This window comes from Pangasianodon hypophthalmus, chromosome 26 (genome assembly GCF_027358585.1).
Source record: "Pangasianodon hypophthalmus isolate fPanHyp1 chromosome 26, fPanHyp1.pri, whole genome shotgun sequence".
NCBI lineage: Eukaryota > Metazoa > Chordata > Actinopteri > Siluriformes > Pangasiidae > Pangasianodon > Pangasianodon hypophthalmus.
In genome coordinates, this window is record NC_069735.1 from 13,609,308 (window position 1) to 13,753,486 (window position 144,179).

A 144,179-nucleotide genomic window follows, 5' to 3' on the forward strand; every position below is an offset into this window, starting at 1 on the left:
GGGTGGTACCATCAAGGGTATATGTTGTGTATCTACTAGTAAGGTACATTTACTAGTAAGGTACATGGTCCCTGGAGGACTAGTAGTTAGGCCACGGTGCTCCCACCGCTGCGACCCGGGCTCGATGCCCGGCCAGGGAACCAACCCCAGTGCAACAGTGCGCTCTCAGTGCTGGTCCCAAGCCTGGATAAAATTGGGGAGGGTTGTGTCAGGAAGGGCATCTGGTATAAAAACTGTGCCAAATCAAATATGCGGACCAATGGTACACTGTAACTGCTCCCTAATGGAAGCAGCTGAAAGAGGAACAACTAGGTAAGGTACATGTGGTCATGTAGTTATTCAGCTTTTAGACTATAGCTTTAAATGTATACTATATGGCCAAAATTATGCAGACACCTGACCATCACACCCTTATGTGCTTGTTGAACATCCCATTCCAGATTTATTCCCCCTTTGCAGTTATAATAACCTCCAGGCTTCTGGGAAGGCTTTCCATTGGATTTTGGAATGTTGCTTTGCCCATTCTGCCACAAGAGCATTAGTGAAGTCAGGCACTGATGTCAGGTGAGAAGGTCTGACTCACGGTCAGCATTCCAGTTCATCCCAGAGGTGTTCAGTGGGGTTGAAGTCAGGGCTCTCGAGTTCTTCCACTCCAACCTGGGCAAAACATTTCTTCATGGGGCTCGCTTTGTGCACAGGGGTATTGTCATGCTGGAACAGGTTTGGGCCTCTTAGTTCCAGTGAAGGAAAATTGTAAAGCTACAGCATCCAAAGACATTCTGTACAATTGTGTGCTTCCAACTTTGTGGCAACAGTTTGGGGAAGAACCACAAATGGGTGTGATGGTCAGGTGTGCACATACTTTTGGCCATATAGTGTACATCAGTGGCCCAATAAACATAAAAAACACGTACCCTTGGCAGTATCATCCCAAAGTAACCTTACCTTGTACCTGATATCTGATAGTGTAGATGTAGGGCTCCTCAGCTCCTGATTTGTGAGGTAAAGGTGTCACTAAAGAGTGAATTAGGATAGAATGTGATTGATGTCAGCAGTTTTACCTCAGCATCATTTAGCAACGCCTTTCACAGGAGAGACACGCGAGCTCTCTCTCTCTCTCTCTCTCTCTCTCTCTCTCTCTCTCTCTCTCCTCACGCGCTCTCACTTTGCGCGCCAAAATCCAGTCAGTGTCGAGTCCGCGCGCTCACGGAATGCTCACATCTCGCGCGCCCACGGTGGAGACGCCATTCTCTCTCTCTCTCTCTCTCTCTCTCTCTCTCTCTCTCTCTCTCTCTCTCTCTCTCTCTGACAGAACCGAGCTGCTGACAGGAATTCCTCAGACAGACCGAAATCACGTAAGTCTTTTCCTCAAAACGATTCCGTGAGAGAATTTTTCAGCACTTGTAGGTATGGAGATGATTTATGTCGCAGCTCAATTAACAGGATATAAAAGTTGTGCCTGTAGAAATGTTTTATATAGCCATATGTGTGCATATTCTGAGGTGTATGCACATATAACGGTTATGTTATTAACATATACAGCTGACTTTCCACACAGAAATGTGATAGTACCCTTATATGTTATATATAAACAATTACAGGACCAAATATAGTGAAACAAATGATAGCTTACCAAGTGAAAAATATCTTAAATTATGGGCAAATTTATCTCCTGTTTCTTACAGAGTTAATTAGCCTGGTGTTACATTTCAAGCTTTACATTTCTTTAATCTATTGTCAGATAATTCTGCTTCTTTCTGGAAATAAATGATCGTTTCAAGCTTGAAATGAGTAAAAATGTCAAGAAATGGGTTTAATAATCATATATTTGGTTTATTGTAATCTTATAATAGGAAATTCTTGATACATTTGACTAGATTTAAGGTATTTTCACTTGTTAAGAGTAATTTTTGCAGTGTATATAACATATATTATAGTTTATATGATGATATGATGGTTTAGTGATTGGATGTTGAATTAAAATGAAAACATATTACTAGACATTTACATATATACACATGCACACACACACACACATAGGCATATACACACACGCACTATATATATCAACACGTATAGAAATTTGACATGGATGGAGTTTGAATGAGAATAAAAAGTACGGCCATGTGGTTAACATACAGTTTCCTTATATGTTTTATAGATAGGTATATAGGACCATACATAAGCATACGCATATGGATGGATTTTTAAATGAAACTAAAAGGTATGACTGGCCATTTCCATAATCTGCAGATACAAATGAAAGCAATTAACTGATGTATAAATGATAAATGGATGATACATACAGTTTGTGGATGATAAATGGATGAATGCAATTATCGATTACATGCATTACTCATTATTACACTTCTTCGGATGCTTAAGAGTTCTGCTTGAATACATTTCTAATAGATTGTAGGATTGTCCATTGTAGATTTAACCATTTTTTCGAAGAGTCTGTGTTACTTTATACTTTTTATTTATTAGCTGATGAGTTGATGTATTGCATATCGTATCTTACCTTGATGTTAGATTAATCAAATCTACCACAATTAAATTCTGAGCAGAGAACATGCTGTTGTAGATTGTAGATATTAGTTACAGAGCTTAAATTGATGCCACCCATATAAAAATATTGGCCAATCATACTTTTTTTATTTTAAATGAAATTTCAACAATTACACCATCATATAAACTATATATATATATATATATATATATATATATATATATATATATATATATATATATTGATGTACAGTATAGTTATATAAGTTGGCATATATGCAACATGTCCATATGGGATAGAAGTGATGAAAATGATGTAAATCCTAAGTTATGGTCATGTGCTATCTACCAGATCACCCCTATGTGAAACTTTTGAGCAATGTGTTAGACAATGCTCGAGGACTGCCATCAGCAAAACACTAATTGAGGGAATTTTTTTTTAGAAGAACGTTTTTCATCGCTCCAGGACAGGTCCAGACACATGGAGAATCGATGCTAAGGCACATTGAAGCTGTTCTGGAGGCTTGTAGTGGCACGACAACTTACTAAGACACTGTATGTTGGTTTTTCCTTTAATTTAATTTAAAACCACCGATAGTGAAGTGAATAACATTGATTATCTCGTTACAATGGCACCTCTCAAGGGGTGGGATATATTAGGCAGCAAGTAAACAGTCTGTTCTCAATGTTGATGTGTTGGAAGAAGGAAAAATGGGCAAATGTAAGGATCTGAGCGACTTTGACAAGGGTCAAATTGTGATGGCTAGATGACTGGATCAGTGCATCTCCAAAACAGATGCAATCTCCAAAACAGGTCCAATCCCAAAGAAGAGCTACTGTAGCAAAAATTGCTGAAAAAGTTAATGCTGGCTATGATAGTAAGGTGTCAAAACACACAGTGCATCGCAGCTTGCTGCGTATGGGTCTGTGTAGTCAGAGACCGATCAGAGTGCCCATGCTGACCCCTGTCCACTGCTGAAAGCACCTACAATGGGCACGTGAGCATCAGAACTGGACCATGGAGCAATGGAAGAAGGTGGCCTGGTCTGTTTTCTTTTACATCATGTGGACGGCCGGGTGCGTGTGCATCGCTTACCTGGGGAGGAGACGGCACCAGGATGCACTATGGGAAGAAGGCAAGCCGGCGGAGGCAGTGTGATTCTTTGGGCAATGTTCTGCTGGGAAACAATGGGTTCTGGCTTTCATGTGGATGTTATTTTGACACGGACCACCTACCAAACATTGTTACAGACCAAGTACACCCCTTCATGGCAACGGTATTCCCTAATGGCAGTGGCCTCATTCAGCAGGAGAATGCGCCCTGCCACACTGCAAAAATTGTTCAGGAATGGTTTGAGGAACATGACATAGAATTCATGGTGTTGACTTGGCCTCCAAATTCCCCAGATCTTAGTCTGATTGAGCATCTGTGGTATGTGCTGGATTCATGGAGGCCCCCACCTCTCAACTTACAGGACTTACAAGATCTGCTGCTAATGTCTTGGTTCCAGATACCACAGCACACTTTCAGTATATAAAGTGAATTTGTTGTTCATTTAAACCATTCATGTATGCTATGCAATTCCAAAATAATACTTCACACTTCAATCGAAATAATTGCAAACTAGCACAATTCATACTGTTTCTATCTTTTTTGGTGAATTTTTTAATATACTCTCCTCCTTTGATTTGTTCCTCTGGGGAGACCGTTCGATGATTTATGTAGAACCCCAGAACAGAACAGTTTTTCACTCAGAAATGGCCCCTTTAGAGAGCTGCAACCGCTATCCATCTAATGAACTCCTGAAGAACCCTCAGAGTAGAATAATCTGCTGTACATCATTGCTAAACATGCCCAGGATGTACCTTAATTTTACTGTGTGCCCTTACAACATGCTAGATCTTTTGATTCTACCATTCCCATTAATAACTGGGAGAATGTGCACAGATCTTTTGCCCTTTTAGCTGCAGAAATCTTACAATTACATCTAAATATACTCTATGAGCTCCCCATCGCGGACCACACACTCATTTAAAAGCTCACAAAAAGACATCAGTTGAGTCATGAGAGTGGAGAGTCGCCTGAAGTCAGCATCCATGAATTTCAATCACGGCTGATAATGTAGAATTAGTTTGCTACTGCCTCACACCGACACATAATTGAACATTAATAAGCTAAAATGTAGGGTTTCCTGCTGACTCCACAGTCTCACTCATAGCCTCTGAACTTATTAGGCTGCAAACTTCATGAAGATGAAACAAACCAGATTTACTTGCCCCCCTTATTTATGTTGAGCATGTAATAGCCTAACAAGCGATTCAGGATTTTTTTAAATTCCCAGTGGAGAGATTAGCCCAGGGCATGTAATTCAAACACACTGCAAAATGTAGGGTGTTAATGTAGGTTTGTCTTGGTAATGTATCTCACATTGCGTTGCAAATCAAACTTCCCACAAACAATAATTTCATATGGTGTTTTAATTATAGCTAATGATGATAGCTGATTAAAAGATGTAAGTTAATTAGCGTATTATGTGAGGAACGACACACGGTGAGGGTGTGCCGTTATAGGAATATAATTAACGGTGGGGTGGTGTGATGCAGCTCTGAAGTTGATTAATAACAGCATGCCCCAAAGTCTTTTATTCCTCTTATACCACAGCAATTTGCCACTGCTAAGGATTACTTCTTTATTAAAAAACAATGTGCTATTCTTTTTATCCCTTTATAGTTATGTTAATGTTTGTCCCTCACCAGCGTCTCTTGCTCCTTTGTCTTAAAGTTAGGAAATACAGCTTGCACATGAAGTCCTCCATCTGTTTGAAAACTTAAAGTTACAGCTTTACCCCAGACTGTTACAAATATTGACACTAGAGACTCCTTCCAAAAATTGCTATATAAACATCTCATCACAGAAGACTTCACCATATCAACACATATGTGTTTATTTGGTGCATCTGCTGTACAAGTCCCTTACAAGTGCAAGTTGTTACTATAGAAACGATATTGTATTAGAACAAGCTCATTAGTCTAAAACTGCAAACATATTATGCAGAAGCTTCAGTGAATTTTTCATTAACTACGCTGAAATTATTAGAAAAGCAATGTAGTCACAAGGGTGAAGAATGTAATTTTGGACCCGCTGATGGATTCTAGTTGTTCTTTATTTTGGGTTATGAAAACACATTTTACACAAAAGTACATGCTGGAATACTAATACCTTCCTAACAAAACACCTAACGCCTGACTGCTGTGCTATCGACGTCGAGCAGTGTATTTTGTTTACACAAGCTAATTCACTAAATATGGAACTAGGAGGTATAAGCATTCTTGAATAATTAAAAAGAAATCAGTCGAAGAATGCAAAAAAAAAGTCTTTATACGAAGAACTTCTTGATCAAACCCATTGTTAAGGTGCATAGTCTCACAGTTAACAGCACATTTTACTTAAAGTTCCTCTCATTTCAAAATAAGGCCAGTGATTCTGCAGAGTCACGGATGATCTTCAGGCTTCTATACAGTCAACTTCAGAATTATTGGCACCCTCCATGAATAGGATCAATTATCTGTCTTTCTTTTCTTTTCTTATCAATATTTTTCTCAGAGAGAGTAATATAAAAACTTTATATAAATATTTCTAGAATGGCAATTTGATTGAATTTATTTAAAATATTGTTTGGGTGAAGCAGAAATCCACAGATGTTTTGGGTGAAAATGCCATTATTTTCTTTATGAGAATCAGAAAAACATTCGCATAAGCAAAGATTAAGGCAATTTTAATGAAAAAAAGCACCAAGACTGATGAGACAGCTCTCTTTTCAGACCAAAATTAATATTTCTTTGACTATATAAATTATACATTAGTCATTAATCATTCAAGAATCATAATCACAAAATTTGGCAGACATATGAATCAAAAGAGAGACTTGATATTGTGAAATTGTGCTTCAGAGGCCCCCCAGTGAAATATGTGTTTAATTGCTGTATTATGATGATGAATATGTGTGAATATTCCAAATTAAAAGGCCCACTTGTTAAACATATTTATTAAAGACAAGATTAAGTATATGTAACTTGAGTTAGCCCCAAAGTCTCTCAAATGACCTTGTGGCCATTCAAAGGAAAGGCACTCACCCAAAATGTCAAAACTGCATTTTGACTCTGAATGTAATGTAATTTTCATGGATTGACTACATTGCTGTTAGCTAAAAAACAAAAATAAAATTATTTGAAATATTTTTTCAAAATGAAAGAATAAGAGAAACTCAGGAACCCTCCTGAGGGAAATAAGAGACTTGGTGAGTATGTACTGTTAAGGAATCTTTCATTTGTATTCACATATAGCTCTGAGACAGTGTTTTATTCCAAACCTTAAAACTGTGTAACAAACTACAGAATCGAACCCCCGGACAGGAATTTTTAGTTGCACATTTAGTTGCAGTCCTGGTGTTGAAAAAACAAAGGTGTCCTGGTTTGCATTTTTCACACTTTTACAGTTTTGTGTGTAAACATACATAGATCAGCCATAACATTAAAACCACCTGCCTAATACTTTGTAGGTCCCACTTGTGTTGCCAAAACAGCTCTGACCCATCAAGGCATGGACTCCACAAAACCTCTGAAGGTGTGCTGTGGTATCTGGCACCAAGACGTTAGCAGTAGATCCTTTAAGCCCTGTAAGTTGCGAGATGGGTCCTCCATGGGTCAGACTCGTTTGTCCAGCACATCCCACAGACGCTTGATTGGATTGAGATCTGGATATTTGGAGGCCAAATTCACACCTTGAACTCTTTGTCATGTTCCTCAAACCATTCCTGAACAGTTTTTGCAGTGTGGCAGGGAGCATTATCCTCCTGAATGAGGCCACTGCCATTAGGGAATACCTTTGCCATGAAGGGGTGTACTTGGTATGCAACAATGTTTAGGTAGGTAGTATGTGTCAAAATAACATCCACATGAATGCCAGAACCAAGGTTTCCCAGCAGAACATTGCCCAAAGAATCACACTGCCTCTGCCTGCTTGCCTTCGTCCCATAGTGCATCTTGGTGCCTTCCACATGATGTCAAAGAAAACATGATTCATCAGCCCAGGCCACCTTCTTTCATTGCTCCATGGTCCAGTTCTGATGCTCACATGCCCACCGTAGGCAGTTTTGGCGGTGGACAGGGGTCAGCATGGGCACTCTGCCTGATCTGTGGCTACACAGCACCATATGCACCAAGCTGCAATGTACTGTGTGTTTTGACACCTTTCTATCATTTGTGCTACAGTAGCTCTTCTGTGGGATTGGACCATACGGGCTAGCCTTCGCTCTCCAAGTGCATCCGTTTAGGACATGCTCTGACCCTGTTGTCTAGCCATCACAATTTGGCCCGTGTCAAAGTTGCTGAGATCCTTATATTTGCCCAGTTTTCCTGCTTCCAACACATCAACAGACTGTTTACTTGCTGCCTAATATATCCCACCCCTTGAGAGGTGCCACTGTAATGAGATAATCAGTGTTATTCACTTCACCGTCAGTGATTTTAATGTTATGGCTGATCGGTGTATAATTCAGAGGAATACAGAACACTGCAAAATATACAATTTTTACAAAATCATTAAACCATATTGCATTATGTGCATGAACTATTTATGCAGTGGCCCACATCTGGCCAAGAAACCACAGAGCAGATGTTTAATTATTTATAATGCCCTTTAAAAAAGGACATGATTATTATATGCTTCACCCAAAAGAGATTCAAACACCCTCAAGTTAAAAACCACCATTCTGCACTTTAACCTCATATTCACTGAAATACAGAGCCAGAGGTATACAAATCATAAATTCATTAGCTGGGGCACCAGGGAAACAAATGCTTTAATGTTCTACCCGTGTGCTCTTGTGTTTGCCTGGAAACCTAACTGACTAGACAAATGGTAGCTAATATAATGTAATAAAGCAGGCGAGCTAGTTAGTTGGCTAAGTTCATTAGTACAGACACAAACAAGTATATAAATTCCTGCGTAGGAGATGGCTGCATTGACAGTTATAATTTTATTAGAAAGTGCACCCTCAACAAAAAGTCAGCAAGTCATTATTTCTGTTGTTTTCTGAAAGTCACTAGCAAGTACAGATGTTTGTTTCTTTCTTTGGTTGTTGAACAAGAAAAGAAAAATACTTGTCCAGACTACCAGGTATTTATTTATTTGTTTGTTTGTTTGTTTGTTTAAATCTTGTCCCGTGTTAATGATTTGTCCGTCCCTGAAAGACAAGTCAAAAAAAGAAAATGTCAAATCACTAATGGCTTACACACTACAATTTTTGTCACATTTAACATGTGATAACTTTAGGGCTTCGTTATAGATGCAAATTGCTGAAATTTGACAACCCATTAAGGAAGGGTTTTCATCTAGACTCCGATTTAAGCTAGGAGGTTAAAGACCTGATCTCTGGTGTAGTAACAAGAAATGGCACGTTAAGCTCTAAATCTCCTCGTAAATTGACTGTAATACCCACAAAAAAATGAGGTTTATGCCCGGATTGGCGGCACACTCTTTCTCACATGGGTGATGTGAATGAAGAAGTTCGGGGAAGCACATTAAGAGCACATGGCTCAGTTACTGACAACAGATAACAGCCTTGAGCTGTGGAGGATGATGGATTAGCTTCCCTCTACCCGGTAGAAAACTGCTGGCAATACGTCTCCGTAGTTCTTCTCACAAGGTTGCAGTCACACGACATGACTCAACTGTTAGACGTCCTTTTGTGAAAGCTTGCGATGACAGTGATCTAACTAGAAGCATTCTAGACTATTTGTATCTCTGCTATAGTGTGTGCTCTATGGCATATTTCCACACACCTACTTATCTTATCGTTTACTGAATGTTACTTATTAGTCATGTAAAGTGCCTTCTGTGCTGGATACCCCATGATAAACAAAGCAATTACTCCAGAAGCACTCTTCACACATTCACACATATTGAGTGCTAAACCAGGCAGGTGTCTGTAGTGCAAAGGCATGTTGTATTCTTGACGTTTGATCTTTGATTGGCAGATGAGCGCTGCACTCTGTTCCCACCCCCGTTCTCTTAAGACAATAACCTCTCCCACACATCTACTCAGAGTGCATATGCACATCTCTGTGCTGTGCAGGCTTTATTCAATGATTCTTCCGACCTCTTTCATTCAATATATAGGGAATGGACTTTTCCTTTAAACATTCCTTGCAGCTACGAAAGAGAGAAATCCATATAAGGACTCTTCTACTACAGAAAACTGGAAATATGCTTTTTCCATCAGCCATTGGTTCAGTGATAGACATTTCAGTTGTATGATTTTGGGTAACTGCTCAATGTTGGAACAACTATGGATGCACTGATTTTTTTCCACTTCATCAGGAACAACATATGAATACTGAGTAGGATGTCCCCTATGCAGAACAACCTCAGTTCTTCATGGCCTGGATTCCACTAGGTGTTTGTGATTCTGGTCCATGTTGACGTGTTTGCATCACATAAATTGCTTCAGATTTGTCAGCTGCACAATTCAGCGAATCTCCTGTTCTACTGCATCCCAAAGGTGCTTTAATGGATTAAAATCTGGTGATTGGCCACTAAAGTACACTAAAGTACACTGAACTCATTGTCATGTTCAGGGACCCAGTTTGAGATTACCTGTGCTTTGTGACATGGAGCATTATCATGCTGGAAGTAGCCATTAGAAGATGGGTAAATTGTAGCCTTAAAGGGATGCACGTAGTCAGCAACAATACTCAGATGGGCTCTGGCATTCAAACGATGCTTGATTGGTGTTAAGTGGCCCAGTGTGTGCCAAGAAAACATTGCCCATCACCACCATCCTGAACTCTTGAGGCTGGTTGGGTCCATGGATTCACTCCAAATTCTGACCCTACCATCTGCATGTTGCAGCAGAAATCAAGATTCATCAGACCTGGCAACATTTTTCCAATTTTCAACTGAGGCTATGCCCCTTGTACCCCACTGTAGCCTGTTCTTGGCTAACAGGAATGGAACCCAATGTGATCTTCTGCTGTTGTAGCCAATCCCCCTCAAGATTTGATGTATTGTGTGTTCTGAGATGGTTTTCTGCTCACCATGGGTGTAAAGAGTGGTTTTTAGAGTTAAAGTAGCCTTCCTGTCAGCTCAAACCAGTCTGGCCATTCTCCTCAGACCCCTCTCATCAACAAGGTGTTTCCACTACCATTCTCAGTAAACTCTAGTGACTGTTGTGTGAAAATCCCAGGAGATCAGTAGTTTAAGAAATACTCACACTAAAACGTCTGGCACCAACAACCATGCCATGGTCAAAATCACTGAGATCACATTTTTTTGTCTATAATGATGTCTGAAAACATTAACTGAAGCTCTGAACCTTATTCTGCATGATTTTATGCATTAGGTTGCCGCGACATGGTTGGCTGATTGGATAATTGCAAGTGTAAATGCAAATTGCAAACGCAAGTGCTTTGACACAAATCATCTCAAGCATTGAACTTACTTTCAGCTAACTGGTTGTCGTGGAGGGGATTTAAAACAGAACCTCCTTCGATTTTGAAGGTGAAGGATGAGAGCCAATTTGATCCGGTTCCAACTTTTAGGGAGGAAAAGCTGATCCTGATGCAGGGCTCTTAGTCTGATGGGTATGTGATATGGTTGCATAATTAGAGTGAATCCAAAAACGTGTGGTATGTGGGGTTTTTTTTTTGTTTTGTTTTTAGTAGTAAATACCATAGAACACTACAATTAGGGAAATACACTGACACTTGAAATATGTTCTAGCAAAGCCTACATAAATACAACACAATATATTTCAAGTACAACCACAAAATGACTAATGTTTAATTTCTAATATATAGATTTTTCAGAGATGAGATATACAGCGAGGGCAGGATTTAAGTATGTTCCGGTGTTGTTTATAGTGCAATACAGAGGATAAATCAGAATATTTTATTTACCAGGGATTCATCACTGGCAAAGATGCTGTTAAGGTGCCTTCTGCTTCTGAATTTGATGGAAAGTTTCCCAGAGACTGATAATCCTGCTGAGGCAACACTTTACCCAAGATATTTATTGAGGTCTTCAATCAGAGGCAGTGGCAGATGATGATTTTTTTCCCTCTGTGATCTGTGAAAATGCAGCGGTCTCTTCCTGGAGAATGATGTTGACATGTACCAGACATTAAGAGAAGATATGATGGAACTGTAAATGATAGACTCAAAGTCACCCTTTTGCTAGGGTGATTTCACAGTGTACTGGGTATTTGTTGTAGGCAGAATGATTGATTAAGTTGCACGGATGTTGTGCCCTTAGAAGGCAAATAAGTGAATTAATGTAATGATATTGGAATGTGTCTAGGCAACTGTACTCAAAGAAATTATTTTGCAGACTTTCATAAATTCTTTGCACTCAAAGAACTGCTTTAAACAGTATTACTGCTTGTCACTGCAGTGGTATTCTCTGTTTTTCATACGGATCTTTCACCTAATCTGAGCTTCAGACACTCCACACATTGAATGCAGAGTCTCATAATTTTTGTACACTTTTCTGGCAACAAGCCTCAGGATCTTGAAGGTAGCCATCTGATAGCTGTAACACAAACAAATTGTGTTGAGTTGTGTTTGAAGCAGTCAGTGGTAAGTAAACTAGGTAGTCTTGTGTGTTTGCCAACAGGCTATGGGAAGACGTCTGTGTTTGTTCTGCCATTTTAGTGAAATTGTCTCTTTCTGTGAAAGTAGACTGTTCTTGGCCGCATCTAGATATTCTCTTATTATAGTTAATTATATCATAGAAACTCATTTTAGCTAAAATAGTGATACCTCAAAAATAAATAAATCAATAAATAAAACCAAAAAACCCCCTCTATACAGATTTATTTGATGAATGCATTTTTATGGATTAATCAAACCAGGCTAATTATTTAAATGTGTACATATGCAGCATCCAGCGTCAGAAAAGAGAAAGCACATGCTTACAGAGCTGTGAAAACACAAGTTTCCTGTTAGTGGATTCCTGCATTTTGTCACATATGCAGGTGAAATGCGGTTAATAGAATGAGCATTTAATTGTAGCTTCACTCCACTGCTGCCAGGCTGCTGAAAGCTTGCAGCTTTCCACCAGCCCAAAACCCAAAGGACCTCTTTCCTCAGTGTGACTGATCCTTAGTCACTCGCACATCTGGCAGATTGTTTCTGAAAGTGTTCAAACCCCCACCCTACCACACTCCCCATTTGTTATTTTCTTTCCATGACAGCCATCGACAAAAAGAGTAGCCTGACCTCCCTGAGCCAGTAATATAAAGTGTGTTTGTTTGAAGAGATGAAAATAGGCAGCGCTCAAACCAAAGTTATGATGAAAAAAAAAATCCACCATTGAGACGTGTATAGCTCAGAATATGGGATGCAGATCTGATACAAAATTTAGATCAACTTGAAATAAACATATAGAGAATCATTTAGCTGAGAAATGTATTGAGTAAGCATTTTGATTTACTTAACTTCTCGATTCTTTATTATGTATAAAATATAGACTTTTCAGATCTACAAGAGTTTTATTTCTGGACACAATTTTTATTTTACATTAGTTTTGTTCAGCTTTTATTTATTTGAGATGAAGGCCAAAACATTGATGCAGTCAGCATGCACAGAGAGCACTCATAACAGCGGACAGTAACAGTAGTGAATACACCACGGTATTATAAGTGCTCTCTGATTGAAAAAATAATTTGCTTAGGAAGAAAGTCAAGCAGCAAATAAAAGGTGAAGGCTCAGGTCTATTTATTTATTCACTAAGACTCTTTGCAGTTACCTTCAATCATACAGCTCTCCTTGAGCACAGGATGTCTGACAGACTGCACAGCCAGGGATTTAAAAATCTTGGATGAAAATTGGGTTCTCAGCTGTGCCATTTAAGAGTGAGGATAAAGGAACATATTGGTGAGAGATACGCAGTCCCACCTCTGTGCAAACCCATAGAATGCAGGAATGAGAAAAGTAATTATGAAACATCTGCTCTTTTGATAAGACATGAAAATGCTTTTTTTCCTTCGGGGTCATCATTTACACAATGAAATATTCGAGCAAAATATCTGGAATTACAATTCAACATTCACAAATAAAATCCTGTTTATGGCTTCCAGTGGACTTTCTGGTCAGCCGTGCAGCACTTTTCAAAGTTGTCAGTCTTACATTTGTGAAATGTAGCCCTGTTTCATACACATTGAAGATTAGCTTTTTCACTTAGGTCTTGTACGTTCTTTAAATGACAGGTACAACAAAGCATTACACCAGCACTAAAAAGTGCAGGAATAGAAGCTAAAAATTGGCACTCATAGCTGAGTAGTTATTGTTCTGGTGACAAAAAGGTTGTGAGTTTAGGGGCTGCAATCATCCAGCCTCTCAGAGTAGGAAATTAATCATGAATTTCAAAGTGTTGTAATTTTGGGTTTTGGCTCTTACACCTACAAATAAATGCAATTTATTGAGATTCCTAATGCATAAGAGTGCTCATACTGTATCTCTGCAAAAATATAGATGTGTCCTGGTGAGTTAGGAGTTGATGAAATGATAGCAGTACATTTCAGAAATGGACAAAATGTTCCAGACTGTCTAAATGATATTATACGGTTTTACCAACCATTTAGATTACACAACTCTCATTACGAGTCTAGTGTGTGACATCATTTTACACACTGTCAAAAATGCCACAGTGCATTTTTTTTATGAGCAGGAAAGATGCAACGATGTAGCAGTGATGATTTGTGATCACTGTTTGTGTAGAGTTATGTGTTGGTTTCCTACAGGTTCTCTAGGTTCTCTGGTCTCCTCCCACCACCCACAGACATTCAGGCAGGTGGACTGGCTACTCTAAATTGTTATGCGCCCCTCCAGGGCATAGTTCTGTCTCACACTCAATGTTCCCGAGACCCACCGCGACCCTGACCAGGATAAAGAGGTTACCGATGATGAATAAAAGCTATAGCTCATCAGATCAAACAAACACTGTTAGCACTTACAGCATTGTTTATTCACACATTTATTCCCCTTTCATTCAGCAGGAAATAATAAACAATATGTCTTTTTGCATGTTACCTTGCCAAGGCTTATCCTAGTAACTGAAGGAGACACAAGAAAATGAATAACCGTAAAAAAGAAAATGAACAATCGTATGTGATGATGGACATATAAGGATGTGATGATGGACAGATAAGGACAATGATTGACAGGGAAAACTGTGTATGATATAAACAATAAAAATCGAGAAAAAAAATATTACAAGTATACAGTGTTTATACAAATATCCTCAGTAGGCAGAGAATGTCAAAACAACTGCTCAATTACAGCATCATACTGTAGTTAAACAAATTTCATTCATAAATGTCAATCCTATGCATCTCTGAAAGTAAGTCTAAATAGTGTAATAATATAACTCATTTAACACTACTGTGAGCTGTGGGTAATTTTAACAGGAAAAACAATTTGAACATGAGTCATACTGAGAGGTTTGATAAATATGATCTTATATCAGAACTTCCAAAGAGATTTGTTTCTTTAAACAAGACCCTCAACCTTCAGTTGCTCACATTTTTGCTTTGCTTGGATTGAATTCTGTCTCACTTGTGAGTCACTTGGGGGCATCAGCTGAATTAATACACATCAATTTATCATTTGGAGTCGTCTCTCAGAGGCACAGAAATTAGCAGCGTAATTAACAGGATGGCACACTAATGTGATCTAACTGGCATGGATTAGCATCAAGAGAGACAGGTTTTTCCATCCATCCCTGTTGCTCTGCTTCGTGTCATTCAGTAAAGCACGTGAACACTGACATGGGTTGTCATGATAACAGCATTTTGACTTTGATACCAATTATAGCATCACAATTCCTGATAAAACATCAGTACTATGGCAAAAGAAAAAACTATTTGTGCAGTTTGACTTATCCAGACGCGTAATACAACAGCAACGTTGTGTTAGCAGGTTTAAATTAGGACATATTGGTATTAAATTTTCATACTGTATTTTAAATAAGGACTGAACTTTTGATATTTTGTGCTACACTAACAGAAACATTAGTGACAAGACAAAGACAAGTCAAGACATAGTTAGTCTAGCTCTGGATGTTTTTTGTTATTAATGTCAATGGGGAGATTACATATTTCATCATGGTGCATATGGCTGAGGGTCAGGAAAGGCCAGTGAATTCAGGTTGAGTCCTTGGTGGAGATAGTCCTCACTGCAGAACCAGGAGGTAGAGCTGGACCTGATCCAACTCCTCCTGTAACCCAGCTCTTGAGGTGTTGTACAACTTGGAACAATATACTTATGCAACCTGAAACACAATGCGTTGCCTTCACCCCCTGGACTATTGGGTCGACTCCGCCCGGGTCTGACTCCATCTTCTGGACTTTAGGCTTGATGCCATCCAGGTAGGAGGAGCTCAATCAGGTCTGACTCCACCCCCTGGAATTTTAGCTCCACTCCATCCAGGTAGGAGGAGCTGGATTTGGTTTTACTCCACCCCCTGGTCTTTTAGTTCACTTGGCTTTGCCTGGGGAGTCTGGAAACAGAGAAACAAACAAGAATTGATTCACAATTTTACTGGCAACCAGCGCATCAATCTTCTGTGTTTTCACCCCCGGCAAGTAACTCTCTTGTGCAGCAGCTGAGTATCCTGGTAGCCAGGACAGTGCTTCTTGTGATTAGTACCTCAGGCGCATGTGTTAATATTATTGTTTTGTGTGCTAGCCATGGTGCTGAATTGTACATGGAGTTCTTGTACTAGTTTGTATCCTAATATATTCTGTTTCTGCAGTGCCAAAATTTCTCGAGGAGTGGTTTTGATTGACAGAGCAGCAGTCACATCTATAAATGGTGCACTTTTATGAATTTGTATGATTGAGCTTCGGTTCCACCAAAACTGACACAGAGCAATAAACTCTCCAAGGTTTATTTCAAGTTTGGCAAAAAGCCCAAAAATGTTATTTTGAGTACATTTTCAGAGTCAACTGAGCCATGCCAGTGCTTGGAAAGGAGAGGTAGAAACTTTGAAGTTGTAAGAGGCTTAAATATTTGAGGCTCCTGTGCCTGTGAGAGAAAGTAAACCACAGAGCAAGAGAAGAGACAAGTAATACAGCATGCTGAAAATAGTTTCTGCTGAAGGTTATGACTTAAAAAGCGCATTATATCGTGTGTTACGTGGAACAGGAGACCTGGGATGTCATGCTGCACCAGAACGGCTTATGAGGTGTAAAAACATTCTGTAGTTTAAAACATAACAGCAGTTTAGTGTAGGAGTGAAAGCTTGTTTGAACATACAGTACTAAACATGTAAGAGTGACCAATAATTTGGTATGACCAATAATGGGAGCTTTATTATCTGTTAGCAGTACATTGTTAGAACAGATAACCTTGGTTACTGTTATGTAGATTGAAACAACCAATACAAGAATGTAACAAAGTAAAAAACAATGGCTCTATTATGTTGTGAGCGCTAACATGGTTTATGTACCAATGGGCATGGTCTCTTCCGGGATGACTCCACCCCATTCACAGGGCACAACGGCTCACTGAATGGTTTGATGAGGTTGAAAATGGTGTAAATCATATGCAATGGCCTTCACAGTAACCAGATCTGAACCCAGTTGAACACCTATGTGAGATTTTGGAGCAATGTGTTAGACAGTGACACCATCATCAGAACACCAACTGAGGGAATATTTTTCGGAAGAACAGCGTTCATTACTCCAGTACAGTGCGGCAGACTTGTAGAATCGATGCCAAGGCGCCATGAAGCTATTCTGGAGGTTTGTGATGGCACGACACCTTACTATGACACTTTATGTTGGTTTTCCTTTAATTTGTCACCCATCTGTAACTTGCACGTAAACACAGGATGCAACATGTCTTAGAACAAGCTGCCACCTTGCCTGTAACATTTCTATAACTTGGCAAAAGAAGCTCACAGCACAGTGTTTCACTCACAAAGAGAAAGTCAGTGCACTCTGAGCTCTGATAACAGTGTTGTTATTGAAAATGGGAAAAGAGAGTTTGTGCATCCTTGGTTACAGTATAAACTTTACACTTCTGTAACTTGTGAGTCACAGAGGTATGTGTCTTTTGGCCAAGAATCAGAATCAGTATATGCAGCAGGAGAGGGAAAAAAACAACAACATGACACTGTAATCCCTAATCTTTGCAAGATCAAACTCCCAGAAAATACATAAAGCACACAGCTCAGAGCTGAGGGGTCTACAGTCTTATTCGCAGAGGGATAATGTGGATGCAGACTTTTGTTCCCACCAAACAAAAGAGACATAACTTGATTTCATAGGGTCTTCAAATGAACATTAGGTGTAGCTCCTAATAAAAACCTTAGGAGCAATACTAGTTCTTTCGATTTCTATACTGACTGGGATACAACAGTTCTCTTATGAAAAAATTATATACACTTCATATACACTATATGGTCAAAGGTATGTGGAAACCTGACCATCACACCCATATGTGGGTTTTTCCCAATCTGTCGTCACAGAGTTGTCTAGAATGTATTTGTATCCTGTAGCATTACAATTTCCCTTCATTTGAACTAAGAGACCCAAACCTGTTCCAGCATGACAAATGAGCATCATAAAAACATAGTTTGCCAAAGTTGGAATGGAAGAACTCGGAGCCCTGACCTCAACTCCACTAAACACCTTTGGGATGAACTGGAACACTGACTGCGCCTCAGGCCTCCTCATCTGACATCAGCTCTCAACTTCACTAATGATCTTGTGGTTGAATGAGCACAAATCCCCAGAGCCATGCTCCAAAATCTAATGGAAAGCCTTCCCAGAAGAGTGAAGGCCATCTCTATATCAGTGCCCATGGTTTTGGAAGGGAATGTTTAACAAGCACATACTGTATGAGTATAATACTCAGGGGTCCACATACAGTACTTTTGGCCATATAGTGTGTTTGTTTCATGTGTGATTATACATGATTTCATGTGAAAGGTGTTTGAAGGAGCATTTCAACATGAAATGTGAATGTGACGTGAATTCAAGTGATATGTGAATAATGTGATCACCTGTGAAAAAGAAAACCACATGCTCTACATATCTGTGCAACATCAATGGGAAAGATATGGTATACACGTGTGAGCATTGTGTGGACTTTCTGTAATGGAAGACACAGGTTAAGCAAGCTACAAACAAGCAAACTCATGATCAAGTGAATACAATGTCACATCTGCACCCGAGTAACAGAAGACATCATCTGGGTTTGCACAGGTGATAGAAAGTCTTAAAAACACCTAATTTTAAATGTACATTTTTAAGGTTTGAAGTGCTTCATTTTGAAAAACCAGGAAATGTGAATTAAATTAAGAATTGTATATTAATAATTTCACACTTCTCCTTGTGTGTGTATAGTGCGTGCCCACCGATCCTGCCAAAAAAGCTTTACTGACAGAGTTAGACTTTAGCAACTTTAATTGGCCAAAAAAGGAAAGTCACAGGTTACAGTGGGGGCTAAGTGCGCTTTTCGTAAGCATGTTGCAAGAAGAAATCCATATTTATAATTTGACATTTATAATTTGTCCCAAATACACTACAAATACTCTACAAATTATGCCAAACAAACTGAAAGTTCATTTAAGATCAACTAACTAGCTGTTATTGTTTCTAAGCATCAAGAATCAGGACATCATTCAACTTCTAATTTCTACTGCCTTTTTTGAACCGTTTATGTCAAAGTCAGTATACTTACTCAATATACAATATAGTAATTCTGAATATCCACCTTGGATGCTGCTGAAAATGCTACAGGCTGCATGAACCCTGAGAGTAGTTTCAGTACATACGTGAATCACTTCAGACTCTAATTTTCTGCACTGTTTAAATCCCTTGTAAGTTCATTCACTGCAAATTCTTGCTAAGCCTTTTGTTTAGAAGTCTGAGTGTTTGCTCTCTGTTCCATGTACTCCTGGTTTACAATCCATCATTTGTTTTTCACCCTTGTCTTCCTAGATTTCCTGGTGTTCTGGTAATCTACCATCTTCCCTTCTTGTATTCTTGATTTTGCCTTTGTGACCAGGACTTAAACCTGCATTTGAATCCATCCTAACTTGCTGGTTAACAATTTCTTCACCCTCCTATTTTTTGATATATAAAAAACAGGCCCTGTATTAAGTTGTAGAATTGCTGTCTGCATAATTTTCTTACTAAACTGTCAGCCATGTTAAGACCCATCCAAAATAATGGAATCCTTATAATTCGTTATAATCTGTAAACACCTATTTGATGATAGTTTTTATTTTGTTATTTTTAGTTTTGGGTGCTTGAGGCACCATGTGAAATCCAATAATGCATTGAAGTCATGCTCTAAAGCGGTTACTGAACACGAGTGAACTATTGAATAAAAACCACACGTCAGTAGATCAAGCAAACAAACACGGATAGTGCTTACCTCACATCATTCATACATTTATTTCTCTATACCAGGTATTAATGAATGAATGAATGTAACATTCAAATCAATTTTTTATTGACATATACAGTTTTCCTCACTGATTACTTGGTTGGATGAATTCTAACAATTGTTTGGGATGTACTCAAGGATTTGATCTTTATTCTCATGCGCTTCATCAAAGTGCCTTGATAAAGCAGGATATTGAGAGAAATACATAAGCTTACATAAATGGCCTTGATACATTTTGTAATACTAGTTTTACAACAAGTGAAACTTTGAATTAATACAATAGTAACTAGTAAGCACTGAGCCTGTTCAGTCTTTATCTAACATTTTATGAAGGTTAATGTGGGAGTGGAAGATTCAGTTGTCTTCAAACACATCGTGCATTGAGCTTTGTTCCAAGTGGGGCAATGTGCATTTGACAGAATGACTCAGTGCTGTAAAGGCTGCAGTGGCTTTTCCCTGAAAGATATTACACTTTTTGTAGTAGGAAATATGAGCCACTGTGTTTACTGTGTAGGGTTATAAATGAACAAAAATTATATTTTGTCATTTTGACAAACTCAACATCACTGTCATCTGAAAGGAAATGAAAATATTCATTAAACTTTATTACAATAATGTGTCTAAAGATCAGAAGACAGTGCATTTTTTAGTCAATCTGGACTGCATGAAAATTAAAATGGAGAAAATATTTCATGCTATTTAACATCCCAGTTATTTGTCACAACAAATTGTCAACAGTGAACCATTAAAGGGCTCCTTTAAAGATGTGTGTCTGCTATTTATTACAAAATAATTCACCACTAATGTTGATTTACATTTTCTTTCTCAATAAGAATGTCATTTGTTCAGAAAACCCACTATAGTGTCTGTGCTAAAATATTTTTCAGCAAAATCATTTGTACAGTATTTATTTATTTGTTTGTTTATATTCTCTTCCTCAGGTTCCCCCAGTTAAAATTCATTCTAAACCATGGATCCGGTAAACTGCTCCTCAATGGAGCTGTCTGATGATGTGGATACTGGGACCAGTGGCAGTAAAATTGCCCTCTGCCTGATGCTCTCCGTCCTAGCTGTGGCCACCACGGTCATCAATTCACTGGTGATAACAGCCATTCTGGTCACTCGCAAGCTCCATCAGCCAGCTAACTATTTGATTTGCTCGTTGGCCCTCACTGATCTCCTGGTGGCCGCACTCGTAATGCCAGTCAGCATCGTCTACATAGCGGAAGAGACGTGGGTGCTGGGGCCAGCCATGTGCCACCTGTGGCTGGGCGTGGACGTTACCTGCTGCACCTGCTCCATTCTGCACCTGGCTGCCATCGCCCATGACCGCTACCGTGCCATCACAGACGCTGTGGCATACTCGCAAAAACGCACATCTCAGAGAGCAGCTGTGACCATCGTAGTGGTCTGGGTGCTTTCTGTACTTGTCTCGCTCCCCCCTCTCATGTGGAGGAAGATGCCTGAAGAAAGCAGGCAACATGGAATCATGGAGTGCATGATGGAGCACGACCATGTCGCCTTTACTGTCTACTCAACTTTCGGCGCGTTTTACATCCCGCTTGTCCTCATACTGGTGCTCTACTACAAGATCTACCGTGCGGCACAAACACTGCGCAACCGGCGAGGCAGCAGCCGACTGGTGAAGCAGACGGTCAATAGTGTCATTGTGAGTTCAGACAGGGAAGCTCCACCACTCAGTCCAGACACGCTCAGCCCCACCGAGAAATCCTTTTCAGAGCCATCGACAGATGGAGAGCGTGTCAGGATCACTCCCACCACGGGCAGGGTGTTCAAGAACCGACGGAATCCCGCCGCCAGGGAGAGACGAGCAGCCCTCACTCTCGGCCTCATTCTCGGGGCCTTTGTGATCTGCTGGCTGCCTTTCTTTCTCAAAGAGGTCATCGTGAACACATGCCCTTCTTGCAGTACGTCGGCTCTGCTTGCAGACTTCCTCACCTGGCTGGGCTATCTGAATTCTCTCATCAACCCACTTATATACACCATCTTCAACGAGGACTTTAAAAAAGCCTTTCAGAAACTCATCCCTTTGTGTTGTACCCAGTACAGGTGAACTGTACAAGACTGTTGAGAAGGGTAACAGACTTTACACAGTTAAAATAATGTTAAGAATCATCAAATACTTAATATAAAACATACACCAGTAGTTGGACAATCTTTTTTTTAAAACCAAAACAGCATAAAACTTTCTTGGAGCTTTGACCAAAACAAATTTGAATAATGGAAAATTGCAGTTGTTGCCTCAACAGTACACCAGTGACAGAAGATAATGGTTGCCACATGTATTGAGTAGACTGAAGAGGTGCCAAGAGACTTTATGGCTATTTCTGAGATCACCTTTCTTTAGATCTTTTTGTAATAAGTTTAAATCTTAATTTCAGCCTCAACTCCCTTTCCTCCCCCAAGGCAATTTTCATGATTTCAACATTCTATCATAACCTGACATGCTCCCTCTCACAAGTCATTTTCCAAAGCTACTTGGAATATGCAACCAGGTTCACATTCAAACATATTGGTACAATGTGCATGACATTTCCATTTTAGCTTAATAAAACTGGCCAGTACTTCACATTGTTTATCCTTTCCTCCAGACCCTTTGGGATTATCCAAAGCACCATTCAGATAATAGTGTCTGTTGCAATGCAAGCAAACAACTTACTGGTAATTCTTCAGCTGGTATACATGATCATACTGTATATTGCTCATTTTTCATTTCTTTTTGGTTATCATGTAAACACCCAGGCACAGGTTATCTGCAGTTGTATTCAAACTCCTTTATTTTACATTATTAGTTTTCCTTCCCAATTTCATTTGAGGAAATTGCTCAAAAAGCAATATACCAGGATGTATGTGTGTTTCAGTATGCAGAGTTTCACCCACTTAAATAAAGGGTAGGTGGTGCCTCAAAAGGGGACATCTGAGCACAACACCACCATCTACTGGATTAAAAAGTCAGTCATGGCTGCTACCACAGCGAACAAGATAAAACAGTTTTATTTACAGAAATAAAAATCATACACTTATTTAAAAAGACATGACAGATCAGCGATGAGCATAATCTCAGACATAAGCAGCACGCTCTCTACTGGTTTGAGATGCTGGTTTGTAGTGGCCCATTTGCTTTCCTCTACTGCTGGGCCAAGAGGTGCACAGAAGCCCTCCGCCAATCACCATGAGCACAGCAGCCCCCCAACAGATAAAGATGGATGCCCCCAGCTCCCTCTTTTGTGACTGGGCCACCAACGGATTGTAGAAGTCTCTGATCACTGCGTTTGCCATCCAGCTGGGCGGCACGAGACTCAGAAGCCCTGCGATGAGAAAGAAAACCCCAGCTGCTGTAGCCACCCTGGCCTTGGCAGTGCTTTGGTCCAAGCAGTTTGTGCACTTGCCTCCAGCTATGCTAGCAAGTATGGCCACCAGGGCGACCAATGGAGCGATGACGAGAATGGCCCGAGAGGCTTGAAGGTCTGAAGACAGAGCCAGCATAGAGTCATAAACCTTGCACTGCATTTGGCCAGTGCTCTGCACCACACAGGTCATCCACAAACCCTCCCAGACGACCTGTGCCGTCACAATGTTGTTGCCGATGAAAGCAGTCACGCGCCATAGTGGGAGAGCGCAGGCCAAGATGGTTCCCAGCCAGCCCAGCACCCCCAGTGTGGTACCAAGCATCTGTAGCCCTGCAGACATGGCAGCTTTTGGGCAGAGATGGATTCAATCTGGAAGAGAAGGACACAAGAGACCAGAAGTGAATAAGATAATGCCAAATTGGTATTCCTTCCAAATGGAACACAGGATACAAGAGCTATTGCTCCAGGCCATTAGATAGTACACTTCAGAGGGACTAAACAGGTCAGATTTAGATACAAACACAATGGGAAGGATTAATGAGCTTCATCTTCATCCAAACTGCTTAAGAGGAATTGAGGTTTGAGCTTTCTTGATTTGGTTGGGGGGTATCCTTGCTCATTTCATTCACCAAATAAAAACCAAGCTATTTAGAAAGAAGTGCTTCTTTGTATGCTGATAAAGGAAGATATTAAATGTTTGCCACTTTAACAGCAATTATTCTCAACACAGCTCCTGAGATGCATTACCATATTGGGGTGGTAATGGGTTAGTTTTACAATGGAGAAATATCATTAAACTTTCAAAATATACCACCTTGTCATACACAGGTAAAAATCTGGAAACATACACAGGAAATCTGATCCAAGGCAACACTTCACTTTCTTCAAACTTAATTTCATCATTAACTACATTGCTACCATAAAACAACATTTGAAAACCAAATCTGAAACAAAAAGAAGCTTCCAAAAGAAACAAAATGATAAGCAGTGTTGAACTATAAACTCATTAACACTAACACTTAATGAAAGAAATAAATATTTTTAAATCTATGAAGGCAACAGCTCACCTGGAAGCTTTGACGCGTTTGCAATAGAAATAAAAACCAGCAAATAAAATCATAAGAAAAGCCTTAGGGGACCAAAAAGCTGCTGTTCCTGAAGGTAAGCACTAAACTAACACCATTAGCACACTAAACCCACAATACACAAAACTTGCGTCCTGCTGTCACAGCTTTTATAGGTCCATTGACTCCTCATGCTAATTTCTCATCACTGATTGGTTAATATACAAACTTAATTAAGTCACGTGATGACTACAATAGTCACGTGATACGGAAGCCCCCTGTGAGTGAATGAAATGGAGGAAAAGTGAATTGAATATAGTTTACATGCTGTGTAATATGTAACGTTACATAATTAAAATCATTAAAAATATTTGAATAGGTTAATGATAACGTGTCGGTCAAAAAAAATTATGTTTTCTTAATACATATTTTTATTTTGTCTTTAAGACCCAGACTACTTGAGCCAATTATATGAGTATGTATTTTAACATTACATTATTGTAATTAAAATTACAAATTTTTGGTCAAAATGAAAGGTTGTAGTTTATTTTTTTATTTTTATTTCATTATTATTATTATTATTATTATTTTTGTTAGATGTAGCCAGAAAAATTAAAGCCCCGCTGGCTGACCAATCAGATACACGGATTTAAAGCGACACGCCGCTGAGACGTGATTGACACGAGCGCCATCCAATAGGAAAACTCAGCAGGCTGACAAACTGACAGCTTATCGTCCAATCAGATCGCTCGTATGATCCGTCACGTTTGGTTGAGGTTAACGGTAGCGGCGGTGTGTTGTACGCGCTGGGTTAGACAAGCAGTATGGCGGAAGAAGAGAGTGAATTGGAGTTGGACAGGTTTAAAAAAGAATTGGAGAGTTTGTTAAACGACGAGTGCGGACTGCAAAGCAAGTGGTATTGTGCGAGATTTTGCGAGGTGAGACAATGAAAAAAAGAAAAAAACCCACACACAGACAGAGAAAGAGAGAGAGAGAGAGAGAGAGAGAGAGAGAGACAGCTCAGCTACTAGCTAATGCTAAAGCCTTGATTATCAAAAGGTAGCTTGGCTTGGCTAAGGTTCTTCCAAACTAGCGCACTAGCATACTAAACAGTACGTGAACATGAAAAGCGTCACAGTATGTCTCGACGTGCTTGTTAGTGCGCTAGTGTGTGGCTCAGGAGGTAACCGTTGTCAGCAGAGATTCCCCTCCTACCGTGTGTGTGTGTGTGTGTGTGTGTGTGTGTGTGTGTCGACTACTTTTAGCTAACGTTGCAATTTATTTCTGTTAGAGTACTCCCAGGGTTTCTTGTGAATACCGACAAGTTAGTACAAATGTTGAAAAAACTAGTTCAACTTTCACGGTTTTGTGTCAGGCTTATTGTGTGCTGGGTTGGGTATTAGCTAAGCGGACTAGCTGCTACATTCCAAAACAACCTGAAAAAAAACCGAGTTATAGCTAAATGAACTGTAACTAACTCAAGAAAAGCGACCAAACTCATAATATAATGTAGTAGATAATATGCAGTGTGATGTAAGTGATATCATATAATAAATAAGTCAGGGTGTGAATTGCAGGAGTGTATCTGCACTGGCACTGTGGGTTTGTTTGCAGTTTGGTAGCTCCAAGTGCTCATTGTGTGTGTTTGTGTGTTGTTGAGTTGAGTCTCTCTGAGGGGGGAAAAAGTCTTCACTTCATTACTACACACTTCAGGTTATTCACTATTTAGTATACAGAAGTCTTCATAGTGTTTTCTTCAAGTTGGAGTGTTTCATTGATGACACAATAACTGCAGAAATGACCTGATAGTTTTCTAATGTAAATCTTACCTGTGCAGTGTCTGTCTGCTTCTCTGCTACACATCTGATCAGCTCTGTAGTGTTCACTATCACCTTAAAGCAAACCAGACACTTTGTTGTGACTTTGTATGCCAGCTATAGGCATGTCAAACTGTCTCCTTTTACACAGCGCTACTTTAATAAAACCTTAATGTTAAAGGTTAACACCAGGCGAGTGTTTATTCTGGATGTACTATGTTTCTTGTCGTTCCGTTTTTTCAAAGAACAGCAGTGTATTTTTTTTGCTCACAGGACTAGGACTGTGCAATATGGCGATACATATCGCAGTACGATAGAAAAATGTCTATCGATAGATAGGTTCCTATATCGCCAATGTTGCAAAAGCTTCTTTTTTGGCAGGCGATTCACGTCACTAAGGTTGGAGCTAGGAGTTACTAGCAGTATGCTGTAACAAAAACACAAATCAAGCATGGAAGAGTGTGATATGGAGCAAAACTCCTCGCAAGACTCCGATACAGAACAGGCATCAACTAAAAGATGAGGAATTTGTACATTAAAAGGGAGATATTTCTGTCTAATAGAGATAAAATGGTCATTTGTAAAGTGACCAGTCATGAACGCAGGCAGTTATTTTGTATAGATAATTTTTGTGTAGATAATATTTTGTCCATATTGCCCAGGCCTGCACAGGAGAATTACCTGGCTGTGCTGGGCTCTTGCCGATTTCAGTGGCGTTTATAAAATGATTGACAGGAGTGACATATAAACACAGTCAAGCATTACGGACTGGAAGGCAGTTTTCCAAATGAGTTTTTTTAAGCCATGTACAACACTTGTGCCGAGGCCAGGGCTTAGAGCATCTTTTTTTTTTGTTTGTTTGTTTGTTTGTTTTTTAATAATGTTCAGCATATTTTCCCAGGTTAGTTGTATTAGTAAGAAAAAAAAAAAATCTGTTGCACGTTTAACAACATACGGACCTGAGCAGTATTTCGAGGCAATAGTTTTTCCCCAGAATAGTTTTGTTAAGTAAAGTAACCATCTGTACAGATGATGTCTGTGATCATTATGATCAAGCGTATAAATGACAGAGATGAGTGTTGTGTAATATCTTCAGAGTAAACTGATTGCTATGAACCTAATCACATACAGCCCCTTGTCCTGCATCAGGGATGGATGAGTCGGAAGCCCGAGTGCCAGGGATAAGATTAAAAGAAGTTTTTATTTTAATTCTTTTATTCATAGTAAGTTCAGTAAGCTAGCAGGCACCAGCATTTTTTTTTCTTCTTCTTCTTCTTTTTCTCTCAATGAACAATCAGAGAAAGAAGAAACCCTACGTGTTGACGTTCAGAAAATGTTGGTTTTTATTTACTTTGTATATTTAAACACATTGGTTGTACGACACACCTTGATGCTGTAACTATAGTGTGTGTGCTACTCATTCTGAATCTCATGGCGTGCTACACTGCACACATCTTCTCTTACTGTAGGCGTGAACAGATGACAAGCTGACATAACTGAGTCAAATAAAATGCAACACAAAGCTGTCATGTCGACAACTCTCTAGCGAGCACAACATTCAGTCACCCTAAAACCCTAAAATTGGGAATTGTTGTTTATGGCAACCAAGTGGGAAAAAATAATGACTAAAATTCTGCTATTAAGGCCATTATCAGTCTAAAGCATCCATGTGAAACGTTTCGTTCAGTAGTGTAGAACTGGTGAGCATAAATGTACAAGATGTAAGAAAATGTTTTGGTTGTCACATTACTTTGGTATCTGTATCAATATTGAATTGATATCATGACACCTCTATTGTTAATCCTGAGATTAAAACGACAGTTGAAGTTTGGGGAAGCAGTAAAATATGCACTCCAGCAGGATTCCAGGCCTGGTCTTAAATGTTTCTCTTATTAATGAGTCACTTTTCTTACTTTTGTTCATTTCCTCTTTTGTGGAACTCGCTGTTCTCATTCTCTTCTCCTGTTTTTTTTTTTTTTCCCCTCTTCTTCCTTGTAGCTGGTTGAGGAATACACAGGCCGATGGCAGGTGCCCCTTCCACAGCTGCAGGTCCTGAGGAGCGCTCTATGCGCGTTTGTCCGCGGCGCAGCGTCGTTCCCGTCTGATTGTGAGCACGTGCGCTACACTCTGAGTAGTCTGGCTCTGTGAGTATAAACTCTGAGTACAAGTTCTGCATTTGAAACTTTGAAAAAAAAGTTTGGTGTCATGTTGGTTTTTGCTTGGTTGTACTTTTTTTTTAAAACACTCTGTTATTCGTATAACTCAGGAGCAAGGGATTTGAAAATAGCTGTTAAAATCTTTGAATAACAAAGGAAATCCGATTTTACATTATCACAGGAGTGTCTTCGAGCTGCTGCTATTCTTCGGGAGAGACGAGTTCCCCGAGGATCCTCTAAAAGATATTCTGGACTCATTTCAGGTAATTGCATCACCTACGACCTTTAGAGCTTCTTTCACAGGGGTGTTATTAAAATCAGTTTTAATTCAGGAATTTCAGACAGGCAGACTGTCAAGTTAACACTAACATTAAACCACAGGATGAGTTTTCTATCAATTGCTACGCTCGTGTTTAACCGTCGCTGCACCATCACATACTTTTCCGTGTGCAGGAATGCCACTCAAGTCTAGTGAGGTACCAGAACGTGTACATGCTGCAGGTTAGACACATCATCAGAGATGGAGGGCCATGGGCGAGTCCTGTACTGGAGGGAATCCTAAAGGAAGTGGAACAACAACAAGAAGAAGGTGTGCTTAACTTTTTTTTTTTTTTAATTTTAAATCACGCTTCCTGTAGATGGTCAGTTGTTTACTGCCAAACTACAAACAACTTCTGAGCATTGGGTAACATTTTGCTCCTTTGTAACTGTCTAACTGTTTGCTGTACAGTGGATCGGTATCTTGGCTCTGAGGTGTCCATGTTCTTCGAGCTGCGTGTACGTTACCTGCTGGCCTGTGAACGGACTCGTGAGGCCATGGCATTAGCCCTGAAGTGCAGTCAGCACCCGACTGCAGGCCGATGCCTGTTCTTCAAGCAGGCTTACCTCTCCTGTCTCTGGAAGTCCTCTCAACAAGAACGCCTCATCATGGAGGTGTGTTCATGTTCAGCATCCGCAGTTAAATAATGCCATCTGATTCTAGATGGAGATTTTACAAACTTTTTGCTCAAAAGATGATGCTTTTTTTTTTTGTTTGTTTTTCCTTTTTTGGTCTCTTTTGTTTGGTGTTATTGTAAAGATGGCAGAGATTGACGGGAAGGATGCAGTGGAGATCCTCTGCATTGCAGAGAATGAGGAAAAGGACGAATTGCTCCTGGAGCTCAGCAGAGGCTTCCTCTTGCAGCAGCTCAGAAGTGGAGATATGTACTACCTTTGGTGAGTCCCAAAATAGTCTTCCACACCAGTGTCTGAGTCAGCAGCAGCTAAGACCTAAGATCAGGTTGTGGTTGGCAGTGGTTTTCTGAAATACATTTACTTAGACATCACACTTAAGGATTTACATCCTTATTGAATTACAGTCATCCTGCTTGTATACCTGTGTGGCAAGATTGTAAATAACATTATTATTCTATTGGGTGAAAATGGTTGGTTGGTGTAAATTGCGCCGTAACGTTATATAATGATGAATATTCTGGCTCTCCTCAGGGATCTGGTCTTTATATGGTGTAAACTGTACCTCAGAGTGAAGGCCACGGAAAAACACTTTCTGCAAGAATGCAAACTGTTGCTCCTGTCAGCCACCAACGTAAAAGCAATCTTTCCATTTATGAAGGTGATCTTGGGTGAGGTATGTCAAGGCACAATATATACCTTTTTTTTTTTTTAAAAAAAAAAAAACATGCTACTTGTAATTATTGCACTGTAAATTTAGCATTCATATATTTTAAACCACAACTCTTCTCTAAGAAGAAATAACTTGTTTCACGGACATTCCACTATAATTAATGTAACTATGAATGGATGAAAGTGTGGCGTGTCATTCTTTAATTAATACGGTTGTTTGTGTTGGCACGGGGGTGTGTTTATAAAAAGAATATAACACTTTGGAATGTGCTGTTTTAGGATAATAAATAATCAGCTTTGAGGTGGTAACAACTCATCACACCACTTGGTCATTGATCATTTTTCTATAACAGCACTTCCTCAAATGTTTTATTCTTTACATATATACATGAAGCCATGTTTTGCACCTAAATATCTAGTAACTCAGTATGTCATTATAGTATGCTGTTTAACTGTTCCATGTTCTTTCGCTAATGTAGTTTATTTTCTGGCTTTTGATTTCAGCATTTGGGGAAAGAAGGTCTCACGTTTTGCGTCGAGCTCTGTGCCCAGACCCTTCAGACTGACCTCAAGAACGACCCCGTCACCAAATCTCTCATCTACAAAACCATCGCCTACCTGTTCCCCAACGACCTGGAGATCTGCAGAGCCTGCGCGCTGCTCCTGTTCTTCCTGGAGCGCACGGTTGAGGCCTACAAGACTGTGTTCTTCCTGTACAACCACCCAGACCTTGAGTACCACCTGGACACCGGTCCCGTTGGGAACAACGTGCGCTTCGAGGTGATTCAGATTCTGAAAAAGGGCCTGTTCTTCGACCCTGAATTCTGGAGCCTTCTGAACATCAAAACGAACTGCCTGAAGCTCATGAGCGACGAGGTAGCCAGAGCCGCCCTCCGTGAAATTACGGAAGAGGATAAATGGGCGCCTAGTTACTGTGTCCGAGAGCATTGCAAGTGCCGCGCAGAGCCGGAAAGGACTGTAATCAGACAGGAGTCAAAGCCTGGTAGTAGAGACAAGCAGGAATCTGGGACAGTGGAAAAACAGGTCACGAGTCCTTCTGCTGATGCGTCTTCCGAAGCTCCTCAGTATAAGAGGAGAGGGAGGAAACCAGGGTCACGGATCACAAAGAATCTGGAGCCATTTCCAGTCCGGCGTTCCTTCAGGCAGCTGGATTTGGCACAAAATCATGCCAGGCAGCTGAACAACAGATGTCAGAGGTTCCTCACTCGGCAGACGGAGAAAAATATACTGAAACGGCGGGGCAGGAAACCCCGGTGGCTCCTGGAGCAGTTAGCTGCCCTGGGAGAAAACAGTGCTCCTGGGCAACGGAAGAAACCAGGGAGGAAACCAAAGCTATTCAGCTCGCTAAAGGAGATTTTAGTTGACACGCCAGTCATTGAAATCACAATGGAATATTCCTACCCTGATAATGAGGTTGAGCTGCCTGCTGATGTTCAGGGCCGGTCTGCGTCCAAAATGACTTCTTCCACAGAGCGTCGCTTTGATCAACCTCAAACAACGCCTTGTTGTAAAACTCCAAACTCGCTCCTTCAGATACTGTTAGAGAAGTCTCCTCATTTGTGGAGAGACAAAGAAGACTCTCAGCCGCAGGACGTTATGATTGTTATTAGAAAATTCCACACCTACGCAAAAGTGCCTGAAGAGGAGGAAAGCCCTTCACTTGATCGCCTTACGGATACTGCAGCGTTAACAGCTCCACATGCTGTGAAGCAGGAAGAAGATTTTCAGGTTCTTGCGCCTGTAAAGAATCTGAGTGAACCAGTGGAGGGGACTAAAGTGACCTCACTGACTGCTGCTGTAACACAGGAGATCCCTGGTGTTAGTGATGGATCTGACCTGTCATTACTTTCACCCGTCGAACAGGCTGTAGTCCCTGATAGCAAAATCACTACGACAGTCAATCCTCCCAAAGATCAAACTGCTAGCGTCATGACTGACAATACTCAAGCGCTGGAAATCACCCAGGAAGTTTCTAATCTTGGTAATACAACTGACAAAGCTACTGATTATATTTGTACTACATCTGAAAAAGGAACAGACATTATTTCTACCTCTGAAAATGCACCTAATACTACACCTGAACTTGCACCCCAAAGTAAAGTTTCTACCCCCAAAGAAATCCCAGACACTCATGAAAATCCACCTGCAGTCACAGAAGTGATAGATGCCTCTAAAAATGCATCAGCAGCTGAAATTCTCAAGACTCCTGCTGTTCTTGAAGAAGTGCAACCTCAAGAAACAGCGTCTCAACAGACCGCTGAGCTCGAGCCATCTCAGAACAGCAGCTCATCTCCTGTATCCAGTGCTCAGACTAACGTGCAACCTAAACACCAATGCAAGCTTTGCAATAAAATATATGAGACTCCTCTGAGTCATGCTTTATGGCATTACCGGACTGAAAAGAAGTGCATGTTTTGTGACAAGCTGGCTTTGACTCGAGGAGCCTTACAGCATTTCCAAAAACACATCAAAGATTTGAGTAGGGTCGAAGGCCCGCTTGAGACGAAGAAGTGCGAGGATGTACCTCAAGCGACTGGGAGCCCCGATCAGACCGTTCAAGAGTCACCACCGAAAAAAGCAAAGCCTGGATTTGCACAGATCAAGTCAAGACTGCTGATGAGACTGAAACTGACAAGGAAAGCCCAACCTCAGCGTGAGCCAGAGAAAAGCTCCGATAATAGTGGAACACCCTTGAAGGAGACAGACACAAAGAAGCATGCATCAGCACCAGAGCAAAAAGAGAGCAGCACGAAGGATGATAAGCAGAGCGTCCCACAGGAGACGATAAGATACTTAACAAGAGGTTCGGTTAGGAAGTCTGAGCACAAGGGACGGCTGTGTAGGACGAAGCTAGGCAGGAAAGGAAAGACTAGAAGAGTGATGGCAGGGGGAGATAGTTCAGCGCCCAAGGACGGTTCTGTTCATAGGGTGAATGGAGTAATTAGAAAGAAACGAAAGATGTGGTGTATTCAGGAAGACAGCAGTCGTACCACTGATAAAAATGGACCACCAGTAAAAGAAGAGAAAAAGACCGATGCAGAGAAATCGGAAAAGATAATCAGAAGTAATAAAGCTCATTATGATATCAGGACCAAAGCAGAAAAGGCAACCAGCAATAATATCGGAGGGGAAAGTAAAAACTGTGCAAAAGCAAAGGCGTTAGAGGAACCAAGAGTAAAGAAGAAAAAGCTCAGAGAGGATGAGGAGAAAGTTGATGTAAAAACAGTGAAGAAACGAAAGAATGAAGAAGGTACTTCAACTGCTAAGTCCACAGATACAAAGGAAAAGAAGAACTCTGTTCCAAATGTGGAAAAACAGCAAAACGGAACAGAGGCAGAATCCAGTGAAGCCTCCAAGACAGTGCGGAAGAGGAAATTCAGTAGTACTCCTGCGGTCAGCTGTCCTATAGACGCATGCACGTTCCAAGCCATGCCAGGCCCGGTCCTCTCGCACGTCCTCATACACCACCCGGGCGACACAAAAGCTCTCGAGTTCTTCTACAACCTCGCCGCGAAAAAGTGTCTGTTCTGTGGCAGAAGGATTTGGACTGCTCAGCACTTTTTCGACCATGTTGTTTCTCACCGGGGTAACCTCAAACACCCGTGCTACCACGTGGCCTGCCAGAAGAGATTCAAAACGCGAATGGACGTGGGTGACCATATGGAGAAGGACCATAATCCTCTGAAAGCAGGGTGCTGCTTCCCTGGCTGCACGGTGGAATTTGCCAACCTCAAGGACTTGTACAGCCATGAAAAGAGTCATTACAAAGCAGCTATGCTGAAAAAGGACAAATCAGTAACTTCTGAGAAAGAAGATGTGGACAAACCCAGCCTCAGAGAATCAAGAGTAAAGAGTACTCCAGCGGCAGCACAGCAGACAGCCGAAAGCGTGGTGACAGAGGCTGAGACTCCTTCTACTCCTCCTCCTCCTGCTCCTCCTCCTCTTCCTCCTCCTCTTCCACCAGGTGACATTATGGAACAGAAGAAGAGCCCGGCACCTGTAACAGTAGAAGATGAAAAACCTTTGACTTTAAATAAAAGTTCAGTGAACTACAGCAGCAAGAGCTCCCGGCTCGTCAACGGTCACACTGACCATGCACAAGAATCTAGCATTAAAGCACCCCCTACAGCTCCAAAAGAACAGGAGCCGAAGTACGAGAAGGTGGCAGTTAAGCCGTTCAGCAGACTTCCTCCTTCAGCTTACCTGGACGAGCTGTACCTCAGCATGCCCAAAAAGTGGAGGGGGCCCCAAGCGAGCTCCAAAGGCTCCGATGCAGATGACGTCGTCCCCGTCAAGAGGCAGAGCTGCTCGCGCTGTAACGCGGCCTTCGACTGCGAAGAAGAGCTCCAGCAGCACCGGGAAAAATGCACATCTCTCTTCGGCTTCGATTCAGACGATGAAAGTAAGTGCAGTCTAGAAAAATGAGTTATATTAACATCCATTTTAATTTAACATTTTTTTAGGATTCACTCACCATCAGTGTGTAAAACCTGACACTATTGTGCTTGTGACCAATCACTGATTACCATTGTTCCCAAAAACCAATCACTGTTCATCGTCATTCCCAACGAACAGTTAGAGTGTAAATTACCCCTACTTGTCACGTTCAGCACAAAGCTGACTCCCTTGTATACATCATATCTTTCCTTCTGTGTTTTTGTGTAGTGTTTGGGGGCCAAAAAGTTCAACTGAACTGAAATTTGGTGTGGTCTATCTTTCTGCTAATCTGTAACTAGATTTTTAATAATGGCAGAATTGCTTCAAAAACATGGTTTGCCTTCAGCAAAGCTTTCAGCAGGCATTCAATGAACATTCAGCTACTGTCACATAACGTCATAAAGTATGTTCATCCAAGGTCTTTTTTATTGTTTCATGTAACTTGGAAAGAACTGGCCAATCAGGGCGCTGTTTGTAAAGAGTGCCTGGACCCCGCTGATCGCTGTTGGCGTCTATGTTTTAAATGGTTATTGTAGATTACTTTGCTTTTAAAAATACATGTTGAACAACCTGTTTTAAAGGCTGAGTCATCTACAATAACAGGTTGTTCAGCATACATGTTTATCCATATAGCCTGTTTATTTCACTGCTCTGGCGTTATGGCAAAAGTTTGGACGTTTGATGTAGGGAAGGAATGTTATACTGGGATTTGCCTAATTTTTCTAGGCTGTTAACATTTCAGCGCAAACTCACTGTAAATCCTGTAATGTAAATAGAATTGAAAGCTGTTTACATTGTGTTTCTTTCTAACTTATTTATGCTTTTCTCATAGATGCCTCCTGAAGAGTAGTGCTCGAAGACGTGGAGCCCATTTGACCTGTTGAACGCTGCTGTGGACATTCAAAAAAATCTCAACTAAAAGGACCATTTTAATAAAAAAAGAAGGTGCGAAATGGAGCTTGTTTGACCATCTGGACACCTCCCTGCATCGGTTTCTTAACTGTGAGGAATGGGATAATAAATGTCGACTACAGTAGTTCATCTGCTACGATGATCCCAGACTTTAGTGGTTGGAGGTGATGTTCTGCATCACTGACACCACTGTGGATTTGCAGTGTGTGACCGTGTAACAAGCTAGCTACCATGCAAATTATTTTTAAAGACTGCTGCAGTATTTGATCTGATAATGAAAGCTATAACCTGGTTTAATGCCGGAGGTCGAGAGGATTCTGCCTCAACCTCAACTGCGATTTGACTTTTGCTTCAAGAAGTGTAAGGCATAGATGTAATTGCAATGGCAGTGAAATCTGGGATATTTCCAGCACATTTGGAAAATATCTGGTTATTTGTGAACTTTGTCACGGATTTTATTAACGTTTAACGTTTAATCTCCCAAATCTGGCCATCTTGCATTCCTTGTACTCTAATGAGCAAACCTGTTGCTCATCAGTGATTGAGATTTATCTAAGGATTTGCCTAGTGTGTATTGATTGCCCGGAGGACGACTCAAGTCTTGCAAGCTTAATGAAAGATGAAATGGACACAGAGCAGTGGTTGCTGAAATATTTTAAATGAGGTATATGTGAAAAACAGACGTATTAATCTGTCTTAAAACAGTTTTGAAAAGTGCTGTGGCAGTCACGCAACCTCTTATGACATTAATGTATATATGTTTCTAAAGCTCTTCTCTTTACACTCAACAAATAATGAGAAGAATTCAGTGTCTCACACCCGAGGCGTGTCTGAGCTGTTCTACGCGAGAGCAGTAATTTACTAATTTAATTTATTCATATTCTTTTTTTTTTTTTTCTTTTTGTATTTTATGTAAATGTTTGAAAAGTTTGAACGGTATATAATTGGGATGGGTTAATATAGGGGGTTTATATATCAAGAGTTTTTCTGGCCTACAAAAACAAAATTAAACACATGTATGACAACGGAGCCCAGTTTTCTTTGTGTCATTTATGTCTATGGGGAAAAATAGAAACAGTGATTCATGTACAGCGCATGCGCAGTGCCATTCCAACGGCTCTTCGTTCCAGCCACTAGGGGCGCTAATTCGAATCTATATAACGGTCTAGTGTGTTGGCTACGTCTCAAACCGCAAACTAGTGCACTAGGTGGTGTGTTACAACACAATGACGTAGCGCACTACTTAGGCAGCCTAGTTAGTGTGGTAGTGAACGGTTTGGGATGGAGTTCTTGATGAAATCACGGCCGCAGCCATAGCAGCCGGTGGCGTAAACAAAAAGCATAGAGAGCGTTTTAATGAAGCGCTAGCTAGCAAAGTCGCAATAAAGTTTACTAACTAGAGCGATATACATTTTTAAAAAAGGCTCATTTTGTTTTGGTTGGCTTGTTGAATATTCAAAGATTTAAAAATATATTTAGAAGAGCTACGAACATAGCTAATTCGTAAATGTTAGCAGGCTAGCACAGGTTAGCTTTAAAAGTCGACTGACGCTATGCTAGTACTGTGTTTAATTAGCCGAATATTATGGGATGTAGCTAGTTAGCTGTCTAGAGCCTAACTGTGTTAATGTTAAAGGAAGTAAAGTAGCCAGGTAATGATGCTCTGATTTTTAAAATGTTCTCTAGCTGCCTGGTTAACTCGCTATAAAGGTAACTGTTCTGAGAATGCCAGCCCTGGTTATGTCAGCTAGTTAACCCTTCCAGTAATTAACCCTTAGCTTTCACAGGTTCATTGTGAGAGAGCTGAAGTTTCCAGGTCCATGTGTTTGGACTGTGATGTTCAGTCTGATGGCGAACTGCTGCAGCTGGCTGAAACGGTGGAGAGAGCCTGCCAGGTGAGACTCCTCCATCACCTGTTTGTTACACCTTAGATTTCTGCTTTACTTCATGGAACACACCTTTACAACAACACACACCAGTGTGGATATCTACCCGAGTGCCAGAGTATTGCACTTTACAATTCATACTTCTGGCGTTGTTTCGGGTTCCCAACTCTTTTCAGGGGAAAGTAACCAAAACACGCTCCTAAAGTCGCTAGGTGACGTCATGACTAATTCGCCTAATGACTAAATATGAATATATTTATCATGATCATTGGCATATTAAATTACAAATTAAGGTATATGAAGAAGGACAATTTTCACTTAGTATAATGAATTACAATTTGTTTTTTGTTTTTTTAAATAATTAATTTTTTATAGAAGTAAATCATCTTTGGTCACAGCATCGTGCACAAAATAGTTTTGTGCATTTGTAAAATACGATACTTTCTCTCAAGAACACACAGAAAGAAGCAGCAGGCATGAAGGAAATGATTACTCACTTTTATTACTTGTAGTAATTTCCAAGAAGAGAGTTTAAAACGAAAAACCTAGAAGCACGAGGGTAGGACAAACAGTGGTCATGGGGAATGATGGTGATCAGTGATTGGTTGTTGGGAATGATGGTGATCAGCGATTGGTCGTCGGGAACGATGGTGATCAGCGATTGGTTGTGGGGAACGATGGTGATCAGCGATTGGTCACAAGCGCAGCACAGTCAGGCTTTACACACTGATGGTGAGTTGATTGAACCTGGTCTCTCAACTCATATAACAGCTGTAATGTGAGCAGGACAGTCGTATCGAGTTCAAGACAGTCACTAATGTGTGCCCAAAAGATTAAATTAAATCTTCCAAACTGGTCTAAAAAGTCACCAGATCTAGAGACAGGAGACACTGAGTTGACGCTACACTGGTTACCACGTGGGGAAAGAAATGTGGGAGTAACCTGTAATAAGACAACTGTCCAGTTTCAGTGCCCACTGTAGTCTGTTCTTGGCTGACAGGACTGGAACCCGATGTGGTCTTCTGCTGTTGTAGCTCATCCACCTCAAGGTTTGGTGTGTTGTGCTTTCAGAGATGCTTTTCTGCTCACCACGGTTGTAAAGAGTGCTTATTTGAGTTTCTGTAGCCTTCCTGTCAGCTAGCACCAGTCTGACCATTCTCCTCTGACCTCTCCCATTAACAAGGCCCCGTGGACCTGCTGCGCACTGAATGTTTTTTTTTTGTTGTTTTTCCCACCATTCTGTGTAAACTCTAGAGCCTTGTTTTGTGTGAAAATCCCAGGAGATCAGCGGTGAAATACTCAAACTGACACCAACAACCATGCCACGGTCAAAGTCACTGAGATCACATTTTTCGCTCTTTACCTGTATCTGTATGATTTTAGGCATTGCTCTGGATCTTGGAGTCTTGATGCGTGAAAGCATTGAGTACAAACCTCTCTCTGTTTATGATTACAAGAGGCACTCAGCATTAAGTGTCAAATCCTCTCTCTTTCTCATCACCCAGATTAGCCTGTATTTGGTTCACGCTTCTCTCTCACTGTTAGACAATCTGAAATCAAACCCACCATGTTCACTGTATTCTCTCCAACCCTCCTGTCACCGAGTTCAAAAACCTGAGACAGTTTTACTCGGTTTTAGAAATACGTACTGTTAGCTTTACTCAGCCAAGAAAAGGTTAAACAACGTTCCCTTTCCTTTATATTCCAGTTGTACATTATTGTTATGGGAGACAATAATGATTCTTGAGTCTGATTGGTCAGAAGGTGTTGATTCATCTTCTAACACAGCAGCTCTGACAGTAGTTCCAGCTGCAAGAAAAAATGTGTGTAATTGTTGAAATGGTGACGTTATTTCTAAGGGGACGTTATTTCTCCAGAGTCTCAGTGGTAAAGCTGAAACTTTACACATTTTCCAACATGGAAAAGGTTTCGAGACAGAGGACTTTCCAGTTTCTTGGTATTCTTGTGAACTCCAAGAGAGCTACAATTTATTAGTACAGATGAATTAAATTATTGAATTTGTGAACAGTGTAAGGTTTCACTTTGGGACCCTAATGTTTATCCTCAGAGTACTCCAAAATAAGCTGTGAGGCTTAATGCTAATTTGCTAAGGTAACTGCTAATCGGGCGAGCAGCGTTTGTCCTTCAGCGCTGATCTCTCAGCTGGGTTAAGTTGGAAATCCCCGGGCTAATCCCAGCGCAGCAGGGTTGACCAAGGCCAAGAGGAAAGGCAGTGTGTTTTGTTTTGCTGCCTGTGGCTTGATTGAAGTTACAGGACAGTCGGTAGGAAAGGAGGGACGGGTAGCTAGCATCTCACCTTGCTTTAACGATCGATGAAGTCCTCCTGGCTACAGAGGACGGTCACTTGGATAGGGCGCTTGATGTCTTTGTGGCGCAAGTGCCGCAGGTTAGTATTAGTGAGAAGATGCTTCTGTCTCTGAGTGTCTAAGCAACTTTGTGTGCACTTGTGATCATGAACTAGAGACCTTTGGATGTTTAATTTTATGGAGGTTTACATGCTTTAGAAGTTTTTTCCCACGATTGATGAAACCATCTGCTTATCACATGTTACAGGTTTGAATCTGTATATGTAACAGTTTAATGCAGTAGTCGTGTGTGTGTGGGGGGTTACAGGAAGGTGACGCTGGTGATGGTGGGACTGGACAATGCTGGGAAAACTGCCACAGTACGGGGCATCCAGGGAGGTAAGACCAACACCATTAATCCCTCACAGATGTGTTTATATTATGGAATTAATCCAGTGTTTTAACATATTTTACATATAAATTTGATGGTAATGATAAATAGAAAGCAGTTGGTTTGAGCAGCAGATTGACAGTGAAAAATGTCGTCCATGTTTCTCTTGACAGGTTGACATTAAAGAAGTGGTTCATAAACTGACTATATTGAAAATTTATTTTTGTGTATTATGTAAATATCTTTTGTTATTTGTAAATATCTCCCTCAGAGAGTCCTCTTGATGTAGCACCCACGGTGGGCTTCTCCAAAGTGGACCTAAAGCAGGGCAAGTTCGAGGTCACGATCTTTGACCTCGGTGGAGGGAAGCGGATCCGGGGCATCTGGAAGAACTACTACTCTGAGTCGTACGGTGTGGTGTTCGTGGTGGATTCGAGCGATGTGCAGAGGATCCAGGAGACCAGAGACACCATGGCAGAAGTGCTGCGGCACCCTCGCATCGCCGGCAAGCCCGTGCTAGTGTAAGTCGTAGTTGTTCGTGGTGGCTCACCTCCTTACTTAGACACCTTACGTCAGTATGCTTTTTAGAGGATGGTCAATTACAGTCTGCTACATTGTGATATTTTAGTTTAATAAGCATCACATCTCCACCAGCAAGTATTGACGTGTTGAATCATCCACTTGATGACGAATATCCTCTCAGACCCTCTAAAGTGCAGGTCTTAACCCATGTGTTTGTAACATCTCGCACTTGGCACTGTCACTTACAGCACCCTATCTTTTGTTTTGATTCCTTTTTTTCCTCCCCCGAACTGGCTCTCAGGCTGGCCAACAAGCAGGACCAAGACGGAGCAATGGCTGAAGCGGACATCATTGAGAGCCTGTCACTGGAAAAGCTTGTCAACGAGAACAAGTGTCTCTGTCAGATTGTAAGTTATGCACTCATCACAATATCTAGAAGGTTTTAACAACTACATTATGAACGCCCTACCTTCTCGCAAGCTACTTAGAAATGAGCAAAGTACTTTTTTTGTATTTGAGAAAGAAAGCTAGATGTCAAATTGAATTTATATTTAAAAAAAAAAAAACAGCGGAAATGTGGTTTGTGTTGTCAGGAACCATGTTCGGCAGTCCTGGGCTACGGTAAGAAGATCGACAAGTCCATCAAGAATGGCCTGAACTGGCTCCTGAGCAACATCGCCAAAGACTACGAGGCAATCACGGAGCGTGTTCAGAGGGACACGGCCGAGCAGCGTGTACAGGAGGAGCAGGATAAGAAGGAGAGAGCGGAGCGAGTGAAACGAATCCGAGAGGAGAGGTCTGTTTTTTTCCTTTTCCAAAAGAAGCAGTAAAATTTATCCATGAATGAATGAAATAAAACCCTTATAGGAAAATAATGAAAAACAGGGTGGCGTGTTGTAGCCTGGTTAATAAGTTGATTATTTTCCAGGAAAACCACATCCCGAACTGTTTTATTCCTCTTATACCACAACAGTTTACTATTACAGTTTACATTTTTTTTAATGAATGACACTTTATACTTTGTATCCATTTTTGTTACATTAAATGTTGTGGAACATCTGCGAGACAACACGTTCATTCACCAATGTCTCTTTTTTTTTCCCCCACACCCCTCTCTCCTGAAGTTAACAAGACGACAAAAACCCAGCCTGTCATGTTCTCTAGAAATCGGAAAGCCGTAGACTTTCATATGGCAGAAAACTAACACTGGCACTAACACTGGAGACTCCTTCCAAAAACATTAAATAAATGTCTCCTTATAGAAAGTTTCTGTGCACTATAGAAACTAGGAGTGTAAGGATATGCTCAATTCGATTCATAATGCTGGCTTCATATTATTTTGAACAAAATTTGAATGAAGAAAAATTATGACTAAAAAGACACCTTTTTATTTCTGAATCATAAACAATGCAAAAACAATGTATGTTTTTGTGTGTCTGACCTGGGGAAAATAATCAGTTGAAACATAATGAGCTCCATGGCAGAAACAGAGTTCCAAAGTCGGCTAAAATGGCTGATTTCTGCGGCCCCTGATGTTGTTTGAAAGCTGCTGATCGTTGCAAGCCGGAGCTATCCAGCTATTGGAATTCAAGTGCAGATCTTGCAGGCTCCGCACAAAAGAACGTGATCACGAGCATGCTCTCTGCATATTTTAACTCTATAGGATGCTTCAGATTGGGATCCCTGGTGCAAACAGTGCAACTGCATGACTTAGTAGATAGAATGACTTGATTAATAGAATGACTTATCATGACTTAATTGATAGAATGCTGATTTCCAGGATGTAAATCGAACATTTCAACGATCCACGTTGTCACATTTTTGCATCGTTACACTCCTAATAGAAAAGATCATGTATTAGAAGGAGTGCATTAATGTATAAACCTGCACTATTGCTATACTAGCTGCTGTCATAGCTGAAGTTTAATATGATTTAATATATCATGAAGAGATTTTTTACGGATATGGTTAAGTTAGTGTAATTCCCAGCCCTCTTTCCATGTTATAGGCTGAGTACTGAGGCAAAATGATTTCTGTAGCACTCTTGAAGTTTTTTTTTTCTTTCGTTAAATAAAGGAGTTGTTTTTTTCCATAGAGACAGACAAGAGCGTGAAGAGGCGGAGAAAGCAGGCAGGCAAATAAAGGAGGAGGAGTCCGAGGATGCCGATATGTCCAACCCATTCCAGCCAATAAACCATATTGTTGCAGAGGTAAGCATTCTGCTCAACCAGTGAAGCACTTAAATTTTGGGCAGTCCTAATAGTTCTCTTAATCACGTTAATGTGAAAGCTTAGTCTTGTCCTGGTTTGTTCCTTCAGAATGAAAACAAGTTGAAAAAAGAAATGGAGATGAAAAAGCAAGGCGAGGAGGTCATGCAGGATGGCGTCCTGGAGCCAAAGAGCAAACAGGAGGAGGAGGAGGAGGAGGAGGAGGAAGAACAGGAAGAGGAAGAGAGTGAAAGACAGACCCCAGAGAGCCCAGAATCAGGTCAGTTTCTCTTCACTGTGATTGCTCCATCACCAGACTAATAATTAGGAGTATTAAGTAGTTTTAACAGAGCAATGTGATTAGCACAAGTGGCCTTAATTTGTATTCCACTGTTTACCCTCTAAGGTTAATGGCAGTCTTGTTTCTGAAAAACCACGAACTTAGACTGTAGATAATTTGCTGTCGACTGAATGATGTCTGAAGTGCACTAAATATACGTAATTGACCAGAAATTAACTCCTTAATCACTCTAGAAAAAAAAGAACAATCTCAGAATACTCTGAAATGAAATTCTTAGGTCCAACAGACCAGAGCAAAAAGAAGATCAAGAAAATACGGCTCAAGCGGAAAAACAGAGTCGACCCTCTCATAATGGACGATGCAGCCAAGAGCCCGACTCCACCACCCGCACCAGGTAACACAATCCTGTCTGACATTTACACATAATAATTCATGATCTTATGCTTATTCAGTGTGTGTGCTTATAGCACAGTGCTGTTGAATTCTCAAATCTGATTAAAAGGTGTTGATTAATTTTCTATAAACCCAGCTCTGAGAATATTTCCGCTTAGTTAGTTCCTGTTCTCACTTACGTTATAGCTGCGATAAACAGTTATTCTCTCACAGTCTCTCTCTCTATCACTCGATCTGATCACTCTGTCTCTCTCACACACACCAAAAACGAAAAGTGTAACTGAGACTGAGCGCTTACATAAATGTTAAATAAACGTCTCCTAACAAATAAAACTTCACCACATCAATGACTATAAGAATGACTTTTTTAAACAACACATTTTTAGATTATTTGGCGCGTCTGCTGTACAAGTCCCCGTGTAGGAGCTGTTACTGTAGAAACAATAACGTATTACAACGACCACATTAATATTAACCTATAGTTCGTGCTACAGCTGAAACTACCTATCCCGCGATACAAAATTACTGCTGAAAAATAAAAAAACTAATAAAAACAACTTCTGACCAATCAGATTCAAGCATTCAACCACGCTGTGTGGTATAAAGGAAAATGATCACCATCAGAGAAGAGTTCCTGTTACCACCCTGTGTTTTACTTTTTTTAAACTCCAAATATTCTTAAAATTCACTGACGGTGACCCTGACTTCCTAAGTGTCCCATCGATTTTAAAAATCAGGTTTACGATGTGTTGTTTTACTTCTGTTTGTAGTCGGATGGGCTACTCCCAAAGTTTCTAGACTCCCCAAGCTTGAACCTCTTGGAGATACAAGGCGTTCTGGTAACTCTTTATTTATAACCCCCCCGCCCCCCTTCCCGGTACGCATGTTGTGACCATGAACTACCATTTCATTTCCTAACCAAGCATCCTTTTGCTTTGTCTCGATCACTAACAGCGTCTCCCCACAGCAGTCTCTCACACTTTCACAGAGCATGCTTCAGCCTCACTGAGTCTCTGTATCTCATCATTCTTTCAGCATGCATGCTCATGACACAGGAAATCATCTCTCCTTCTCTCCTCTTCTCCAGTAGTCTCTACTAATCCCATTTTTACCGTGAAATAATCCTGTACTTTTCTTTGCTGTTCTGTAGGTTTCCGGTTCAGCCGGTATAGTATGACCATGTGTTTAAATGCTTTTAATGCAGGTCAAGGCAACTGGACTTTACATTTATTCATGTGGCAGATTGTTCTGTTCAAAGCCACTTCAAGTGATGCAGAAAGGAGGTGTAAATTATACAAGCGCTGCAGAACTCGATTTCTACTGACTGATTTAAAACTAAACATGCATTCACACACTTTTTATTTTTTTTTTTTAAACTAGCAGCACTAAAGATCTAATTTAGATCTAAAGATCTAATTTTCAGTAATAATGACACTTGCTCACATAAACACACCAGAGAAAGCCACTACAGTGTGTTTAAAAAGTATGAAAAGCATTAAACCAATTTTCCGAATTCTTAAATGCCATAAAATTATTTTGATACTACCCAGAGACATCTTCAGTATACATTTTTTTTTAAATTTTACTTTTTCCTTATTCCTTTGAATTCATAAGTGTATCTTGTATACTTCTAACTGATTGTAATGAGAGCATTAGCTAAAAAGCAACAACTGTATAACTGTCAAACACATTAAAGTGTTTGTAAGAGTTTTCACTCTGATAGGAAAACAGCCATATGAGTATTAGTTACAGAAGCATTACAGAATTTACAGAAATACTGCACTATCTCTCTCTCTCTCTCTCTCTCTCATATATATATATATATATATATATATATATATATATATATATATATATATAATATAAAATGCTAATTCAAAGAAACAAATATAATTTCATTCATGGTTAATGGGCCATTGATGGCACAGGGAAAACGAGAACACATCTACACTGTATGGCCAAAAGTTTGTGGACACCTGACCACCACATCCTTATGTGCTTGTTGAACATCCCATTCCAGATTTCCTCCCCCTTTTCTGTTATAATAACCTCCACTCTTCTGGGAAGACTTTGCACTAGATTTTGGAGTGTGGCTGTGGGGATTCGTGCTCATTCAGCTATAAGATCATTAGTGAGGTCAGGCACTGATGTCAGGTGAGGAGGTCTGGGGTTCAGTCGGTGTTCCAGTTCATCCTGAAAGGTGTTCAGTGGGGTTGAGGACAGGGCTCTGTGCAGTACACTCGAGTTCTTCCACTCCAACCTTAAACACACCATGTCTTCATGGAGCTCGCTTTGTGCACAGGGGCATTGTCATGCTGGAACAGGTTTGGGCCTCTTAGTCCCAGTGAAGGGAAATTGTAATGCTACAGCGTACTAAGACATTCTATACAATTGTTTGGGGAAGATCCACATACCACCTATGGGTGTGATGTCAGGTGTCCACATCCTTTTGACTACATATATACATATATATATATAAAATAATATGCTTTATTTTAATTTCTGCATTTAAGACAGTCCAGTTGTTTTGACTTGCTACTTTAGTAAGTAGTGAAAATGATCTGGATAATTGAAAAACTTCATGAACATCTCACTGCAGCGCTGTGTGTTGACTGTTTTCCATCTGATACACGCCATTACAGTAACACTGCTGGAGCAGGATTAACACTTCATTATACACCACTATGTTCAGTTAACGCTGAATCAAGGGTGAAATGTGATTTGCTGTTATGGGTTTTAAGGTGCAGTTTGTCATTTTTTTTTAAAAAAGTGTAGATTTGTATTAATCAGAATTCCAAAGGAAAATGATCATTCCCAATAATGGAATTTTAACAGATGGGAAGTGAAGATGTTTTCAGTACAACTGCAAAAATTACAAACTGCTCCTTCAATAGGGTGGATCTCGCTAAAGTTTCTTCCGTCATTCTCTCCTATTGGCAGATTTCTATGGCAAGCCCCTCCCACCTGTAGCAATTAGACAGAGACCAAACGGCGAAACCCATGATGTCATTTCCTAGCCTTTCCTCCTCTTTCCCCTCATACGGTTAGAGATGCCTCGTCTCCACCAATCACGGTCTTTTGTTTTATTTCTCTCATCTCCAAGCCCGCGCTGTGTAAATACGCAACAATCACCAGCCAGTGTCAGCGAGAGGAACCAATCAGCTTGCTTGGAGGGATCATGTGACCAGCCAAGGACGGGAATTCCACAGAGACTCGTGGTTTATTGTAAACTTTCAGCAGTGACTGAATTTAGATCTACATTATAAAAATGTAGACATTTTATTTTTCCACCAAACAAAGAAGCATTATAATCTCAGTTAATAAGATTATAATGTTCATTGAAATGTTTATGTATAAATCTTTATTTTTAGACTGAATCACATATAACTGTGAAATCTGCTCTTTTTGAAAGATATATTAGATATATTAAATAACACTACAACTGTGCTGAACAGACACTGGTGCAGAAATCGTTCTCACTCGTGGACATGCTCATTATCAAGCTGTTGTGATTAAAAGCTTCGAACACCGTGAAGGCTTGTGCATGAGCATGTAATGATGAAACATACTGGTATTTTATGTCATTTCCAGCCTGCTCAATTTCAATTTTTCTACACAGATGTTCTACACATCTGAAAGCAAACACTTTTCAGGATTTTGCTGGTATACATGCCTACCACAACTTCCAAGATCTCACCAGCAGTTAACCACACAACATATTGTTAAAGGAAAAATTCACCCTGAACGTCTTGCATATTAATCTTTATTATTTAACATGTAATCATCAACAGCATCCAAGATTTATTTTGCAATGAAATTCTGAGTTGTCTCTTTAAATTTAAACAACTTCTATCAACATGTTGGTCTGTTTTCCTACATTAACCACAATGCCATTTGACTACCTGCTGGTTATGGTAAAAGCCCTGGCTTCGTCTCTACCTATAGAGTGTGATGCAGCAGCGTTTTACTTCTTTAATCTGTCCAGCTCTCTCACCTCCTCATCCGTACACTCTGCTTAAACAGATCAGTTTCCAAAGCTTTTATGCTAATACTGCCGTCACTGCCATCGCGCTCATCATCTGGTAGATCAGATCTCTAGCCGTGCTTCGCGTTGCATTGCATTCTGGGGCTTTTTGAGTGCATGGTTTTACTTCTACTCTGAATTTCCCATTAATAAATATTATACACTACAAAATGGTGAGTGAGAAAAGAAGCTCTCTTATTTTTAGAGCTGAAAATTATCCCTTATGTTTGAAACTTATTGTAACTTCACTAGCAGTGTCCTTCTGCACCATCATTGCGGCGCATAACCGCTAACTTCTCACAGAAATAACAAAAATACAGAACCAGCCAACAAATAAGCACCCGTATGACTAAACACATCACAGATACTTCAATCGAAACACATTTACTGTGTTTCAGGGTGGAGTTTTCCTTTAAAGTGAATATTTTCCCGATGGGAAACACACAGCAGAATTCTTTAACGAGTGCACCGAGAAGCATTTCATTTTCACTGGTTTATAGACACTTTATCAACAACGTGTTTTTGTTGTTAAGCCGAAGCATGTACGGACTACAGCGTAGTGCTTCGTTTGAAAAGGGCAGTGTTTTTTTTCTAACAGTAGCAGTTGAGACTGTTACAGATTAAATCTATTGTTGAAGTCTTGTTGTGCAGAAACACATTTCCCAAACCATGAAATGCTAAATTGAGCTGGAACATCTGACACACACTACATTGATTTCACATTTAGAGGTATATTCGTTTTTTATCACAGATATGTACTGTAAATGGCATAGGTAGGTTATTTATTTAGTTTTTTTTTTTTTTTTTAACCCTGTGTTTCCCACATGTATTTGTTAACATGTATTATTTTATATTTGACACTCCTGATTGAATGTGTGGTTGTTGTTTTTTTTTCCCCCTGGAATTATGTATTTCATTTCAAATACGTAACACCTTCCTTTTTCTCTAATATCACATTCTCATACCTTTTGTTACATGCACTTTTTATCCATTCTGTTTTAATATGAATGCAATTAAATGCATAAATATTTTTTATTCATTTGGTGTCTGTTTTAATATTGATACTCTTCAGATCTGCCCATCTCTCTCTGTTTCCTTAAAAGGCAACTCAAGGTTTAACACACATGTTTTCAGCAGGTGTCTGGAGATGGTTGGGTGGAAGGGAAAGGATTATTGGTGCAAAATGCAGTTTGCTCCAGATGAAGCAGTAGCCTTTAAAAGTTACAAACAGCTGCATGGATGCAGGGCAGGGGGTCCCTGAAACTGGACATAAGAACCTGTGTGTTAGATCTTTTAATAATACTTACTGATATGTATAAAATGTTGGCAGTAAATGTCAAGGGCATGTTCTCTATGAATTCATTCTGATATGTTTGTGTAATCTTGGAACTTTCACCCAAACCATTCCCATGATGTAGTACAGCACCTGAGTAAACTTCACACACACACACGCACACACAATCTGTATATGCAAGCCTATAAACACAACTAAAATCATTCATTCATTTAGGCTACTTTCTTTGTTCCAAGCACAGTTCATACTGAGGTTCATAAAAGTAGGAATGGACCAATCTGAAACTAAGCATTGCTATCAGAAATGATGGATCAGTATTGGATTAGATTAGATATTTGTTGCAAGTACACCTATGATGTCTGTCATAACTTGCCAGCATTATAGTATTGATCAGTAGCGGGTATCAGTCAACCAAATGCCCAGCCAGTGGGATTGGTACAAGTCTGTACAAAAGTGTGGAATATAAAGAAAAGCTTTGGTTATAAAACAGTATTTTGTATTTGAATTTCATAGCCAAGCTAATATTTTTTATACTGGAATTTTTGTTTTAATATATGTTTTTAATTCATTGGAGTAACAATTAAGTAAGAAAAGCACCTCAGAATGCTAGAGGTATGCAGAAGACCACATAAGGTTTTACTCTTGTGAGCCAAGAACAGGAATCTGAGGCTACAGTGGGTACAGGATCACCGAAACTGGACTGTTGAAGACTGGACAAACATCACCTGGTCATTTTATTCATTTTTATTTAAAAAACAAAAAATACTGTGCTATTTTAATTCTGACAACTACAGGGTGTCCCAAAAGTCCATACCTAGGGGACTATGTATGCCAGCACCACGTCGGTTGTGCCTTCTTCAGTGGATGTTCATGGATGCACACTTCTCAGTTGGTCATTTCCAGTCTTTTTGAATTTGTTAATAAATTTGGCAACAGTGTCGTGTGTGATACGCTTGCCATGTTTCCTGTTAAAGTCCATCACAACCTTGCGACAGCTTCCCAATCCAGCCATGAAAATGATTTCAATACGTTCTTCTTTTGTCAAAGCCATTCGTAAAGGCTATCTGAAAAATTATATAATATAAACTAAGTATGAAAACTTTTGGAAGACATTTTGCTAAAAAGTGTTAATTTCCCCTAAGTATGAAGACTTTTGGGACACCCTGTACTTTAAATATATTAATTCAAAGCATAGAATATAGTAAACAATAACCTAATGGAAAAGCGGATTTGAAAAGTGAAACATGAAATGCTATACTTCAATTCAGAAATCACAAAGCATAGAGTTGCTACAGAACTGTATTTATACTAAAAGCTAACCCCGTGTATACCTTATGTATGTTTTACTGCCTGTCCACATAGTTGCTGACAAAGCGCACAATATTTGTCACTGCCATGAGAATAAGAATATCCATGCTGGTGTTGCAGGTGATTCCCTTGCTGTAGTTCTTTACAGGGAAGATGCGGTTCACTGGAACTCCCAGTGTGGTGCTGCACTCCATCATCTAGAGATATACACATAATTATTATGAGATGGACAGTAACCTGTATGAACTTATTGCTATATTTAAAACAAAGGCATTGACCAGAATGTTGCGAGTTCAAACCCCCGGTAGTGAATGTTTTTTCTTAATGATTTAATCATCTCCTAATTTTAGGCTTTAGGATTATTCTTTATACATCCTTTACAGCCAGGCTTCACTGAGCATCTTTTGTTTTTTGAACTTTCATAACTTCTTTCACGTCTTTAAAATATCTTCTCTTCAGCAATAAGCGGTAATATATTCGTTGTAAACTAAAATGTTGTACATAATTTCGATATAATTTAAAACGCTTTATAGTTTTAACAGTGTAAGTCTATGTTGTAAAACGAATTACTTATGTTTTATTGGTAATTTAAAAAGTGGATGAACATTAAGATATGACTGGATGATGACTTACCCAAGTCTCGTGCTTTTTGCAGAACTTCTCTCATTTTATGGATGACATCTTCAGATATTTTCTCTTCAGAGAGCACACTGACCAGACAGTGAACTTTGTCATTTAAGCTCGGGGCAGTGCTGTATTCAGTGCTTTCAGCAGTCAGTTCCTTGGCATTAAACTAAAAATAAAAGAAAATGAACTGTGAGTGCATGTGTAATTATGGTATAGGCTGGTATGCACTACATTATATCCCTCGATAACCCAAGTATGAATTTTGTTCAAGAGTTTAGGTTCATTTTTAAACTTGTTTTTGGATGTTTCTGCAACCATGGGTCTTCATTGTTACAAAATGCTGTAAAATTTCCATTTGTCTTCCATTCCATTTTATATTGTTAAATGTTTTTGTGTATAGATCTGTTTTATACTACTTGTACAGCACTTTGGTTTCAACATCAGTTGTTTTTAAATGTGCTTTATAATTAAATAAACTAAACTAAACTAACAAAATCACCACTATGTTATGATTTGCCATAATTTACCTTTTCTTCAAGCATGGGCCAAAAAAGGCTGAGCAAAACTTTAACAGTGTATGCTTAACATTCTTGGACGTTCGTGGACTGGATGAAATGGCATAGAACCTACGGGGATAACACTCAAAGGTGGACTAATCCCATGTTTTGGTCACCTGGGAACAAACTGACTAGTCTAAAATGTGGTAGCTAATGTAATGTAACATCATATGGTGAGCTATTTAGTTAAGTGGATTAATATCCCTAATCCTTAATTCCTTGTGATTCACTTACATGATTGCTAACTTGCCCCATTGGTTGTTATAATAATATGAAAAAATATTTCAATCTGCTGTATCTCAAATTCCATCCATCCGTTTTCTGTACCGCTTATCCTACACGGGGTCACGGGGATCCTGGAGCCTATCCCAGGTGACCAAGGGCACAAGGCGGGACACACACACACACGCACTCCGGACAATTTAGAGATTCCAATCAGCCCACAATGCATGTCTTTGGACTGGGCGAGGAAACTGGAGTATGCAGAGGAACCCCCTCTGTAGCTCAAATTTTCATTAATTAATCATTAATCATTAGTTTTGTCTTTTAGAGTATTTCTGATTCATCTATACATCAAATTAGAATCGAATGTGCATCAGCTTGCTCTGTACTCCTCTGCCACATGTCCATGCAGTACATGTCATGATGATGTCATTAGTTTGCACCCCTTCTGAGCTATGTTCTTCCAGACCCATCATGTCACTGAATACAAACAGATAAAAAGATCCATCTGTACCTTTCCTCAGCTTGCAGGTTTTGCACTGAAAATGAAACACAAGTATAAGATTTCTATATTAAATGTTAAAGTGTATTTTAAATTGCATTGAAATACATTGTGACTCTGTATTTGATTACTGGATGTCCACAACACTCATTTTTACCTGCGAATGAAGCTGTGACCTCTGAGTGCATTTACTGTGGTGATGGTCATATTGTAACCTTGGAGGACTGTATTAACAGAGCTGATAAAGCTGGACTTCCAGGAACCTACTGGTCCAGCAAGCAAAATCCTGAGATGGTTGACCTCCGAGACGCTAGGCTTGAACTCTTTCAATTTCTGGTCACACAAAGGGTACAGCATCCATTAAGGAAAAGGGAGTCTAGTAGAGGTGACCCTTCAATGTCCTGGACATCTCTCAGCCAGAGTGCAGAAGCCAGAGGTGGAAATCTTCGGCTGGAGTAAATACTGTAGCACTCCGAAATTAAACACAGACAAAAGGATGCAGCAACAAATCTACAGCATATACATGAGTTTCAGCAAGAAACCAAGCAGGCATACAACCAATGTGCACAAGTTACAGGTAGCCGATCAGGGTATTGTTCCAACCTCTACAGCAAAATACACGGTCAAGCTGGCAGGTCCCTACTACCAGTATTTCTCAAATGGTGGTACGTGTACTCCTGGGGATACAAGGGATTTGTTTTCATGAGGCCAGCCAACCACATCTGTCTGAACTGCTGTTCATGCACATCACAGGGCAGCATAACACACTTGAAGGAAAGTGCTATCTACCTTCTTCCACATACATGAGCTCACAGAAGCCCATGATTGGCTAGTGTCACTGTGACTGACAGGGGAGAGAGAGTATGCCCCTCCCACCTAGAGAGCATGGCCAATTTTGGAAACATACAGAAAAATCCCATACATTTCACTTTTAAAATAGTCCTTCTCTACATCATCATCATTTGCAAATTTACAGTCGGCCTACTTCAGATTCAGAACAAAATTCATCACATATCAATCAGAGGGTGATAAATTGTATCATATCGTATCATAGCAGCAGATTCAGTAGTATCTTCAAATATCACGCTGTTGTCTTATATATCGAAAATCGTATATCATAGCAGATTTTGTAGTTTCATCAAATATCGAATTGTCGCCCTATGAACTGAAATTGTATCATATCGTAGCAGATTCAGCAGTATCATCAAATATTGAAATGCTGCTTTATGAGCTAAAATGTATACTATTGTACCAGATTCAGTTGTATCGTTAAATATCGAATCATTGGCCTATGAATTGAAATTGTACCATATTGTAGCAGATTCACTAGTATCGTCAAATATTGAATTGTTGCTTTATGAATCGAAATGTATCCTATATTACCAGATTCAGTAGTATCATCAAATATCGAATCATTAGCCTATGAATTGAAATTGTATCATATCGTACAGTAGCAGATTTAGTAGTATCATCAAATATCACACTGTTGCCTTATATATTGAACAGAATAGTATCGTATCATATCATAGCAGATTCAGTAGTATCATCGAATATCGAATCATTAGCCTATGAATTGAAATTGTATCATATCGTATCAGATTCAGCAGTATCGTCAAATATCGAATTGTTGCATTAAAAATCGAAATCGTATCGTGTGGAAGCCTAAAGTTTTCACCCCTCGTAATGAGCAAAAAGGCGGAACGGATAGTGACGATCCGCGTTTCTGAGGGTAACATTAAACAGACGGACCGGTGTTTCACTCTCGGTCGATAATGCTCTGTCAATGTTGTCATTAAAATTTTTGTCCAGAGCAAATGTCTCGACAGCATGCAGTTATATGAGAAGTGGACGCTTCAGCAGTGTCGGGAGAGGACTTCACACCGCGGTGTGTTTCAGTTTCAACTCGGCTTTAAAGGCAGCAGCAGGTCCCATGTAGCTGGTTAAGTAAATCCCACACTCGCTTGCATTGTTACAGGTTTAAACTTGCTTAACGTTTTCATTCCAGCTTTGCATTAAAGAGGACACAGGCAGCAGAGCTGAGAGGAAAGTGTGTGAGTCAGTGCTGGAGCAGTTTAACACCCAGTACAGAGAGGAGCTGGGGGAAGTCTGGCTTTCTGCAAGGTGAGTAAAGAGCTGTAGCAGTTTACTGTCAAAACACAGTGCATGAGCTTTTCATATATCCACTAAGACAGACAGACAGAAAGAAATGCATGTATCTCAGTATTAATGTACATGCAGGGAATTGGACAAGCTCCACACTTGCTACAAAGAACATCAGAACTGTTGAAAATGATTTCTTGAGTGCAGATTCTTGGGTCTGTCTTTTTTATTGGCTATCTTAAATCAAAAGTTACACTTTTTAAGTTTAAAAATACACTCAGCCTGAGGGGAATGTGTGCACAAGTGAATGTGATTGACAGGTGAAGGTCATGACTGTAGTACACACATCGAATTAAATATATATATATATATATATATATATATATATATATATATATATATATATATATATATACATACATACTTGGGTTCATGCTGTTATATGAAAATAATCAACAACGGAGTAATGAAAAGTGTTACACTTCCAAAGTGGATTCTTTTTCCTACTACAGCAAGTCCCAAAGTGTTTAAGTCCTCTTTTACCTCAGCAATTTGCTGTTTGTTTAATTTATTATTAAGAAATGACTTTTTATCTGTTTATAGTTACCTTTATTGTTGTTGAACCTCTGTGCTATCACTTACGTTAAACGGTTATTCCCTCATCAGCCTCTCTTTTTTTCTCATTAATACAATCCTGTGATTTGTATCCAATATCATAGAAAATAAATCAGCACCTTCTGAGCAACCAGCAGATGTGGGTATATTTAGACACAGAGTTGATTGGTGCGCACAAACGAAGAGCCAAATTCGTACTGCTATCATCCCTAGACTGTGGTCCTCAGGTGCAGGGTTTTAAACACACTCTCGCATGCAAGAGAACGACAAATTCATAACATGGCTGACAGATAACTACAATGAAGTACAGGAAGTGAAGAATTATATCATCATGCTCTTTATCACACCAAAATATGCATGAAGAAAGGGCCCAAGAGCACATACACAAGGTCAGAGCAGTAAACGAAAGACTAACACGCACACGCACACGCACACACACACGCACACACACACACATAAGGGACATGAAGACCTAACACTAATAAAGAAGCTAATATCTAGTACATTTTAGACTATTAAAACAAGGTTGTCAAGGTATGTAAGGACTGTAAAATTTCCCAGTTTTCTTTTATTTATTTATTTTTATTTAGGGAAGTCCTGCTGAATCCTCACTGTTGGCAGTATGGCGTCCTACTGAATCGCTTCAGCGATCATCTGGATATCAAGGCCGTTTTAAAATCTCTCGGCTACTACAGCCTTCTGTCTCAACCAGATTCCCCTATCGACCGGTATCTTCAGTGTCTCGTCCATAAAGATGCAGTGCGTCTGCCCACACAGAGACATCGGCAGGGCTGGCTGAAGCAGTACTACCTGCTGAATGCTGCGTCCCTGCTGCCCGTGCTGGCTCTGGCTGTGAGGGACGGAGAGAGTGTGTTGGATCTGTGCTCCGCTCCGGGAGGGAAAGCCCTGGCTGTACTGCAAACGGCAAACCCGGGTACGACCCTCCCTTCTTACTCCTTAGTGTCAAATGTAAGGAATAAAACATGCAGGGTGTGCTGTTATAGGAAAATAATCAATGACCAGGTGGTGTGATGTAGCTTGAGGTTGAAAGCTTCCATTAACAGCACGTTCTGAAGTATTTTATTCCTCTTACACCGCAGCAGTTTGCCAACACTGACCATTTTTTATTTATTAAAGAATGCTGCATTAAAACTGTGCTGCGTCGTTTTCAGTGAATGCCACTTAAATTCATTTGCCTCATAATTGCCTTTTATTTTAATGTCATTCTTCATATTTTCGTGCGTATCTTATATTCGAGTGCCATCCATTTTTATGAGTGCAGTAAATAGCCACAGTTTAAGGCATAGGAACCTGGATGCCGGTGATTATGTCGTGATCATGTGACTCTCAGGGCTGCTGCATTGTAATGAAGTGGATAAGAGCAGGTATGAGTGGCTGGTGAAGACTCTGGAGTCGTACGTCCCTCGCGCACTCAGAGACACCCACACCGTGACCAATGAGGACGGCAGGGACATCGGGAGCAAGAGGCCAGAGATGTTCGACAAGGTATGAGGACCATGTTTGTTTAACGGTTTACAATTCCGCAAATGTTAGGTCTATGATATTTCAGAGGTGCCAGAATTTATGGTTTATCCATAGCGTTTATGACTTTGACCTCTTGCTACGCCTGTAAACTGTGCTTTTTCAGCTTTTTCAGCTAAACACGTATAAAATTCAGCCAGCAGAAAAGACAATTCACTGAAGGATAAAGTCATTAAAGACATGCTCGCTGTTGCTTGGCGTACATCCGAAAAGAAAGACAGGAAGTTTTTGCTGTTTGTCTGATGGCATTCACGAGTGATTTTGTGGGAAAATTCTGATTTTTCTCTGTACATGCTAGAATTTTCTTGTTAGCAGTGTTATCACCTCTCATATTTACTATACAGTAAATGGGCAGTATCATGTTTTTTGTTATTTTATCTGTATATTTCTGTGAATTGTCAATATATTAATGATAAATCATAACTGAAGTTTACCAAACATACCAGTTCCACACTCACACTCGTTATTCCCATTGTCTCACTCTTGTTAAAGCTATACAGATTTTTCAGTAGTTTCTATGAAAAAATAACTTCATACCCTCTTCAAAGCCAAGCCATACTTTTCTGTCACTCAGCTCCACCTGAGCAGTCTGACTTTTTTGAAAGCAATTAAACATTTACCTGATCTCTGCATTTTCCCTTACACTGACTCAGTTATTTTGAAGCAGAGCTAGCACTGGTGAAATCTGCACACACACACAGGTTTCCTCTCACAAAGAGACACTCTGGAGATCCCCAGCCAGCCTTCAGGAGAAACACGCCAGTCATACAGCATGTAGGCGCTTTACACAGCCTGCTGACTCAGCCTTTTACTCTAATGGCTTAATGGGCCGTGCTTCTTAAAGCAGAGTCTGCAATATTTTATTCGATTTTTGAATGACATAATAGTGGTGGAGATCACTATCTCTACCAAATACGTTCAGCTACTTTTAAAGTCATTATAGACGTTATAGTTACTTAAAAATTTTAGTTATAATTGCAATTATCTGGTCACTATGTATCAAATGTAATATACAGACTTATATATATATATATATATATATATATATATATATATATATATATATATAATTAATTGGTCACTTGAATTGAATGGGTTTAAAATGACCAGACTAAAGCACTTCTTATTAGGAGTTGTTCATTTCTTAATCTACACTTCAGTATCTTAAAAAGAAGTATAAACAATCTAGAAAATGTCTAGTTTATATGTCTATAAAATATATATTTTAAATATATATAATTTACATGCAGCCAGGGTTGAGTGACAGACGACCTTAACATGATGTAAAACCAGCAACGAAACAAAACTGCTGTAATGGATAGTGAATTTAGTAAATCATTAAGTAAAGTCCATAAATAAAGTAATAAAGTAAGTAAGGTAAGTAACTTAAGTGATTTAAGTAAGTAATTCAGTCAAATAAGTAAGTAAATATGTAAGTAAAGAAAGTATATAAGTACAGTCCATAAGTGAAGTAAGAAAAGCCTATAAGTAATAAAGTAAGTAACTTAGTAATGTATAGTATATAAAAGTAAAGAATATAAGTAAAGTCCATATGTACTGTAAGAAACACTCATAATTAAAGCAAGTAAAATAAGTAACTTAAGTGATTTAAATAAGTTCAGTCGAGTATGTAAATATGCAAGTAAAGAAAGTAAATAAATATGTAAAGTCTGTAAGTAAGTAAAATCCATATGTAAAGTAAGTCAATCCATAAATAAAGTGAGTAAAGTCCATAAATAATTTAAATCCATATATAAAGCAAGTAACATCTATAAATAAGGTGAGTAAAGCCCGTAAATAAAGTGACTTAAGTATATAACTATATATAACTGTAAATATGTAAAGTCTGTAAGTAAGTGAGTAAAATCCATAAGTAATTTATGTCCATAAGTAAAGTAAGTATAATCAATATGTAACTAAGTAACATCCATAACTAAAGCAGGTAAAGTATATAACTTAAGTAACTTTAAATAAATTCAGCTAGTAAATATGCAAGTAAAGAAAGTAAATAAATATGTAAAGTCCATAAGTAAGTAAGTATAATCCACATGTAAAGTAAGTAAATCCATAAATAAAGTGAGTAAAGTTCATAAGTAATTTAAATCCATAAATAAAGTAAGTAACATCCATAACTAAGGTAAGTAAAGCCTATAACTAAAGTGACTTAAGTATATAACTAAGTAACAAGGTAAGTAAAATCCATATGTCAAGTAAGTAAAGTACACAAGGTACATAAGTTAGGTAAGTAAATAGGTTAGTTAAGCTAACTAACTAACTAAGTCTATAAGTAGGTAAAATCCGTAAATAAAGTCCATAAGCAAGGTTAAAAAAAAACAAAAGTAAGTTAATAAAGGTTTGTTTTTATAATTTATATGTATATTTATCATTATTATTATTTTTTTAAATATTAGGTTACTTGAACTGTGTAATCCAATAAATATACTTGTATAGTTTATATATTAACATTTATTTTTGTCTGATTTGGTGTTCTGTGTAAAAGTATCCTGGATAATGCAATAATAACTGTTTATGTAAGAATCTCAAAATGGGGTGAAATATTTTAAAAATATATATATATATACTGTAAATATTATGAATATTATAAATCCTGAGCTAGTAATATGGTATGGTGTAGTGCACAGCTTTATGCACTAGGTGGAAGTGTTGCCATCTTGCATGATGTGTCATCCATGCACAGTGAAACACTGGGCCATCTTCATCAGTCACTGTGACAAAAGCCAGGAAGTTAAGCAAAATTACCTTTACCTGTCAGAATCAGGCTCTTTTGCCCAGCCTGCCTGTAAGATTTATCTCAGGATGACTCAGAGTCGGATGATATGGACCATTTCATCCTGACTCATTTGAACAGGACTATGATTTCATTCTAGTGAGGTGCTTCATCGTGGCTTTTTCCACTCTGGAACATCGCCTTGTAGTATCATGCACTCTGGAGGTCTTTGACTTCACACTGGCCCTCTAGTGTTTTTTTGAGCCCTGTAGGCAATAGAGCTGTGACAGAATGGAATTATGGGGGAATAAAGCTGGCGAGCAGTCAGACGTTCAAGTCTCTGTTCATCAAGACACTTGCAGTGAGCCGACTCTAATGAGGAGCGAAAACCTTAATCTCTGAGAGGAGCTTAGCTGGAACAAGTAGACAGCAAGCGCGCGCATGCGTGTGTGTGTGTGTGTTATGTTTTAATATCTTATTGGGGACCAAATATTCAAAAGGATTGGAAACTCTGACAGTTTTGACTTTGGCTCGTCCCCATGAGAAAAACCTTTATTTTTAATTTATTAAAAAAATAACTCAGCTTTTATTTAAAAAAAAACAACTAAAAGCATAAATCTTTCTTTTTAGTTATGGAGGTTAAGGTTAGGATTAGAATTAGGGGTGGTATAGCATTAATTAGCTGCATTTATGATTACCTCAATGGAAAGTCCTCACAAGGATAGTATGACCTGTGTGTGTGTGTGTGACAGAATGGGAGAAAAGTAGAAGAAAGAAAAAAACAAAGACATTCATGCTGTTTTAAATATTCAACCATAATTAAGAACTGGATACACACTATTTTTCAGTGCATCTTTTTTTTTTTATAAATATATAATTTTTTTTACCTTCTTTGCTCCCTTTTTTAATTGCCAAACTCCACCGTAACTCAGGTGTGTCCTCCATCTGCTAATTTCAGATGTTCTCTTTCTTTCAACTCCCTCATGAGTGGTGTGTGTTTGTCATTTCGAGCCGTGTGTGTGTGTGTTCGTGTGTGTATGTGTTTCTCTTTGGGCTTTAGAGTAACAGAGGCTCACATCCTCCGTTTCCCTTCACAGCATGCTGCCTCTCGACTCCCGTCGCAATTCCCATCAGGTGCATGGAATATTTTCCCCCTCATTTTCCTCTTGCTAATATTCACACATGTTCCCTGGTGTGTGTGTGTGTGTGTGTCTGTCCCTTGTGTCAGGTGCTAGTAGATGCCCCATGCTCCAATGACCGCAGTTGGCTGTTTAGCGCTGGAGCCCAGCAGGGGGAGCTGCGGTTGAGAGAGCGAGCTAAACTTCCGCAGCTGCAAAAGGAGCTTCTCTGGTGAGCAGCTTAGACATCTCTTAATTCACTTCGATTTCTGATCTGCACAAAATATGTTAACTCTTCACTTAAGGCTGGTGTTCATAGGGTGCATAAACACTCACTGACAACTGAAAAGAAACCTGCATTATACATTTGTCAAGGCTTTTTTCCAAAAGACTTCAGCTCTCATAAAGACTAATTTTGTTCATCTTAACGTAACACGTAAGTCAGGTGACATAGGACTGACTTACAATATATACATGACTGTAATTACGGTGTTATGACACTGCCATAGGTTTTCATAAGACTGTTATATTTTATATAGGTATATTTTAATGGACTGTGATGGTTTCAGCTCCTCTAGGACTCTTTTCTTATTTGGTTGATTCATATGAAAAGATTTTTAATGAAGTGAGGCCAGATTTAGTTTTAGCTTTTAATTAAAGATAAACTTAAAAAAAAAAAAAAAAAAAAAACTTTTGTAATTTGTTACAGTTTAACCTGTTTCTCGCAATAGCCATGGTAGCATTAAATTTTAAACAAACAAACAAAATCATGAAATGAAATGAAATTGAAATCTAGTTTAAGAGTTTAAAAAATATACGCCATTCTATCAGTGTTGTCTTATTGAATTTACACAGCATTTCAGATAAATCTGAATAAATAAATAGCACAATGAAACTCACTTTGCTCAAGGGCTGCAATGAATGTGCATTACAGTGTCATAAATGTCATAAATACTCATAAAAATCTCATAAGCAGAAGTAGGAAACTCACTTGGCTTAAGAGATGGAGATATATAGCTCACTGTCACTGTAAAAACCTAAAACCTTCACTATGTAAGTGTTATATTAGGGATGTAACCAAATACGAATACAGATTTGAATAAAATATCTATCTATCTATCTATCTATCTATCTATTTATTTATTTATTTAATGCAGGACAAAACAAAACGTCATGCAACAGGAGGTTTTTACGTTCATGTTGGTCAGATTTATACAGCATTTTGGGAACTAGAATTAATTTGTTAGAAAATATCACAGGCAGGTACAAAAAAAAAAAAAAAAACTATCCCAAGTAGGTTTTCTCTCAGATGTGGATTAAATTGATCTCTCTGGCTAGTTGACAGTCTCCTGTCAAATTACATACGGCGGCATTTACTTTCGCCAGCTGACTCCTATATATATATATATATATATATATATAAATGGTGGCTTACTGGATCATGTTAGTTACCTGACAAAACATATAAGGTTATTCTACATACTGTATGTTAGCTATGTGCTTAGTTGAGATGTAGCTGTAACGAAGATTGAAATGAAGTTATTGTTCATCTCTGCCATTTTGGGAATGAGATCATGGTCTATTTTCAGAAGAAAGGGGATTGGTTGAGACGGACCAATCGAAGCTACGGGAATGTGCGTCTTATTCCCGTCCCCGAAAGCAGAGTGTTGAACGATGAGTGAGTGAAAGCGAAGCAGAAGCATCTCTACACGCTCAATAGATTCAGGTTTAAATCTAAATGCAGATACAGATCTGGATATTTGGAGCACTACTGTCAGCAGTTATAGATAGTGTGATTGTGTTACACTCCTATGTTGTACAGCTTGCTTCTTTAATGATGTTACCACCAGGTGCAGAGTTCAGGACATACAGCTACAGCACATCATCATTGTTATATAGTGTAAATATTAGTATTATGATAAACCTGATCTTATATATGAGGCTGCGGCTTGCTGACCTTCAAGAGAATAATGATGACCTTTCAGTCAACAACATGGCCATTATCAGATATTTCTCCTGTGTGTATGTATGTGTGTGTGTGTGTGTGTGTGTGTGTGTGTGTGTGTGTGTGTGTTTCAGTTCGGCCTTGGCAGCGGTGCGTCCCGGAGGACTCGTGGTTTACTCCACCTGCACCTTTTCCCGTGCTGAGAACCAGTCAGTCATGGAGGCGGTTCTTTCCACCTCACAGGGGGTGGAGCTTGTGGATCTGGAGGAGGAACTGATTGGCTCTTTCTCTGGTCATTTTAAATTTGCCCACCTCCAACCTCCTCTGGGTCATTTGGTGGTGCCAGAACAGGGAAGAACATGGGGACCAATGTATGTGTGTAGATTGAGGAGAAGCTCCTGAACAGCTACTTTCTCATGGTGTGTACAGGATTTTGGAGTTTGCCTATCTCTATTAAAGAAGATTACACCACAGTGCTGTTGAATTCTCAAATCTGATTGGTCAGAAGGTGTGGATTGATATTGTATAACAGCAGCTCTGGCATTGGTGCTGGGTGTAATTGTTGATATGGTGATATTTTCTGTGAGGAGATGGAAGGAGTCTGTGTTAGTGTCAGTGCTTTGTAACAGACAGGGGTAAAGCTAGGTTTGATTGAAAACAGTACACTAACAGTAATGTGGGCATGGCCTAACATTCTAATGAGCAAACCTGATTGACATCTCTCTGAGACTCTGATGAATGTTAATCTGTTCCAGATCTTTGGTGTGTAAAAACAAAAACAGACCTGGCAACATTTACTGGTTTTGTGGAAGAACCTCAGAGTACACTGGCATGAGTTATCAATCAAATATCTGCAAAAAGATGGTTTGGACTCTCCAATATTAACTGACCTCCTAGAAGCTCCGCCCCCTTCTCCCATCTCACATTAGTAATCTATCATTGTCCCTCTTGAAAGATGCGCTGATCCAGCAGCCTCGCTTTCTGTCAAATGGAGAATGTTTTGATTTTTTTAATGTGAAATAAAATCTATTATTGCATGTACAGCTTAGCTAGCTTTAGACAAGTATATAGTTAACATCGTTTAACTATATTTATTAAGGTTGCTATCAAAAATTTTGGCTGAAAACAGTCAAAAATGGCCAAAAGAGGAAAAAAAAAACAAAAACGACAACAAAAAACCCCGAAGATTGAATAGGCGTGCAATGAAATATAAAATGTAACATGTTAGGAATAATTTTAATACTGATGTTAAGCAGAAAGTAATGAAAAGCGCTGCGCTGATCATTGCCGTCATGTTCAAACACCAAGTACAGGCCTGTTAAGTTAGAAACTGGAGTGTGCATATATACAGGGGTTCGCAGGAACCACCAGGCAAGCAGCAGCTCACCCTTCACAAAACAAAAGCATCTGTCACACCCTGTATATACATAAACCAGAGTTTCTCCTTTATGCAAGTGATTTTTGCAGTGTTTATATCAAAAACGGTGAGATGCTTGTAGAAATGTGAACCGTTATCTAATTTTTCTGGTGTTGAATGACTTGATTTTTGCAGGATGTTGTTACGAGCAGGTTAAGCACCTCTGCTACACTGAAATTCCAATAGTCATTTCTAGTAAATGAAAGCTGAAATTATGTAAGGCTCATCGTCTGAAACTAAAAGTACACACGCGTCTGCTGCTCTGCTCTCTTCTAACCTTTAGACCAACTATTTAAAAGAAAGAAAGAAATTAAGTTTTACATTATGAGGAACTTGGATTTTTTAATGAGTGCTTAGCTATTTTTGAAGAGCAAATGAGACTAAACTGCACTTCTTTCGCACAAATGATTCATATCTGAATTAGTATGGATTTGATTGTGTATTGTGCAACTGAATTGGTAGATGCAAGCACAGTTATTTAAATACATTCACCACCTCCCCATTCCCCAAATTGGTAACTAAGTTAAATTAAGGATCAGTAATAAACTACTTATAAGCAAGTAATGTGTAGTTTATTAATTAAAGAATTATGATCTATTCATTAGTAATTATTGTAGAAAGCTTAATATCTTAATATATAGGTATCTTTTTAAAAAGTAATGCAAAAAAGAATCCACAGTTTTATTATTTAATAATGATTTTATTTTTAATTTATTGTATAATAATATCTTCTAGGCAAGATTAATTAATGTATGAGCTAATGTTAATGTACGAAGTAATATATTAACAAATATTTTCAAAGTCTTAATTAATAAACTAGACATTACTGCATATTAGCTACATATTGCCTTCAGCTACAGTGGTCCAAGCAGGGCCTGAGCAGGATCAAACCATGTACCGGGTAGAGGTGCCAAGACAAGGCTCATCAATGCGCAAGAGCAAAGACGGCTATCCCGAAATCACAGAATATTTTAATGATGGTTACTTGAGGAACCAATACAACTGCGTAGCTGTAGACTGGTCAGAGTACCCAGGCTAATCCCTTTCCACCATCAAAAACACCTACAATGGGCACGGGAGCGTTGGAACTGGCTCTTGTAGCAATGAAACAAGGTTGATGGCAGTTGCTTCTTTCAGCAGGATAATGCTCTCTGCCACACTGCACACATTGTTTGGGAAGGGTTTGAGAAACATGATGAAGAATGTGAGTGTTGCCCTGGCCTCCAAATTCCCCAGGTTTCAATCCAATGGAGCATCTGTACGTGCTGGACCAACAAGTCTGATCCGTGGCGGTTTCACCTCGCAAGTTACAGGACTTCATGGATCTGCTGCTTGGTGCCAGATACCACAGGGCATCTTCAGAGGTCGTGTAGAATCCATGCCTTGGTGGGTTGGAGCTGTTTTGGCTGCATGCGGAGGAGCAACAGCATATTAAGCAGCATATTAGCCTGATCTTTCTCCACACAAACACACTTCTGCCAGATCCATCCAATTTAAATTTGGATTAATCTGAAAATAAGACTCCAGAAGCTGCTGTCTTTCTGTGCATATTTTCTTAGTTCTTTTGCAAATTTTACACTTGCTTTCTTATTCTCAAGAAATGGTTTCCACTGCATTACTCTCCCTCTGAAACCAGGCTCATTGATCCTGTTTTGAATAGTTTGTAGTCTAGTAGTTCTTACTGATGTCTGAAGCAATCCTTTTATTCAACTTAGAATTATCCTGTCCAGTCTGCCGGTGGTCTTTCTGGGTTTGCCTGTACCTTGTCTGTTTTCATTCATAAGTACTTTATCTTTGAACTTTTTTTAACTGCTTTTGCTGATCTGGTGAATAGACTGACTTTCTTTGTTCAAAGAGATCAAGCTAGAACTTGAAAACTCAAAACTAGAACTCAAAATTCCCAACATTCTACTAAATGAATCTATGCCAGGGTCTGCATCTGACACTAAAACTAGATATGTATCTGCTCTGTCTTGTTGAATCATCCGTCTTCTCCCCAGATTCAGTTTCTTGAGATTAAATTCTCCTCTAATATGTCCTGATACTTCGCTCCATTCATGTTTCCTTTGATGATGTGTAATGCAACTGTCCAGGGATGATTAGCTGTGATTCCATGAACTTTCCACCTACAGACTATTGAACCAATTGCACTGAGAACGATGTTTAAGGTCTTTGCTCTTTGTTTTAGTGGTAGCTTTTTCCATTCAAGTGTTGTTTAATAATGTTGTCCCTGAGAACTTCAGAAAGCACCTTCACCTTCACCTTCACCATGATTGCTACTTGCTGTGTAAAATCTTCCCAATCAATGGCAAAGTCTATTATATTTAACCAATTTGACTGAAGACAATTTGATAGCTCGTTTAACTGTAGACATTGGAACAAAGCAGCTTTACAAAAATCTGGATGCTGATTTAAATCACTGATTAACAAACCGACAATGGTGAGGAAAAATTCCCTGAGATGACATGAGGCAAAACCTTGAGAGAAACCAAACTAAAAAGTGTTGGCCAATGTTAAAAGAATTGTGTGTGTGTATATATATATATATATATATATATATATATATATATATATATATATATATATAATGTTTTGTGATAGTTGTTCATGAGTCCTTTATTTGCCCACTGTTCTTCAGAGAAATCCTCGGGGTCCTGCACATTCTTTCCAGCATCATCTGCATATTTGACCCCTTTCCAGCAGTGGCTATATGATGTTGAGATCCATCTTTTCACACTTAGGACAACTGAGGGACTCATACACAACTATTACAAAAGGTGCAAACATTCATTGATTCTCAAGAAGGCAAAACAATACATTAAGAGCCAGGGTCATGTACAATTTTTAACAGGATGATTGCTATAAATAGTTATTATTAAGGTATTATTAAGTATTAAGCATCATTATTAGTTGCTAATGGACTTCTTGGTGAGTTTTATTAGATTGTGTGTCCAGTATAGAATTGAGCTACTATTGATTTGAAAAATAGCCTCTGTGTCTGAACACTGTCATCAAATTCCTGATCAAGACAGCAATGAAAGTGTAAAATATACCTCACATGAATTACAGTGTAACTATGCACATTATCACTTTAATACAGAGCATTTGCACATAGTTCACAACTTTACGTCTGTTTTATTTCAAGCATAAACCTAGAAGAATCATTTAGCATCAATTCAGTCAGCTGATTCATATGTAATGTAACACCCTGGATAACTTTGAAGACACAGGAAGCAGGTTTGTTGAGTGGCAGAGCCTTCATTTTATTTTCTTCTAATTTTCATCCCATGCATCACAGAGCTCATATATATTTATGTACTTCACTGTTGCTTTGCTCAGCTCTGCAACTCCGTCTCTCTGGTCACCGGCAGATCTTATTGAGACTTGAAGAAAAGCATAGGTGCAAGTCATTTCTCATTACCTGCTTATTCTCTCCAGCCCATCTTTCATTCTGACCATCCCATACAGCCCCTCCTCCCCCACCTCTGCCCTCCCCTATACCACCACAGCCCCCCACGTCCCTTAAAGGACACCACTTACTAAGGCTTTGGCATTTTTCATTTGGTGAAGCAAATGAAGCAGGCAATGGGGTAGCACTGGAGTGTGAGGCCCACCCTGTTGATGGCTAAACACTCCTAAGAATGGTCAAGAAGCAAGGTCTTGTGTCTAAACCTCCCTACCACAGGACTCCTCCTGTTCTGGAACAGCAGCCAACATCCCAGGATGCACCTCCCCAGTGCCACACTCATCCCACACAATCTCTGCTGCTGGCATATCAACAAGGTGGTTCTTTAACAGCCTATGAAAGCTCAGCCATTCGGTCCCAAAGATTGGTGGAGTCAGAACTTACCACTGTCTCAAAGCTTGGGCACCACTGGATGTTTGTAAAGACCTCACTGTCAGCCACCTTGAGCCAGGCCTAATATACACTCCCTTGAATAATTACAGGTATATGCAGGCTGCTCAGGCATGCTTGGAGGAAGGCCTGTGATGCATCAGGATCCGGACCAGCACCTTGACTCCCATGACTGGGAAACGCCTAGGCTCACCATAGTGCCAAGACACCTCTCTAGTTCTTCCCAAAGCTCTTATGGGCTACGTGCACCCTCTGCTGAGTTGAGAGGAGAGTGAGAAGGCAGGGATTTGGGCAGTAAGTTGGATTTTCCGAGACAGCAGGGGTAGCAGCAGAACCACCCACTTTCACAAAAAAAATGTTGCTTGTTTGAGAGTTGGTCCATAACTCATATAGGATTCTACTAATTGATGACAACAACAACAAAAAATTTTTATTAGCTGCATAGTACCTTAAACATATATAAATGTAAAAATATAAAAAATGTAAAAATGTAACAAATACAAATTCATTATTAAGCATGAACAGATAATGTGTTCTAAACAGATACACGAAGATACACAACAAAAAAGTCACATGAGCGGGAGGTATGAGATGAGCGGGAGGTATGAGGTGAGCTATCATTTATGAAGTTTGGTTTAAATTAGGCTACTATATTGTTTATATTTCAAAATTTGTTAGAAATGTTGTGGGCAGTTAAAAGCACACACACACACACACACACACACACAGGATAAACAAGATTTAAAAAAACAGACCCGTGCACCTTTACATCTCTATTTACCCCCAAAAAAATTCATAACAATTTACTTGAAAATGTACGAATTAAGATTCCGAAGGAGCAGGGTTAACGGTCGAACCTTTCTTTAAAACTCCAACCAGTTCCAACCACATTACAGTCACTTGTGCAAATTTGTCAAGTTGTTTATATCATAAGACTTCACAAACATTTGAAAAAATATTTTATCTGTTTTTTGTTTCAGTTCTATCAGAAAGCAGTAAGAGAAGATTGATGTAAGAGAAAGCAATTGTGTGAAATGACATGGTTAAATTTTTAAACATTTACGCAACAATTAAGAAGGCTTTTATGCAATATTCTTTAAGCGTAATTATATGGAAAAAATCACATTTAACATGTGCCATGCACCTGTGCACTGTTCATCACAAAACAACAAGACAAGTAGGAGTGTGTGGGAGTGTGTGAGTGTGAGAGAGGCAGCGAGCGCATGTCTGCGTGAATTTTTGTGGGGACATCGTTCGCCTTTCCATTTGCTGCAAGCGCTTGCCCTTTTGAATCACTGAGCAGTTTGCTCGGGCAAGAAATGAATTGCCGTCCCTCGGTGCTGGGAGTCGGAGACGTTTGTGTGTGTGCGTGTGTGTTTGTGTAAGAGAGGATGTGAAAAACACACCAGGTTTGCTGCTGGTGTGAGAAATGGGTCCTGGCTGGTAAAAAAGATGCTAAAATAGCATCTGACATTTACTCTACTGTGTTTTAATAATGCCACTTCTCCCACCTGCGATGAATCCAGAGATTTGAATGCGCTTTATGGAGTGTGAGTTGAATGGCTAGGGGGAAAGACGCCTAATCTCATTCTAACCTTAACCCATTCTTTGGGCAATCGCCTGTACCTACACAGTCTGTTGACAAAAATGGAGTGTTATTTAACTCCCTGTCTATGAGTAAACATTATATAAATACAACCTTCTAAAAAGTAGGTGTAACACACCATACATGTGGTATTATGTAATTTTATATTTTGTATATGTATAGACAGAGATAATTCCTTTGGTGCTATCTTATCATTGCACTATTAAAACAGTGGCTGAAATGATACTTTAAAATTTCAAGATGATGAAGCGTGAAACTGCTTCTCTTCCACTAGAGACATGCTCATCAGGAGTGAATTCATTGGTCAGCCTAATAATAACTACAGTACTTCTTCATGTAAGTGTTCAAGACGTTCCACTTGCAAATTTATTAAGAGGCACTAAGATAACAGGCCTTAAACTATGTTTTTTTTTTTTTTTTTTTTTTTTTTCTTCATCAATGCTTGTACATCAGAATGAGGATTTCTTTATTCCAGTGGTGAGACACTATTTCAACAGAGACAGCTATAACATTAATGGTATCTCTGTATGTATCACTGGTTGTTACAGTGAGAAAACTTAAGGAAAAAGAACTCGTTTGCGAATTCACAACCTGATGAAATGAATGTCACGTTTTGATAACAACTATAACATCATCAACCATTTCAAATATCAACTGTTTCTTTTATATATACACTCTAATAGGAACACACATACTCCTACTCATTAATGCAATTATTCATTTAGCCATCTGACAGCAGTGCAGTGCATTAACTCATACAGATGCAGACCAAGAGCTTCACTTAATGTTCACATCAAACATCAGAATGGGGAAAAATGTGATCTCATGATAGTTGTTGGCCAGACGGGCTGGTTTGAGTATTTCAGAAACAGCTGATCTCTGATTTTCACACTGACTGGTTCGAGCTGACAGGAAGGCTAAGGTAATCCACATAACCACTCTTTACAGCCACGGTGAGCAGAAAAGCATCTCAGAAAGCGCCTTGACTCTTGAGGTGGATGGACTACTATAGCAGAAGGCCACGTCGTGTTCCGCTCCTGTCAGTCAAGAACAGAAACATGAGGCTACAGTGGGGACAGGCCCCAAAGTTGATTATTTTCCACCCCGAAGATGATTATCTTCCAGTTACAGCACAAAATGTTTTATTCCTCTTACACCACACCAACTTGCCAACAATTACAATTTAAGTAAAGTAAAGAATGATGTGTGATGTGATAGTTTTTATCCGTTTGTTGTTATGCTTAATAATGTGGAACATTTGCAAATAAGTTGACTTATAACAGTTACAAGCACTCATTTCCTTATAAGCCTCTCTTTTTTTCTCTCTTCTGAAGATAATCAGACAAAAAAACCCACCTTGTCATTTTGTGGAGAAAACAGAAAGCCCTCAGAAAATATACTGATTATTACTTTAGAAACAATAACGTGTTAGAACAAGCTCATTAATATAAAACTGTGGTTTGCCTTGCATCCAAAGCTACATGAACTATATGCTAATAACTTTTTTTAATCTCCGCTTAACACTGTTGATGATCCATAAACAATCCTTGTGTTGTATTATGTGTCCCCAATTCACATGCTGGTGCTGTTCCAGCACATGCCCCGACCCGTCACACTTCAGTCTGCCAAACACTGCGATGTTAATAATGTGTTAAAGCAACACATTATGTCTCGCTCGGATTCACGCATAGCTAAGCGTAAGCGTTTCTCTCGTATGGGTGACTGGTTATCAGCGACTCGTGGGATCATTATTCAATCAATTTTTGCTCTTCTCTGCCTCTGCACAACACATCTTTACACAACGCTGATGCTTATGAATACTCTGGCTGTGAAATGAAATGACTTTTGCACACAAAGACCGAGTTTGTGCGCTACCTCGTGTGTGCACTTGACCTGGTACAGGTCTTGTTCAGGTGAAACTGGACCACATAGGATTTTTCTTAATGGTTCTTGAAGCTGAATCGAGGCAATAGATTGAGCAGTGTGGGCAATGCAACCTCTCTGACTGCTAATCTAATTCTCTACTAATACTTAAAGGGTGATTTGTTAACATAAGGTCACACAAACATCCCACACTGTATGCATATAGAATAAACTTTGTTAATCTTTTAGCTCATGTATACATTTCTTTAGATATCAGAGAAAGCAGAGAAATTGTTGTTTTTATAAAATGTCCCCTCTCAAATATAAATATAAAAAGTGCTTTCCATGTATGATAGTATGATTTTAAAGAAATGTAAGTGTTTGATTTAAGAATGTCCTTTTACTCACTACATTTCTAGTTAAATAATCTCCACTTTATACATACTGCATGTTTAAACAAATTGGTTGCTCTGGTTTTTGAAAACCAGCTTCAGGCAGTTTAAAATTTCTAAGAAATTGAAACTATAACAGATGTGATAAGAGTAACAGAAAAGGTGAATCATGTATTTATTTAAATTCAAATTTCAACATCTCACACTTAATTGGCTGTATGTAGGTGAGTTTTACACCAAAAAGCAAATAGCAGGGAAAAGCAAATACTAGAAAAAAGCTCTTCATCTTTAAAAATTCTCCCTTTTATTTAGTCAGTACATATTGTGATTGATTGCTATTAGCATGTAATATAGCTAATGTTTACGTCATTATATTACATAGTTGTTTTTAGTTTGCTTTTGTAAATGATTGCTCACCTTTTCTTTGTTCCTCCGTGCATTTTGTATTTATCTACCTAGTTTAGATTGTGTCAGTTCATAGCATTTAAGCTAGTTTAAATTAACTATTTATACTGATTTATTATTAGATTATTATAATGGCTAATGTTTGAGAAGTTAGGGAAGTACAGTAACTGTCATTAATTAGCATTTGAGGCACTAATTTGGCATCAGTAACCAAAAACTATAAGGTGCTACCTTCTTTCTCATTTGTGATTTGCTCTTGTATTTTTAACTTTCATACTTCAATTAAATTTAACTGTAAAAATAACTAAGTAATTTCTTTAAGAATTTGTACTTTTTGTAGCTTGATTTAAAACTTTAACTTTTAACTTGGTTCAATTCTTGAAATATTTTCTTTAATTTCGACTAAAGTATGTTAAAGATTCTGTACTTTTGTATTTTAGCTTTATTTAAATCTTTAACTTTTAACTTGAATGAAGTATTTAAATCTTTACTTTAACATTGAGCAACATATTTTAAGAGTCTATACCGTGAGTACATTGATTAAAAAGCTGAATATTTGCAATTTTACTTAAGTATAATATGTGTATGTGTATATATATATATATATATACATATATATATATATATATATATAAAACCCTACTTACTTAATGGAAAAGAGACGGTTGTTTGTGGGAGGCTCCATCATTTCTGGTCACTGGGACAGACAGTAATTCTGTAAATTAACTGTACATTAATTCCACAGTTATGTGCATCTGACTGGCTTTAAGCATCAATTTTGAACTTGAGCTCTTCAGTGTGATTAAATACAAGGGGAATAAAAAGCCTCATTGGATTCTTTATACCTATTACACTGCTCAGAACTCACTCCCAAATAGAGACCCTTCCTTTAAATGCTATTTTAATCAGTAAGTCTGAGTTACACTGCCTAGCTTTCATGGTTACATATTCATTTCCTGTCAGCTTGATGCTGTGAGTTGCTTTATTTCTAAAACTTGTTTCTTTTGACTCCTGTTTGTCTTTACTCACAGGGACTGTGCATATAGAACTGCCTTTTTATGTTATCTTTATCCATGAATCAAAGCTAGGCTAAAAAAAATGCCAAAAAAAAAGCAAACATTATTGTAAACCAGAGCACATGTTTAAGAGAAACTGTTCTAAATTTTTAAAAAGGTGTCCTGGCTTCCTTGTTCTTGCCCGTGTTTGGACCACTTAGGCCTCTTTTCTTCTGGTTGTTGTGTTTGTTGTGAAGAATGTTGTGCAGAAAGAAAAATTGTGAAGAAATCCATGTTCTTTTTTATGAAACCAGAGTATGAAGCTGGATTGTTTGCATGTGCTTGGTTATGTCTCTGAGGTAATCCTCATACTAAAGCTCTCCAGGCCATAGCACTTTCTCCAGGCAACAGAAACTACTTATACTGCAGTCCAAAGAGACATAGCAGATCTATAATTCATGAAGGCCATAGACTCTGACTTGTGTAGTGAGATCGACTGATTTATCCATTTATGAAATGTCCGCATGAGCGCTGCTCTAATAGGTGCTTAAATATCCTTCAACTGAGATCTTGGTTAAAATTCAGAAATTTTGGGTTTGCCTTTCAAAACAAAGTTCTGTCCATGAATGGTAGTAGTCCTGTGAGTGTGAACATGACAGGAATGGATAGAAAGCGACATCTCAGACTGAGTATGCTTCATTAATTACCGTCAACATGCTGTTGTTGCTTTTTGCTAACTACGAGGCAAACACATGAAGGCTTTCTGTGTTGCTTTTTTCGTGTGCCCATAAATGCCACTATAAATGTCAAACGAGAGAGGATTGAACTCTCAGGGGTAATGGCGTGTGAAGAAACTGAGAGGGAATCCCTCCAGTATAAGAAGCTTCCATTTCTGGATCACTTTGATACTCATGCAATCTCGCAAAATGGGCCAATGCTTTAGCAGCGTCCATTCAAAACAACGACAGATATGGCGTCCTCTCAAGTAACCATTTAACGCTGGCCTTTCCATTCCCTCCATTCATATTTAAAGAAGCAGAATGCCAGGCTGACTGCTAGTCTTTTTTTTTTTTTATTATGGGCCATTACAGCATTATCGGAAGACAAACCAAATTCCAAGTGGCATCAAATCAGCATTTATGTGCTTGAACCCACTTTTTTAGGGACGTCAGCCATTTTGTTGACCCCTGTGTGAACCCTGTGCTCGTCATTTTTAAGAAGATAAAATGTCCCTGAGCGTGTGAGCTCTGCAGCTTTCCAACCCACTTCAAACGGGAAAATATAGGCCTGCTTTGCATAATCAGGTGGAGACAGAATTAGGGGTTGAGAAAAAAATGAAAATACAGAGGCTCGGAATGCTACAGTCCCGCATATCTCTCCGGTTAGCCACAGGGCTGTGTGTGTGTGTGTGTGTGTGTGTGTGGTTCAAGCTCTATCAACACATGTGATTTGGTGGATTAACTGAGGAATGTTAGAGGAAACAAACTCATATCCAGGCTCATTTTACCTCTGCATAAATCAAATCCTGGTAGAATACACCTAAAAAGAGAGAGAAACCTTATAAATATAAATAGATTTTGAAAATATTATATAGCATGCATAATACCTAATGCTTGGCATAAGCCTGTATAAATGCTCATAGTTACATGCATAACACTTTGTTTAACATGATTATATGACTTCATGATGCCAGCTTAGATATGTAAGGAATAAAACACCACAAGGCATGCCGTTATAGGAAAATCATCAGTGCCAGGGTGGTGTGTGTTTCTGTTACCACCATGTAGTTGATTATTTTCCAATAACAGCATGTCCCAAAGTGTTTTATCCCATGTATAGTACAGCAGTTTGCCAACAATTAAAATTTGTACTAATTAAACAGTGACAAGTTACTAGATAAAGTAAACTAAATAAAGTGACAAGAGTCACTTAAATAAAGTGTTACAGAGAAACCAGACAGTGCAAACTTCCTGAAAACTTGGAGACTCCTTCCAAAAATGTTCAAAATAACAACAATTATACATTTTTCTTTATTAAATAGCAGCATTAATGTTTTTTTTTTTGTTATTGTTATGCTTAGATCATGTATCGAGATCCACCTGATTAGTGACTACACCTGTTAGCTGTTTCATCTCGTTTGCTCTGTGTTTATGACTCAAATGATCTTTGTATGGTTTTTCCACCTTCCTGTGCATTTCTGAGTGCTATTTATTATTTATTATTTATTGACTCGCATTTTTTCACCCTTCATTCGGGAGTTTGTTTGCTCTGCATTGTTCAGACGATCTGACCCTGCCTGTTTCCTCTTAATGATTTTGTCTGCCGATTTGGATTTGAATAAAGACTCGCGCTCACATCCTATGGCTTCCCCTCTGTGACAAACGGATCATTAATTGTAACTATAAACTGATAAAAAGCATGACATGTTGTACTTTATTTTGAAAAACATCAACACGTTGTGAAATTGCTGTGGTAAAAGAAGAATAAAACACTTTAAGACATGCTGTTATAGGAAAATAATCAACTTTGCCTCAGGTTGCTTTGTTGATTATTTTTTAATTAAAGCACATCTCGAAGTGTTTTATTCCATCACTGATTATTTTCCAATAACAACACACCCCGTCATCATTCAATTTTATTCCTTAACTCAACCTATCCTCAGGAATGAGTTTAATGAGTGTGATCTTTAGAATCACAAAGGTTGTTTTTTTTTGTTTTTTTTTTTGTATAAGTTCAGTACCCCTACAAAAATTACAATATGCAGTTTTTTTCTTCATAAATTCAAAGCTGGATCAGTTGTGGAGATGTTTTAGCTATTGCTTTATAGTAGATTTCTAACCAGAGATGACTTTTTGATTAGACAGATATAACAGATATAAAGACAATCAGCCTGTGAAGGAGGCTGTATTAATACGTTAGGCTATTAACTATGATAAAGCATAAAACAGAGTACCATATTAGCTAACTGACCACCCTGCTATTAAATCTGAATAGATGTTACGGAACATTGAGAGAGGGAGAGAGATAGAGAGAGAGAGAGAGAGAGAGAGCGCATCTTTTTTCATGTTTTCAACTCATAAGCCACACTTTTTAATTGCCAGGGCCATTATGTTAGAGTCAATGGGTGATGTGACCGTAGCTCAGTAAGGCTCACACTTTATTACGTAAACACGCTCTGAATTTAATTCGTTAGGCTTCAGGTATTTAAAGGCGCCCTATTAATCATGAGAGGACAGCGTAATCATGGCCAAGCATTAGAATGTTCAATTAATCGGAGCATCAGTGCATGGATGGATATGAATTTGGTATAGTTCACCTCTCTCTCTCTCTCTCTCTCTCTCTCTCTTTCTCAATGACCTTAAATTATGAGTCCCATCAACTTCCACACACAAAAAAATGTCCCATATATCAGTTCTATTATTTTACACACCATATTATCGATAGCATTTAAAACTGCACATGGCACACTATGCTAATACCTTAGCTATGAACCTCCTATCCGCCAAAACATATGATAATTGTATATGTTAAAATAATGTTTAAATAGTTTAACATAGAGACACATTAAGCTCTACTACTGCTGTGTGGGAATCAGCGATACTTCATAGAGCGGCTGTGAAACTAGCATAATCCCTTTTTACACCTAGCACAGCTTAGCCTCATTAGCCTTCTCTGAGGCGCTCTCTGTTTGAACCTAATTAGCTCACATTGCCATGGAGAAATAACAAAAGCCTTCACCAAGGCCAGGAAAAAAAGAGCTAAAGTTATAAGAAAGCAGAAAATCCGAAAATTTGGTAGCATAAAAGATTAGCAACAGAGCACCGCTGAGGGAAATGACAGCCTGCTGACGAGCTAATTTTCACTGAGCTCGGTCAGCAAGCCACAGAGTTTTCTGAGGAATAAATAGTACAAATCTGTAGTGAGTCGTGAGTCTTTAACTTCTACCGTGACATACCTCGGCTTGCTCTTCAGCTGAAAGTTTTCTTTCGCCGTTTTCAAGGTGAATCCGTTCGCCCTCTCCGAGTTTGATGACGAGCAGTGATGAGGTTTGTTTATGCTAGGCTGCTTGCCTTGTCTTGATTGCACTTAGATCAAGGTCTCTGTCTCCTCTGTCAGGATTTCCAACACATGGAGTGCTTACTCAATGAGCAAGACCATTTCTAACCTACGCTAATGCTAACGAATGAGCACTAACTGATGCTCTGGAAAAGCTTTGCTAAGATGCTAGTTGTTGAGACATTAATATTTTTGAAATCTGATGTAGGTTTCACTCGGGAGAGTCTTATTCATCAGGGAGAGAGAGGAAGTCTGAGACAGAGAGAGGGAGAGAATGACTAATGAAGGATTTATGAAGTGTTTTATCTCAGGATTGATTTATCACCAAGTGCTCCACTCTTTTGCTTCTGTGTGTGTGTGTGTGTGTGTGTGTGTGTTACTGGATAAACACTCTATGTATTATAAATGCTTAATCATGTTTCACCGGAAAAATTAAAAGATTTATGAATTGGAAGACCTTGATCACTCTATATTTGGGTGCACTTATAGTCACTACACTGACTAGAAGAACAAGAAGAATATGTGATGGCAGGCTTTCCCCATAAAAGTTAAAATTAAGTATGGAATAAACAATCTGATACAGGAAAATAATCAACGATGCAAAGCAGAGTTAGTGTTTATTATTTTTCTAATAGCAGCACGTCTCGAAGTGTTTCATTCCTCTTATCCCACAGCAACTTGCCAACGATTTTTCATTTATTAGCAAAAGACTTCTTGTACTTTTTATCCATTTATAGTTACATTTAATGCAGTTAGTTAGTTCCTGTTTTCACTTACATTATAGCAGCTATGAACAGTCATTCCCTCACCAGCCTCCTTTATTCTCTTTCTGTAAATAAACTGAAAAAACTCGTCGCAGCTTGTTGCGTTGTCAAGAAACTGGAAAGCGCAAACTCCTCTGTCCTGAAGATGTTTACGTTTATGTTTATCATCCTTTAATTAATTCTGGGATACATTGTGGTAGAAGTGTTTATATATCTTACACATAACATATACAGCAATATGCTCTAGGCACAGTGTTATACGATAGAAGCAATAATCCACTCAAGGTTCTCACTGCTTTTATAAAGCAGCAACAAAAACAATATGATAAAAATTCAGTGTTCAATAAATAAATACATTTATTAGGAGTAATATATGCAATACACAATTCTTCCATCATGCAACATAGCTTAATGTTAAGAATAAGCTTTGGTTGCTAAGCAACATAACAGACAAAGATTAGGCACAGAACAGTGGCAGTGTTTTTGTTGTTGTTGTTGTTGTACATGGCTCAGCCAATCAGATTGTAAAACCAAAGCTATCAGTACAGAATATACAACGTTGCCCTTATACAGAACTCAATGAGTGATTGGTCAAGCAAACGGAAGACAATAATAATTGTTTACTTTATTTAACTGTAAGGGTTGACAAGTAAATAAACAGCTGATGAGAAGGATGTTTTTTTTTTTATGTTTGACTTTTGCATTATCCCATTTCATTTCTGGCTTAACACCCCAAAATAATCAGTGAAATAGTTTTTAGTGTTTGGTGGCCAGGGACAGGTTTTTAGTGCAGCTGTGCCGGCTCTGAAGGATGACAACTCTTAAAATGACACAGACCTTGGAGAATTTATTTTCTTGCACATGTGTAGGTGTTTTGGAGGTTATGAATGCTGCACTCGCAGAGACCTGACTTATTATGAGGTGATTCTTTAGCACGGTTTTTTAAAAGTTTGTTTTAAAGTGCTGTTTGTAAGGATGTGAGTTAGTGTGTGTGTGTGTGTGTGTCTGTGTGTGGGTGGTGAGGTGAGTGATTGTGTTATGTGTTAAGCTCATCTGCATGCTGGATGTCAGGTTAGATGAGTAACAGCGACTTTAAATGGGATTATGTTTGACTGTGCCTCAGACACAAAGACAAGTAAACAAGGTATTTCAGTGTGTGTGTGTGTGTGTGTGTGTGTGTGTGTGTGTGTGTGTGTGTTTGTAAGACAGTGAGAGAAAATTTGAAAGCGACTGGCAGGACATGACGTGACAGGAGTACCACACTCACATTTGCCCTTCTTACTGTGTGTGTGTGTGTGTGTGTGTGAGAGAGAGAGAGAGGGAGAGAGAGAGAGAGCGGGAGTATGTGAGCATAAATTCCACTTCACAAATCATGCCAAATAATTTGAATATGTTTGTTGATGGCGTGTGTTGGCACTCACCTAAAACCTTTAATTCAATCCAACAAATTTAACAGAGGGAACAAAAAAACAATTTGTGCAAATTGACATTTTGTGATAGGACAGAAAGACGTATTAACATCAGATCATTTCCTTTTTCTGTGAACATGAATTAATCAAACTTTTGAATTAACTTGGATTTGAGATGCAAGGAAATGACATTTTACCTGTGAACAGGAATAGAGACATTGCAGTTTGGCTTAGTTGCAATTTTTAAAAAGATTTTAGTTTTTTTTTTTATCATTTTAATATTTTTATAGTAGTTGTGATAATTATAAATCCTTGTGGTATATAAATGTTGATATTAGTTTAGATTATTTGATACATAAAATATACTAATACATCCTAAGGATTGGACTGTATTGGATTGGCATTTATTTATTTGTTTGTTTGTTTGTTTGTTTGTACCACAACAATGTGGAATTCTCATATCTGTTTGTTTTGAAGGTGTTGATTAATTTTCATTAGGTATGGTGGATGCTCTAAAAAAAAAAAACGTGTAATTGTTGACATGTTGAAGTTACTTCTACTGATATGTTGATATGTTGAAGTTACACTACTTCTCCTAAGCTCTACATGAAAATTATTTGCTTTAAGAAGAAAAAAAAATCTATTAACACTACTTTTTAAACCATAAGCCTTCATAAAATGTCTTTAAGACAATAAAAATAGGAATCATGAATCAAATATGAGTCAATTTATTGGCCATGACATAGTTTAAAGATTTTCAAGAAGATTGAAAACTTATATAAAACTTTTATTTAAATTATAGCTAGTTCATCCCAATAGCTTTTGCAGACATTAAAAAAAGCTTTTTTCATTTTAATGTCACCAGCTCTCTGCATTTCATGTCATTGGTGTTAACTAGTTTAAAAACTGGTATTTTGAAATCACAAAATGTAGTGGATAAGTGGTTCAAGGGTCAAAGTTCAGAGGAATGAACAGCCATGTCAGCCAGCACCAGGTGAGTTTCCCATCACACTCTACGCATTATTCATTTACTTTTAAAACTATGGATATTCTTGTGGATATTTGAGATGGTTCAGTGGAGTTACATCTTTCAGTCTTCCTGTAAAATAATTTTTACCAGAAAAAAGGATTTAATTGAATAACATATTCATGCTGGTGTGATTGATGATATGTGCTTTGTGATGCTGTTGATGCCATCTTGGAAATACGTCTTTACTGGAAATGCGTTGCTGGTGTTACTGGTGTTACTGGTGTTACTGCCTGTGTCTATCACACCAGCGACACTTAATAACTTAAAGCAAAGGCACCACATTAAAGATGAAGTATATTGGTTATTTGTTCAAAAAGAATTTCATTACCAGCAATTTCCAAATGGAGCATGTAAACATAATACAAAATTTGAATATTTTGCTGTTCAGAAAGTCACCCTATTTTGACAATGACACATATATTCAGTTTAGTGTGTCCAAGCTTTTGACTGCTAGTGTTTACATACAGGATATGATAGTAGCTAAGAATGCTGAAAATTTTGGTGAAACCTATTTAAAACAAAAAAAACATGCACTCACCATAACAAATAAATTGGTGATTTTTGTATGTTAATGAAGATCCATCTTGGTCAGTGCATCTGTTCTCCCTTCTTGCCTCTATTTTTTAAAAGGTCCATAGTTTCACGCTTAGAGCCTAAAAATAATCAGCTTGGCATACGAGCCCTTCCATAAATGAAGGCATAAATTACAGTTGGTGAATTTAATGTATGACCTTCCAACTCCTCAACCGGTCTTTGACAGGTTAGAAATCTAGAGTCTAGTTTAAGCAAGAGGAAGCGCATGCCCCTGTTCTCATTCAAATACAGTACGTGGATCTCTTCTCTCTTCCACTGTCAGACTATCCTTGGCCTACCTAAATGAGGCTCGGAAAAGTGTGATAAATGAACTCGCGCTGCTCGGCAGGAACAAGTTGTGACTGGCATGAGCCAAAGGCGGGAGGATAGTAATGGTGTAGAAACTTCTTTGGAAGGTCGCAGAGAAACCCTGGCGCTTAGAAACCCATCTCTTCTCTTGTCAAATCGCATTTAACTGGCGTAAAAAATTGCATCAAAATCATCGGACTCTAAATATAGAGTCCCACTTTCTCTCGGACCTCGGCTTTCCGATATTCCCTCCGTTTGGTCGACAGCTCGCTAGCGTGGCGTGATTGATGGCCGACGCCACGCCTTCAAGGCCACCTGGCAAACATGCGCCGTCTGTATTCATCCATGTCAATCCACTCCTGTGCACTCTTCCCTTCAGTCCAGACCTGGCATCAATTCGGCCTCAAGGACACGAGAATATCGCCGGGGGCTCAGGACGTTCCTGCCCCACCACAGCTGCACAATAACCCAAACCCGAAGTGACAAATTGACTCTGAGGGTGTAATGAGTCAACTGTGGCCTGACTGGAGTCAAGGAAACTCTATGAGTTCCAGCAATAACATTAGCATGTACTTCACTTCCGAAGGCACAGTGAATGATGGCAAGTATAAATAAGACTCTTAACCCAAGCCTACTGATCTTTATGTTGGTATCTTTTGTAAAAAATGTTGTGAAAGCTCTGAAACAATGATTATTAGTGTTCTTTGTTTAATGCCGTATCACTGCAGTGGTGCCAACACTACAGTGTAGCCGTAAATCACATATTTCTGCTTTTCGGCTAAAGCAGCAGTCAGACTACACACTACTAAACTTCATCCAGTGGAAAAGCCAGTTACACGAAGGGGAAAGGACACAGGGGGTGAAAAATGCATTCACTTCTGGTAATGCTTACTTGCACTACTGAAATTTATGTAGGGAAACTTTGACCTTTGAATTCATGAACCTTGGACTTGTGAACCAATAGAAAACAAGAGGCAGGGATTGTTGCCTCATTGGTCAGTATATAATGGATGACCTGCTTATAACTAGCAGTCACACCAGACCTTTGCCTCTGTGTTTTCTTTTCTTTTTTTTAAAAAAAAAAAGCTGTCTTGTTCAACAGCATATGCTAGAGTTTTTGCAGTAAAATTCTGTTTTCTGTTTTCCCCCCTCTCTGCCTGCTACTATTTTCTTCTCAGCAATATTGTCACTTCTGGCAGTAAGAAGTCCCTTTATCCATCATTGCCACAACTTCAGCACTGAAAATAACACTGTCTAATCTTTGGTGCAGGAATGATATATACACCATGTTTTGTCTGAGTAAAACACTCTGTAGACCTAGCATTAAAACATTAAAGACCTGGAGAAAGCACAATGTGCTTCCTCTAATTTTCTCCACCACGGTGTCTTTGACATATGAAATACCATATTGTAGTGACATTTAACTTATTTATAGCGTCTTAATCATAAATTGCTTATTTAACATTTTGAATTGTCATAGTTTATGCAGTTCTTTTTTTTTTTGCACAGTAGTGTTTTTGTTTTTACTCACGTACATTGTCTACAACTTTAATGGTGTGTTTTTTCATTCATGAACTCATCAGCTCTCAAAATCCAGCATTTACTTTTTTGTCAAATTGATCCCATCCCTCACAATGTCCTTGAGATTTGACATTTACGTTTCGTCATCTTGCCAGAAGCTTTTAAATCTAAATTTCCTAGCTATTATGAGAGCTGACCATGATAAACTTGCTAGTGCGCTCCCTTTAGCCCAGAAGTTATCTATCTTCTACAGCAAAAAAAAATTACTTTACAGTGGGAATTGGCCTAATGGATTTCATGAAACATTTTCTTAGAAACATGGTTTAAAAGAGTCCACTCCTTGATTTAATTAAAGATTCTGGATACATCCAGTGTGTTGTTAATCAAATTTTTGTGTTAAATACTTCTATCTAGATAAACTTAAATATTATATTGTGCTTTCCTGTTTCCCTGCAGACAACCTGACATCAAAGAGCAGAAAAAAGACATCTAGAATCACTCCATGTACGATCATCTCTTAAATTATATGGACTAGGGTTGCTTTGATACTGTTTTTTCAGACCGAGTATGAATAATGATAATGACACCGATATGAGTAACTTACTGAGTATTAATCATTCAGGGATGTCACAGAACATTTTATTTGGCTCTGTTTATGTTTCCTGAGTTTCAGTAGTGGTCATGAAAAGCACACATATGTGTATTCATGTTCAGGTTACTAGACTCTCTGTTTATAACATTAGCTAATTAATTTTAAATGAAATGCATGAAGTAGCATTTGGGTCAAGTATGGTTGCAGAGGAGAAGCGTTTTTTTGTTTTCTTTTTTTTTTTCAGAAAAGTGCTTGTGTACAGATGAAAGTAAAGTATGTTTTATTGTTTTCATTGCATCACAATCCCTCATTGTGGCTGATCTTCAAGAACAATATACTGGGAAAGTGCTGTTATTTTCACTCACCTAGCGATGTCTGTAGACATTTTTTCCCACCCAGCTAGCGTGTGCTGCTAACAACAACTTGAGCTGAGTTTTATATTTAAGATCATTTACTTCTATTATAGGAAGGTACCACAATACAGTATTTTTGCAGAGAGCAGAGTTTGCAGTCTGCACTAGAGTACAATAGCACTGTTAAATTCAATTCAGTTAAATTTTGTTTGTATAGCATGTTTAATAACAGAATAGGAAAAAACTCCCTGAGAAGACATGAGGGAGAAAAGATGAGAGGAACCAGACTCAAAAGGGAACCCGGATAATTACTCTTCTACAATTATATACTATAAAGTGAAACAGTGAGTCTGTTGAAAGGATGTTAGTGAGGAGCGTCAGGGTCTTTATGATTACAGCAGTAGTTTTTTGATACACATCTAAATGATCCAAGTAGGATTATCCATTCAAGAATAAAGAGACAGAAAAAGAGAGAGAGAGAGAGGATTATTAGGTGTTCGATAAGTGTTAATATGTGCTGCAGGTTTATACCTAAATTGCTTACTTGATCTTAATTACTATTTTTGGAGAAAATGTCCCCAAGACTATTAAAGCCAAACAACTCCCTTCTCCCACACTGATGCAGTTTTTAGAACTTAATTCAATCATTCCTTGGAGATTTTGAACAATAAAATACTGGATTTACTTCATCCACTTGGGAGCCCACTTTTGTTAATTATGAGTGAATAAAAGCAGCACTGTAATAAAGACTCTGCCCCTTAGAGAGATGCGTCATTGCAAATCAATACAAAGCTCTTCTGACTGATCACCTTTATTCTATGTTGAAACACGGTCTCTTCCCTGGTGACTCCGCATGAGGGTTCACTGAATAGTTTGATGTGGATGATATTTTGGTAAATCATATGCTATAACTTTCACAGTCACCAAATCTCAACCCAGCTGAACACCTACGGGAGAATTTGGAGCATTGTGTTAGACATCGCTCTCCACTACCATCATCAAAACACTAATATCTTTTGGAAGAACCGTGTTCATCATGCCAGTACACTTCTAGAGACGTGTTGTATAAATGACGAGCGTTGAGGATGTTCTGGCAGCTCGTTGTGTCTTTAACACCATACTAACACACTATGTTTGGTTTAACTTGTCTGTGCCTCCAATTTTTAATCCATGACATTAATTATAGAGAGATATCACTCTCTATTATCATCTTTCTTCCTTAGTGTTTTCTTCAGCTAGGTTTCTTTCCTTTCTATTGTTGGATGATATATATATATATTTTTTTAGTTCTCTGTTTCAAATACTCTGAGTTTGTATGTTTGTTCTGCTTGTACCTGTTAGATGTTAGATGTAGTGTTAGACAGTCTCTCATCCTTCCTGCCTCATTCTATTTGTTTTGTAAAACACAGCAGTAATTAAATTCAGCACAGATCACAGACACGGGGGGCTTGCGAGGCACGATACAGTCAGACGAGTCACTTTATGAGTGGTTTGTTGACTGTTAACTTTGTACTGAAGTTGTGCTTGAGAAAACAGGATTTTTTTTTTTTTTCTCAAAAATCTCATCTTCATCCCTGAATAATTTAAAGTGTGAGGAAGCAAAAATTAACATTTGAGTCACAGGGGGTCTTTTCCTCCCCGACACAACTGCTGGGAGGTATTCAATTCACCCTCAATGAATAAACAACCATTTTCTCACTGAAGGAACACATCCAAACTACAGACTTTGTTAATACTTACTGTGCCCTCACATCATAAATTTGACTATACAATAAGCTTGCATTTTTGAAGCACCTGAATGAAAAAAAAAAATCCCCACAAACTAAATGTTATGCATCAGAAACTGTGTCTAATTTTCCTTCTGTTTGTCTGATTAAATTGCCCACTTTTACAGAGATGAAATACGTGTTAATTAGGTTTCAAATTCACCAGGCTCAGTGTTTATATCTGTCTGAGGCGGATTTGGAAAGATTAGGTACCCTTAACAAATACATTTAATGGGCCAATGCATGGATCTGATTTAGAATAAACAATAATAAATCTGGTCTAATTGTATAGTAAATTAATAAATTAATTTGATTAAAATAAATTAATACATTTGGGTTTCAAGTGCTTATAATTGTGTAAGGAATAAAACACTTGGTGGTCTGCTGTTATAGGAAAATAATCAATGACATGAGGCAGAGTTACAGCAATTTTCCAACACTAACAAATTTTTACTTATTAAAGAATGACACACCATTCTTCTTGTCCATTTATAGTTACACATAAAGCTATAGGACATTTGTGAAACAAGTTGGTTCCTGTTATCGCTTATAGCAGTTATGTATGAGTTGTTCCCTCACCAGTGTAAAAAAAAAAAAAAAATAAATAAATAAATATATAAATAAATAAAAACGCAGAGAATCCGCAAAGCTCAAACTTCCTGTAGGGCTGTAGCACTCAAGTCTGGCCTCAAGACATTTTCTCTATTGACTTGGACTTTTCTCTGACTTATTGCCATTTGTACTTGGACTTGTCTCAGTCTTGGGTATGGGTCTGGCTAAATATGGTCATGGTCTAAAACAAGAGTTAAAAGAATGTAAAAATAATGTCATGTTGTCTCTGATTTTGCATGCACAAAGTTTTACAAGAAGTAAAATCTTCTTCTAGAAAACAGGCTAATCATCGGTGCAATGCATGAATGAAGCCAACTAGTTGAAATAAGGCTTGGCCTCGAAAAGGATTTGGTGGTTTTCACTCTCGAGGTGAAGATGACATGAAGAAGTGTATTATGGGTAAGGACGTGGTGTGGCGTGATGAATGATCACAGAGGAGTCTCGCCCCTTGCCTGTCTGAAAGCACTGATAGATTGACACTGGGACAGAGATAAGGGCAAGAGACGTCCTGTGTGTGCTGTCCCTTTTGTGGAACTTTCATTTTCCATGTCATTAGGGGTGAAATGAGCTCCCAGTTACACACACACACACGCACACACACACACACACTCCGGTGCCCAGAGGTAGACATGGGATTATAGATTTATGTGACTTCTAAATTCCTATTTTTAACCACTTACAATCATAGTGCAGCAAAGTAATCATCTGTGACATATTACCTTGCCGTGAGTGATACTTAGTCATACTTAAAAATGGACAAAATGATTTCTTGGGTAATAACACTCCAAGCATGAAACAGAAAGGTATAACCACCACTTTTGCGAGCACAGATTTGAAAGCATTACTTACTTGCAGGTGGTGCTACAACATTACTGATAGACAGTTATTATTTAGTGTATACGTTGGGCAAACAGAAGCAGTAGGTAGTTCAGGTCCACACCAGGAACACACGCTGCTAACAAATGTTGTCATTCTCAGACTGGTGCAACGGTATGATTGTGTGTGCTGTCAGTGATGTAGGTGGTGGGCAATAAATGTCACTTTGTCGCCAGTAAAGTGCCCGCTCCCTACAGAATACGCCATCATCGCTCTCACACCAGTCCCACCACCTGATCCGTCAGCATCATTCCGCCGGTTATTACTGTGACAGCATCATTGTGCTTAGTTGACTTTTCTCTGATTGAATTGCTCATTTTGGTCTCTAAGGGAGGTGTAATGTATTGATGGTTTTCCAAGGTTATTCTTGGGTGCTCGTAGAATGTAATTCAATACTGTTTGTTATATGAAAGCGTGTGTGTTATGTGGAGTGAGGTGCTTTGCTTCAATGATAACTAGATAAAAGTTGATTTGACAAAATTCCTTAAAGACCTTATTATGTTTTCTCTTAGTTTTTGTGTTTTGAGCCAAATGCTTTGGATGCAGGTTTTTGTTTAAATATTTAAAAAATTACATCCAAACTATAAGAACCTGAATTTTCACTAGCTTATCTAGTGGCTATGAAAAAAAAGATTAAATTTCCATCAATATTGAGAGCTGTCCTCCAGAAATTTTAAATAAATTTTAGAAAAATGACCAGAAACCTCTTTACTTAAACCTCACTTACTTGGGTCTGATTGCACATTTTGGGAAGGCATAAATAACTGGAAATGCTTTTGACTTTTTCTCATGCCTGTCTCATCCTAACACCTTCATTATTAATTCAATATGCAACTAAAATTATTAATTTTAGTTGTATAGTGATTTTAACAATAGAAATTGTCACAAAGCAGCTTTATCAGGAACAGGATGTAGATTTACAGTAGATCTCTAATGACCAAGTCAGAATCGTACTTGATATGGGATAGTGAGATTAGAAATCATTACAGTATACAGGTATAGAAAAAAGTATGTTGAAAGGATGTTTAATATGATCATGTTGTGAATCCTCTTTATAGCAGCAGTTCTTGGGTACAAATCTACAGTATCCAGGTGAGATTATATACTACAGTACAAGTATTCAGTGTATCCATGTGGGACCATCCACAGCTGAGGAAAGTGACTGTAATAGATGTAGTTTAGAGATGACTTTAATTGTTTTAAAATTTTGAGCATTGATCAATAACAAATTAACTCATCCATAGCTAACTCCATCTTAGCCTTTGTGAGATTGAATGTTCATAGCTTGGCCACTTTTGCCATTGGCATGCATGTGGCTAATGTGCCTGAACACCCATATTTGGCCCAAATTACTTTGCACTCTGTGAGCAGCTGCCCTTAAAGTTTAATCAACAGATTTTACATTCTTCACTCAGTACAGAGAAAAACCACCTACCAGTTCACCATTTGGTTTACACAACGGCAAATGGCAAATAGTCATTAAAGTTTGATGGTGCAGTGTAGTATTTTGACAGTTCTAATTCTCTTGTGGAAGAAGATTGATTTTTTTTTTTTGTTTAATTCCTGGAATCCTATGGAGGATCCTTTCCAATGAGGCTTCCACATTCTGTTTAGTCCTTTGTGGTATTTCTTCTTCCAAATTCCAACTGTGTTTCTAGACTTGAGCAAAAGTCTGTCATAAATCATCCACGTATTGGCAATTTGTCAATGCCTGGGTGATTTTTTTTTTTGTGTACATGATACATGCCATGTTTCTAGTCATAGTAGCTCATTAATTATGCAGAAGGAAAACAAGTTTTATTCACACTGGTTATTACTCAGAGGTTTATGAGACAGCCTCCTTGGCAAACCATCAATAGGCAATAGCTAAAGTGCAATAGCTTGGATGATACTATATCTCCCAATCCCATGTGTCATTGGCTGGTTTTTCCATTTGGCATACATCTGGACATCCCAAAACACCTTAGCTCTGTTGTTTTTCTCTACTCTCTCTTGTTCCACTGATTTGGACATGGAATTGTCATACCCGTAATCCTTGTGGTTGTTTTCATTCATTCATTCATTCATTTATTCATTCATTCATTTTCCTGGACAAGATTCCAGTGGATCTGGAGCCTGTTCTAGGGCCACTGGGTGTGAGGTGGGAAAACACCCTGGATGGGGCTTGAGTCCATTACAGGGCACCACACTTGTTAACTCATAGGAGCATTTTTAGAGCCAATCCACCTACCAGAATGTTTCTGAGTGGTGGAAAGCACCAGAGAACCAGAGAGGACCCCTCATGGACATGGGGTAAAACAGGCAAAACAAGCTCAGGATTGACCCAGGGACCCTGGAGTTGTGAGGCAGCAACATTACACGGCACTTGCTCCTCTAGGCAATCCCTACAACTGGGTTAGGCCTCTATATTCTGTTCCTGCATACATGTTGCAGTCTGGTACTTCTTGGTTGTTCTCTGTGCTATACTTCACTTATGCCTTCTCCAGGAATTGGTCAGAACCACTGGTAGGTCAGACATTCTACTATCTGCTGATGGGATGTTCCATGGAGAGACCTGTCCTGCCATGACACTTCTGCCACCTCCATGTATTCCATGTACATGATCTCTTACCAGATCATCCATTAATTGAAGATACTTCATATCTCATTCGGCTCCTCACCCCTCTTTTTGACCAGTGCACAGTCTACACATGTTTGATTTCAGGTGACCTCAGGGTTGCCGGCATTGCACTTTTTATACCAAATTCTGCCAGGATTGGAACAAGGTTATGGTTGGAAAAAGCAAGTCTGCAAGTTGTGTTTCCTTGGGGCTAGTTTAAAAATAGTTAAAGATCTTATTTTAAAGTGAATACTCAAAATTAATTCTCATCAAACATCGGCTATGGCTAACAAAGGAAAATGTAACATCACGTCATGAGAACAGGAGTGAGTGAGAATGCTAGTGATCATTCATTCTGTGTGTTTCCTCTGATGTACTGCCAGAATGGCAGGTGAATGGCAGGTAAATGGCCGAAATATTGAAGAAAATATTGCAAAGATTGGAAGAGGAGGGGGAAAAAAAGGATTATAGCACGGGTAATAGCTGGCAATGGTGTTGCTAATCAGAAATGTGTGTGCACCACAGTGACCTTCTCTCACATGCAAAGAAAGAAACAAGAAAAATGTGGCTCCTTTTTCCAATGCCCAAACATTTTGAGCTAGTTTCTGGTCTTTTTGTGCGGTTTTAGATATTTTTTTCCTGAGACCTTGGAAGTGCTCCATTGTGAGATTTCAGGTCTTGGTATCAGCAGTTTCCTTTCCCTCTCTTCACTATTCAGTCTTATCCCATCACAGCAGTCATTATAAATTCAAGTGGCTTCTAGAGAAGCTAGGACTTGGCTGCAGCGTTTTGTGAGTCTCGGCAACACATAGAGTTAAGATCATCACCGGCCTAACACAAGGAGCTATTTATGTTCAGGGGTAAGAATTTCTGACAGGTTGACAAGAGTGCTAGAAAATATGCAAATGAGTGCACCAGAAGCTGTGATTCTCAGCCAATTAAATCATGTGTGCGTTTTGCTTGTAATTGCAGTTATTGCTGAGGGTGATCAGGAGGTGGGTTTAAAATAAACTCAGTTGCATAAAACGTAAGCACAAAAACCTCTTGCTATCTCTAACCTTACTTTCACCTTTCACCTACTGACCTCTGCTGACCATCATTTGAACTTCCTGGGGTCATGAAGACTGAGTGAAGTATCAAATAAACAAACACACCAATGTATACTTACACATAAAAATGCATATCTTAGCATAATCCCTTGGGGAAAAGCCTAGTCTAACTTCCCTTCAGCCATATACTGAATGACAGGCTGGAAATAATGATGTGTAAAGCGTGGGAGAGACAAACAAGGCTGAAACACTCCCTCTCGCGCGCACACAATTTGCATACAGCCAAGTACCTGTCACTGTCTGAGGACATGCTTATTATATTGCAACTTTTTTCCCCACCGTCCTTCTTTTTTAAACTTTATGCATGTGTAGAAGTTTGGATATCTTCAGAACAGATGTCACCTTCAAAGCTTTATCACTAGAGAAGGAGCTTGTCTCACTTTCTCTTCCATGCCAGATCACATGCGATAGCACAACATCTGCACCATCCTTCCTCTGCTCTACAATCTTCTGGCGTTGAGGTGCTGTCATCGCATTTGTCTTTTTATATTTTGCATAATGATCTTGATCCAGTGAACGTTTTTAAAGAAGCACGCCCTCTTTAGGTTATCTCTGGAAAATTCACTTTTGAATTGCTTTCTGACTTGTTTTTGTGTTTGTTGAGGGCCGTGGCTGCTAGGAAGACGTCAAAGATTAGATTTAAACTGATTGATCAAATGGTTGGCCATTACACTTAGTTACACACAACTGTCAACCTATTTGTGAGTTAATAGAACATGAGCCAATGAATGTAAAGTCACAGAGCCTGAAATAAATTTGGAAATGTTATCGGTGTGTGGGTTTGAAATTGTAACCTTCGACTGGTCAGTTAGGTCCTAACTGTTTTAAGGCTTTGGGATACTGTTCAGAAGGTCATGAGTTCAAATCCCAGCACCACTAAGCTGCCGCTGTTGCCATTGAGCAAGGTCCTTAATCTTCAACTGCTCAGTTGTATCCTGTCTTAACCAAATGAGGTAAATGTACATAAGTGGATAAAAAAACCCACTGATAACTATAAACCCACACTAATTGTGTCAGTAAAAATAATGAACTCCAAACTACAGTGGGCCAAAGAAGACTCAAAATGTTGTCACTGCTGGCCATTGAGTTGGACCTTGTTTAAGACCTTGTTTGTTGGTGAATGAGTTTGCAAGGAGAAAAACAAAAAGAAGCTAAGGTAAGACTGACTTCTGAGTCTATGTCTGAGACTTCTAAAATACTCACAATGGATTTAATGTAATTTTTTTGTGCATGTATAGGGTTGCAAGGCAGGGCGGTGAGGGCTCGCTGCATTGGTTAATGAGTGGGAAGATGGGAAGTGGAGGGAGTGAATAGGTTCCTGCCCAGGCCTAGGACTGGCATCCCTGCATTGACTTAATTGATTTATTGAATTAATTGATGGTTTGACCAGGTAGTAGAACTAACTAGAATTATGGCATATAACTCCCAATCTTACATTCTGCTCTATTTACCATTTATTAGTCTTGCTTGGCCAGATGTGATCAAGAACAACCTTCTCTAGGCTTAAGAGTGGTAACAAACCCAGTTTCCAATTTCTCTAGCCAATTCAATGCCTCACAGCATTGTCAACTTGGACAGTTTGAATAAAGGCATACTATTGGTTTTTTGAAACACTGTCTCCAGACTTGTATTCTTGTTAGAGATCACATCTGGCCACACAAGACTAACCAATTAAAGCTGCTGGATGTGACGTTTAGGAATTTCACCATCTTTGGTATAAAAAAAAATGGTATTGCAAGATACTTACGGACACACATTTGTAATTTGAGTTGAGCTGCATCAGTTCAAGGCTGTGTCGCAAACTGCATACCACACACAAAATAGTATGCCCAAATAGTACTGACTTCACTGGTGTACTAACATACTATTTAATATAGTAATGTGGATAGTTCTATCTGCCCTGAATATTGGTAGGGGGTGAAAAAGCAAATTCCTTAACAAAAGCTTGTTATTTACAGTAACTACAGAGAAAATGTTACCCGGGTAGCTCGTGCACAAAGCCAAAACGTGAGGTAGTTGGCCAGTGTAAGGTAATTAACTAGCTAAAATCTAACTCCAACCTCTTGTTGGGGAAAGAGTTACTCCACTCATTTAGGGCTGTTGTGTTTGTTTACTCGCTCCCTGTAGCTCTAAGATTGATGATGGCAAGCGAAGTAGCTAACATTCGCTAACCAAAATACAAGGTAAAGAGCAACCTGTCACACCTGGTCGATTCTGGTGTGTGTTTTTATTACTTGATCTCCATATATTTTGTCATCTGGGTCATTTGTATTCTCTGACCCAAGCTTTAGACACAGATTTCCTTGCTGCCATCACTGCTGTGTAAATACAGACTTCCTTCTGAGGTTGGAGGATGATGGCATATGGCATATTTGAGATGTATGCCTTCGAAATCTCATACTAAATTGAACCCTACAGGTCAGACTGTGGAATTAATATTACAGGATTTCAGGGTGACACACAGCTCAGGAAGACTATGTTTTAATTGTTCTCCTCTTACTTAAGATATCGTTTTTAAGCAAAAATGTTACGAACTGCAGGTTTATATTTGATTATCCCTAATTGCTAAAAAAAAAATCTGCTGCTTGCTGTAGTGATTTGAGCTTCTCCTTGACAAGAAACACCAAAAATACTGGAAATCATGAATGAATTGTAGCAGGGACCAGCAGCGTTACGAAGCTGGCATTACACTAATTGGCCCCTAATGGCTTTTACCAGTTTTTAGCACTGGGAAAAGTTAAAGACTCCTTTTAGGCAGAGATTTATTGCTTTTCTACAGGGATACTGCTGTTCTTTTGTACTGCTATGTCTATCACTGTGTTCCCAGTGAAAATAGGCCAATTTTTCAGCCAATCTCTTTGTCCAGAGAGAGACTAGTAAAAGAAAAGCATGTTTGCTTCAGGCAAGACATTCATTATGGTGCTAGGGGAGGACACAACATGGTGATACAAACAGAAAAGATTACATATTGAGTCACGGATTAATTTTTCACTGGGGGAAAGGACATAATCAATTATAATATATAAGATAAAAGACCTGGCACACTTTCTGAATTCATTTAGACATTCCCTTCTGAGTAATTTGAAGAAGAAACTTTTCTTTTTCCCCACTGATTTCTAGACTACATGAGGAATATATGCTGATTAGTCTGTATCTTTTTAATGTTGTTATACAGTATATTGATTACAAAGATGTGATTTGTTGTGTGTTCCCTTATTAAAAATGAGTTTCATTTTCCATATGATCCCTTCAGTTGTCTTGTTTCAGGCTTAACGCATTTGCTCTTATCACAGCGGTTCCTTGTTTTTTTTTTTTTTTTTCCTTATTGATAGATGGCTTGATAAAACTACTGGAAAGTAGTTCTGCAAGAACATTTACTTTCACAGTAGTGACTTTGGACAAGAGGTAAATCTATTTCTATGCAACCCATTTCAGAACTCGCACACATGAAATGTTATTTTATTCTTCTTTATTTCATTCCTGCCAAGTCAATTTCACTTCTAAGCGATGGTTGTGAGAGAGCCCGTGAGCCGAGCCAGATCATCAGATGAAAAATGAGGTGTTGTGATGACCAATCCTCCATTCAGGTTCTGCTTTCTCTTTTTCGAGATCTGCAGACCAAAATCCATTTCTCTATCACTGTCAGAGATGATACTCATCGGACAGGTTAATCAGTACTTCATCTTGGAGAATATCAAGAGACCATCGATTGAGAGATATCATATATTCCTGAAATGCAGTTATCTCCTCTGGATCAGTCAATATTTAAACCCAGGTCTGGGATAACTACTACACTGAGCAAGCTATACATTGCTGACCTGCTTTAAAAGTGTAGTTAGCTAAGCGACAAGCCACATTAAAGCTATACTTCAGTGCAATGTATCTCATTAAACTCTAAACTCTCAGGCAAAAGTAGCATGAATTATATTGAAGTTGCCTTTATTAATGATATCACCTCTTCTGGTAATTGCAAATGATAATCCGTGAAAGGTTTGCTCTGAAAAGCATGTGAAAAGCTCTGAAAAGCATGCATCACAATGTTCAGAAGTGAAAAACCAATGAATAAATGTGCATATACAAAATGCAAAGACAACATTCTGAAGGTTGTGGCCAGAAAAGTGTACAAAATATACCAGACACATTTGTGTCTAAATAAGTATCACTCCAAGAACATTGTGCAATAAACCATTATTACAGCAGAACTGTCACAAATTTTCCCCACATTTCCCATAGCAATGAATGCCATGGGCTTGTGTTTTGGTCCTAGACCCTTGCTAGTTGTTAGGTTTTCAAGAGTGGATATACTCTTGATAACTCAGTGAGCCTGAGTAACTCTCTAAGAATATGGAAGCAACACATTATTACTGCACAACTGTCACCTCTCGGTTCATGATGTGGTTTCCATAGTGATGAGCACCATGTGATATATATTTTTTTATGACATGGCATATGATCAACCACAGACCTTTTCCTTTAGCCCTTAGCAAACATGCAACAGGATCTTGTTTACACATTGCTATCTGCTTCAAACAAGTCTTGTCCATGAACATTTTTAGGTTTAGTGTAGGGATGTAACCGAATACGAATATATTTGATGAACAGATAATGAACAGATGTGTTCTGAAAATGTGTTCTGATATGAATACAGATATGATTACAAGGCACACTAATCTTTTTTTCCATTTAAAAATTTTGATGTTACAAGAGTGGGAGGCTTTTAGTTTAATGTGGGGAGGCAGTCAGATATGAAGCTTGCAGGACAAAGAAATACTACATTCATTAATGGAAACCTGAACAATGTATTTACAGCATTCATTCTTTCATTCATCCTTAGTAACTGCCTGGTCAGGGTCATGATAGCTTACATTGCACTACTAGATTGTTTATCATTTGGGAAAAAGACCTAAACTAAATTCGTTAAAAAATATTATGGGAAGGTGCAAGAATAAATACCTGTGTGAGTGGGATAAAAAAAATGTCCTGCACACATCTGTATTTAAAAAAATCTAAATAAAACCAACAAACAAACAAAAACTCTTTCTGGCTTAGGTCACACCCACTTAGGCTTTAAATCCATTTGTGATTCTCAAAAGTTTTTTATCCTGTTGGAAACCAGCACACAGAAGTGTGGAGAGCCAATTAGATTGCACCCTTTGAAATTCTGAAGGTTGTGGCCAGAAAAGTATACAAAACATAGGGTGAGACTATCTACAAGCCAATATGGTTGGTGCCTCACCCTCTTCAGTGTTACATTCCACTTCTCAGCAGGTATTGATAGCTAATGAACACTCCAGTCATTTGAGTGTGTTAAAAACGTTTCATTCAATTTACATCAGGTTGGCAATAAAGTCAATTAGCTGTGCTAAATCTGATTATTACCATATTATTCATGTCAAACCACTGGCAGTATGTAAATGTTCTGCAGTCTGTAATAAGTGTGCAAGAGCAATAGCACAATGGTACTGCCAATCATTATACCAATCTGTCAACTTCTAAGAACCAAATTCCCAGAAAATTAACAAATATATGGCTTTGACAGTAGAGTTAAATATTTATAATAGGCAGAAAGTGTTTAAGTGAACTCATCTCAGGTTCACGATTGTGGAGTTGGGAGATCTGTTTAAGTTTTGTAGGTATTGTAGAAAGAAATTACAAGGTGTCCCAAAAGTCTCCATACCTAGGGGACTATGTATGCCAGCACCATGTCAGTTGTGCCTTCATCAGTGGATGTTCATGGATGTATACTTGTCAGCTGGTCAGCAACATTTCCAGTCTTTTTGTATTTGTTAATAAGTTTGGCAACAGTGTCGTGTGTGATGTGCCTGCGATATTTCCTGTTATAGTCCATCACAACCTTGTGACAGCTTCCTGATCCAGCCATGAAAATGTTTTCAATACATTCTTCTTTTCTCAAAAGCATTCTTAAAGGCTATCTGAAAAAAATATATAACAAACTAAATATGATTATATTATATTTGGAAGACATTTTGCTAAAAAGTGTTAATTCCCCCTATGTATGGAGACTTTTAGGACACCCCGTGTGTGTGTGTATATATATGTGTGTATACACCAATCAGCCATAACATTATGACCACCTGCCTAATATTGTGTTGGTCCCCCTTTTGCTGCCAAAACAGCCCTGACCCGTCGAGGCATGGACTCCACTAGATCCCTGAAGGTGTGCTGTGGTATCTGGCACAAAGAAGGTAGCAGCAGATCCTTTAAGTCCCGTAGGTTGCGAGGTGGGCTCTACATGGATCGGACTTGATGGCCAGCACACCCCACAGATGTTCGATTGGATTGAGATCTGGGGAATTTGGATGCCAAGTCAACACCTTGAACTCTTTGTCATGTTCCTCGAACAATTTTTACAGTGTAGCAGGGTGCATTATCCTGCCGAAAGAGGTCACTTCCATTAGGAAATACCGTTGCCATGAAGGGATGTACCTGGTCTGCAACAATGTTTATGTAGGAGGTATGTGTCAAAATAGCATCCACATGAATGCCAGGACCCAAAACTTCCCAGCAGAACATTGCCCAGAGCATCACACTGCCTCCGCCAGCTTGCGTTCTTCCCATAGTGCATGCTGGTGCCATCTCTTCCCCAGGTAAACGATGCACATGCACCCAGCCTTCCACATGATGTAAAAGAAAATGTGATTTATTGGACCAGGCCACCTTCTTCCATTGCTCATTGGTCCAGTTCTGATGCTCACCTGTCCATTGTAGGCACTTTTGGCAGTGGACAGAGTTAGGCATGGGCACTCTGACAGGTCTGTGGCTACACAGCCCCATATGCAGCAAGCTGCAATGCACTGTGTGTTCTGACACCTTACTATCATAGCCAGCTTTAACTTTTCAGCAATTTGTGCTACAGTAGCTCTTCTGTGGGATCAGACCAGATGGGCTCGAATTCACTCTCCACGCGCGTCAGTGAGCCTTGGGCGCCCATGACCCTGTCGCTAGTTCACCGGTTGTCCTTCCCTGGAACACTTTTGGTAGGTTCTAACCACTGCATCCCGGGACACCCCACAAGACCTGCAGTTTTAAAGATGCTCTGATCCAGTCATCTAGCTGTCACAATTTGGCCGTTGTCAATGTCTCTCTAATCCTTACGCTTGCCCATTTTTCCTGTTTCCAACACTTCAACTTCGAGAACCGACTGGTCACTTGCTGCCTGATATATCTCAACCCTTGACAGGTGCTATGTCAGTGGTCATAATGTTATGGCTATATATATATATATATATATATATATATATATATATATATATATATATATATATATATATATATATATATATATCCTTTGGCCGTTGTTATTATTGCTGATAGTTTTACGTTTTGGATTTAGATAAAGATTGAACTGTCTGCCACATGGATCCTAACTCTGTGTCCCAGTAGTGCAGGAGACACTAGTGTGGTGGTGCATTTTGCATTCATAACTTTACTGAAGACTTTCTTACATTCATAACTTTACTGAAGACTTTCTTACATTCAGATGAAATCCAAACAAATCCCTCTTGCGTAGCTACAAATTTTTATTGAGATCGGTTTGGGACTGCTGTTCTTTTGCTCTGTGGGACCCAACACTAGCATTCCATAATTATATTACCTTGTTTATTATGTTAATTATGTTGATATTTTAAAAAATAAATTCATACAGAAGTTTATATATAATACATAAATGAATAAAGTAAGAAAGTCATTACAAAATCAGTTAGGCAACCAAATTCACTAGACAATTCATTCCCAAAACATTGTGACTCTAAAAACATCCCCATTTCAGAAGTGAGAGCGAACCAATTATTCAGTATGACACATGCTTATGAGCGCCTCTCGCAGTCTTTATTGATATGTCTTCAGGGTACAATTTTCCTTCGACCTATGAAGTTATTGCGTGCCGCAGAAGACAGGTTGATGCTTTTTTTTTTGTTTTATTTTAGTTTAACACATTCACTGGTGTCAAATTCCCTGGCTTCAAAGCTTGTTAAAGTTAAAATGACACTTCTGGAACAACTAGAGGACATCAATATTGGATGAAATGCCCACAGGGAGGGAAAAGAAAGCAAGAGAGAGAGAGAGAAAGACAGAGAGAGGCGAAACGCCTCTTGAGTTGTGCGTTTTAGAAAGGGAAAAGTTGCGTGACTGTGTCAAACTAGCCAGTTTTTGGGCCATTCGGAAACTTTTTCTATCATCTTTTTTCTTTCAGCATCAAAGGAAGTTGTGGATGAGTTCATATTTTCTGCCTAAGTTTTGTGATGGTGTAAGTTATGCAGCATGTTGTCAGTGAATGAAAAGCCCATGCTTTGACACAGCACAGGAGTGTTATCATGAAGAGTCAGCAAGTATCGTGTTACTGAATTCTTTTTGTAGTAGATCCTATAATTACAGGGCCTAACCCATAGGTCTTTGGCTTTGCTTAAGGCATGTTTACTAAGAGAAGTGCTAATTACTGCTGTTTTAGCAGCCATTTGTGATGTTTGGGTGGCCCATTTAGCAGGTGATGTAGTAAAAATGTGCATGCAAATGAAAACAGGCACAGATTGCCTAATTAAGATATAGTTGGTGCAATATAAATTCCTGCTTTGCGCCTGTCTTTCTGTCAGAAAACAACCAGGGGGCTTTGTGTTGTTTTTGCCATTTTGTATTCAGGTTTTTAAAGGCAAACTTGCACACCAAATGACTTGCATATTAATATTTATTCTTATCAAAAATGTGTTAAAAGATGTTTTTTGTGGTTAAACTTCTTTCACTGACATGTTGGTCTGTTTTCATTTTGACAGTTTCCCGCTGTTAGCAGTGCCAATGGGAATTCATCTCTACCCAAAGAGAGTGATGCAGCAGCACTTTCATCCTTTAGTCTGTCCAGCTCTCTCACGATCTCATCTGTACACTTCTCACTCAAACAGTTCAGCCTCCAAAGCTTCAATATTTATGCTAATACCGCTGCCAATGCCTTCATACGCATCCTCGTACTCATCATCTTGTAGATCGCTACCTAGCTGAGCCGAGTCTCTGCCGTAACGTAACACAATTGCAATGTAGAGCTATAATGCATTCTGGACCTCTGAGTCCAGTGTTTGCCCTCTCCCCATTGGATTTCTTATTAATATAATGTTGACTGTCACTGGAAAATGGTGAGCGAGAAAAGATCTTGTTATGTTTGAGATTGTTGACAATTTTTGCTCCTGTCAAACGTTACTGTAACTGCGCTAGCATTAACACCCCGAGACATCAGTGCAGCTCACAGCTGTTAACTTCTCATAGAAATCACAAAAATACACCATTCAACGAATTAGCATGAGAATCACTAAACACATCACATATATTACAACATAAACACATTTAATGTGTTTCAGGGTGCATTTGTTTCCTTTAAATGTCTTCATTCTCAGCCAGTGGGGTTAAGTGAATAAAAACTGAATTAAAAGTCAATGTTTATTGTCATTAAATGCGTCCTGGTCATTAGAGAACTGTACTGTATGTGTTTCCTAAGTGGGCACAGAAGTGATTTGAGAACAGCACTGAAAAGAACCAGAGGCCAGAAAGTGAAAGTAGCACAAAGAAAGAACTGTACAACTTCATTTGCTTCATTTTTTTCCCTCTTCAATCCATTTATATCAAGCAAATGCTTACAAAATTTCTTCTTTGGTTATTATTTTTTTTTTAAAAATAGCATATTGTCTATTTGCGCTTAGATGAAAATGGCCACACAATGAAGCTATTTGTGCCATTAAGCACCAAAAAAAAAAAAAAAAAGTGTGCATGTGTAACAAAATTGCCAGGACCTTATTTATTAGCTAATTGGCTGAACATGCTGTGCTAATGTTGCAAGCTAGCTCAGCTCCAGAAGTAGCACTTGTGTGGTAAATCATGACAGTTGCTTTCTAATAGCAGAAGAGGATTTGCAATGGTGCAAAATGTTAATAAATCTGCTCCATTATGTGGTGAAGTGAACTGAAAAATGATTTTTAAAGCCATCCTAGAGTTATTTCATTCTGGCTGATCCTGACTATGTCAAATTCATGTTTTTCAGTAGTTTTCTCAGTACATCTAAAAGGAAAAATGATTCAAGGTTGCATGTTAGCTTGCAAAATACTTTTTTGCAGTTTTGGTCTAATCACTACCTTGAACCCTGTGTGTTAAGCTAGCTAGCTAGTTCACTTGGTTAATGTTAGAGTTTTTATTATGATATATTTTCACAGGTTTGCCTGCTGTTAAATAAACCACTGACAATCTAATGATACAAGTTTACCTAGAAATCTGCTACCTAACAAAGTTAATATTTATGATGAACAAATTCCTGGGGTTTTCCAAGGCTGTATTTTAACAGAGTTGGCCACTGTTAAATAAATCTCTGGAAATATAACAGTTAAGACTCAGATAGTAAAATTTCCCTCACATGTGCTAATTTACTAGCAGTTAGTTATTAGTTATGGTGGACATGTGGCCGGCAGTGTTGCCAGTTATCAGCAAAATTCCCTTCTCAGTCTGAAAAACAGGACCTGAAACTAGCCCAAAAACTTTGGGCATTGGAAAAAGGAGACGTGTTTGTTGTCTTTTTGTCATTCTTTGCATGTAATACGCCTTTTTGTCATCGCTAAATGTGGACAATATGTGCTCCATAATCCCCCGCACTCACATAAACTTACAACAGAAACAGTTCTGTATATCATAGATACACTTTCACTTTTCCTTTGTTTGCCAGAGCCTATGGTTGTGAATATTGATTCGCTTTAATTCCGGTTATTTGCTTTAAAACAAGATCTTGGCAACTGTAAACTATTTTTAAATTAGCCCAAAAAACACAACCTGCAGACTTGCTTTATCTGTTTGCAGCCTTGTTCCAAAACCAGCCCAAATAGGCATAAAAAACACAACTCTGGCAACCCTATGTGTCTGTTTTCAGATTGTATAAATACTGGTATATTAATGATGGTATGTTTTATGGTTATTATACTTTTTTGCTTTTATGAAAAAAAAATCACATTTTGAGAAATCCGTTTTCTATGGACATGTTGATGTTTTCATGTTTACGTTTTCCTCCTGTCATTCTCTCATTCGCCCTCCGATGAAGCTAATTAATCAGAACCAGGCCGCCATATTGCCAGAGTCTCCAAGGGGCTAGAGCTCCGGTTCATTTAGAGGTCACAGCAATGGAGGATCAAAGGCTTTCTGAAAGAAGGGAGAGCACTCTTTCCCACTCTCGCTTTCATTTTTTTAGGCAGTCAGGCTCTCTCACTGCCTCTCCATCTCTCTCACTCCCTCTCTTTGATCTCTGCATTCGTTCTCTGAAAGAAGAGGCAGCGGTCCCTCCCGGCTGTTCCTCTTCTCTTTAGAATGTCCTAAGAAGTTGCATTTGATATCCTCATAAAATGCGACATCCACACACACACACACACACACACGCACGCACACACACACACCCACACACACCCAAACACAACAGAAGCAAAGTCAGGCTCTCTGGGGTTGGCAACCTCCACTTCAGTGCTTGTGTGGGAGTCGAGCTGCCTACTTGAAACAATGCAGCAGTGGAGAGGGGAGATGGAGAAAGGGATGGAGTGAGAGCATGTGATGGAAAGAGGGAGGGAAGGAGCTAATTATGGCAGTGATGTGGGTTGATATGAGTGAAGTGTTCGTGTGCCAAAAGTCCAGAATATCACTGGCATAGGGAAGTACACTTAGCATTGTGAACCCTGTGTGAGTTTTACATAAGACATCAAATGCTGAGTTTTATTTCAGACCCTCCAAAGCAGTGCTCCAGAGGGGTTTTATTTATTTATTTATTTATTTATTTATTTAACAAAATTTCATGTGTAATTTATTCATGTAGAATTTATGGTGGTCAGGAAAACCTATCAGATGTTGCTGGGAGTGAATTCTGCAAAACAGCCAATGATGGTGAAAAATTTGGCTTTTTCTGCCTATAACATACTTTGACACCTCAACAACTCTATGGTTTGTTCTCTGGAAAAGCCTTAAAGGTTCTTTCTAGAACCCTACAACAGAGTGCCTTCCTGTCAGAAAGAGTTTTAAGAAGAAGCGAAGAAGCCATTTTTGAAAGCTAAGAACCCATAAATATCCAACGAACCCTTAAAGAACCCCATTTTCAATACACGGGGTGACAGAGAGAAAGAAAGAAAAGGAAAAAACAAAGGGAGAAAAAAAAGAAAGAAAGAAAGAGTGGATGAGAAAGAAAGATGGAAGAGAGAAAAGAAATAAAGAACAGCAAGACAAAAACATGAAGATAGGGAGAAAGAAAAAATAATTGAAAGAAGGAAAGAACGTGGAAGAATGAGAGGTGAAGAGAGAGAGAGAGAGAGAGAGAAGGGGATGGGAATGGGAAAAAGCAGAGCGAGAGAGACAAAGTGTGAATGCAAGAAAGAAAGAAGGAAAGTGAGAAACCAAGAGAGGGAGTGAGGAAGGAAAGAGAAACATATAGAAAGAAAGAAGAAAAAGTGAAATGGTAATAAATATATAAATATATAAATAAAAACAGCTGTTTTTTTTAACCCTAGTTAAAGATGTGTGTTCTAAGAAGACTCATACTCGCTGTTTGTCTGTCTTTCCCTTTAGCTTCATGCTACAGTGTGGAGTTCAGGTGCGTGCGTGCGTGTGTGTGTGTGTGTGTGTGTGTGTGTGTGTGTGTGTGTGTGAGAGAGAGAGAGAGAGAGTGAGTGAGTGAGTGTGATGAGAGAGAAAATGGAATTAACATGGCTGAAAAAGCTCAAATTGTCCCACATGCTGATATTTAAATATAAAGCTGCTTTGCAAAACTAGCGTGACCTACGCAAATTAAAATAAATGAATAACACAACCTGCTGTGTGTGACGCTCACGCTAAGAGTTACTGAAATGAGAGGCAACTGCTGGGAAGAGAGAAAGGAAGCAGCATCTGAGACGCTAAAGGGGCTAAACGCTAACATAAAAGCCTCCTGTTATCTTCGTCACCTCTTCCTTTATCCTGCTCATGCCTGTGCTTTCTCTCTCTCCCTCTGTCTCCCTCTCTCTCTCTCTCTCTAATCGCCATTTACTCATTTCAGCTCTTTTGCAGAATGATGATTCAATTTCTAATCTGTGAGCGCTTAAAGAAATATGTCTTAATTCTCTGTAACTAGCCTGTTGTACCTCATACTTCTCTCTCTCTCTCTCTCTCTCTCTCTCTCACTCTTTCCTGAGAGTGTAGGGAAGCTGTGAAAGGAAAGGGCTTTCAGATGAATGCTCAAGGACACTAAGAACTTAAAGCAGACAAGCGTCTGCAGAGGCAATACACTCATCCTAATATATGTGCCCTTCCTCAGTCCACTAACAGGAGGTAAGATGTCTGTTACAGACGTTCCAGAGAGAATTTCAAGGTAGATTGCGCAAAATAAATATATAAGTTGATTAGATTTTAGGTGTCCTTGCTGGCTTGATAGCACTAATATAACTGAGTTTATTTAACAAAAAAAAACAGAGATAGAAAAGACAGTGCAGTCAGCTCCAGAATTATAAAGATGGATAAAAAAACGGTTATGTCTCTGAGGTAGATTTATTTCAAGAAAATATTACTATTATTATTTAGAAAATCACTTTATTGACACATACTATACATATACTTGTTAAAATGCTTCAATACCAACATCTGACACAACGTGATACAATGTGAGGAAATGCCACTGATGTGGACTTTTTTCATGCTTAATGATGGCAAGCAAAGTAAACTACGCTCAAAACTATCAACAGGAGGAACTACAGCACCTCCGACAATACAAGTAACCTGATATAATATCTTATGGCAATTAAACAGTATCTATAATAGAGAGTAAGAGGGCGGCCAGTCTGAGCATACAGAGCAGTATCAGCAAACATTAAAAATAATTGTAAGATGGCTTCTGATTGTTGCAGTTGGAAAGAATTCACAGATCACGAGTTCGATTCCTGATGATGCCACAGCTAGCCGTGGCCGGGAGTCCAATAGTGCAATATTGGCTGTGTTTTTTGGGTGGTAAGGATGGCATACTCTCTATCCCCTGTCAATCACAGCGACATTAGCCAATCACGGATGTCCATCAGGTCAGATATGAGGAAGAGGATGAATAGTGCTTTCCTCTGAATATGTTACGCCGCCCTGTGATGCAGCATGAGCAGCAGTTTAAAAAGATGCATTTGCCTGGCTTCATGTGTCTCAGAGGAAGCTCATGTTAACTTTTTCACCCTCCCCAGCTGGTAGAGGTTGTATAATAGGGGAGACCTAACTGGTGGGTAGGAATTGGCCAAGACTAAATTAGGGAGAAATGACTACGCTTGCTGATGCTTCTTTGCATGCTCATAACATCCTAAATGTAACACTCGTACATGGCAGCAACCAATATATACAGAGCAAAAGAAAATGTTCCGTGATGCCTCTGATTGCTTAATACTAGGTAGGTTTCTCATTTCAGTATCAGTATTGAGAAGAACCAAAAACATGCACTTGTACTTAGTCTGGAAAAAAAAAACCAATGGTATGGCTGCATCCCTAATACAGCGCAAGGGATCTGAGACCACTTCTCAACACAAGAGCTCTCCAGATCCCCCAGCATCCGAGGTCTGCTCTTCTTCAGCTCACCAGACCTTGGGTCTCATTTATCAAAGCGTGTGTAAAACAAATACTAAATTTGTGCACAAGAGCCATCCGTACACACAAGAAAATTGCTACAAACAACAGCAATTTATAAATCCCACACATTCTAAATTCATGTGCTCGTGCACAGCCACACTCTTTTGCATAAAGAAACACCCTCAAATTGCCATATATGGTAAACAAGTTTCCTTTAAAAAGCACAATATCCTGCTCGCAGTGCTGCGTGTTTCAGACATGCCATAAAATCTAAGAAGATGAAGTAAAATACTGCTGCATGAAGTACAGCAGAACCTTTATTTGGCACTTTTACGAGTAGTTTGTCTGATAAATAAATAAATACGATTTGAAAAAAATATAGTTTTTATATGTGTGTGCATTCTATTTCCCCAGTTACATTTAGAAAATGGCATGCGATGACATGAAAATTTGTCATTTTTGCTTTTTTCCACTGGATTTGGAAATGTAATGTATTGCAGTATGACGGATATAAATGAAGGTAAGACATGTCATTATTCAACTCACAGATTGTTGGGAAATGCCAGTACTATCTCCAATGTCTTTTTGAAATGTACCCATAGCTAAAAGTCCTAAAACTAAAAAAGTCAGCTAAAACTGCACTGAGAAAACGATTTCAACTGATGGTCCACTCCTCAGTCAGCACAGTGTTTCCAGTGGTGCGTAAAACACTTTTCTCTCTCTGCAAATCTGCATGAGCCAAATCTTCAAAAAGGCATAATCCTAATCCATTTTTAAGTGTTCCTTTTATACGATTTTACTTTGCATTCCGACTGTCATGTGTCTGCATATTGTGAGCACTGAAATCACTAATTACTCTCTCAGTTATGCTGATATGATAGACAGTATGTGATATAGAAGCTCCACATAGTCAGTTTACCTGCTATTACACTTTTCTACCACATTCTTACATACGCATGGTCAGGGCTGTGCAGAAATACACGCACATCGTCACGCATAAGCAAAACTTTTCAATGCATATAAACGTGTGTTCGCATGGATTACACACAAAACTATGTGTACGCAAGGTTGATAAATGAGGCCCCTGAACTGGGATTTCATTCGTGAGACCTTCTTTAGCAAGGGTGCCAATAATTCTGGAGCTGCCTGTACTTACTATCCATAGATTGTCACAACATATGGCTCATTATCTGTGCTGCTATTTTTTCACCAACAATAAACAACGATGACATCAGCTGTAACTCTGAAAATAATTATGGTGATATTAATGGTGACAGCAGCAATTGACAAACTGTGAATAAATTAATTACGTATAATGATGGATGATTGGGGTGGAGTGTATAAGAACAAGCAAAAAAAAAAAATAAATAAAAAATCAAATTAAGTGCAAAGGGTTGCATCATCCATAGTCTCTGCGTAGAAAAACGAAAGGCAAAATATACCTCTATTTAACTATTAATAAAAGGAGGAATAAGTTAAAAATTAAACATGAGTGTGTCCTGCGAGACGTAAATATACTATGTGTAGCTGGTATAAAATAAATCTCTGTCATTAATTGAATCCTAAGGGTATACAAACTTTTGCCAATGTGTAAGTACATGAGTACAACATGCAGAGCTGGACATGAAGGATGTAGCACTGAGACTAAACATGTTAAACTACAATGGTTGTGAGTTAAAGTGTAGTAACACTAAGATAAAACATGTGATAACACTTCCAGGAGGTGTTGGTAAGGTCCTTGTAAGTGTAACATTTTATCATTTTTATTGTGGGAAAAAAAAAAAAAAAAACCAAAGAAAGTACAGGGCAGGAATGTGAATGGTTTAACGTTCATTTTGTGAAATTTGCTTAATACTGGACAAAATTTTTTTATTTTATTTTATTTTTTTACAAATTTTTTTTTGATCATGTCAGAGCTCTTTATACTGAGCACAAATTATGATATTATGCTGTATATTATATGAAATTATATTTCAGAAACACGAATTTGACATTTGTTGAATTGAATGTGTTTAATTACTTGATAGGGCTAACATTTCCACTGAGGTTAAGATATTTTGTTGCTGATTTTCACTTGTACTCAGCGTCTAATGCTTCTCATTTAAGTGTCCAACAATAATCTGCCAACATTGATGGATTCCAGCTGGCCTGGTTCTGTTTTTTCATCATTGTAATGTCTTGGGGAAACCTCTCTGACTGCTACAAGCTTTTCAGGAAAGAAGTCTAACTGTGAATGTAGAAAATGAATCTTTAGTGACATGCTGCACCCCATGGGTTTGTATGCTTTAAGCATTCTTTTAACCAGCTGGATGGAGTCTGGTGCTCTGTGTTTCCCAAGAAAATTTTCATCAATGCCTTAAATGCAATTTTTTTTCCTGCCCCACTAGATATGCTTACTTAAGGCGTGGCCAGTCCTTCTCAATGTAACAATGCTGTTTAGCATGGCTGCCTACATGCCATGTGATCATGTGTCATGTGATCATATTACATCTAAGATGTGGAGCTAGTATTACCACTAGCTTTCTCTGATTAGTGATGCTAATGATGCACATGGTATACGTAGACAAACAAACTCACAGAACAGATTCACAGAATCGGGGAATTTTGTACACCTTTGTACACTTTTCTGGCCACAGTCTTCAGAATAATTTTTTTTACGTTTTTTTGCCCACAATCTTGAGAATAAGATTTGCACCCCCTTTTTGGATACAATCTTCAGAACATCTTTTGTATACTTTTCTGGCCACAACCTTAAGAATATCTTTTGTATACTTTTCCTGCCACAATCTTCAGAATATCTTTTGTACACTTTTCTGGCCACAATCTTCAGAACATCTTTTGTACACTTTTCTGGCCACAACCTTAAGAATGTTGAAGATTGCAAAATGACTGGCGTACACTTCCTATGCACTTCTGAATTAAAAAATGCAAGTCAAATTGCTTCTTTCTATGAAAGTAGATAGTCCTTAGCTGAATTGAAATGTATCACCAGACCCCCCATTCTTTACATATGATAGCCTACTCTGCTTAAATAAATAAACCCAACCACAATATTTAACCAGAGACATGTATTTGTTTTTAACATTTTCAGAGAATCCTTTGAAATTCTCTGAAATTCTCTGAAATTCTCTTCGCAGCTTGGAGACTGATAGGAAAAATACTTTCTACACAGAGTTTCCTGCAGTCACTCCATCTTCGAAAACCCAGCTATAGCAGCTGTCTTCTTGTAGCCAGGCATGCAGTGGGGAATTTAGGCCTATTGGGAAAATGCTTAGTTTTAGGCTATACTTTCTTGAAAATGTTACTAAGCAGTTAAGCATTAATGTAAAAATAACACTTTCACTCTGGAGCCATTTGTTTTTGATAATATTCAGTGAAAAAAAATTGGTATTTATTTTTGTTCCCTGTAAGATTTTTAATTCCTGACTTAACATTAATAAGTAAAAATGTTTGCTTTCAGAATAAAAATGTTTTCAGAGCACCCAGAATATCTGACAGACTGAACAGTTTCAGAACTGAAAGATTTTCAGCAAATATTCTGTAATGAGCACAGTCAATATTGTTGCACTGTACAGCCAATGTGTGTTATACTAGTCTAGTGTGTGCGTGTGTGTGTATTGATTTAGGTTTTACCCTTCTTGAAGGTGAACAAAAGACACACACACACACACACACACACGTACACATACACATTTGCTCTCCCAGAAATACATGCTTACAGTCCACAGGTTACAAGGGCACACAAAGCCTGTTAGATGCAGCGTTGCGTGCTAACTCTCCCTTGAGCCTTTTTTCTGCTGCCACTGACTATGGAAGATCTTGAGGGGAAAAAATATGCTCTTCCTTTTTCCAGGTGTCAGCTGTGACCTAGGGTCCCCGTGAGGAAGGCACCCAGCGCACACACACTCCAGCAACAAAACACACACACTTGTACCTGGTCAACCTGTATATATCACATAGCTAGCATGATCTTGATCACCTTGAGGGCAAAAAAACTCAATCTAACAAGGCTGCAGGACTCCACATTTTCCACTGGCTGATCAGTCATGAAGTGCTCGCTTCCCCTCCAGCTCACACCCAAAGCCTTATGAAGGTTCTGGATGTGTGACATATCTGTTTTCGGCTCACTTGAATGACGGGGAAGTTTGCTAATTAGCGAGAAGCTGTGCAGCAATTCATCACAAGGCTGCCATCTCAACAGCTGGCCTATATGACAAGCCGTCAAAACTAAACGGGGAAGGGGGGGTGCTTTTGATGTCGTACTGAACAAGTGGACTGGAATGTATTGTGTTTTTGCCTCATATATTAGCCACACCAGGCTAAAAAAAAATGAATCTTGAGAATGAAGTGTACCCCAAAAAATAATGTGCAAAAAAAGTTTTTTTTGAAGGGAACTTATGGTGTGCATAGAGCTTTAAAGCCTCCATTCGTCTGGCAAAACTAAACTCTCAGGCTTTCTCTTTAAAGCCCTTAATTTTCGCAGAGCCTTTCTGTCAAGACTCGCTCTAACATGGCATGACTAAGCTCCTACCAGCCCAGGAATATACGCTGCCATAATGTTTCTTTATTTATTCATACACTCACTTTGCAGACTAGAAATAAACATGTAACAAACTTTGTAAAAGAAAATCCAGTCAAAAGTGAAGAGCAATGCAACTGGGTAAAGAAGTAAATTACACAACAAACGCTTGGCTTTGAAAAGATTAGTACTTTTAAATGTCACTTTAATATTAAATGTTGTAACTTTGCTTGTTGTTAATATACGCAAAAATACTTTTCTTTGAACTGTCTGATCTCTTCTAAAAAAAAAAAAAAAAGACAACACACAATTATTACACCACATCAGCATAATGCTAGCTAATTATTTATCTACTTGTCAAGTAATATAACTTTAATAACCGTGATACAACAAGCATTAGGAATTTTATCATCTACATAACTTTTCTCCTATATTATATACTGCTATTATTCCCACCATCTTCCTTTTTCATGTAACCTGTTTGGAGATGCAAATAACCCTGATAATTGAATAAATGTGCAAATTAGTTTTTTTTTTTTTTTTCTTTTTTTTTTTTTCAGTCTCCAACTGCAAATTACTTTTACAAGCGTGTAAAGGTGTAATCTATGTTTATTGAAATCAAGTTAATAACGGAAAGATAAATGCTTCATCATATCATTTTATGCTTTTGAATGATGGATGAACATAGAAATGTCAAACCTCTGTCACGAGACTTAGAATTATTTGTAAATTAATCAATAATTACATTTTTAATTAGGTTACCAATTCAGATTTAATTCACAATAGGGTAAGAACAAGTTTAAGAAAAGTGGAGCCAGGTGTTTGGTTTCAGTCGAGTGAGTAAAATTCAAAAGCCTCAAATCATGCTTTCAAATAAATATTTCCTCATTAGATGATGAGATTGTGGGTAATCTTTCTTTGGATGATGCAATTGCAAAAATGTCAGTATTTGTATTTTAGTTGAAGCACAAAAAAAATTGTATCATGCTTGATTCTCTTGACTGACAGCTTAGATCCTTATGAACACTTTTAGCATTCAAAAGAAATAAAAGAAGTAAATAAAGGAACTGGAGAAGGTGATATCTCTCTTCTGCTAAACATGAGTGAATGAGGTACAATCCACAAGGTGTTTCTCATCGAAAATAATCATACACACTACAGATTTAAACAGATCGATTAACTTTCCATGTAAATATGTGATGCTCAGACTCACCGGTCATTCCAACTAGAAAGAGGAGAGAAGCAGGAGGAATAAACTGGAGCACCACCATCACAGCGAAGTCTACAAACATAACAGGGATTTTTCATTTATTCTCAATAATCTTGACACACTAAACAGCTTGTGTAATTTAAATGAATGCATTAAGTTAGATGTGAGTACATGCCAGACCTGACATGTGCTGTGACCTCGTTTGATCTCATGTAAAATATAAATATGAAAGTCGTAGTATAAAGTGTATGACATATCTTACCTCGCTGTATAAACTCTGAGCGGTTGATGTGAAGTGAAGAATCAGTTCTGAGGTTTGAGTCTGTGACAGTCACTGATTTCCACATTATTGAGCAATTGAGCTGCTGTGCTTCTCAGTGCTAGTGCTATATATATATATATATATATATATATATATATATATATATATATATATATATATATATATATAAAGCTGTAATAGGATGTTCAACAAGTACATATGCGTGTTGGGGGTACACATACTTTTGGCCATATGTTGTGTGTGTGTGTATGTGTATATATATATATATATATATATATATATAAAATGCACACAACCTATGGCCAAAAGTATGTGTACCCCTGACACATCCAGGGTAGACATGTGTAAAACACCCTAAATATGATTTTCAAAATTTTTTATCAAGTTGTTATTAATAGAGTGTCAACATAAACATGAAATATCCTTTTAGATTTCTTCTTCTTCTTCTTAAATGTTATATTAAGAACATTAATTTGAACTGCACCATGGAACCCACTTTAGTTTTTCTTAATTGTTTCCTGCTTTTTTCCCCTGAGTTGGTAATAAATATGAATGTCAGTATGACACATAAAAACTGAACTTTTTCTCCCCCCCTTTTTCTACTTGTAAATAAATAAGAATGTCGGAGCAGAACACAGGAAAAATGCTTTTTGCTTCTGCTGCTGCTGCTGCTGCTTCTCAACTGGTAATAAATATGAGTGCCAAAGTGGAACACATGCAAAAAAAACATATTTTTCCTTCTTCTCCTTTCTCGTCCTGTTACTTCTTCTGCTTTTTATTTATAGATATCTTCTTTTTGTTGCTCTCCTTTTACTTATTCATGTTCTTATTTTTCTTCTGTAAATAAATATGGATGTCCATGTAGAACATTGGAAATGTTTTTTTTTTTTCTTCTTCTTTTTTTCCTTTCAGGACTGAAAACAGGAACATTTTTTTTCTTTTCTCCTAGTTTTCTTCTTCTTCTTCTTCTTCTTCTTCTCAATTGTTATTTAATGTATGTCATCATAAAACAAATATCTCCTTTTTCATCTTTTCCTTTTTCTTCTTGTTCTTCTCCATCTTGATTTTTATGGCTGTCAAAGTGGAGCATGGTGAAAAAAGTCTTTTCATCTCCTCCTCCTCCCAGCTCTCTCTCTCTCTCTCTCTCTCTCTCTCTCTCTCTCTCTCTCTGTTGTTACTGTTGGTTGGAATCTCCAGGCTCAGACATTCAATTGTGTTTTGATGTTCCTGTGAAGCTTACAAATGCACTTAGCACTCAGTAGCCACAACATACATTAGGCAGCCCCTTCTCCCTCTCTTCCGCTCCCTCTCCCACTCTCCCCTGGCCTTCTTTTCCTTTTCTCATCTCACCTGCTTTCCACTCAATCGCCCACATCACCCCCGTGTGCACAAGTCACCGATGTGTGCAGGCGCATACACGCCGCTCCGGAGGTCACCCGCTACTGAGTGTGTCACGCGTAATTACTGTTATTTATAGAGCGAGCCGGGTTTCTTACTGGGTTTGTTTTTTGAGAGTCTCTTGTGACAGGGCAGAGAGAGAGGGAGACAGAGAAAGAGAGGGGGAGAAGGTAAGTGAGAGAATGATGAAAGTATAGAAAGATATCCATCAATCAGACTTTTGCCTCGTTTCATGTAGGTGATTCCATGATTGGGGTGTCTCACTAATATTACATATACTAATATGTAATACATAAAGTAAAGCTATACATACAGCTATACATTATGTAATACATACATAGAATAAAGCTACAAGACATTTTAAACACAGGTAAAGTTTCCTTCACAACAACCTATGTGCATGTTTCAGATCATTTTAAACATTAATACAATTTACAGCACTTAGAAAACAGCATTTTGCTCATCCCTGCTCACAATAACGACACTTTACCTTCAAATATAATCAATAAAATCCTTCAAAAATCATAATATTTTGCGTTAATGTGTGACTCCATTTAACATCTCATGCTTAAAACATCCTTTTCCAAGAGACATCAGTATAGGTTATGAAAAATGTCTGTTTAATCCCTCAACATTTACTTAAACCTGTACACATCACCCCGTGATATATTTGGAAAAAGTTCAACAGGAAGTTGTTTCCTGAAGATCATGGGAAGAAGAAACGAAGGTTCTCTCATTGTTTTTTTCTTTATGTTTAATGATATTAAAAATGGCTAAGGTCACTTTGAAAGTACTACATTGTTACACAAAGTAAAGTAAATTAAATTATTAATTCAAGTAAATCATCAGAATGTCCTTAATGTCCTCTTGCCATTATCACGGATGCTAGTTAACCACATTTAGTGGATTTGCTAATTCTATCCCAAAAAAATTCAAAGTAACCTTGTAAAAGAATGAGATTGTTGAAAACATGAATAATTTAAAAACACATTGAAAAAGTTATAAGGGCTAAACAGCACCACAAGACAAGGATTTGAGTCTGTAGCGTAAATCGTTCTGCTGCTTGTGAAGATTCCATCCATTTCCTTAGCGAAGGTTTAGCGCCGCTTAAGCTTCGGATCGGTCCAAGGTGAAAAATACTGCAACTTTCTAGACACTAATGACCCTTGACATTTCATTTTACACTGTTTGTAGCTTTTTTCTCCCCAGTATTTTGATGGCAAACTGACAGCTAGGCTAATTAGCCAATAAACGGGTCTAATGCCTCTGCATGCTCACCTCGTCGATTAACATTACGTGCAAACTGCAATATTAATAACCCTGAACCTGAGCAGAAAAAAAGGCAACATTCATTATCTGTATAATGAAAATTATTATTGTCAGACTACCTTTCCATCACTTTATCATTAAAATGGGATTCCAATAATGTCTCAGGAAATTAAATAGAGCAGGTTGAGGAGTTGAGGCTATTGGGAAGTAAATTGATTTGATGAGGGAGTCCGGCGCCTCATTCTTAGCCACCGCCATCTGATGGAGATAAGAGAAGGTGTGTGTGTGCGTGCGTGCGTGTGTGTGTGTGACTGCGCCATCCATTTGCTGCTTAGTCTTCTGACAGGAACGCAAACAGCTAGCGGGGTGTTGTCAGTGTTCATTAGTTTCTCAGTCCTTCCCTTTGCAAGTGTGCTCTGAGTGCTCCTGTGGTGTGTATGTGTGTGTGTGTGTGTGTGTGTGTGTGTGTGAGGATAGGAGGTGTCGTATAACAAGCAGACTGCGTTACAGGCTGTCACCACCTTCAGAGTACCGTCCCATTATAAACCTAAACAGTTTTTTTTTAAATGCTAGCACTCTTGTTAGCTTGGTGTGAGGGGAAAAATGAAGACGATTCGAGTCGCACTAATTGGTTTGTTTCAGGCATGCTGTATGTGTGCAGAAGTCTTACTGACTATTTTTAGATTCGTAGGCCAGACTTTTAATGCCAGACATCCCTGAAGCGACGGCGTTATGACATCTGTTCGCTCTGTTTATTAGCAGCCCACATCACTGTCTTGTTTAATATGTGTGGTGTCGGGCGTTGTTACTATCCTGTTTCTGTTCAGTTAAAAAAAACATTTACAAACACATCACTGCTTCTTCAGCCTGACAGCCACCTGCATGTCAACGCCTGATGACAGCTATTCATATGGTTTGATTGTGTATTTTATCCGTAGGTGTCTGAGCCGTGGCTTTCCTTTAAAAACGACGTTGAGATTTTGGCGTGTGTTTTGGGGAGGCGTTGCAATCACAATGAAATTGCTTCAGTTATTGAGTTGCAATTGCAGAAACCACACGAAGACAAAATCACAGCCCTGATTGATTCTCATAACAGCTGCCTCAGGTGTGTGTGTGTGTGAGAGAGAGAGAGAGAGAGAGAGAGAGAGAAACCCATCATCTCCCCACATATCTTAATCTCTGCTTTAACAGGGTTAGACAGCAGACACACCTGCTATAGGGGATGTGGGTACCTTATGTGTGAAAAATCTAGCTGTCTTCTCGACTGTATTTATTTACTTGAATTTGAAAACAGAATAAGACACAGAAAAGACATTTGGGATATACTGTATATCTTTGTTTCATTTCCTACAGCCTCAGAAACACTGAGGAGGGACTTTTGTCTAAAATGTCCTATAGCCCAGGAATCTGAGGCGACAGTGAGTTGACCGAAACTAGACAGATGAAGATTTGGTGTGTGAGTCTGTGAACACTGTAGCCTCAGATTGCTCAATTTTCTTGCCTGACAGGAGTGGAACCCGATGTGGTCTTCTGCTGGTGTGGCAGTGATGTTGTGTGTTTTGAGATGCTTTTCTGCTCACCACGTTTGTAAAGAGTAGTTATTTGAGTTAGCGTTCTGACAGCTCAAATCAATCTTGCCATCCTCCTCCACTCATTAACAAGGCGTTTTCGCTCAATGGATGTTTTTTGGTTTTTTTTGCACCATTCTGTGTAAACTCTAGAGTCTGTTATGTGTGAAAACCCCGTGAGTTTCTGAAAAACTCAAACCAGCCTGTCTGGAACCAACAGCCATGCCAAGTCACTGAAATCATTTCAATTTCCACATTCTGATGTTTGATGTGTACATTAACTGAAGTTCTTGAACTGTGTATGTATGAGTTTACACTTGTGCTGCCATGTGATTGGCTGATTATAATAATGAGCAGGTGTACAGATGAGCGTATATGTACATTGTGTTGATCTTTTACTTAATGGAATTTAATCAGATTTGTTTTATTTGGATAAATATGTTGGTTGAAGGTGCTTATGTGTAATGTTTAAAATGTAAATCACACACTCTCTAATTTATTTGCTCGCTAACACATTCCACCCACCTACTGGTATTCCTTATATAATAAATGCACAAGTCATTACAGCTATGCATATACATATGACCCCAGGGTGTACTTGTAGCACCCCTTTCGTGTCATATGTGCACTATTTAAACACTTCGCTGATTCTCAGCCATGGAATAGAGCTCACCTCGGTCCTGACCACCTTTCATGAAATTCAATTTCCAATCAGCCAACAAACCTTAAAGTGTAGCGAGAGAAGGCCATAAAAAGATAATACAGGTTATTATTCAGGCAGAAGAAAGGTACCGTATGGGGCCTTCAACTCTTAAGCGTTTCCACATCATTTCCATAAAGTGCTATTAACCTCTTTTGCGGCTTGACTATCAGCTCCCATGTAGGCTGTGATAATACTTGGAGATGGCCACATCGCTGCCGTTCCCGCACTTTAATAGTACCTTATTTCTCTGGGAAAAGGCCACGGAGCCGTGCAGCTGTATCACGGATTATTGGAATAAATTTGCTTCCTTCATATCATATTTCATGCACCGCACTCTTCCGAATAACCCCGGCCGTAATTGTAATTGCAAAGTCTAATAAGGAGTAACACGGTTTAAATTAAGAAAGCCACCGACCATAAACCTCAAAGTAATTCTTAATTCTCATATTTTAATTTTCTAATAAAGGACTGTCTCGAAATAACAGGCCACTTTTCTGGCTCCAGTCCTGCAGCTCTGAGTTTCTTAGGCAAGTGAGCAGGTGTAATCTTGTAAAAAGGGATTTTCAGGTGTAGAAGCATGAGCGATGCGATCGAGAGACAGACAATCCAAGTGTGTGTGTGTGTGTGTGTGTGTGGGAGAGGAAGAGAAAGGAGTGTTGTTTTGATTTTGTTGCACTAGTGGGAGGTGTTTCAAACTTCATGGAAAGCAACTTTAAGCACTGTTACTGAGTTAAAGGCGATTCCACGATTTCTGTCCCAATGATTTTATATTATGAAATATCATTATTAAAATACTCTCTAAAAAATCGCAATTTTTTTTTTTTTGCATTAAGGTGTGAATGTATTTAACATTCTTTTCCACAAGTGGTCTATTATAGTTTATGGAATATGTACATTTTAGTTCATTCACTCGACCCTGAACACATTCACCCATATGAAATATTTCCACAAGTCACATGTCCAACAGGAAGTTGCATCATCTGAATTTCCCAAAGATGATTATCAGAAGAAGGAATAAGTTTTTTTTCCTTTATTTTCAGTGATAAGTTTGACTGAATTTGAAATATAACAGTGTTACTCAAATTATATCTTGAAATTAAATTATTAATTAAAAAAATGTAAGTTGTTAATGTCCTCATACCATTAGCATGGATGCTACCTGTGTATTTGCTAAGTCTGTGTGAAAAAACTCAACTGTTATTCATTTAAAGAAAATTATAGAAATTACAGAATTCTAGCAGTTATTTCTGTTGATTTAATACAAATTGAGTTGTAGTAAAAGTTACAACCATGTTAACCCTCTTTTCATCTTAACCATTGATAAAGTTTCACAAAATTCAGCTTGTGCAGCTGTTTGTTGCAATTCTGTAGCTATGCCGGTGCACAGAGTTTAAAGTTATGTGGAGTTGATTTTAAAAACAGTTGCCCTGATTCTGTCACTGTATAGGATATCCGAGTTGGCCTGTGTGTATGCTTATACTGTCAGAACAAAAGATACTGTTCAGGCAATTTTTTATTCTCTGAGGTAAGAGCAATGTAAATGTTCTCACAAAAATACATCAGTGGTCCTTTAGGTCCAATTATGTACCTTAATGATGTTCCTGTACAATTATCTTCCTATAACTAAAGGTACAAAGGCGTACCCTTCAGGGGAATACCTCAGCGAAAAGCTGTTTTTTAAAAAGTGTGTTTGCATTTTGTGAAGGCAGGTAGCTGAGAAAGATGTGAAGTCTGGCTTTGTGTGTGCGGCTGTTGTGAGATGCTGTTGAGAAATTCGTTATTTGGAATTGGCTATGAGACAACACGTGTAAAATTGAGAGAAATGATTGAAAATCATAAGGAAAATTATTTAGTGATACATTGCAATTTTCAAAGAAAAGCTCCTATTGTATTATCGTTGTGCTGAATAATTAAATTGAATGAAAGTTTACTACTTGAATGAAACTAATACTTACTAACTTTCACTGATTGTTAGGCACATTAGCATTTTTTTTTTGGATCCCTCATCTTTCAACCTTGTCTTTTTTCAAACTGCTTGGTGGTTGGCCTTCCAGTTTTCCCAACAGCAAATGTATCAGATTTTAACATCATTGTGCAGGACCATTAAAACCGTTGAATTCATCCAACCATCCAAATGAGCAAAAAGCAGAAGCATTTCCTGGGAAAAGAAGTTAACTTTAACAAAATGCCCCCCAAAAGTACAACACTTCAAACTGTGCAACAAGCGCTATTCATTATGCATTGAATCTGATGCATGATGCGCAGGAGTAAAATGCTTTATAGAAGTAGTTAAATCGTGGCCATGTATTATTGAGCAGGTTGGAAAAGGTGGCCATAAATCTTAGTCACGCAGTGAAATGGTGGTTTCCCGTCAGGATGCATTGTTCTTGTGTTCAATATCACGCAACCTTGAGAGAAAGGTCGTGTTAGCTTTCCATTTTCAGTTGGCTATGATCAGGACAGGAGCACTAGCTGGTTTGCTAGCTCTTCCTTGTAGCAAACAGCTTGTTAAACAGCTTAACTGGTTGAAAATTGCTAGTTAAAGTAGATTATTTTCCAATAATTATAAAAAGTCATTCCCATACTGTAACCTCTCTGATGAAGTTAACAAGATAAAAATGTCCTGATAACAAGAAACTGAAAAGTGCAAACTCCTCTGTCCTGAAGACTTTCCAGTGGTGGAAGACTATTACAAAGTGCTGACACTGGAGACTTCTTCCATAAATGTTAAATACTAATGCTTTATTAAATAATTAATTACACCATATCAACGATTATGCATTTTACTTTTTAAAATGTTTTCATTTTTTCCACCCAGTTATTATTAGCCATAGATTATGAGACTGTTTGCCATACAAGTCCCTGTGAGTGAGTTGTTACTATTGAAATGACAACGTATTAAAAAAGAGCATGAGAAGAGCATTAATGTAAACCTGTGATTTGCCTTATAGCCAGCACTACTGTCAGAGCAGCTGTTATGGAAAATGAATCAATAACATATACATACATGTTATTCACAGCCTTCAAAAAACACAGTCTGAAAGTCAAAAATCCACTGAATCCACAGAACAACCAGGCAATCAAATCTGAAAAATACACAAGAACAAGGTTCACACATGAGTAACAGCTACAAAGAATAATAATGGCTCTGAATAAGAAAAATCACAAAAACCTCACCAAGAGGGGAAATAAACAGTCTCTTCCACATTAGTGGAAAATGAGAAACACATGAGCAAAATTGGTGGTGTTAATCAGAAGGGTGTGGAAGCAGATCATGGATAAATCCTCTCAGAGAAAGTCATGATGAGTTTTAATAGTTAGTAATTGTCTCTTGTGGTTGTTTGGTTATCAACAGCCAATCATAAATATTGTAGTTGAGGGCCAGTTCTGTCGCAGGATGCACATTGCGCTTGGCTTTGTTTCCAAATAACTGGCGCTGTCACTGGCTGTTTATCTTGAACCTTAAAACCTTCAAAGCGGGGAGGTTCGCATTGCTCAGGCGAGTCATGTTTGCCACACTAAATCCCGAGAGTCACGTGGATGAATGATGCGAGCGTGGGTGGCTGCATTTGCACTGCTGATTGGGAAGTGATGAACCTGGCCACCATGAGGCAGATTTCAACAGGGAACCACATTGTTTTGAACAAATCAACATCATTCTTTCGACTTGGCACTAACTGCGCCCAATTAGCGATTTCTGAATCGAAACAAAAGCATGAATTCTGCTGGCTCTGGCAAAACACTGGGCCCCCATGGCTTTCCACACAGGCCCGAGATAATAGTTCTTTTCGCTAAGAGCCAAATACAGCATCTGGTGTATTGTATTGTTTTATGTGTTCTGCTTTTTTAAAGCTGATAACTCTGTAATTGAATAAGAAGAGATAAGTATGCACAATCGTGTCCTTCCACCATTTTTTTATCAGTGCCTGGTAGCACAAGGATCTATAATACTGCCTCAGAAACAGGCCATTATTATGGTTTATGGCATACGCTGGAGCCTCTTCTTGAAGAAACAGTCAGACATTTGAAGTAGTGATTGGTGACATGATAATTATTGACAAAGGGAGGTCAACCACCAAAGGGACAAGATTGCTCAATTACAATCAATTATTTTCCCCCGGCTCCTGCGAATTACAAGCAGGAAAAGGCTCGTAAAATGAATATAAGACACAGGAGCAAAAACATGACATTTCTCCCCTATGGGTAATAACAGTGGAAATAAAATGAGGTACATCTATTTCATTATTTAGGAGGTTAGAGAATCTGCACTCAACTACATTAGTTCATTTGCAACTTTATCTTCTCCTCAAATTACATTTTATCCTCTCACTAGTTTTCTCTGCTTTTGCATTTAGTTTTTACATAAAAAGAAATGGTAAATATGGAATTATTTTGCTCATGAATGCAGTATGGACATGGCAAGGTCCATATCCTTATACAGGACATAAATCAGCCTTGAGCAAGCAAAGTATTAACTTAAACATTTACAGTTAATAGATTTAGACTGTACTGGACTGTACCAGACTTAATCGGTTTACAAAAATAGGAAGCAACAAATCACGATAACTTAATGTGCTGTAAGTTTAGTTGAGTTAGTTCTTTAACTTAAGCCTTTTGATGCTTACTCATTTCATTTCAAAGTTCTTTCTATTGACTAGATTAGAATGGTTCCTTTTGGAAAACAGCATAATTTTTTGTACTTTTGTATCAGACAGCATCAAGAAGTTCTATTCTAAGGTTTTTGTACATGTAAGACTACTTGCTGCCTGACTGGCATCGCATCTGACCTGAACCCTACATCTTTCAGGTGGTGAGCCAGCAAGATTGGCCCATGTTGCCATTTTGTACCAAGCCTGAATGGGTTACTTGGGTGACCTGGTCATCAGATACCTGCATGTCTGGACACCACTCTCACTCTTAGTCCTGGCTTGAAGTGGTTGGTAACCTGGTAACCCTAATCCCAGCAGGATACATTTGTTGTTTTTTTTTTGTACATGGGGGTCTCATGGGGTCTTAGGGATCGCTGACCTCTCCTCTCAGATCTGTTCACCGAGGGTGGCCATACTGGGAGAATTAAGCTCCCGGTGGCATCCCTTCACCACAACAAGTTCTCCATCCACATAGTGGAGTGTCAAGCAGTTTATTGTCAAATTTCTTTCAAATCCAGCTTTCAAACTCTAACTAGGCTGGCAAGGCAAGAATTGCAAATGCACATTGATGTACATTAAATGTGATGGCAGGCCAGTGCAATCATCATCAAAGATGATATTATTTTGAAGGTCATCACCATCCATTACCTCACCTAAAGGAACTTCTGGCATTCCTACAGCTTATCGTGTAACCAAATTTCCCCTAGAAATTGATATCTATTGAATAAATTGATATCTATTGCTATAAATAATTTGTGTTGCTATCTACTGCATATTTTATTTTGTGTCATAAAAGCTGGCTATTGCCTAGTTTGTATCATCATAACAATTTAGCATGCTAGTTATAGATTGATAGGTTAGGTGATATTTGAGCCAACATTAATAAAAGTCTCAGATTTGCACATTTGAAACTGTTTGTATACATCATCTTTGTTCCAATTTGTACAAATCTCTTTTTTTTTTTTGTACACTGGTTACTGACATTTTGGAGAGCTAATTTTACGTTTAAATTTACTACACCTTTATCTTCTATACTTTGATTTTTACCTGTGTATTCATTTAGATGAGAGTTTACTTCTATTTGAATAAGGAATCTGAGTACTTCTACCACTTCTGTGGCTAGAATCAAACCCTCAACTTTATTATTATTTTTTTTTTCGTTTCAGTTTTATCTAAATTCTCGGTGTCCTTTGATTCGAGATTTTATTTATTTTTTAAAATTTTCTTACAAGTGTTCTGTTACAGCATCCTGCTTACAGATTTGTTAGAGTCGCATGTTATGAATGTGTGTGTGTTTGTGCACCTGCATATTGTGTCATCAAATTAAGCTTCACTTTCACACATGCCTCTTCTCCTAATCGCTTGGCTGTTGAATCTGATTCCAGTCGAAAGGGACAAGTAGGAGTAAATTAGCTGTTGAATTTTTATCTTCACAAACTTTGCTGTGGCATTTTCTTAGACGCCGACTCTCCCTCACAATTCAGTAACGTGCTAATTATCTGTCAGTGCCTCAATGGGTTTGTGATGAATATTAAAACACATTTCATTATAATTTGTGGTCAATTTTGTAAATAAGGTCTGGATTTAGAATTGCAATAAAATGCCATTTGATTGTATTGTAACTCAGGCTTTATTAAACGTGTTTATCTCAGGTGTTTACAGGTAGAAAGATGATAATAACTGTTAGCTGCTCAACATTGATAACATCACATTCAATCACTGAGAGAACTGCACCTGGTAAACTGCAGTGGAGAGTGTAGCAGACTCATTAGCATCATGATAAGCTAATCAAACAATGAGTAGGTTGGAAAGTACATTATGGATGGATGGACAGATGGATGTGTATTAGCTTCAGCGAGGTGTGATGTACAGTCCTGAAGTGTGACTGCAATCGCTGCTATGCCTGATACCAGTTCAAATCTGAGACGCATCTTATTTTTCTTTCTTTTTATTAGTTCATACATTTTATAATAATGCTTTAATAAAAAAAAAAGCAAAAAAATATCACTTCACATATGTATATTAGATACGTGACTGTAGGCCTGATAATATGCACACTGTTGTAGATAGATAGATAGATAGATAGATAGAGAAACAGACAAATGAATTTTTTTACAATAATTACATTTTTTAACATTAAAAATGATCTAAATTTATATAAAAATGTTAGGTTAATAGCAAATATTTATAGCAATTATTTACAAATACTTCTAAAATACTAGGAATCAACAGGTTTTGTTTGAAACAAAAATGCATATTTAGATCTTTAACAGTTAAATCTTAGAATTACACAAAACGTACATTCGTTTGGTATAGTATATTGATTAATATACATATTTAAATATATTTTGTGCATCTTAAAGCTACTTGTCTTTTAAAGGTGTTAGATAATAAAGCAAGTGTGAATTTATTGTTCAGAATAATTGTTATTGTTACAATTCATCAAAAAACATTAAAATATAAGTAAAAATAAGTACATATAATCAGTACAATTGTATTTTAAATACACTCATAACCAAAAATTACTAACTATTAAAATTTTTTTTGTCTTTGACCTATTCTCTTGATGACTTACTGTTATAACAACACTATAAACATCTCATAACACAAACTTCGCTATTCATTATGATGCGACGTGGCGTAGTGTACAACTGATCGTGAGACATGCTAACATATAAAGCATTTTTATAGTTTATATATAAATTTTTTTTACTATGGATTATAAGAATTATGAGTGATAAAAAATGTAAATATGACCATCAGGAACATGAGTCTTAATGTATAAGATACATTTCACCTCAGGAGTATAAACCACACACATTATTGCTTAGAAAATACAAAATAAATGATTGAAACACTTGAATTCAATTGAATATAGCAAATTAAGATGTTTAAGTCATCAAATATTCATAGTAATTAAAAAAGTAATGCAATTTTTTGGAGCTTTAGGAAATTAATGAACTACCGGGTTCAAACAGTGACTCTGTGTCATTGATTATTTCCTGTAACAGCATTAATAATAATTAGTCTTGAATGATAAAGATTACAATCAGCCAAAAAAAAAAAAAAAAAAAAACAGATTCAGAGAACATGCTGTGATGGATTTACTTTTCTACTTCTGCTCTCAGATGTGGAACCCAACATCAGCACAAAGCTTTTGAGTCAAAAAGCTTAAAGATAACTTGTGAGGTCCACATTAGGGGCTTGGAGCAGGACTAATTCACTCCAGGATTGTTTGGAGATGAGAGGTGGAGAAGATGTGAGAGAGAGAGAGAGAGAGAGAGAGAGAGGTGCAGTAGGGGGCTGAGCATCATGGGAGATGATGAAGAGATGGTGAGAGATCAGAGAGCTCAGGAGAAAGATAGAGATAGGATAGGCCAGAGGGGAAGAGAGAAAGAGAGAGATAGTGATAGGAGAAACACTGTGTCTTCACTCGCCTCTTCACGCATCCATGCACTAAGTGGAGAGTGAGATGGAGGCAGCAGGCAGTTCATCCAGAGGGAACACTTGGCACGCTAGTGGCCTTAACTCGCTTCTCCTCAGCCTGAAAACACAGCAGACACACCTCTCTCTCTCTTTCTCTCTCTCTATCTCCTCCATTCTGACCCCCCAAGAGGAAACCCCAACGATCAAAACAATAGCAAACAAAGCCTAGCCAGCCACAACTGGGCCAAACAAACATGGGACTGAGTGTCTCTCTCACACACAAACACGAACACACACACAGACATAAAACCCAGCCACACAGAGTCAGTCATAGCAATGAGGCAAACACTTCAAAAGCATTGCACCTCCCGCTCCCATACATACAGCCAAAACCAGACATTACAAAAAGGGTACATGGAGATGAAAATAAACAAACTATCTCTCACTTTCTCTCTCTCTCTCTCTCTCTCTCTCTCTCACACACACACAGATTTTTAAAAATCTCAAGCTGTTCGAATTGTAAAAATTTAAACAGCTTGTAAAAAAATGTGTAATACTTAAAAGTATGAATTCTTTTTACACCGTACAAATCCACATGAACAGATGATATTCATTTAGATTTTTGAATAGGCTTTAAGCACTGTGATGTCACTCTCTGCCATAGACTTATAAACAATAATTCTTACAATAAATCATAATTTTTAAGCAATTGTTTTCTCAGAGGCACATTTAGCTTTCTCCCATCACTAAAGGTCACTAAAATCTACTTAGCGTATCTAGTCGCCTATCATTAAGTTGTTGTCATCAACTGTTGTAAAGTTGGACATTTCAGAAGACAGGTTTGGCACGTGGGGGCACAGTGGCTTTCTTTTCCTTCTTCTACCTTTTTTGTTCAAGGACAATCCATGGGTCTTGTCCACAGAGATGGCTTTTCCTCTTTCTAAATGTTATCAATAAACATCTTAAGTGATATCACAAAACGGATGGAAATGATAATAATAATAATAATAATAATAATAATTATTATTATTATTATTATTATTATTATTATCAGGGAACTGGCATCCTTTTGCATCCCTTTCAAAGTGAATTCTGATTATGAGGATACAGCTCAGAAGCTTTCATTCATACCCTGGATTTATTTACTACACACTTCCCACATAACAGTAACTCAATACACTCTAAAGCTCTATCATTTTACTATCCCAGGCATTAGAATGTTAAAAGGTCCATATTTTTGCTGATTCCATGCATATCTGATAAATAAAATATAGAATTATGTTTTTAAACCCGCCTCTGTAATTGGGTTGTGCATTAAACATTACAGCCAAAAAAAAATCAACTCTAATTTGATTTAGTACAAATGGAATATGAGTGAAATATTTGTGTATCCTCTGTCATGTGATGCCAGTAGAAACCCCTCACTCCCTCTCACCAAGACAACCCTTTCTGATTTGGATTACTTTGGTTTGGATTTGCTTTTACATATGATTTGCTGCACCCAAACCCCCTCTAATATAATTGGGGCAATTTCCCTTGTCAAGCCGATCATAAATCGTATGGTAGCTGCACAGTCCTCACTACAGCTGTGACATTTACTCCATCTACAGATGGCCTTTTAGTGCCTAATATACTGTATCGATTAGTTTACAATGATACAAAATGGTTGGAGGTGCTTATTATTTGAAAATTGGCCTGATTTCTCATCCGGTCTTGACAGTGCTTGGCCCTGTTGTGAGTCTTTGGCTGTACACTCAGCCTAGGTCAAATAATATGGCAGGTATTTCAAATACAGATTAGGAAAATGAGGAATTAATGTGTAATGAGGCTATGGACTTTAAGTAATTTTGCTTCATCAACAGTTATATCTTGTCACAGACTCTGTTTCCTTCTTGGTTTCCTTCTGTTCCAGCTCGTCCTTGAACATGTTGTATAATCATTGTTACTGCCTGCTGCACATAATTAGTTTCGTTGTGTCTCGTTAGTCCTGTATCTATACACATAAAAAGTAAGATGTGTCATTCTTTAATTATTACAAAATCTAATCATTTGCAAATTGCCGTGTTATAAAATGAATAAAACACTTCGGGACATGCTGTTATAGGAAGATAATGAACCTCAGGGTGGTAACAGGGTGGTAAGCCCACCTCACAACACCCCATCGTTGATTATTTTCCTATAACAGTACAACCTGTCATGTTTTATTTCAGACTTAAGCCAAACACATTTACTTTTGGAGATAACAGTCTCCATTTGAACTAATCTCTCCCTGATTATTGACGTCTAGGCCAATTTGTGTCCACTCCCGTTTGAAGCTTTTTGGCCAGATTTGAGCAGTGCTTGAACATTTCACTACATCAGGGGGTCTGAGCAATTGTACCAGGCTTGGCGCCAAGCTCGGTTGGAGGTCGTAATATCAGATGTCTGTTCCTGAATTTATAGTGCTTACAGGAAAAAGCTTTGCAAAAGTTAAAAAAAAAAAAATCTGCTACAGTCTATCTTTAGCGATGTACTTCCTCAAGCTACAGACTGAGAAGTAAGTTTAAAAATAAATGTGAAAACCTGTTGATTAATTGATTAAATGGTGCAACCCTATTTGATCTTCCCGACCATTTCTAAAACGAACCAATATCACACATTTCACGTTTTATGAAGAGGAAATTGTTCTGTGGGTGTGTGCACACTGGATTTGATTTTACGGAACTGTGATCATCTATGAAAGTTCTCTAAAACCTTCTTTTTGATTTGTGTATCAGGTCAAACATACTGTTAATTAACCACCATAATTTGCACACCTCATTCTGCATGAAATATTCTAAGTGGTAATATAAAGGTTAAGATTAGGAATGAGGCTAGCATTCGTACCTTGTTTTTTTTTTAATAAGATTAAATGAAATGAAACTGGCATCATGAGAAATCGGAATGTAATTTGAATGTAATGAGGAATTTATATGAACAAGGGCAGTGTGGTTAGATTTTTTTTATATGAACATTAACTCTGCCCCTAACTCTAAACTTTTGTAAATTTTTGTGTAAATGTACTTATGTATGCTCTTGATTAATTAATTTATTATTTATTGTATTTTTTGCTGTATTTTATTTTTTTAACAAATGCGTCATGAGAAATTTGTATAAATTAAAAAAGCAATATTTCATTTGATTTCAATCAGTGGGTATGTAATGCAAAACCACTATCTGTGTCCTTTCAGTGCTCCAAATATCCATATCTTTAGCTGTAATCAGTTTTAAACCTAAAGTGGGCATGACCTAAACCAGAATTTCTTTTTTTTGGGAACCCTTCCGCTATGCCTCAAGAAACGATGGGCAAAAAACCCTCAGATGTACAGTAGAAATGCCAGCAGTGTTATGGTGTGTGAATTCTAGTTCTGACAGTTCCCCAAACTCAGCTACATCACTCCAGTTCATAATTGGTCTCAACTATTGATGTGCGCATTTATTCTTTTTGTCCGTACCTATCTAAATAAATTTAGTTGGTTCTATTTCCCAAAATATAAACGAACTAATAGCTTAATTTAAAACACTGCAACCCTGACCAGGCAGTTACTAAGGATGAATAAATGAATGCTGCATGTATGTACACCTCTAATCTTAACCAGATGCCCTATGAACCTTTCAGGCAAGCTTTCTAAAAACAAAACTAAACTAAACAAAACAAAAAAAGAACAGTGCGCCCTTATTTATATCTGTATTTATATCTTTTTAGAACACATTATCTGGTCATTCCGACTGATGGCACTAATTTTTCCTTAACCTGACATTTTGTGTCTTTTTGCTGAACTTTAGTCATGTAAATTCTTGAAATATTAGCATTTTTTAATGAAATCAGATCTTCTGATCCAGCATCTGCTCCTGAATTTCCCGAAACATGTTTGCTTCTGGCTGTATTTGTCCATTCCTCTCATATTGATAGTTGGAGGAAAATCAGGAATGCTTATGAAGAGGCCTTTTCTGTTTGTTCCAATTAAACATAATATATCAGATTTTCTCCACTGCCTGCATCGCATTGTACACATCGATTCCTCCACAGCAGGCCATGCACACAGTCAAAGAGCTTAGTTTCATAGTGTGATTTCCGTGTCGTATTGCATAGTTTATTTGACAGCATAGGAGGACTGTGCGGGAACAAATAGGGCATGGACAGAGTGATTCATCATACAGGGTTCAATGCAGTTCGATGGTGAGCAGCCAGTGCTGAGAGAACAAACTGTGTATTGGAATAGAGATAATGCAAACATCACTCCTGTGAAAGAGAGAACAAAATGGAGAAACAGAGGAAGGAAGTGAGAGAGAGAGAGAGAGAGAGAGATTGAGACTCCTGCTTCAATGGCAAAAGGAGATCGTTTCAGTTTTATGAGGTCCTTAAATAGGTCTAAAGTCAAATAAGATTAAGCTAATGGACTGCCCCGGGCTTCAGCGTGTCCTGACTAGATGCCATTGTGTGGTTTGGGACTTTCCATTGAATAGAATCTTACTGGCTACTGAGGCAAGACTTTAGTGAACCTTATTAATGTAGCGTGGTGAAAGGTGCCTTATTATGAGAATGAATATAAAATAGCTTTCTCTGAGGATCTGTAGGGAAGGAGACCATCACCTACTCACCTACTCACACACACCCATGTGCTGGTTCATCCACACACTTTCCCTAGAGGTACACTAAAGGCATATCCTCCTTTCTCAAGCAACGAGGGTTTGTAAATTGGATTTCCACTGCGAGGCATGTGACATTGATCCATGACTCATTCCAGTTTATAACTTTATGATAAAAACACGTTTCGGACGGCCTCGTATCGATTGTACGCTTTTAACACCCTGGTGTTCTCGCTCCGGGTGTGGGGAAAAAATAGAATGCCTGTGTCAAAATCAAAATCTACTTTTATTCTTTACAAATCTGTGTGTGTGTGTGTGTGTGTCCTATGTGTTGGCGTAATCTCTTGATCAAGTATCTATCCACTCTGCTTTAGATAAAGGAACACATGCTTCTCGGTTCTCGAGATTTTAAAATGTATTTTCTTGCATTGATGCTCTTGTAGATTGCAACCTTCTATATAAGCTGGGAAATGTATTTTTAATCAGTATGTGCTTTCCAGTTTCCAAGTCTTACATAAACAGAATATATATATATATATATATATATATATATATATATATATATATATATATATATATATAAATATATATATATATGTATGTATATTTATTTATTTATATACACTCCTAGAGAAAATGATTTTCTTTAAAGGTTCTTTGAATGAATAAGGGTTCTGGCTTTAGAAAAATGTTCTACTTCAAAGTTTTTTTTTTTTTCTGAAACGGAAATGCTCTCTCTAGAAATGTCGTACATTTTTAGGAAAAAAAGAAGTTTTTTTTTCAATGCTCGGAATAGTTAAGGAGCTACTTAAAGGGTACCATTTATAGCCCTCTCTTAAACAGAAATTCTCAGGTTCCCCCAGAGGAATAAAAAAAGAACCAGTGAGATTTATAGATGGAACCTTTTTTAAGACGAGTATTAGGGGGAAAAAAAGGTTTATCAAGGGTTCCAGTAATTGAGAGGTTAGCTTTCTTTAGAGCTGAGGTTTTCAAACCATTCCCCTCCATACAGTTCACACTTTTGCTCAAACCCAAATCACACAACACTGCAATAGAGTAAAGATCTGGAGATCCTGAGGACTGCTTTAGATGGACAAACCAGAGGAACCTTATGGGTGCTGAATGGAACCTTTTTAATAGTGTACACACTTAAAAACAACTTCATAGTTGTTCTGAAAGGGAAAGCCTCTGTTGTGCAGTGTTAGCAAAAAAGGACTCCTCAATGGTTTAGCAATAGTTAAGGCACTTCTTAAATTGTTCCACTTGTAGGCCTGTCTAAAAGGGTTCCCCTGAAGAACTGAAGAACTCTTAAGGCTGCGAGATGTAATTTTTTTTAAAGAGTGTACATTTTTAAAAAGGATTCCTAGTTGAACAGTTATTTGGATAGTTAACAGTTCTAATTTCCTAGTTCTGTTCCACACTATTAGAAAAAAGGACTTGTCAAGAGTTCTAGTAGTTATAGGTTTTTAGGTTTCTTTAGAGGGAAAAGAGAAAACCAGAGAACCCTCAGAGTACTTTTCCTAAAGAGTGTATTACTGAGGCTGTTTTTGGATGTTTCAAGTAGGCAAGGCTCTGGATATTTCTGAAAGGCGATGATTTCAGGAATTTAGCAGGTTACTTTTAGATTTCCTAGTAAGTGTTTGGTTTTGGCTGTGTTATTGTTCCTCCTTTTCATATTGATATTTGGAGGGAAAAAGGCCACGCCTTTTCCGTTGGTTCCAATTAAACATATTAGATTTTCTCCAGAACCTGGATCGCATTGTACCCATTGATTCCTCTACAGCAGACCACACCGTGTTTTGAAAAACAAAGCCTAGCACACAGTCAAAGAGCTTATCTAGGGCTTCATAATTTTGCTTAGGTTTTTTTATTTTTACTTTTTGGAAACAGAAATTTCTGTTGTGGGGAACTATGTGAAACAAATAAGCCTTCCCAATATGTAGGAGCTTTAACACCATCCACAATCCAAGGGTCACGAACAAAAGAATCACTAGATCCATTGCTCAGAAATGACATGAACAGGACTTTTGGCAAGACTTTGCAATTGCTGAATGTTTGAGTGTACTTTATATAGTCTCTAAACAGGAAGTTGTGAGTAGAAGTGGTTAGTACTCAGAGGATAGTGGCCGTTTGTACGGAAGTGTAATGTCCTGGGTGTAATGTCCTGTTAGATGGACAAACAAAAGAATCCTTTAGTATGCTAACCTGGCCTTTTTTTCTACAAACTAAAGATTCTACTAACTGGGGCTGCATCTCAAGAAGGCGAGGAGCTGGATATTTCTGGAAGAAATGTCTCCTACGTTTCAGGACACTAGCATAATATGAGTTCTGTATATTAGGTTGGACCATTTGCCTCGTCCCAATTCACTCCTATTATAAAACAAACAAGTCAGCATGTTGAGAGTTGTGACTCAGATGAGACGAGGCCCAATTCCCAGCAGACGCATGCTCTCAGGGGAAGAACCTGAGGTGCAATTAAGAAAGAAATTCCTAACAAGCTGTCCACACTGAAGTTAAGATCAGCTCTTAAAGTTGTGCTTGAGCAGCGTGAACCTGCAGGGAACTGCATTTTTGACCTTAGTGATCAAATTCAACTATTAATTAAACAGATGACAGATTTTTATAGAGGAAGTTGTTGGTTTCATGACAGCGGTCACCTTGAGCGTTATCCAGACATGGCTGCTGTTTCTCAAACCCTCTGGTATTGGGTAAACACATAGCACCAGCCATCCGTAAACTCATTAAGTAGCTCTTAATTAAAACGCCAGGTCATCAGCATGCAAGACACCGAGATCAAAATAGGAGAAAAAGCCTTGGATGTGTCTCGCAAAGGAGTTCTTGGAAGTAAATATATAATGAAAGCTTTAATCATATGAAATGTGTCTCAAGGCCAAGCCTCTTCTTGTCACTCTCTAGTGGAGATTCTAGTAGGCGATGTTCAGATGCTAGGCTTTGTTTTCCAAAAAAATTTAATGAAAAGGAAAACTTCTTGCAAAGTTTGAGCAACCATGGCACTACACCCATGTGCAACACTTGGCAGCAGTTCTTTTTTTGTGCTTCAAACATGATTCAACCAGTCAAGAAAGTATTAAACCCCAATTAAGCTTGCCAAATGTGCTTTTTGGAAAAGACTCCAAAAAAGTGCACTTTGTGGGACTAAAAGTGATAAACAGCGAGATGTGTATTAATGCCGCTATCACCACATTCACTTTTAAATCTCCTTCTCCTCAGTTTTTTTCTCTCCACTTCACCTTCAGGAGGATGCGATGCAGTTGTATGTGGCTGTCAAGAACTCCTTCAAGAGTTCAGCATTTTTTTTAAAAAGAAGTTGGCGTTGATAATTAAAGGAGAGGGCAATGAAGCGAACCCTACCTATATCACAGCGGTCAGGGCTGAGTCAGGGCTGAGACGGCACCGTAATGAGTTTGAACCTACAGAGGCAATGAGCCTAAGGAAAAAGGAAGAAGAGAAATAGAAGAGCATGACAGATGTGGAAAAGTTATCAGTGTTAAATTTTGAAGCTCATCTGATATGTTTTTGAAGTTTATGATAAGTTCATGAAAAATTCAAGCCAATATTTTTATGAAATGCTGGTTAAAGTAAGGTGAATTTAGCAGTTGGAGCTTTTGGGAAACATATTCAGAGTAAATTTCACAAATTCTCCAAAAATCCCTACACACTTTGCATGATTTTGATAATATAAACAGTCTCGCTCTTGCAAATTCATAGCAATTCACGCAACCGAATTTGTACAAAAGGTTATAAAGCTTGAAGAAACACATTAATTATGTTTACACTGAAATATTTGTGATATGTTTAGTGATTCTGGTGCTAATTTTTTGGTTGGAGAAAAAAAAAAAGTAAACAATTTTAAACATAATGGATAGTGATCAGGTTTCACTGTCAGCTCCTAAAAACAAAAGAGTTTTCTCCCTCACCATTTTCCAGTGACTTAACATCATATTAATCAGATATCCAGCATAGAAGTAGTGGAGACACTGATGCAAACATTGGACTCAAAGTTCCAGAATGCAATGCAGCTATACGATGCAGAGTTACAGCAGAGGTTCGGCTGGATAGTGATCTATGAGATGACGAGCGCAATTTTTTCACATGAATGTTGACGGAAGCTGATCTATTTGAGCAGAGGGTACAGATAAGGAGGTGAGAGAGGTGGGCAGAATAAAGCGCCACTGCAGCGATCTCTTTAGTTAGAAATGAATCGAGGGCTAAATCCCACTGGCAACACTATCAGCAGGTAGTCAGATGGCATTGTGGGTAATGACGGGAACCAAAGTGAAAATAGACCAACACGTTGATGAAAGAAATTTAAACTAAAAATGTTAATTCAGAATTTTCATTACAAAATAAATCCTGGATGTCTCTGAAGATCACATGTTAATTATAAAATTTAAAATCCAAGTTTAATAAAGTAGAGGTAGCAGCAGGATAATGTTTGTACCTTTTCTTATGATTTAATTCATACGAAATTGAACAAAATCCAATCATATCGGTTCTGCTTGTTGGAATTTTTATGGATTTTTAAAGAGATGTTCCAAGTTTAAGGTCATGTTTAGCATTTGTACCTTTTCTTATGACTTTGCATTAAATCATACAAAATCCAAGTTGTGGAATTTTTTTATGATATCAGGTTCTAAAGGTTAAGGTATCATTGCTGCCTTACAGCTCCAGGGTCCCTGGTTCGATCCTGAGCTCAGGTTACTGACTGTGTGGAGTTTCGCATATTTTCTTCACGTATCCGTGTGGGTTTTCTCCTGGTTTTCCGGTTTCCTCCCACCTCTCAAAAACATACTGGTAGATGGATTAGTTATGCTAAATTGCTCCTAGATGTGAATGAGTGTACAAATGGACTGGATTCTCATCCATTGTGTTGCCCTGCCTCACGCCCATTATTCCTGGGATTCACCACGACCCTGACCAGGATAAAGCACTTACTAAAGATGAATGAACAAATGAAATTGAAGGTGAAGATTACTTTTATCATTTGAAATTTGACAAAAATCAATCCACAATGGTCTTTGTTGTTGTTCCACTGGCAAAAATAGCATTTTTCTTTGCCGCTTGAATGTTTGTACCAAAGGACAATAATAAAAACAGCAACCTGCCTACCATTTTGCAAACCCGTGTGCAATCCTGATGTATGGAACTGTGAATGCAAACCTGCAATTATGAGCCCTGACCCCCAAACGATCTCAGAATCAGTTGTGAATGCTGACTCGAGTATTGGGACCAAGTGTAAAAACACCCTAAGTGACCTCAAGAACAACTTGGGGGCAGATGGACACTCTTGAACGTGACAGAAATTATGATATAAACCCATTATTCCCACCAGGCTCTTATACCAGGGTGGCATGGAGACATTGGAGTTCCCGGCAAACATTTGTGCCGCAGGAAAGCATTTGAAGTGCACTAATGACCACTTTCTGTGCAATGAAATGACAGGTTTGCTTCCCTTCTCTACATCTCATGATGCTGTGAAATCACACAGAAGGTTCATAAGTGTTACTGTGAAGCAGCTCCCAGTGGGAAATACAGGTTCAGTTACAGAGGTGTCTTGATTACACTGGAGATGTTAGCATTAGTGAAATTAATATCAATAAAACATTCCATTATTTGTACTGTGTATCCCTTCAGTGGTGACTCAAATCTATTTTTAATACAGCAAAATGGTGAACAAATGCAACACACACTTGTGCCATCTGTTTTAATTGCCCCGTTCCTGTTTCGTGTGTTTTTGTCCTTCGTAACGAGCTCACATATCAACATGAGCACAGAAACAGGTCTAATTGCTGTCTTGATTCCTCCCCAGTCATTTCAAAAAGGTCAGGCTGAAGGAGGCTTTTAATTGGAGCACTCCATTAAACTGTGAGCCACATTGTGTCACAAGACATCAGGTGAGCACCACATAAAAGAGAAGATAGTGGTGTGTGTGTGTGTGTGTGTGTGTGTGTGTGTGTGTGCGTGTTGGGGATTGTTAAAGGTGTTTGTACTACTCATTGTAAAATTACACAGCCATAATTTATAGTTTCAACAGTCTGTTCCTTTGAGTGGTGAAAAACATGCAGTGTGAAAAGAAAATGGCACTGAGAGATATTGAAAAGAGCTTTTATTATATTGTGTTTTGATGACTTTGTACTTTGTTCTCATCTAGAAGATCAGCGAGAGACGCTAGGTCTCGGAAATAATGACTGCATTATTAAAATGGTGCTAAATTACTGATTATCTGATTTTGTTGGACTTGCACAAATGCACAGATATCAAGCGCTCATCTCTTACGTCAGAAATGAATTAATTCCAGCTCGATTGTTGTGTAGCAGTATGAGTTATGGAAATATGGCAGCTTAGAAAGTTTATATTAATTTTTGATCATTTAGAGTTTGTGCAATTGAGGAGGAAGTGTGCAGCAGAGGGAACGTTGGTTATGACTTCTGGAGCCTTCTGTGGCCTTGGGGCAGAAGAAGATTAACCACTCGCAGTAACTGGTCATGCAGAGAGAGGGGAACCGTGACAAAACCTGAAAATGGAAACGCGTTGTGCTGCCGTCACTCTGCCGTCCTCTCCATGACCTCCCTGCCTCTCAGCAGCGTGGATGAAGCAAAGGAGAGCAGCTATTATATTCCACAAGGTTTTATGGGGGCAAGCGGAAGCTGCCCTTTTGGACTGGTAGGAGACGAGGTTTGCTATTTATTCTTATACTGGCTAATGACAAAAGTTCGTCAGTTCATACCCCATGTGTATATAAAGTGTGGGTCGAGTTCACTGCTTCAGTGACACATTGTCATTGGGACTAAATAAAGTTTGAACAATTTGCACAACTCAGCTTGTATGAAATGATACCAAGGTTAGATTTAAGGGAATTAGTTTAGGACAGGGTTAGTACTTGTGTTTTTTCCAATCACATAGACCACGTAGTTGTAATTATCGAATGGGGGAAAACGTGATGGTAGTTCAAATTTATATGAATTACTTGTGAGATCAGCATGTGACAAATATATTATCATTTGGGTAACATCATGGAAAGTATAAAATAAAATAGTTTTATTGCTTTTATAATCTCTAATAATGCCTGCTATAGCCTCAGTAAAGTATTACAATTAATTCCTTGATCTTTCTTTCTTTCTTTTTTCTTTCTTTCTTTCTTTTTTGCATGCTTTCTTGCTTGCTCTTACTTATGTACTATCTTATAAATTTACTTACAGTCTTACTTATAATCATACTTATGCTGTTACAAGCTTACTTACTATCTTTTGGTCTTAAAACCGTAATTACAATCTTATAATCATAATTATGCTCTTACAATGATCTTAAAATTGTACTAACAATCATACAATCTTACAATCTTACTTACAGACATACTTATTCATACTTGTGCTCTTACAATCTTATGATCTTACAAACTTAATTCCAATCTTACAACCTTATCTTATAATCCTACTTATGATCCTGTAAACTTATAGTAAAACTTATGATTAAAGTAAAAGTAAAGTAAACTTATGATTACTTACAATCCTATGATCTTACAATCTTACAATCTTTCTTGCAAGATCATACTTATGCTCATACAATCTTGCTTACAATCTTACTTATGATCTTAGAATACTTTTGCGCTTTACAACATTATTTCGCTACATAACCTAATTTTCTGTTATAAATGCATTTAGGAAAAAAAGATTTAAAATAGAATGATATCCTATATTTATGCATATTCATAATTGTTTGTAAGAAGGAAAAAACAGCCTTCGGCTGCATAAAAAGATATGTCTTGTCTTTCAACCATACACAGAGGACATACTGCACCTATTTGAAATCGCTATTGATCTGAATATCCTTCACATACCATCTGCTCCATTTTTTAAAGATTGCACATATAGCTTTCTAATATCAAGTGTTACGTATGATCTACAAACCTCATATTGGCTCAATTTTCTTCTTCCTAAAAATAGTTAATAAACCAAGTCAATAAAAAATAGTTCTTGCTAGTGGACTGAGACTGCTCGATGCAGCATCTCCAATAAATGTTTGGCGTATTGACTCATATCAGTGTGAGTAAACAGATATAAAATTATGAAAAATCAATGAGCTCTTCCTTTAATATCTAGCTGCTGCAGAAGCTGATCTGAGATCTGTTCTCAACAGGGCAGCTTCTTTCTTTAGGGGCCTGATGAGTTGGCAATGGCACAGGCAGCCAGGCGGAGCGGTATGCGCTCTGATAGGCGCAGTGAGAATCGATTAAATGTCGGCTTTTGATAACCTGTGCGTGGATTTATTCCATCATTGGCGTGGCTTGTTGAATTGAGAAGCAATGGAGTAATTATAGTATTCATTTAGCTAAGGCTTCATCTGAGAGGTCGGCTTAAAATATGGTTGCTGTGTTGCAAATCCATTCAGTCACTGTGAACTCAGTTCCATTCCCTCAAGGTCAATTAGAGTTAGTACAATCACTGAAGGTGACACGCGGCAACTTTTCATCATGCTGCCTGTTTTTTGGGACTGTTAGCAATACAGTGGCAGATTTCCCAGACAGGTGCATTTTTTTTCTTTTACCCAGCTGCTTCTTTTGTGGTGAGAAATGAAGGCGCCTGGTGAAGGCTGATGTGGGTGAGACATTCAAAATCTGTCAGCAAAGTGGCATTTTTAAAGCCATTTTGGTCCCAAATTGAGCTAACATTAGCACCTATCGGGACAGACTCAAGGGCAAAAGCAGCATTTTATCCTGACTTGAAGCGAAGTCCTGTTGCTGTTGCACACTATTAATGTCAATGTAAAAGTGTTCAGTTATAAAAATACCTCCTAAATGCAACAAATTGTATTTTTTTCAGGTTGTGGTCACTAAGTGTAGGTGTGTGTGCAGTGCAAACATAGGCACAAATTTGAGGCATTTGTAAAAAGTAATATATTATAATATATAGTATTACATATTTATCAGTATCTCTAAAACTGTACCACAAAATGTTTTTTGAACATTTCTTTTTTTTTTATTGTACTGCTCAACTGGTTGACTGTTTGACTTGTGTGCCAAGTAGAACATCAGCCAAACTGCGTAGAAAGAAAATGTACTGAAATGACTGACTGATGGAAAGTAATATATTTACAGATTTACTCCAGTAGAAATGGAAGTGCTTTTACAGGCACTGTTTATTCCAAAAGGTACTTAAATAAATGTAATGAAGTAAATAGAAACCTTGAGTTCATGAATGTCTATCTGAGGATTACGGCCTCAAATCATAAATTTTTGATACTCAATAAAATCAAAGCAGATACAACTTTTGAACTAAATATATTTTTCTTGATTTTTATGAATAATTTAAGAATAATAATAATTTCTCATGAATTTAGTAGCATGAAAATTACGTATTTAAGACAAACCTATATTTCCATAAAAAAAAAAAAAATAGGATAGTACCTTAATTTGTATGGTGCACTGTCTCATACAACAGGAGTCAGACTAGCTCTTTTGTAACACACTGAATTAACTTTATGAGTGAACTGACTAAAAGTCTGCATTTGGTGTATTAATTATAGGAAAATAATCATTGATGGATTTGATTAATTTCTTGTAACAGGACGTTCTCTTGCACCCCAGCAATTGTCCAATGCTAGCAATTTGTTATTATTATTATTATTATTATTATTATTATTATTATTATTATTATTTTATGATTTTTAAAAATCCATTTATAATTACATTTAATGTTGCAGAAGTTCCTGTTATAACTTATGTTATAGCAGCTTTAAACAGTCGTTCCCTCACCAGCCTTGGTTTTTTTCTCTCTCCTGAAGTTAATTAAGACAGCGTGTCAATGTTATCCAGAAAGCAATCGAACAACTGCTCTGTCCTGAAAACTCTGTCCTGCAGCAGAATACTTATTGACTATTACAAATTTACAAAGTGCTGACACTGGAGACTCCTTCCAAAAAATGCTAAATAACTTACTACAGAAATGATAACGTATTAGAAGGTGTACATCTATATAAACCTGTGGAACTACTGTCACAGATGCTGTTATGGAAAATTAATCAACACCTTCATATCTATCAGAATTGAGAATTCAACAGCATTTCTTTTTTTTTTTTTTTTTTAACTTTTTTTTTTATTGAATTAAGACAAAAAAATACCTCCTCTGCCCTTCACCAGTGTTGGTCTTATCTGTCCTCTGTAGATTTGAATTCACTTCTTGGAAATATCTGTCTCAGGTGGGCTACACCAAGCAGCTACATATCACCAATCCTCACAGTCGATTGGCACTCCTTCTGAAATCTACTTTCAAGCAATCTCACACTTTCTCCATCACCCAAGCGTGACCTTGCCTGCTTCTTCCAGAGGTGAAAACCAGACACTTGCTCTCGTCTTTATCTCCCTCCATCATTTCTAGCACACACAGTGCTCAGCTGCAGCATCCCGCAGGTTCGTATCTAATATTTTCCAAAGGATGTCGAGTGCCTTCAATACCTACCCTTACCTGCCTTCCCTCTTTTTTTTTCAAATCCGATAGCAAAATCCGCACACAGCAGCTACCCCTGGAGCTCCGGATCAATACTGTCAACAGGAGCCCGCATGTGTGCCGAGACACTTTATTGATGTGCATTTCCAGCTTAAGCACTGGAGGAAATGGGGACTGCAGGGGTGCTTGACGTTTGGCGTGCCCTGGGATAGAGGTGCTTTAGAGCGGCCTCTCTGTGAGGGTGATTAAACACTGGAGGTCGTGCTGTGGGGTTTATTTCATGCCCGCTTACTCATACCATGCCTGGCAAAAGTTCAACAGTAAAGGGGAAAGCTTATCTGAAGATGTGTGGACAGGTCTTGAATGGTTGTTCGGGAAAGTGTACATTGTTCAGAAAATGAAAACAGCAGATGAGCCAGTCGACGTAGAGATATGGAACAATTGACAGTTGTGTATGTGTTTTGAACTCTCTGATATTAACTGATCCGCTGGAAGCCCCACCCCGTGCCTCCATCTTACATTAGTTATGTTTTGACCCGTGCTCTCGTCTCAAAACGAATTTCAGCCTCGCTTGAAAGCTATATTTATTAGTGATGCCACTGAAAACTAGCTAGTTAACCAATAAAGTAGCATGAGTGAGATTTTTTTTTAGTTTCTGAGTTCAAACTTGCATTGTGAAATACTCAATGTTTTATTTAACAGCAGCCAAAGTCGTCAAAATATACTATAACTGTTTTGTTCAGTACTACCGTTAGCTAAGTTAGCTAGATAAAGAGCTTCGCATACACATATTCCTCCAATCATAGACATGATTGTTCCAAAGCTGTAGATATTATATAGTGATATCACTAACTGAGAATGCGTTTTACACAGAAGTACTGAAAAAATAGTTTTTTTGTTTTTTGGACTGTATTAACAAATTTAACCCAAATGACCCAAATCTATATGATCCGAAATTATCTGTGTGACATTTTAATATGGTATGATTAAAATATGATTTTTGAGGATAGTGATATGTAATTTGAAACAAGGCCTAAATGATCCTACAGAGTTATATTATTATATTAATAAATAAGTTAGTCTAAAAAATAGGTTATCGAGGCAGCCATTTTCTCTCACATTTCCTTTTTTCAGTTTAATAGAGATGTAGGCAGTGTAGGTGTAGATTTTTTTTTTTTTGGAAGTCTCACTTGAAACCAGAAACATTTTTGAAGCCCACCTACATACCATGCTCTTATCATGAAATACAGGTACACATACACACAAACACACACACACACACACACACATACATAGAAACACACACCCCATGTGAACCCAAAAGCTGCATGTGGGAGACGTGGAGTGTGTGTGTGTGTGTGTGTGTTCTTCTGAAGTGCCGTTTCACTCATGTTTCACTTGACAAGGCTTTGTGTCTTCTCTTCATAGCTTCTATATTTCGACATCCTTGATACTCTGGCCAAATCTGAAAAAAAAAAAAATAGAGATGTCGGTTTGAAAAGATTCAGAAATATTTTTGATCTCTTGGTTGGTTGTGCAAGTTTGTCACTGCGTGTATAAGTGTGTTTTTGAGGAAGAGGATTTGAGAGATGTTTTACTTGACAACCCTGAAACACACGAACTCATGAACCCTATAAGAAATGAGAGAGAGAGAGAGAGAGAGAGAGACAGAGGGGGATAGAATACAGAAATACAGACAGTGAAAAAAGAGAGATGGGTACAGGGAAAAGGGGGGTAGAGAGAGACAGGAAAGAGACAGACAAAGAAAGACATGAAGAGTGGAGGGGAAGACTGCAAATAAAGTGAGGAAGAGAGACAGGGAAAATATGGTGTGTGAGAGAGAGAGGAGGGAAAAAGAGGAGTGGGAAAAAGAAAGACAGAGACAGACAGACAGGCAGAGGGGGAGGGGACAGAGTGATAGGGGGAAGAGAGAGAGAGAGAGAGACAGACAGACTTGAGAGAGAGAGAGATGGGGAAGTGGGAAAGATATATTGGGGAAAAGAGAGCGAGATAAACAGACAGACAGACAGACATGGAAAAAAGAGAGAGAGACAGAGAGAGAGAGACTCCCAGATGTGCGTGGCTGCAGCTGCTGTATCACTGCTCTGGCCATATGTGGAGCTTTAATGGTGTGGAGTAATGCGCTGAAGATTAGTAATACTCATAAAATAACACTTTGAGCGCTTCCTGAACGGGCCGCTGAATTTTCATTTTATAAGATGTGCCCGTGTAGCGATGTGCATGATTATTCACATATCCGAATATCTGAAGTCTGAAAAAATAATAAATTCTGTATTCTTATGTCTTTTTTTTTTTTTAATCAAATGTGTGATGTAGAAACACAGCGAACGTCAAAATACAAGCATGTTCATTTGCGTTTCATGGCAAGCTGTCATGAGGCAGAAGTGGATGCAAGTGCAGGTAAACAGCAGCTTTATTGAAGACACGGGCAGACAAATCCAAAACATAAGGCAGGAATGTAGTCAAAACAGCAGGCAGAGGTTAAGCAATTAGCAAACAACATGAACCAGGCAAGGCTTAAGACAAAATGTGTAACAGAAAACAAGATCTATAACCGGGCAGATTCTGGCAATACAAAGGCTTGGTAACAAACTGGAGAGACTCACAGAGTGTATACTTCGCAAGCTGAGTGTGGATTGAGAGTCCTTATATACTCTGGTGTGTAGGTGTGTAGTCAGTAACGTGGCCTGAACGTGACAGTCTCTGTTGGTGCTAGGTGTTGTAGTCCGTAGCGGCCATGTTTGTAGGCCATGCAGTACTCTGGATAGTGTAATTGAACACTGTTTCTGGCATTGACATGACACAAGCAAAGCTTTACACTCTTAGAGAAAGTTTACTCAGTGGCTCTTTGGATGGTTAAGGGTTCTAGCTTCCTAAAAAACGGCCCTGAATGGAACCGTTAGTGAAAAAGCACTCTGTGTTTTAAGGGTTTCTCCTGAAGGACAAGTGCCTTTACTGGGACTCTTTCAAAGACAGTAGCACCATAAAGTTTACTTCATCATGTCCCACTGGGGGAAATATTAACATTTCTGTGTAGAAGGGTTCCCTTAAATAAAAAGGTTCTCTATAGGAAGCTAAGAATTGGTTGTTTGACATTCCAGTCACAGTACACAGTTATCTGTGGAGCTGCTGAGATGACATGGTGCTTATTTCTTAATAAGCTCTAATAGGTTTCTCAAGATGTATTTTGTGGTCACTTAATGAGTGAGACACTGAAATCAGTTAATTAGATCATTGTGACCACAGGAACTCAAGCATAGAGATCATTTATTATATAATACTTTACTTTAACTTTAATAGTAGTAATAAAAATTATAAAGAATGCAACGTGGCATACAGAAATAAAACACAAACTAGTACATAGGAAAGAGTAAAACATCAAATATATGTTTAATGAAAGGATTGATAAGGACTGGTAATGGTAAAAAAAAGAAGGTTACAATGAGAAAGAAATGAAATGTATAAAAATTACAATGAAATAAAAATATATGATTTAAAAAAGGACAGGAAAAAAACAGGATATTACAAGGCATATAGTGTTAGCTAGCCAAAGAACTGGGTAAAAAAATGGAGGTTTTGGAAGGAAGTATAAAGGTGTACTTGAGTTCTACAATATGTTAAGTCAAGGGCTCAATTTATACAATTCATGGCCACAACTCTGACATCTCACAGCCACGACAACATAATTTATTTGTGGCTTTGAAATATTAACTCCTTGCCTTGTTATATTAAATCATGGCCATGCCTAATTAAAAAAATAACCTCTGTGTCACCTCAGAGGCTCTTAGTGAGCTATTATTGAGCTGGATAAATGACATTTGGTTGGCAATATTTTACAAAATTCAACAAGCTTCAATGTGAAACCGTTTATTTCCTTTAAAACATTTTCCTGTTAGGATATTTGAATGCTATTCATTGAAAAATGTGGATATTCAAAAGCCAAACGTGGTTAAAATACCCATCCTAGAACATGAGCAAAGTGCAACAACTGATATAAAGACTTGTTGCACGTGTGGCAAATTCAACAAAGATTCATTAACTGCTCATTTCAACAGTGTAATGATTACTGACGCTGATGGGTGCAGCTGCAGTGAACACCACTTAAGCAGCTGAATTAGAAGTACTCCGCATCATTGTCATGTAGGACAGGGTGAAATGACACAAACAGGAAGTTTTCCTTTTTCTTTTTTGGCTCAATGATCATTTGTGAAGTGCAAATTCTGCATAAAAGATCTACGCAAGAATATCAAAAGTGTCAAAGTGTCAAAAAAAAAAAACAGTGGCCTTATAACCAGAGAGAACAAAATACAGCAAAATGGGCAATTAAATGTAATAATCATTTAAAGATGCTATATACAGTAAGTCAGGGACTTAGCTGAAAGCTAGCTGAAGGTACAAATACAGCACTTCTGTCACAGTTCAGTCGCAGTCACTTCCTGTGTTAGAAAAGCACTGAGCGCACCTTTAATTAAACTTGTCTATCCCAAGTGTGTAGGATTTTACAGGTATTACTATGGTGGTGGGCCACTTAATCACTTCACATGGGATTATATGAGTAATATGTGATCACAAGTGAAAAACATGTCAAAGTGCATTTCATTATGTTATGCCCTGAAATGGCAATTGTAAACTAACATGTGAGAAATAAAACCATATGTCCTACATGTAAAATAAATAAATAAATAAATAAATACTCATGAAAATAAATGAATCATCATTTAAGAAATGAGAAAATATAAACAAATCATGTGGAAAAAAAAAACCCAGTGAAAATTAGCAAATTATGTATAAAAAAGATTCACATGTAAAAGTAAATGAATTGTGTGAATATCAAAAGTGAAAAATAAATGAATCATGGGTAAAAAAAAAAAAATCACATGAAGATATATGAATCATGTAAAAGTCAGATGTCTATTACTGGTTAAAAAATCCAAATCAAATGACTCACGTGAAAATAAAAGAATTATGTTTAAAAAGCATGTGACATTAAAAAATCACGTGAAAATAAACAAATCGTGTGTAAAAATAAATTCCTTGTGTAAATAAATGAATCATCAGATGAGTCATCTGTTAAAGAAATCAAAATCAAAGGACTCACATCTGACTAAATGAATCGTGTAAAAAAAACCACACATATGGAAATCAAATCATTGTGTAAAAAAAACATTCCTTGTGTTATTAAATGAATCATGTTAAAATCAGATGTGTCATTTGTTTAAGAAAAATCACAGGCACCTCATGACTAAACAAAAATCATGTGAAAATAAATGAATCGTAAAAATCAGACATGAAAATGATGACACATGGACTACATGTGAAAAATGTGTGAAACATAACGTGAAGTGTTTTCTGTCGAAATTGCAAATGTGAAGTTATCTTTTCTGTAAGGGCCATCCTCATATTTGTCTAGAATACA

General features: G+C 38.3%; 5 protein-coding genes and 2 long non-coding RNA genes across 10 annotated transcripts; 5 read left to right on the forward strand and 2 right to left on the reverse strand.

The window, feature by feature from the left end:
* The first annotated feature begins 1,184 nt into the window (after positions 1–1,184).
* htr1fb (5-hydroxytryptamine (serotonin) receptor 1Fb) lies at positions 1,185–22,558 on the forward strand. Its single transcript, XM_026932112.3, has 3 exons — positions 1,185–1,355; positions 2,952–3,063; positions 20,910–22,558. The coding sequence occupies exon 3, from the start codon at positions 20,939–20,941 to the stop codon at positions 22,040–22,042; it is 1,104 nt and encodes a 367-aa protein (XP_026787913.2). The 5' UTR covers positions 1,185–1,355; positions 2,952–3,063; positions 20,910–20,938; the 3' UTR covers positions 22,043–22,558.
* Positions 22,559–22,965: 407 nt separating this feature from the next.
* On the reverse strand, positions 22,966–24,600 carry cldng (claudin g). Its single transcript, XM_026931655.3, has 2 exons — positions 24,407–24,600; positions 22,966–23,708 (listed from the first exon to the last, which is right to left on the reverse strand). The coding sequence occupies exon 2, from the start codon at positions 23,677–23,679 to the stop codon at positions 23,050–23,052; it is 630 nt and encodes a 209-aa protein (XP_026787456.1). The 5' UTR covers positions 23,680–23,708; positions 24,407–24,600; the 3' UTR covers positions 22,966–23,049.
* A 556-nt stretch (positions 24,601–25,156) lies between these two features.
* Positions 25,157–36,398, forward strand: znf654 (zinc finger protein 654). Its single transcript, XM_026932040.3, has 9 exons — positions 25,157–25,341; positions 28,219–28,364; positions 28,558–28,639; positions 28,830–28,965; positions 29,107–29,309; positions 29,455–29,591; positions 29,862–30,003; positions 30,504–34,422; positions 35,290–36,398. The coding sequence occupies exons 1-9, from the start codon at positions 25,228–25,230 to the stop codon at positions 35,298–35,300; spliced, it is 4,890 nt and encodes a 1,629-aa protein (XP_026787841.3). The 5' UTR covers positions 25,157–25,227; the 3' UTR covers positions 35,301–36,398.
* A 148-nt stretch (positions 36,399–36,546) lies between these two features.
* On the forward strand, positions 36,547–48,438 carry arl13b (ADP-ribosylation factor-like 13b). 3 transcript variants are annotated; one of them, XM_026932184.3, is made up of 11 exons: positions 36,547–37,079; positions 37,157–37,264; positions 39,890–39,960; positions 40,224–40,473; positions 40,776–40,881; positions 41,068–41,270; positions 42,570–42,684; positions 42,793–42,961; positions 43,260–43,376; positions 44,146–44,214; positions 46,316–48,438. In XM_026932184.3, the coding sequence occupies exons 2-11, from the start codon at positions 37,206–37,208 to the stop codon at positions 46,390–46,392; spliced, it is 1,236 nt and encodes a 411-aa protein (XP_026787985.3). In that variant the 5' UTR covers positions 36,547–37,079; positions 37,157–37,205; the 3' UTR covers positions 46,393–48,438. The 3 variants fall into 3 exon arrangements, with proteins under 3 accessions (XP_026787985.3, XP_026787987.3, XP_026787988.3); XM_026932186.3 differs by having other exon boundaries at positions 46,479–48,438; XM_026932187.3 differs by lacking the exon at positions 44,146–44,214.
* Positions 48,439–49,466: 1,028 nt separating this feature from the next.
* Positions 49,467–53,702, reverse strand: LOC117596174 (uncharacterized). 2 transcript variants are annotated; one of them, XR_004577351.2, is made up of 4 exons: positions 52,067–53,702; positions 51,922–51,946; positions 50,635–50,794; positions 49,467–50,198 (listed from the first exon to the last, which is right to left on the reverse strand). It is a non-coding gene; the product is annotated as an uncharacterized LOC117596174 (long non-coding RNA). The 2 variants fall into 2 exon arrangements; XR_008301035.1 differs by having other exon boundaries at positions 50,635–51,946.
* On the forward strand, positions 53,623–62,430 carry nsun3 (NOP2/Sun RNA methyltransferase 3). Its single transcript, XM_026931693.3, has 6 exons — positions 53,623–53,794; positions 53,915–54,030; positions 55,215–55,558; positions 55,976–56,130; positions 60,123–60,244; positions 62,092–62,430. The coding sequence occupies exons 1-6, from the start codon at positions 53,693–53,695 to the stop codon at positions 62,357–62,359; spliced, it is 1,107 nt and encodes a 368-aa protein (XP_026787494.3). The 5' UTR covers positions 53,623–53,692; the 3' UTR covers positions 62,360–62,430.
* Positions 62,431–79,658: 17,228 nt separating this feature from the next.
* Positions 79,659–99,515, forward strand: LOC117596173 (uncharacterized). The gene is made up of 2 exons (XR_004577349.2): positions 79,659–79,714; positions 98,847–99,515. It is a non-coding gene; the product is annotated as an uncharacterized LOC117596173 (long non-coding RNA).
* Positions 99,516–144,179: the final 44,664 nt, after the last annotated feature.

What these genes read in the sequence shown, in the direction of transcription:
- htr1fb (XM_026932112.3), top strand. Translation starts at nt 20,939, where the DNA reads ATGGATCCGGTAAACTGCTCCTCAATGGAGCTGTCTGATGATGTGGAT.
- cldng (XM_026931655.3), bottom strand. Translation starts at nt 23,679, where the DNA reads ATGTCTGCAGGGCTACAGATGCTTGGTACCACACTGGGGGTGCTGGGC.
- znf654 (XM_026932040.3), top strand. Translation starts at nt 25,228, where the DNA reads ATGGCGGAAGAAGAGAGTGAATTGGAGTTGGACAGGTTTAAAAAAGAA. An exon ending in ACTCTGAGTAGTCTGGCTCT is followed by an intron (nt 28,365 to 28,557) that starts GTGAGTATAAAC and finishes ACATTATCACAG; the next exon opens with GAGTGTCTTCGAGCTGCTGC. An exon ending in GGAACAACAACAAGAAGAAG is followed by an intron (nt 28,966 to 29,106) that starts GTGTGCTTAACT and finishes TTTGCTGTACAG; the next exon opens with TGGATCGGTATCTTGGCTCT.
- arl13b (XM_026932184.3), top strand. Translation starts at nt 37,206, where the DNA reads ATGTTCAGTCTGATGGCGAACTGCTGCAGCTGGCTGAAACGGTGGAGA. An exon ending in GCCGGCAAGCCCGTGCTAGT is followed by an intron (nt 40,474 to 40,775) that starts GTAAGTCGTAGT and finishes ACTGGCTCTCAG; the next exon opens with GCTGGCCAACAAGCAGGACC. An exon ending in ACAAGTGTCTCTGTCAGATT is followed by an intron (nt 40,882 to 41,067) that starts GTAAGTTATGCA and finishes TTGTGTTGTCAG; the next exon opens with GAACCATGTTCGGCAGTCCT.
- nsun3 (XM_026931693.3), top strand. Translation starts at nt 53,693, where the DNA reads ATGTTGTCATTAAAATTTTTGTCCAGAGCAAATGTCTCGACAGCATGC. An exon ending in GAAGTCTGGCTTTCTGCAAG is followed by an intron (nt 54,031 to 55,214) that starts GTGAGTAAAGAG and finishes ATTTTTATTTAG; the next exon opens with GGAAGTCCTGCTGAATCCTC. An exon ending in ACTGCAAACGGCAAACCCGG is followed by an intron (nt 55,559 to 55,975) that starts GTACGACCCTCC and finishes TGTGACTCTCAG; the next exon opens with GGCTGCTGCATTGTAATGAA.